General features: G+C 37.6%; 2 protein-coding genes and 1 long non-coding RNA gene across 9 annotated transcripts in view; all 3 read left to right on the top strand.

The window, feature by feature from the left end:
* The first annotated feature begins 155 nt into the window (after positions 1–155).
* LOC130105402 (uncharacterized) lies at positions 156–10,055 on the top strand. Its single transcript, XR_008809594.1, has 3 exons — positions 156–345; positions 7,735–7,979; positions 9,313–10,055. It is a non-coding gene; the product is annotated as an uncharacterized LOC130105402 (long non-coding RNA).
* A 37,599-nt stretch (positions 10,056–47,654) lies between these two features.
* On the top strand, positions 47,655–113,441 carry LOC130105400 (R3H domain-containing protein 1-like). Of its 7 annotated transcripts, none has more exons than XM_056271390.1 (27): positions 47,655–47,808; positions 67,554–67,731; positions 69,558–69,729; positions 74,804–74,839; positions 76,029–76,121; positions 77,445–77,574; positions 77,651–77,729; positions 79,558–79,617; positions 79,941–80,081; positions 80,266–80,374; positions 80,490–80,582; positions 80,665–80,693; positions 81,469–81,522; positions 82,602–82,819; positions 88,775–88,999; positions 90,974–91,116; positions 91,496–91,573; positions 92,927–93,151; positions 93,881–94,004; positions 100,335–100,486; positions 101,616–101,737; positions 103,677–103,780; positions 108,003–108,151; positions 110,885–111,029; positions 111,111–111,205; positions 111,968–112,039; positions 113,140–113,441. In XM_056271390.1, exons 3-27 carry the CDS (start codon positions 69,598–69,600, stop codon positions 113,140–113,142), a joined length of 2,811 nt encoding a protein of 936 aa, XP_056127365.1. In that variant the 5' UTR covers positions 47,655–47,808; positions 67,554–67,731; positions 69,558–69,597; the 3' UTR covers positions 113,143–113,441. The 7 variants fall into 7 exon arrangements, with proteins under 7 accessions (XP_056127365.1, XP_056127366.1, XP_056127364.1 ...); XM_056271391.1 differs by lacking the exon at positions 47,655–47,808 and adding an exon at positions 64,656–64,777 and having other exon boundaries at positions 92,930–93,151; XM_056271389.1 differs by lacking the exon at positions 47,655–47,808 and adding an exon at positions 64,656–64,777.
* A 4,457-nt stretch (positions 113,442–117,898) lies between these two features.
* LOC130105383 (serine/threonine-protein kinase Nek5) overlaps positions 117,899–130,000 on the top strand; it is a 31,753-nt gene continuing 19,651 nt past the window's right edge. The window contains exons 1-7 of the mRNA XM_056271369.1: positions 117,899–118,131; positions 120,496–120,592; positions 123,024–123,121; positions 125,421–125,504; positions 125,577–125,647; positions 126,941–127,027; positions 127,112–127,166. Coding sequence (XP_056127344.1) covers positions 118,009–118,131; positions 120,496–120,592; positions 123,024–123,121; positions 125,421–125,504; positions 125,577–125,647; positions 126,941–127,027; positions 127,112–127,166 — 615 coding nt within the window. The 5' untranslated portion in view covers positions 117,899–118,008. The remainder of the gene's footprint in view (positions 118,132–120,495; positions 120,593–123,023; positions 123,122–125,420; positions 125,505–125,576; positions 125,648–126,940; positions 127,028–127,111; positions 127,167–130,000) is intronic.

Genomic DNA, 130,000 nt, shown 5'->3' with positions numbered 1-130,000 from the left:
CATAATATAACCTGTGACACTGTATGAACTGCAGTGTGAATGAGACTGATGATATTGAATAACACATTAAAGGCAGTAAGTGTACTCTATCCTCACAGTACCTGTGGATGTCTAGCAAAGCCTGTAGCTGTAATCATATTTGATTTCCTTGTTTATTTGAGTAATATTTCAATATTCACCCACATGATGACATTTCTGATCGTGCATCACTGTTTACAAGCACGAACTTGCGTTCTTTATGTGTGTTCGCAGAACCTTTTGAGCGCCGAATCGCTTCAACCAAAAAATCAAGCTGTTTTCAAGAGTGGTGCATGCGGGGAGTAATTACAGGCAGCTGTTGCTGAGGTGAAATTACATGTGTCTTCTTGACACGATCACTCGCGCTGACAGCCGACGAGGGAGACAATTTGACGCCGTGTGTGTGTGTGTGTGTGTGTGTGTGTGTGCATCTACTTGAGCTTGAGATTAAGAAAGACTAACTTAAACCAGACTTAGGTTTTCAGGTTTCTCCTGCATTGCACGTCATCCCGGGATTCAATTCAGTTATTTGTATAGCGCTTTTCACAATACACATCATTTCAAGTTATATTACAGTTTAGAGTGATTTGTTATCAGAGGAAACTGCATTTCACAAATGTACATATACAAATCACAGTTAGCAAAAAATGTGTTCATTTATACACTGTACTAATTTAATGCAGAAACAATGAGCTCACTGAAGTAATGAATACTTGTTTGTTAAAGGTGCTATATGTATTTTTTAGCGGCCTCTATCGGTGATGTTTCAGATTGCAACCAATTTTTTCAAGAGCGCTCGTGCTGGAACACAAGAGCGAGCACTCATGGTACCGGCCACACTGAGACTTTCAACACACCGGAGAAAGCATCACACAACATGCTGGAAACTCATGTAAACTCCCACTGCAACGTTACAATAATAGGCTACTTTTATCAGCTTGACGTTAAACTAATGCTCCATGCTCGTACCATGATAACGTTACATTGACTGCATTTAGCCGACATGTGGTGTCATAGCATAAGGCATTTCACTAACTATTCGTGTATCTTTCACAATCAGCAATGTCAACATAGGTGAATGTATAATATGATAACGAAAACGGTTAGTGAACTAGACTGAACAATTTCAGTGTAACAGTAAGATCGTAGGAAGTAACATTACTGAACGTGTTTGGAAATGTGTATTATAAACAATATGATAGTAGTGGGATGAGTGACGTTCAGAGCCGGCTCTCCCTATAAGCGAACTAAGCGGCTGCTTAGGGCCCCGCCACCACTAGGGGGCCCCCTAACTACAGATGGTAGTCGCCGGCGTCGCCGCTCAAAGTGTGGGGCGCGCCCCACTGGTGGGGAATAGAGAGGTGACAGGTGGGGCGCGCCAACGGGAGGAAATTTTCCTTTTTATGCCTTAATATCTTTATTCGTTCATGGCGAGTCCGCATCGCCAACTTCATATTTGCAGCGACGCAGAAAACACCAGTTTATTAATAAACAATTAAATGTCTCCTTGCTATTTTTTACACATTCATAATAATCATTAGCCTATTTTTGCCGGTTCGTGCGCTTGAGTGCGGCTTTATAACACTCGTTATCCTGTATAGCCTATTTAAGTTATTAAAGGAGAACTCCGGCGCAAAATGAACCTTTGGTCTAATTACACATTGTTACTTAGTCAACCGTTCTCTGAGATTTGTTTTCATGATTATCGAATGTAAATAGTTTTATCTCTAAAAACAGTTTAGCCTATAAAGCTAGTATAACGCTAGTATATTGGGCATAGATCAATGACAAATAAAAATCGCTTGTTAATACCACTAACAAGGCTGAAAATAGACCCACACTACCACGGTAGCATAATGAGGGTCCCTACCTTCAAACCGAAGCATTGAGAACTTTGTCAGTGTCCAGACAGTTTAATAAGAAGATATTTTAAACATACAGTCAACTTCGCGTATACAGGCAGAAGCCATCTTTGAAAAACAGTCTCTACCAGTCGATCTACGAACGCCGATCCAAGCCTGCTGTTCGCGCTCACCTTATCACGACTTATAGCTCGTTCACATCTCACCAGCGCACTTGGATCGGCGTTCGTAGATCGACTGGTAGAGACTGTATTTCAAAGATGGCTTCTGCCTGTATACGCGAAGTTGACTATGTTTAAAATATCTTCTTATTAAACTGTCTGGACACTGACAAAGTTCTCAATGCTTCGGTTTGAAGGTAGGGACCCTCATTATGCTACCGTGCTAGTGTGGGTCTATTTTCAGCCTTGTTAGTGGTATTAACAAGCGATTTTTATTTGTCATTACACTATGCCCAATATACTAGCGTTATACTAGCTTTATAGGCTAAACTGTTTTTAGAGATAAAACTATTTACATTCGATAATCATGAAAACAAATCTCAGATAACGGTTGACTAGGTAACAATGTGTAATTAGACCAAAGGTTCATTTTGCGCCGGAGTTCTCCTTTAAATCAAAATAAAGGGGCGATTTGTCCACTAATGGCTTAAATAAACAACTACTAGTCGACTAGAAGAAAAAACTTTAGTCGGAGTTCGAACCAGAGCGCGCGACCCTGAGCGCCGGAATGAGCGAGCCGAGGAATATTCAGAAATGCGCTCTCCGCTCACAAGCTCTGAACGGAACAAAGGAATATTAAAGTAATTAATCATTAGTTTATATCTCATACACTGCCCATCATTTTAATCCAATATCAAACACAGTAGCCTATGTTACGTCTATTTTTTTTTTAAATAGACCTGTCTTGCCAAATGTATTTCTCTTCTTTTCTTTTTTTAACAGATTGCAAAGTGGCACTTTTATTTCTTTTCTATTTTTGAACTTGATGCACATTTTGACACAGCTGCACTTTTATTTTCTCTATTTTTGAATTCCATGCAAGTTATGACACAGCTGCACTTTTATTTTCTTTATTTTTTAACTTGCTGTTATGTTATTTGATGTAGATAGTTTGTATTTAGATAGTAGCCTATACTTGTTACCAGGGTACCCGCGGGTCTTAAAAGCCTTGAAAAAGTCTTGAATTTGATCATCTCAAATTAAGGCCTTAAAAGCCTTGAATTTTGTATACCAAGTCTTGGATTTCGTTACAAAGGTCTTATTTATGTTTTTGCCTTTGCTAGGATTAAGTTCATACCGTAACTAAATTAACTGTTACTAATGTAGGCTAATTCAAAATGTATGCAACGTTGAGTCAGAGACAATTTTGGTTGAGCGCGAGCTCCACGTCATAGCAGAAAAAGCGATCGCGTGCGCACCCGTTACTAGGCAAGTGAGGTACAGAACAAGATAGTACCTAGCCTAGTTTAATCCGCTGTGGCCACAAATGACAGAATTTAAACCCCAAATACGAGCTTTTCTGTTAAAAGAACATATTTTCTACCCAGTCTTTTCAATAGTATCTGGCAACCATGCGCACGCTCTCTCTCTACACTGCTGAAGCGCGGATTATCTGAAAACACAGACAAGCTGGCCTGGTTGGCAACAGTTGGCATTCAGCGATCATTATTTAAAATGTTGTACTTGAATTAAAGTGTCATCCAGTCGGTCTGTGTTCTGTCACCGCTTGCGCTGTTTGTGCGACTAAATCTGCGATCAAAATGCAGGCTGATATATCCACCAGTGTTCATACGAGCAAGAATGCAATGTTTACCGAATATCCACACGATTTCAAATGTGACCTTGATTTTATACAACAGTAAAAAAAAAAAAAAAGGGTAACATTAAGTGATGTACTACATTTAAAACAGCATTGTCAGGCTTATGGGCTCTGCACGGCGGTATTTCCGGTGAAGGTCTAAGGATGCTGGATTACTTCCGCCGATCGTAGAGTAATGCTATACCGAGAATTTATATTGGTTTTTATACTCTATTGCTATATTAAAGAAACGTTAGTCACAAAAACAGACAAAACAGACACTCCTCGTTTTGTTTATGCTTCTGTGTTTATTATATTAAATAAACATAACTATATATAAAATTACATCTAAACGTATTAAAGTTTCGTTTCAAAGACGAGAGGACAGTATTTTGAAGACTCTGCCATAATCCCGTTTTCCTCCGCTTTAAATCTCCCCAACCGGAAACGCACGAGCATCCTTGCGTCAAACGCGGAAGTTATGTGTGCATATAGCCCATTGCTCTGTTTTGCAACGAAATATGTGGCTTTGAACGAATCGTGAGATCCAATGAATGAATGACTCAAAGACTCACTCATAAAGATAGGGAGTTACCGCCACCTACTGGCGATTTTAATGTTTTTTAACATTGCAAATTTAATGAACATTGTTTTATTTAAAGCATTATTTCTGTCTTTTTTTAAGGTATTACAAAGGTAAAAAAGGGATAATTATGTAGAACTGCACAAGTGCTACTGCTAAAGTCGTGCAATGTCAATAATTTCTCATAAGCCTAATTGAGTTGGCCTAGAGAGAATAATTATTATGACATTTTCTGTCTAAAGACTACATATAAAATAACTACCAAAAGTAAAGTAACTGCAGTTTGACTAAAAGTGGACAAAAAATGCAAAGACTTTTCGTCAACTACAACTATAAAAAACTGGATGACTCAAATGTGATTAAGACCAATAAACATTTTCATCTTAAGACTAAATAAAAAATGGCTGCCAAAATTACACTGGCCTACATACACGTGCGCTACAATGCTGTTGCGTATGTATTAAATGAATTAAATAAAACATTTTACTTAAATTATCAGTCAAGTAGCCTCCTTGTACATTATTATTTTCTAGGGTTTAAAATGTATACAGATTTGACATTTTCCCCTCATACTTCTGTCGGAATGGGTACGAAGTTGGCATTGAATTTCATTTAAAATGGTATTAAAAAGGTCTTAAAAAGCCTTGAATTTAAGTTGGAGGATCCTGGGGGTACCCTGGTTACTTCAATAAATTGGAACATTTTAAGCTTGTTGCGTATTTCATTAGCATTTAGTGTTTGGGCGATGGGGGCAGTGGGGCTTGAAAATTCCCCCTTGTCCAAAATGGGGAATGACCGAAAAAGTTTGAGAACCACTGCGTTAAGTCAACCAACCGTGTCAGATCGTTGTCTTCCCTGGACTTGGAAATTTGACCGCAAAAATGAAACGAGTCTATCCATCGGGTGCAGAAAAAAAAAGAATATGTTTAAATCACTTTAGAAGGAAGCAAAGAAATTACAGGTCCAACTTCTCCCTCTTTTTAAAGTGTGGAAAAGGAAAAAGAAGTTCAAAGATCGAGACTCCAGCAACACCTGTAGTATATGCAACAACTTTATTGAAGATTTGTTAGATTGGGGTTCGATTGTATACAGTTGCCGGTTTGCGGTGGCAATACTCCATTATTTACTGCAAGGCAGGGCCCCCAATTTTTCTGCTTAGGGCCCCCAGATTTACAGAGCCGGCCCTGGTGACGTTAGACAGTAGATCTAGTACATAAAATAAAAGTTACATCCTAAAGCACCTACTTTTTCTTATCCTGGAACAGTCTTTTGTATTCATTTCATATGTTGTAGTTTACCTTGCTATTTCATTACAGTTTACCATTATTTCAGCATATCTGAAAACTTGTAATTTATCACAATAAGAATAGTGGAGGTCTCTCCATAATTCAAACGCTTTGCCGATGTTGATCCGTGTTTTCGTCCTGAGTCGATCCGATTCATGTTTGGCCTGACAAGCTTCAGCAGATAAACTCTCGAGTTACCTCAGGATGGGCATATCATAACATTAAGCAAGAATAATCATGTCCATTTGATCTCATATAACTGTATAAGGTTAGGAGATGCATTATATGAATGCTAGGCTAAAGAGATGTGTCTTTAATTTAAACTGGGAGAGAGAGTCTGAGCCCCGAACATTATCAGGAAGGCTATTCCAGAGTTTAGGAGCCAAATGTGAAAACGCTCAGGTAAAACATGGCCTAAGACACGAAACGAGCGGTTTGTGTGAGAAAACGAACAGTATTTATATCGTTTTTACCTCTTGTAAACACAGCCACGTCCAAGTGATCTGAGGGCGCCGGCGCTTCGGTCTGCGCAAGCGCCGGAAGTGATCTCTATATGATCTAAATAAGGTTGTGAAAAAAATTCAACGTTGTCTGTTGATATATCGAAATCATACCTGTCAACACTCCCGTTTTTCCCGGGTTTCTCCCGTTTTTTAGCCCTATCTCCCGGAACCCTCCCGGTTTGTTATTTCTCCCGGGAAACTCCCGTAATTTGCATGGCCCAAACTCCTTTTTGAATAATCGGACCAATATGTTGCCAGATCTTGTATTAAATGCATTATATTCACACAATTAGGGGTGTAACGGAACATGTAATCGTATTGAACCGTTTCGGTACGAGGCTTCCGGTTCGGTGCGCATACAAACCGAACGATTCCTTGGACCATTTTTCCTGCCGACAAAATCCACGCTGGCGCGATCACCACAACGTTGCGCAACATCAAATGGCAAACATAATGAAACCGGAACGAAACTGCGCTACTCATTATATTGTGCTTAACGGGCCATTTATCAGTTCGGACCAGCAGCATCTGTGCAGCGCGAGATCAAGCGACACTGTGCTGAGAGATCCAGTGAAGAAAACATTTGAATTCGCCACTGGAGTAATAACATCGCTGCGAGATCTAGTGAGAAGCATTCACATTTCTCCATTATTAACCGCAGATCTCTATTAGATCAAACAGCGCTGACGTGGACACCAGGAGAAACATTGGACCGTGAATGATCTAGTTATAGGCTTTAAGTCCACAGATCAGCAACATTCACCATGGATTTAATATAGTAACACTAACTGTAACCTTGGAAGTTTGGCTGGAATAGTGAAATGCTTTCAAGTACTTCACACATCTTTTTCCAGCTCTTCCAAACTCAAATATTATCTTTTCCAGCACTTCAAAACTCAAATATTATCTAAATATTATAAATATAGGCCTATATTTAAATGTTATTTTTAATGTGATGACCAAAACATTATTTGTTCATCCTTCAAAGATTACCCCCATTTATAAACCTGAACGTTTCAAGATGTAGGAAAACTTTTTTTCCACACACATCATATACAATTTCAACCTGTTTGTCATCTCAACACCCCCCCCCCCCCCCCCCCCCCGTTGCGCCGAACTGTCCCCGCACAAATCTCCCGGATTTTGAAAACCAAATGTTGACAGCTATGATCGAAATCGTCTTCCATTGCGATTTCCTGTATATCTAAATATGTTTAGATCTTCACAGTGAAAGGTAACACTTCCGAAATCTCTGTGTAAACAATGAGTGACGTACACGCGCGAGAGATCACTTCCGGCGCTGGCGCAGACCGACGCGCCCGCGCCCTCAGATCACTTGGACGTGGCTGTGGTTACAAGAGGTAAAAACGATATAAATACTGTTCGTTTTCTCACACAAACCGCTCGTTTCGTGTCTTAGGCCATCAATGTGTACTTACATTTACGAGTCATTAAATCATGTTTAATTTGGACTTCTCTGTGCATGCTCTTTGAGGTGGTGACCATAGACCTGCATTATATGACTGACAGACAAGAACGGTTTGACCTAAAAATATCAAAATTGAAACTACTGCGGAAACGAAGACACCTACATCTTGGATGGCCTTGAGGTAAGCTAAAACATACCAAAAATTAATTTCAAAGTGAACTATCCCTTTAATTCACAGCGTTTTCTCCATTAGGGCCTCGTTTGAGGACGTTGAGAGGGATTTTTGCATTACCTGTAGCTTCATCTTCTCTCCTCTTCTTCTGAACCCTGGAGGAATTCTGCTAACTTTGTTTCTAAAAGTGGCATTGCGAAGAAAGTTCTGTGGGTTGCCATGACAACTGTTTCCGACAGAGAGAGAGAGAGAGATGCAGAGGCTCAGTGAGATGCTGAAGAAAAGGTTGAACAAGAAGCGTTTTGAATGAAGTGTTCAGAGGCCAGGTGAGCAGATTCACACATCAGCTGTAGGATGCATGAAACATAATGACTAGGCCTGTCAGCCAATGGGAAACTGTGTCTTTTAAAAAAAAACTGAATTATTGATGAAGCTGCTGTCTTGTGTTACTCTGGTTTTACCACGGTGAACGAGGGTTTTAGGCACTCCATGACATGTTGAAGATCGTCAGTGAATAAAATCACTGTAAAGTGACTCAAACCGTTTTGACGTTTATTCACTCTTAGGATATGAATTCTTGATATCAACACTTACATTTTCACTGGTTAAAATGCTAATTCTTGATATCAGAAATTGGATTTTTACTAGTAAAAATTATAATTCTTGATATCAATAATTAAAAGTGTTGATAATTGTATTGTTAACTTACTATAGTTAAATGTCACCATAGGCTGCCATTCAAATTCAATTGTTGATATCCTATGGTGACATTTAACTACACTTAAAAAAAAAAAAGTTTTTAACTACAATCAACTTGGATGTTTAAGTCATTTCAAAATTTAACTGACTTGTATGACAAAAAAGTTGAAAATTGCTTAACTTTTTTTGATGAGTTAAAGCAATGTAAAAACATGTTGTCATAACTTATTGATCATATCATTTTTTTTTCAGTGTAGTAAAAATACAATTACAGATATTAAGAATTATAGTTTTTGCTATAGTTGAAATTTTGATATCAAGAATTCATATTTGTTCAAGTGATGATGTCATTGTTGATATAAAAAATTAACATTTTTACTAGTAGAAATCGAATTCCTGATGTTACGGAAGCGTATTGCATTCACTTGAGGAAAAAAAATCTACTCTGTTTTTCTGAATTAACGAGTTAATTATCTCAAAATTATGAGTAACTCGTCATTAATTCATAAAAACAGAGTGAAAAAATGTTTTTCAAGAAAAAATTATCTCTGTTTTTCTGAATTAACGAGTTAATATCTCAGAATTATGAGCAAAAACTTTTTTTCCATAAAAAAATATCTCGTAATTCTGAGATAATTAACTTGTTAATTCAGAAAAACAGAGTAGATTTTTTTTTCCTCAAGTGAATGCAATACGCTTCCGTACTGATGTCAAGAATGAGCATTTTTAACAAGTGAAAATTGTTTGTTGATATCAAGCATTCATATCCTGGGAATGAATAGAAGTCAAAAGGGCTTGCCATAACTCTAGTGGTTCTCATGCAGTGAACATGAAACGGTCCTAAAAACACAAATACGCTTCTGTGAAGAAGTCTCAGAAATAGAGTATCACACACAGCAAGAGTAATTAGTGTGAAACACATGATGTTTTTTCAGCAGCTAATTGGATTTCTGTCCTCAGGAGAGCCGGTCCGCGGTGACCCGAGGCAGATTGAACACACTGACACACCGTCTGTACGCGTGTAGCGTCGATGCGCTCATGACTTCGGGAGCACCTTTAGATCCACGGAAGAGTTAGAGAAGGTCACCAGTCGTCCATCGGCTCAGTTCTTGACTGGATCCTGCTGTCCTGAGGTCGATTATACGCTGGATGGGAGGACGGTTTCTGGAACATAATATAGCGATGACACAATGAGGATAAAACGAGTCATGTGGTCAGGTGACACTTTGAGGTCAGTGACTGAAGATCCTCCCTCTTCGCTTTTACTCTTGGAGGACAATGAACTGGTTTTTTTTTTTCTTCAGTGCAATTAATGACAACATGAACAACGTCCTAGTTTTCGCCAGTGCAAAACGAGGGAAAATTCCCAAAGATGGCCGCCTGAAAAGCTCCGGCTAGGTCGGTCACGCGGCTCATCCAATTATAGAATAGCTGTGACAACTCGGGGGGTGAAGATGGAAACTCTTCCCTCCGACGCTATAAATCAAAGTGGTTCATTTTCAAGGTGAGATGTTGGGGAAGTTGAAGAGTCAGGAATTTGTGGGAACTGGAGCACAGTGGGAATCATAGGGAACTTACTGGAAACATAAATGCAGCAAATCTTTCAATAATCAAAGCACACCTGCACATGGTTTCAGAAGTGTACATGCAAACTTGAGTTAAACAGCTTTAAAAATGAGGATGCATGATGTTGGACACGCTGCTCAAGAAACATGTCTTATTATTATAAATATGGAAAACCAATTCAAATGTTGGTTTAATAATTTAAATTAATACTTTTATTCAGCAAGGATGCATTAAATTGATTAAAAGTGACGTAAAGACATTTATAATGTTATGAAAAATAAAAATTTATTTTAAATAAATGAACTTTTTATTAACAAAAGAATCTTTAAAAAAAAAGCATTATTAAAAATTGAGAGGCAATAATAATTGAGTGATTTCTGAAGGATCATGTGACACTGAAGACTGGAGTAATGACGCTGAAAATTCAGCTTTGATCACAGGAATACATTACAGTTTAACATATATTTACATCTTAACCTACACACACACACTCACACACATGTTGTGTTTTATGGGGACTCTCAATAATGATTTTTATACTGTAGAAACTGTATATTCTCTCCCCTTACACTAACCCGGCCCCTAAACTTGCCTATCACACAAAACTTTCTGCATTTTTAAATTTTCAAAAAACATTCCTTAGTATTATTTAGCTGTCCCCATAATGTCGAGTTTACCAGGCAACACACACACACACACACACACACACAAATGTACTGTGTATATGTATATATATATATGCAGGTGAAACTCGACAAATTAGAATATGGTGCAAAAGTTCATTTATTTCAGTAATTCAACTTAAAAGGTGAAACTAATATATTATATAGACTCATTACATGCAAAGTGAGATATTTCAAGCCTTTACTTGTTATAATTTTGATGATTATGGCTTACAGCTTATGAAAACCCCAAATTCAAAATTAGAATATTGTGAAAAGGTTTTCATATCTGTAATCCATAATCATCAAAATTATAACAAATAAAGGCTTGAAATATCTCACTTTGCATGTAATGAGTCTATATAATATATATTAGTTTCATCTTTTCAGTTGAATTACTGAAATAAATGAACTTTTGCACCATATTCTATATATATATATATAGAAATTCAACCAAGCAGCTCTACAGAAGTGTCATTATTCAGTTCTGGTTTTGTTCTCACTGAGTGTCAGTCAAATCAATAATACTTCTAATATTAAGTGTCTTTTAAACCCCAAATGAGCAAGCCAAAGATGTCTGTGCCAACATATTCTGAAAACTATGAAAGATGTAACAATGTTTTGCAGTGAGAAACATATATCACAGGTTAAACCGGTTTAATGTTCAGACAGTAGTATGAATAATTTACTCTGACTAATAGAGGATGTGTATTAAAGCAACACAGGGTCAGTACCTCTAATTAACCAGACATATATCCCCTCATTTATAGATGTGTGTGTGTGTGTGTGTGTGTGTGTGTGTGTGTGTGTGTGTGTGTGTGTGTGTGTGCATTCTTCACTCTGACAGCAGCGCAGCGCTCGGCTCCTCCACGGTCCCTCATTACTGGCCCTGAGCTCAGAAACAATGGGCAGGTTTGGAACAATGCGCTCGTGCCCTCGAGCTTCGGCCTACACGCGCGCCAGAGATCCACAGGAATAAATCACTGCAGAAACCGAGACGAAGGTGTTTTCAGACGCCGTCACCGGCTCAATGTAGGGCGCTTCCTAAACACCACCTCATACGTGTCTGTTAATTAGCAGCGAAATCTGTTCTCAAAGAACAAAACGGCTTTCGCTGTACTTTTGCCAAGAGACGACGAAAGTGAATGTCAGTCATGCGAACGAGTCTGATTAAAAAGAGCTGGAAGTCTTCATATGTGCGTACAGGATTGTTGGATTTGGCTGTGGTTTTATATCTTTCCTTTTCCAGATGGTGCGTTTCCATCGACGTTCCAAGAGCGAGAACATAGAGGTGCGTTCGGCTTTTGCCAGTCCCAGCTAACAATAATATCATCGAAGATCATTTTGATAACATTCTCATTAAGTTATGGACACGTTATTAGGGGTCAAAAGGTGTGTATTGGGCGCCTATTGTATCCGTTGGCATTCCTATTATTATTATTTTCCCGTTTTCCATAGACCATAGAACCGCTTGCGGGAAAGTTATGAAATTTGGCACAAATAGAGGACAGTCTGAGCAATTTTGGAGTCTCTATCTCAATCCCTCTAGCGCCACCAACTGTCCAAAATTGCACTCAAGTTTGTTAATAATTTTTTAAGGGATAGAAACAAAATATTTTCCCCCTGATTCCTTGGATCATGATGATTCAATTCCATTTCAAATTTTCCGAAAAACCAACATTTCCGATTTTCACGAAAATTTAATCGGAAAGTTATGGAATTCAAGTTGATTCGTCAAACCATTCTCGAATAACAGATATTTCTGCAATGCTTTCGCGTATTCTGACCAAACTTGGTGTGTGTTATGACAGCCATGACCTGAGGCTACTTGCCAAGTGTCGACACAGTGCCACCTAGTGGTCAGGAGGACATATGAAAAATGGCTATTTTTGCTTATAACTTCTGAACGGTTTGGCCAAAAATCACAAAACTGGTCTCTTTAGATTTGGTGCAGCATGCAGAGTCAAACGATACCCAATTTTCCCGTCTCGGCCATTTTAAATTTTTTTCGTAAAATGCTATATTTTAAGAACACATTTGCGTATATTTAAGAAACTCGCTCGGCACCGTACTCAAAGTTTTGGGGCAGCGCCACCTTGTGGTCAACAATTATAAAGAAATGCCCAAAAAATGCTAATAACTAATAACAAAAATTTGATTAAATTAGCCTATTGTAAATGTCTTAATAGATTCCTTGGGTCATGCCGCGAACATATGCTGATTTTACCATAGTCGCCCAAACTTCCTGTCCGCCATTTAGATTTTCTTTAAAAACCTACTTTTTCGAACTCCTCCTAGAGCGTTTGTCTGATTTTCACCACAATCGAATCGTTTCATCTTCAGACCATGCCAGCAAAAAGTAATGGATTTTGTGTTTATAGACCAAACTGTTTTCGTTTACCGCATAACACATTTGATAGCATGATGTTAAAATGACTGGGACTGTATCTCTGCAATGCTTTTTAGCATATTGACTCCAAACTTTGCATATGTCAGTCAGTCATCTTACTCTGACCACACCACATCAATTTGGTCACAGCGCCACCTATTGGTCAAAAGTGATAAACCATTAAATCAAATTACTAGTGACTGTATTTTTCATCCATTTCGCCTAAAATCAAAAAATATGTCTTTAATTGCTCATTGTTAGTTGGTCTAATGCTTCCAGCCATGTTGGCATGACTTATATTGCCTTCTTTGTGCTTGGCCCCTTAATGTTTAAAAAAAGATATATATTGTTGAAGAGAATGTTAGCAAAAACATTAAAAGAATGTTCCATTTTATCATTTTACAAACATTATTGGGACCTTAACTTTGAATGTTGAATGTTTTGAAACAAGTAAGTTGTAACGTTTACAAAATGTTAGATGACTGATGCATAAGTAACATTTTTGTGCTGACGTTTTTAGAACGTTATTAAAGACTTTGAACGAACATTCTATTAACGTTAGAGCGTTTGTTGATAACTTTGAGAGAACCTTGCCAGAACGTTCTGAGAATGTTAGCTGGATTTTGGCTTCTCCAATATTCATTAAGTCTCATGTAATAACGGCAGCGAATGAAAAGCCTCGGAACCGAGATATGTTGATTAATGGATTCAGAGGCTTCCGACAGCACTTCGATGCATAGGATCCTATTTGCGATTCCGGCTCTGCTGAGGAATGAAGGAGAGAGCCAAGGAAAGAGCGAACGTCGAAGAGAAGAAAGTGTGATAAAATGATAATTAGTGTTAATCTGATACCATTGCCTAGCAACAGACGATAGGCTGTAATAATGGAGTAATGGCTTCTATTTTTGGCGCCTCTGTCTTTCCAACCCCTGCCGCCTATTTTTCTTCCACAAAGAAAGAGAGAGAGAGCTTGAGCGCAGGAACCTAATGGTCAAAACACTCCTAATGGATCTGAGTTGAACAAACCGACCACTAAAATACAAGGCACTGTCTCACGTCGCTTGTAAAGCTAAACGCGCCTCAAGCTCGTGCAAATTGCCTGTCAATGAATACAGGTTGTATCGCTTTTCAAACGCTCCCCATTGACGACATTCAGCGATCCGTTCGGGGGGAAAAAAGCTTCCTTGTTCAATACAAAACGTGTATCATTTCCATTCTGTTCCAGTCCGCATTATCATTTCAAAAGCGCTTTTTGTGCAGCTCCTCTGATTATACTATTCCAATAAGATAAACTCATTCGGTGTTTGAACGCTTTTGGTTTCAGTCTTCAAAATCACACTGATGAAGAAGAGTGGGAGAAAACACCCCCCTTCAGGACGGTGTCATTTTTTCTGTGAAACAAAAGTTAAATGTGTCTAGAATAGTTAGTTTCAGTGACTATGACATACTGTAAGTTATAAACCATGCAAGTGTGAAAAATGTCCAGAGTTATTCGATTGTTTGCAAACATTAAATTCGTAGCCTACCAAGGAGGCGTTTCCCCCACTTTTCCCTATTTAGGCTACTTAAAAAAGACATCTTTTGTTTTTGTACTAGTGTGTTTTAGGTTCACTTTGAACTGAACTGAAGCGATCTGAGTAAATACACATATTGTCTTTTTAGAATTTGAATTTCTCTCATATTTGTGAAGGTTGCATCATTGTTATTTTCCTATTGTGAATCTGCTTTGAAACAATCTTGTTGGACGCTATAGAAATAAATAAATGTGACTTGACTTGACTAGTGTGTTTTTATCTCATTCTAAATGACTTTGATTAAAAAAAATCCATGAATTTGCATAACCATAGTGAGAACAGCTAGCATGCACACACTAGAACAAAATAGGAACATATTAAATATATACTAATATTGAGGGGGGGAAAAGTGGTGTCATCAGCTTTTTTTAATCATCAATACATAGAAATAGGGTAAAGTGCTGATGCATGTATGAAATATTGGCTGCGTTTCCCCCGCGCCGCATGGTTTCGTGTTGTGTTGCCAGCTCACTCGCAATTAAAACGACTCAATCCCTCTCGAGCCCTCTAATACTCCAGCAGAAATTTGCTGATGAATAAAGATGGTCCCAATTAAATCATAAATGACGAATCACGTTCATTAATAGTGCGAGCAGAGGCGCGTGAGCACCTTTTGATTATTGACCTTTGCCCCCTCGATGATCTATGAAGCTCGTTTCTGCCACAAAATAAAAAACTCTATCAGCGTCCACAACAATGCATGATATCGTTCTGTTTATTATAAGCGCACTGCAGTTTTGTCTCTGCCGCTTTAAATGCTCGAGCTCTTTACAGCAGGATGGATTCTGATTGGCTGTCAGTGTTTTTATCGATCATCAGCTGAAAAAAAATTATGTGCTGTTGTCATTATGGTTGTGTATGCTATTCTTTTATATTTTAAATGATTTTTAGAACTAGCCTATATCTTTATCGTTAAGGTTATCATCCTTGGTGTGAGCAGGCCTTAATTGAGACTTTTTATCTCACAATTTCTTTTCAGAATTGTGAGATTATATCTCGCAATTGCTAGTTATTAAATAGTTAACATCTGCCAAATCTTCTTGTAGAGTTGCAGTCTTGCAAAATTTTTTAATAAAATAAAATAATTCTCCACTATGGATAAAAAAAAAAATGCTAATTGTGACTTTTTTCACAAGATTCTGAGAAAAAAAGTAAAATTTGCAAGATGTTAACTAGTTTATTACTAGAAATTGCGAGCAGTGCCGGTGTTCTGACGATTCATGCTACCCATCGAGATTTGCTACTTAATGGTTATGCGCATGTGCAGACGCACAGTTTTTTTTAACAAAAGGTACATTTTCATGTGTTATATTGTAATTTCCCTTTAAAAATGCTAACTAGCATATGAATATGTGTACGGTCAGCCAGATGAACAATAATAACTGAAATTTTCAGTTACTAAGGAAAAGTGTGCTTTGACAAGTCAAAGATGAATATTTGATGATAGTTTTTAATTTTCACACCGTTTTAAAAATAAAAACAGTAGTCTACAGTATACAGTAGCTACTCATAACTTAGAATTGTATTATAATTGTATTTCATACAATATTAATCGACATTCTGTGATCGATTCGCGTTACGGTAGCATTTTTCGACAAGGCAGCACAAATCGTCAGAACACCGGTCCTCCCTATACGCAAAGTATGATTTAGGGCTGTGTTTTAGTTTTGTTTTTGATTTTGGCTTCCAACAATTATAAAAACATGATACCATACGTAACATCCAAATCAGATGACTCATGTGACGTCGCGTGTAAAAGCGTATTTCGCTGTGAAAGAGAGGCTTCTGTCCGCGCGATCTGAGGTGGAGAGAAACATGGACGAGGACAGGCTACTTTTGGGCTTCAGGTATGCGCTTAAACGGAGAAATACACACAAAGATGTCAAAATGTCCATTTTAGGGGCTTTTTAGTCATTCAGTAAACATAAACAGCTAGGAAAGAAATTGAATGCTTGAGTGTATCAGGTCTGTGCATTCGGTCTTAAAGTGACAGCAGCCTAATAAACTCTCTCTGTCTTTAATGTTAATCTAGAGAATCATTCACTGTTTACATTAGTAACTTTGAATCAGTGTAGCCTATATTTAATTCATAAAGTTGTTTTATTATTATTATACATTTGATTACTTTATTCAATTTCTGTATTGTAGAATATTAATATTAGTAGGCTAAATTGTTAATTTCATATTTTTTTCTGTCGTATTTGTCCTATTGTGTTGTATTACTGAACGTTTCTACTCACTGTTGTTGGTTGACAGTGAAGCTGCTCTGAAAGAACAGATTAAGGGGTTTGGGGGTCATTTGGGGTTTTTATGAACACACTCACAGGGCCCCCCGGAACAAAGTTTTGCTGAGGGCCTCTAGAAGTCCAGGACCGGCACTGATTGCGAGCTATAATCGGAAATAAGCTTCTATATAGTGACGATGACCCGCTGTTTTTCCGCTTGAGCACTTCAGCTCAGTCCCTGCGCGCTCCACTGCTGGAAGCAGTGCATTGTGGGGTTTGAGAGGCGTCGTGGGTGGACGCGCGTGGGCGCGCGCGGGTGGGCGGCAGCACATGAGCTTTTCAACTCAATGCTGTTTTGATTCCCTTTGAGTGCCGATCGGGGAAAACGCACTTCTGGGGTTACAGCTGATGACTGTCTCTCACACACACGAGCCGTATCAGTTTCTGCTTCTGATCCGGACGATGTTCCAGCAGTGAAGTTCATTACACCTCATTGCGCTCGGGGGGTGATTACCCGTTTTAATAACTCACAATTACTGTAAAGCTTCTTTTGTGCTGCCCACGTGCATTACGGAAAGGCCCGATTGCTCTCATCAAATCTCCCGGCGACGCGCAGCGAACTGACAGCGCGTCTCGTTCTCGCGCGCGCGTGATAGGCTATTTACGCTCGCGCGGGGACTCTCTGGAAATCTCTGCGCTATCGATCTAATGGACTGTTGGTCTTTGAGGCTGAGAAAATAAGGCATGGATTGCTTTGGCCCCAAATGTCACGGCAAACAATGTAGAGGGACGCATCTGAGCGTTTGCATGACGTCCTGCTCCATTGAGATCCACTGTAACACCGAGGCATCAGGAAAGATCAAGCGCATTAATGCATCTGATCCTGATCATGTGTAGATTATATTTCAGGAGGCTTTAACCTCGGCATTATCATTTGATTCATGAAATCTTTTGTTCGTCACGTGATCATTTAAGTGTTTTTATAGTGTGTGCATGTGCTCTTAAAGAGTTTCAGTGTAATTACTGGAGCTGCACAATCACTGTTAATGAGCAAATGTGTTTGTTAATGAGGGAAAAAGGCAATTTATAATGAAAGAGAAAAACTGGAAGAAATCAAGTCGTGACTTTAATTAAAGTATACCTTACTATCATACTCTTAATATAGAGACAGATATTAAGGCCGTTTTTATTTTAATTGAACTGCTAAATGAGGACATCACAGCATTTGAGACATTATTACTGTGATTGTTCGCAGTGCGGCTGCTTTAAACAATAGCTTGTTTCGCCATGGCATAAAAAAAGGTAATTGTGACTTTCCATCTCACACTTCTGACTTTTTCAAAGCAATTGCAAGTTCACATCTTGCAATTCTGACTTAATTTTTCAGATTTGCGAAATATAAATGCACGGGTCTGAGATATAAACAAGAAAAAATGTCAGAATTGTGAGATAAAAAGTCAAAATCACCTTTTTTATATTTTTATATTCCATTGTGAAAGTGCCAACATGTTCAACACTTCGCCTGAAATAAGAAATAACTTCATGTTGTCTATGAAAACCTGTAGACTGATTTTTTTTTATGATTTTTTTTTTTTTCATGGAAAATCATAATGCTCACTCCCGAGAGCCTCTCTTCCGTTCAATGACACATGAAATAATGCTTATACAATGTTCAGGATAATGCAGAAAGAGTTATTCTGTACTGGAATGTCAATGTGTCATGCAAAGAAAAGGTTTTTTTTCAAACTATAGTCTCGCATAAGCAAATATATATATAGTCTAATCTGAAATATACTTTATACTCAAACTATAATAACAGTGTAATTGTAATGAGCTCATCTGGTGAATCTCAGTTCTGCTGCACACATCCACATCTCTTGATCAGATCTTTCTGAACTGCTGTTTCTCACCGCTGTAGTTTTCGTAGTGTTTATTTTGTTATTGAGAGGAAAGCACATATTTACATATTCATCTAAACGTCACTCTCAGCCGTGTGCACGGTGTCAGGATGTTCATTTACAGTAAAGGAATTCACACTTCTTTTTACTTCTACAAAGAACAAAAAAGCCGTGAGTATATCGGTAGTATGTTACATGAGTATAATAATAATCTGCTGCTGCTGCAGTTCACCTAACGGCCACCGGTGTCGCTAATAACAAGGGTTTATTAATTCTACATACAGCCCCTTTAAGTTCTGAATTTTCAAAATATTTTTTAAAAGTTAAATGTTAGGGGACGTTAACGTAAACATTTTATTTAATCATTTTGCAAACATTATGGGAATTTTGAATGAACATTCTAAAACAAGCAGTAACTTAAAAATAGAATAGAATTCAGAATCCAAATAGAACTTTTCAGAGAAAACGTTCCATGAATGATAATGACATTTTAAGAACGTTATTAAATACTAGATAACTTGGAACGAACATTCTATTAATGTTACTGGATGAACATTACTTGCCAGAACGTTCCCTGTTTGCATGTTTCACGTTGTGTTTTTCGGTATACGCTATTCTTCACTACAGTGAGACTGAGCTGCTTTTAAAGTTCCAGTTATGATGCTCTTGATTATTAATTTGCTAAAGTCGGTGCAATCTTATTAGGTAGAAAAATCGACCTGGATGCCTGTGCTAAAATAGAACATAACTGTGAGAAACTAAAGTTCCTCATAAACTTGCCTGATAAACGCGAGTTAGTTTAATCAGATTGTAGATGTTTTTAATCAAACTGGAATCATCTGGAAGAGCTTCTGTCGTGCTGTCAGCTGTCATGTTGTCATGAAGCAGCGAGTGCGTATGAACACACGTCACATACCGGCTTTGACATGAACAATCTGATGTCTAGGTGTGTGTGTGTGTGATGGGTAGGTTTAGGGGTCGGGTTAGTGGGTGTGTGTGTGTGTGTGTGATGGGTAGGTTTAGGGGTCGGGTTAGTGTGTGTGTGTGATGGGTAGGTTTAGGGGTCGGGTTAGTGTGTGTGTGTGATGGGTAGGTTTAGGGGTCGGGTTAGTGTGTGTGTGTGTGATGGGTAGATTTAGGGGTTGGGTTAGTGTGTGTGTGTGTGATGGATAGGTTTAGGGGTTGGGTTAGTGTGTGTGTGTGTGTGTGATGGGTAGGTTTAGGGGTCGGGTTAGTGTGTGTGTGTGTGATGGGTAGGTTTAGGGGTCGGGTTAGTCTGTGTGTGTGATGGGTAGGTTTAGGGGTCGGGTTAGTGTGTGTGTGTGATGGGTAGGTTTAGGGGTCGGGTTAGTGTGTGTGTGTGTGTGTGTGTGTGTGATGGGTAGATTTAACCCTAACCCTAACCCTAACCCCATCACACACACACACTAACCCGACCCCTAAACCTACCCATCACACACACACTAACCCGACCCCTAAACCTACCCATCACACACACACACACACACACAGGTTTAGGGGTCGGTATAGGTTTAGGGGTCGGGTTAGTGTGAGTTGGTTTATGTGATTTATGAGGACACAAATTTGTATAATGACATGTGTATTACACTGGTATTACAACTTATGGGTGGTTTATGAGGACATTTCAAAAGTCCTCATAAATCAAATGGCTTAAAAAACATAAAAAACAATGTTTTATTAAAAAATTAAAAATGCTGCATGTCTCCTGTGATGGGTAGGTTTAGGGATAGGGGCAGTGTAGGGGGATAGAATATATAGTTTTTACGGTATAAAAACCATTACGCCTATGGAGAGTCCTCATAATGCTGTTGCACCAACGTGTGTGTGTGTGTGTGTGTGTGTGTGTGTGTGTGTGTGTGTGAACAGATTTACCATTGAATAAACGTCCATAACTGTGCTCGGAAATTAGAGGCTCTGGATTTTTACATGATTTTAATAACATCCTGTTGTGGTGAGAGGTTAACAATCTAACATGAAGCTCAGGGTGGTTATAAATATCAGTGCTTGGCGAGCAACATGCAGGATTTATTCTGACGTTACCATGGCAGCGACAGACGGGTCATCTCTGCCTCGCTCAACACGGGAGGAACTCATCAACAATAACAAGGAGGACTAGTTCGCTGGTTTGATTCCTTCTTTAGACGTGCATATCAAAAAGTTCAGTGTGATTCATTAACGAACTTTCTCTGTTTAAGTTGGACTCGTTTAGCATCTGTGTATAATGGCTTTCATTGAACAACACTGAGGCACATTTCCCCGGATCCAGCAGAGAACATATAGAAAAGAACAGCTGGACAATATATATATTAATATTAATATTTCTTGACAACTGAGTTTGATTCGCAGGGAATGCATAAACCCATAACAGAACTTGAATGCAATGTCAATGCACTATATTTCTATAGTGCTTTTATACAGTATAAATAGTTTCAAAGCAGCTTCACAATAACAAACAGAAAATGAACAGATTCAATTCAAACACATTTCAGCTGTAAAGTTGAATTATTCAGTATAGCCTACAATTCAATGTTGATTCAGTTCAGTTCAATAATTGTGTAAAGTGCATCGTTTATGAAGCGAGTTCAATAGGAACCAAGCAGAATGCCGTTCCTAGACACACACACACACACACACACACACACGCACACACACAAAACAACAGAGATATAACAAAACACAAACCATACACTGTAAAAAAATCTGTAGAAATTACAGTATTTCTGGCAGCTGTTTGCCAGTAACTTACTGTAGTTTTAAATTGATGTTATTTACTGGCAACAGTTTGTTCAAAGTTAAATGAACATTAAACATTAACAAGTCTTTATCTTTACAGAATAAAACTAAAATAACAGCCTCATGCAAAGCATTCTGGGAACCAAAATCTGAAGGAAAAAAACAGAAAAAGGTTGATGAAGATTTCTGGTTCCCAGAATGCTTTGCATTAGATTGTTATTTTATCATTTTATTCTGTAAAAACAAAGACTTGTTAATGTTTAATGTTCATTTAACTTTGAACAAACTGTTGCCAGTAAATATACATCAATTTAAATCTACAGTAAGTTACTGGCAAACAGCTGCATAACTACAGCAATTTTTTTACAGTGTAGGGACGTAATAATGTGATTTTAATTTTATCTGTATATCGTTGAACCCCAAAAGTGACCCTTCTCTTGCTTTTTGTTTAAATAAAATATACTTTGTCAAATGATTAAGTAATCTGTTACGCCGTCCTCTTGCTTAGAGATTTTTTGAGATCTTTGGCTACAACAGTTTACGGTTTAGTTCGTTCTGGTCGCTGTTGCTTAAAGCAACACTAAGTAAGTTTTTTTTACCTTAAAATAATGTTTCCAAAATGGTTTCAGTGGTTCATTAAGTCGTAACAGGGTGAAAGGCACTTCTGGATTGGCTTTGCGGTCCTATATCTGCTATAGCCACGCTGTGTGAGATTGCCAGATCGGGTCGCGTTTCTGTAGTTCTAATGAGACATAAGAAAACTACAAATTTGACTTGCTTTACGTCAAGCGTTACAATGGTCATTATTTTGTTTTTCTTCGTTTCTGATGTCGCAATACATCATACTTTCATGAAATCATGCAACATACTCTACCTTATCTGTGGACATCGTTCATTCCAAAGCCGGCGCTGGATAAACAGCGAGTGTGTGTGCGACAGTAGCTGCGCTAGGCTAAAGTATTTACCACAGCGGTAATGGACAATTCCGCTTCCAACCTGTAGGGCGACCGCAGAGGAAAAGTCACTTAGTGTTGCTTTAAAGTCCATAATAACTAACATCTCTGCAACCGCCCAGAATGCCTTAGCAATATATTAAACAGCATTAATTTATGTATTAACTCGTTTAATTTACACATTGTTCACTGGAATCCATGGTGTTATTTTGTATGTAATACATACAGTCAAACCTAAATGTATTCAGACACCTTCAACATTTCTCACATTATCACAGTTTATTCGCTAAAGTTTAGAAAGTGGTAATGAAATATGAGCAGAACTCAGAGTTATTAAATCAGTGGATATTTCACTGGTTTTGTCCGTCCTTCTGTTAGACTCTCACACATGAATTATGTTGAATATCTGTCAGCTGTTAAATGTAACTCCACAATTAGATAATACCAGTTTAGCTCAACCAGTGACCAAGCAATGCTTCATGTTGTTCAGTGTGTGTGTAAAAAGAGCATTAGCAATTACAGAAAACACACTTCAGCAAAACATAATCAGCTCAAAGTGTCAAATAATATTTGCTCCCAAATTTTTATAAATGTTACTGGTGGTCACTGTATGAAGAATTTTTGGGTATAATATATCACAGTTTACTTTATTTTGCTCTCCTCGCTTACATAAATTAACTAGTGTCCTGCACACACTAGTAAAAAGATATAAAAAAGTATATCTGGTGTCTGAATAATGTTTAGTATGACTGTATGTTATTGTTTCACATGTTTTCCAGTCCTCTCTCTTGTTTTCTCCTGATGAGAGACCAAACTCAGTTTTCTGAGTCGCGCTGCTCTTATATTGAGCTGGTCATCAGCCGCACACACACACACACACACACACACACACACACACACAGCGAGACGTCGGTCTGTCCATCACATGTGTCCTGTCAGCAGTTTCACACACTGGTCTAGTAGCAGATCTGTGTGTGTGGAGGAGGAACTACTTTTAGCACTACTTTTATATTTTCTGTTAAAGTCACCATTAAATAAAAAATGGCCAATTCTTGTTTTTTTAATGTAATATTAAATTGATGTTCCTGGTAATCTTGAATCAGAATAACTTCCTCTTGCAGCATCTCCTCTCTGATGATGTGGGCGGGGCAACCTGTCACTCACATGAGATCCACCAATAGCAAACCACAACCATCCAATCAATTCCCACAGACAAAATCATTGTGTTTACATGTTCTCTCGATTGGATTAAAAAAGGAATAAACCCGATCGACAACCCAAATTCGGATTTAATTCGGATCGAGCTCAATCGGATCGATTAAGGTGTTTACATGAAGGCTTTTCAGTCCGATTGAGCCGTCAGTGCGGTTACTAATGAAGTATTTGGTTACATGTAAACGTAGCCATTCTAAGACAGCTCCATTTGTTTGTCCGAGATAGCAACAGTAACAAAGGGGGGCGGGGCTTACGGATAGGTCAATTCCTGAACTCGACTGTCGCAGTGTTAATCACGTAGCGGATGGGGAGGAGCTGTAGCAGAGGGGGAGGGGCTAAAGTAGAGGGAAGAGGAGCTGTAGCAGAGGGGGAGGAGCTAAAGTAGAGGGAGGAGGAGCTAAAGTAGAGGAAAGAGGAGCTGTAGCAGAGGGGGAGGAGCTAAAGTAGAGGGAGGAGGAGCTGTAGCAGAGGAGGAGGAGCTAAAGTAGAGGGAGGAGGAGCTGTAGCAGAGGGGGAAGAGCTAAAGTAGAGGGAGGAGGGGCTGTAGCAGAGGGGGAGGGGCTAAAGTAGAGGGAGGAGGAGCTGTAGCAGAGGGGGAAGAGCTAAAGTAGAGGGAGGAGGAGCTGTAGCAGAGGAGGAGGAGCTAAAGTAGAGGGAGGAGGAGCTGTAGCAGAGGAGGAGGAGCTAAAGTAGAGGGAAGAGGAGCTGTAGCAGAGGAGGAGGAGCTAAAGTAGAGGGAGGAGGAGCTGTAGCAGAGGGGGAGGGGTTAAAGTAGAGGGAGGAGGAGCTGTAACAGAGGAGGAGGAGCTAAAGTAGAGGGAGGAGGGGCTGTAGCAGAGGGTGAGGAGCTAAAGGAGAGGGAGGAGGAGCTGTAGCAGAGGGGGAAGAGCTAAAGTAGAGGGAGGAGGGGCTGTAGCAGAGGGGGAGGGGCTAAAGTAGAGGGAGGAGGAGCTGTAGCAGAGGGGGAAGAGCTAAAGTAGAGGGAGGAGGAGCTGTAGCAGAGGAGGAGGAGCTAAAGTAGAGGGAGGAGGAGCTGTAGCAGAGGAGGAGGAGCTAAAGTAGAGGGAGGAGGAGCTGTAGCAGAGGGGGAAGAGCTAAAGTAGAGGGAGGAGGAGCTGTAGCAGAGGAGGAGGAGCTAAAGTAGAGGGAGGAGGAGCTGTAGCAGAGGGTGAGGAGCTAGAGGGAGGAGGAGCTGTAGCAGAGGGGGAGGGGTTAAAGTAGAGGGAGGAGGAGCTGTAGCAGAGGAGGAGGAGCTATCAGACTCCGACAGTGAATGACAAAATTACACACTGAGTACATAGTGCATAAGTACCTAGTGTACACTATAAGTGCATACAATTGTATAGCGTGTCATTTGGGGTTCTTGGGACCAGAAGTGACATCATCTTGCTCACTATAGGTGTGTGTGACCGGTGTCAGTCAGTCTGCTGTGCTCTGCCACTCATGATAGATGTCTCGTTCTCGCTTACACAGCATCTGGAGTGTGTATGCGTTTCCTCCAGCTGAGCACATCCACCCTGAGACCGTGGTCAGCAGATGCTGCTAAAGACAATTCACACAAGACTTCTGCTTAATAATAGAGAATGTTGGGCATAAGCAAAAAAAAAAAAAAAAAGCAAAGGAAAGAAATAACCACCTGAGAAATAACTAAAGTTGTGCGATGAGCTTATGAAGTTGCCGTAAGAATGTATTCAGCATTATTCTGTGTGGCTGTTACATAATCATAAGTTACTGTGACTATAGACGTCGTTAAAAATGATGTTCTTCCTCAGTGTTTCTGTCTCGTTTTCCATCAGAAATGTCTAAATATTCTTAAAACAAGATACATTTACTGGAGAAGCAAAATGACTGATGATATTAAGGCTTGTATGCTGAAAGATTTATCAAAATTAATGTTTAGACTGCCAAAAAATTATTTTCTTTCTCAGTATTTTTGTCTTGTTTCTAGTCCAAATATCTATTTACACATTTAATATTTTTAAATAATTCTCAATTATGATTTAGTGTGTCATAATTTCAACTTGTCTCATAATTATGACTTAGTGTGTCATAATTACTTTTTATCTCAAAATTATTGACTTTTTTTAAGTCATCATTTAATATTTTTTTTCTCATAATTATGATTTAGTAGGCTGTCATAATTTCAACTTTTATTTTATAATTATAACTTTTTAAATCATAATTTTGTCTCGTCATAATTTCAAATTAATACGTCAGTTTTTATGTCATAATTATAACTTTTTAAGTCAAAATTTCAACTTTTTATGGTCTAGTATGTCATCATTTACATTTTTTCTCAATTATGACTTAGTATGTCATAATTTCAACTTTTATCTCAATTATACGGAAGCGTATTGCATTCACTTGAGGAAAAAAAATCGACTGTTTTCCTGAATTAACGAGTTAATTATCTCAGAATTACGAGATAATTTTTCATGGAAAAATGTTTTTGCTCTGTTTTTCTGAATTAATGACTTAATTATCTCAAAATTATGAGTAACTCAGAGTGAAAAAAATGTTTTTCAAGAAAAATGTATCTCATAATTCTGAGATAATTAACTCGTTAATTCAGAAAAACAGAGCAAAAACTTTTTTTCATGAAAAAATATCTTGTAATTCTGAGATAATTAACCATTTTTTTTCCTTCAAGTGAATGCAATACGCTTCCGTACAATTATGACTTGTATGTCTTTTTAAATCATAATTTTGACTTTCTATGTCATCATTTCGACTTACCTAGTTTTGAATTATCTCATAATTATAACTTTTTAAGTCAGAAAAAATTCTTAAATCAAGATGCATTTACTAAAGTAGTAAAATACCAATGGGGCAAGAAAATAATCTTAATTCGAATGGAAACAAGATTGTGTTTCTCACTCCATTGGCAGATCATTTTGCTTGTTTTAAGAAAAAATTCATTTCATTTTGACATATTATTTTATCGCATTTACTCATCTAGTAAATGCATTTGTTGTGTGTGCATGAGAATATTTTTATAATTCAGCCTTTTTTTGAGAACATAAAAGAAGATATTTTGAGAAATCTTTCCCTCCCCCATGTAATGAAAGTCAATGGGGTCCAATGTTGTTTGGTTTTTCAATGTTCTTCACAATATCTTCATTCACAGAAGAAAGTCAGTCACACTGGTTTGGAGCGACTCCTCCAAATATCATATTGCATTGTCTTAACATGATGGGCAAACGCTAAGTTTACATCCATATATATCAACAATCAAAAAGCCCATTTGAGATAAAAGCAGGTAACATTTTAATCTGCGGCGAGGTTAATTAAATGACAGCGAGAGAAAGTGTGTGTCAAGAACGACCGCATGTGTCTGCGCTCCAAACCACAGTCACAGAATAAATGTCACTGCAATCACACACTCATTAATGAAAAGCCCTCCTTCCTCAGTCTCTGCTTAAAGCAAACACACATTGAGGCGGATCTGTGTGAAAGTGTGTTTAATCACAGCAGCCACGGAATATGATGTGTGTGTGTGTGTGTGTGATTTCAGGGCAAATATGGCAGCTATAGAGGATATGAGCTGTGTTTAGCAATCTCTGAGGCCTGACGCTCTTCTTTACGAAGGGTCAAACACACTTTAACACTACATTACATAAAGCTTTGCTATAGAAGCATTTTCTGCCACATAAGAAAAGAAAAGAAAGAAAAAAGTCATATTTTCAACTTTTTATGTCATAGTTATAACTTTTTATATCACAATTTCGACTTTTTATGTCAGAATTTTGACTTAGTATGTCAGAATTTTCACCTTTTAAGTCATAATTTCATATTTTTTCTCATAATTATGATTTAGTATGTTATTTCAACTTTAATCTCATGTTTATGGCTTAGTATGTCATAGTTTTGACTTTTTATGTCATATTTTTTGTCTTAAGTCATGATTTCAACTTGTCTAAATTATGATGGTCAATTTCGATTTTTTTAATCTCATAATTATGACTTGTCATAATTTCAACTTTTATCTCCATTATGACTCAGTTTGTCATAAGTATAACTTAGTATGTCATCATTTTTACTTTTTATCTCATTTTTGTCAGAATTTTAAAAAATCCTCAAAATTATGATTTAGTAGGTCACAATTTTGCTTTTTTAAATCTCATAATTTTGACAATTTTATTATTTCAGTTTTTTTCATAATTATCAGTGTCATAATTTATAGATTTTTTAAAAATATCATAATTATGACTTGGTATGTCATCATTTTTGACTTATCTCATAATTATGTTTTAGTATGTCATAATTATTACTTTTTATCTCATAATGTTTTTACATTTTAAGTCATAATTTAAAAAAAATTCTCAATTATGATTTAGTATGTCATAATTTCAACTTGTATCTCATAATTATGACTTAGTCTGTCATAATGACTTTTTATCTCATAATTGTTGACTTTTTAAGTCATCATTAAAAAAATCTTTAGTAGGCTGTCATAATTTCAACTTTTATCGCATAATTATGAGTTTTTAAATCATAATTTTGGCTTGTCATAATTTCAACTTAATATGTCAGTTTTGATTTTTATGTCATAATTTCAACTTTTTATGATCTGGTATGTCATAATCTCAACTTTTAATCTCATATTTATGACTTGGTATGTCTTTTTAAATCATAATTTTGACTTTCTATGTCATCATTTCGACTTCGTTTGTCAGTTTTGAATTATCTCATAATTATAAACTTTTTAAGTCAGAATTTCAACTTTCTATGCTACTTAGTGTGTCAACTTTTCTCAATTATGATTTAGTGTGTGAATTTCAACTTTTTATGATCTAGTATGTCATAATCTCAATTTTTAATCTCATAATTATGACTTAGTATGTCTTTTTAAATCATGATTTTGACTTTCTATGCCATCATTTCGACTTCGTTTGTCAGTTTTGAATTATCTCATAATTATAACTTTTTAAGTCAGAATTTCAACTTTCTATGCTACATAGTGTGTCATCTTTTCTCAATTATGATTTAGTGTGTGAATTTAGTGAATTTCAACTTTTTATGATCTAGTATGTCATAATCTCAACTTTTAATCTCATAATTATGACTTAGTATGTCTTTTTAAATCATGATTTTGACTTTCTATGTCATCATTTCGACTTCGTTTGTCAGTTTTGAATTATCTCATAATTATAACTTTTTAAGTCAGAATTTCAACTTTCTATGCTACATAGTGTGTCATAATTTCTCAATTATGATTTAGTGTGTGAATTTAGTGTGTGAATTTCAACTTTTTATGATCTAGTATGTCATAATCTCAATTTTTAATCTCATAATTATGATTTAGTATGTCTTTTTAAATCATAATTTTGACTTTCTATGTCATCATTTCGACTTCGTTTGTCAGTTTTGAATTATCTCATAATTATAACTTTTTAAGTCAGAATTTCAACTTTCTATGCCTTAATATGCCTTTCTCAATTATGATTTAGTGTGTGAATTTAGTGTGTGAATTTCAACTTTTTATGATCTAGTATGTCATAATCTCAACTTGTATCTCATAATTATGACTTAGTGTGTCATAATTACTTTTTATCTCATAATTGTTGACTTTATAAGTCATAATTAAAAAAATCTTTAGTAGGCTGTCATAATTTCAAATTTTATCTCATAATTATGAGTTTTTAAATCATAATTTTGGTTTGTCATAATTTCAACTTAATACGTCAGTTTTGATTTTTATGTCATAATTTCAATTTTTTATGATCTAGTATGTCATAATCTCAACTTTTAATCTCATAATTATGACTTAGTATGTCTTTTTAAATCATAATTTTGACTTTCTATGTCATCATTTCGACTTTGTTTGTCAGTTTTGAATTATCTCATAATTATAACTTTTTAAGTCAGAATTTCAACTTTCTATGCTACTTAGTGTGTCATAATGTCTCAATTATGATTTAGTGTGTGAATTTAGTGTGTGAATTTCAACTTTTTATGATCTAGTATGTCATAATCTCAATTTTTAATCTCATAATTATGACTTAGTATGTCTTTTTAAATCATAATTTTGACTTTCTATGTCATCATTTTGACTTTGTATGTCAGTTTTGACTCATCTCATAATTACAACTTTTTAAGTCAGAATTTCAACTTTCTATGCCTTAATATGCCTTTCTCAATTATGATTTAGTGTGTGAATTTAGATCTTATAATCATGACTTAAGTATGTCATAATTTAAAAGTGAAATGAAAGTCATACTCTTGTATGTGTTTGCTCATTAATGTCTGTGTTATTGTTGGTGAACGTTGTTGTTGGTGTTATTAAACCGCATTGGCCGAGATCATGTACACTAATCAAAGTAGAAGGTTCTGAACGCCAGATGAATTATGAGTGTTATGAATGATTTAGCATCATCATGGCTGGAGGGAAGAGACGCACACATCTAGTGCTCTGCCATTAATGGGTTTGGACGGCGAACACATTTCACAAGTCTGCGTTTCACAGACACAAGACCTTCTCCAAACACTAATGCCATAAACAACAGCAGGACGGCACACTGACAGATGATTGACAGGCCACACTGGCTTTCTCACAAACAATCACATCAATGCAGTTTGTTGTGTGTGCATGAGAATATTTTCATGATTCAGACTTTTTTTTGACAGCAAGAAACCAGCAACACTGAAGTCATTGTGTGTGTCATGAAAGTCTCATGTGTGTTTGTGCTCAGTGAAATACTGTCCTGTCCTAGTGAAATATTACTGATAATCATTTCCCCTGATCATATTTCAGCAGTTTATCAGCTGATTAGACGTTGTGATTTTCGAACGAATCACTATTGATCTAATCGGGTTTGCAAAAAGGTCTGAAATAGATTTAGTTTGATTCATTTGGACAGTTCACAGTATAGGATAATAATAGTGTTGCAAAATTCGTCAATTATGATACAAATTTGATTCTGCTGTAAAGCAGCTCTACAGAAACAATATAGTCTCGTGGCTCAGATCAAGTCAGTTCATGTTTTCTTCTCATCTGAAAGTGTCAAATCAGTAATAGGCTACTGAATATTAAGATTTTTTTTATCTTGTCATAATTTCAACTAAGCTCATATTGTAATATCTCATAATTTTAAATCAGAATTTTTTTAAAATGCTCATAATTATGATTTTATGTGTCAATATTTCTTTTTTAATCTCATAATTATGACTTAAAAAAAATGTTCTCATAATTATCATTGTCATCATTTAAGATTTTTAATGTCATCATTTTAACTTTAATAATTTCAACTTTTATCTCATAAATATGACTTAGTATGTCAGAATTTGTATTTTTTCTCATAGTTTTCAACTTTTTAAGTCATAATTTAAACATTTTTTCTCATAATGATGTAGTATGTAGAATGTAGTAGGTCTTTTTAAATCATAATTTCCACTAAGTATGTTAGTTTTGACTTTTTTGTCGTAATTATAAATTTCTAAGCAAGAATTTCAACTTAGTATGTCATAATTTCAACTTTTATCTCATACTGTAATTATGATTTAGTATGTCATAATTTAAACTATCTCATACTGTAATTATGATTTGTCATAATTTAAACTTTTAACTCATAATTATGACTTAGTATGTCCACATTTTTACTTTATAACTCATAATTTTCAGCTTTTTAAGTCATAATTTAAACATTTTTCTCATAATTATGATTTATTGTGTCATAATTTCTACTTATGTCATAATGATGACTTTTTATCTCATAATTTTCAACTTTTGTAATAATTCATTTTGTAAGAACATTTTGTCATAATTTAAACATTTGTTCTCATAATTATGATGTAGTATGTCTTTTTAAATCATAATTTCCACTAAGTATGTTAGTTTTTTGTCATAATTATAAATTTCTAAGCAGGAATTTCAACTTTTTATGACTTAGTATGTCATAATTTCAACTTATCTCATATTGTAATTATGATTTAGTATGTCATAATTTAAACTTTTAACTCATAATTATGACTTAGTATGTCCACATTTTTACTTTATAACTTATAATTATGACTTAGTATGTCCACATTTTTACTTTATAACTCTCATAAAAAATTCTCATAATTATGATATGTCATAATTTCAACTTGTCATATTATGATGACTTTTAAATCATAATTTCCACTTAGTATGTAAGTTTTTACTTTTTTGTCATAATTTTAATTGTTTTAGATATAATTTCAACTTTTATCTCATACTGTAATTATGATTTAGTATGTCATAATTTCAACTTTTAACTCATACTGTAATTATGATTTAGTATGTCATAATTTAAACTATCTCATACTGTAATTATGATTTGTCATAATTTAAACTTTTAACTCATAATTATGACTTAGTATGTCCACATTTTTACTTTATAACTCATAATTTTCATCTTTTTAAGTCATAATTTAATTTCTTTGTCATAATTATGATTTATTGTGTCATAATGTCAACTTATGTCATAATGATGACTTTTTAAATCATAATTTCCACTTAGTATGTAAGTTTTTACTTTTTTGTCATAATTATAATTGTTTTTAGATATAATTTCAACTTTTATCTCATACTGTATATGATTTAGTATGTCATAATTTCAACTTTTAACTCATAATTATGACTTAGTATGTCCTTGTCCACATTTTTATTTTATAACTCATAATTTTCATCTTTTTAAGTCATAATTTAATTTTTTTTTCTCATAATTATGATTTATTATGTCATAATGTCAACTTATGTCATAATGATGACTTTTTAAATCATAATTTCCACTTAGTATGTAAGTTTTGACTTTTTTGTCATAATTATAATTGTTTTAGATATAATATAACTTTTATCTCATACTGCATATGATTTAGTATGTCATAATTTCAACTTTTAACTCATAATTATGACTTAGTATGTCCGAATTTATCTCTATATCTCATAATTTTCAGCTTTTTAAGTAATAATTTTTAGATTTTTAATCTCTTTGTCTTAATTTCAAATTTGATCTCATAACTATATCTCTACAGAAACAACGTGTCCTTATTCAGCTCAACTCCAATAGTGTCAGTGCAGTCAAACCAATAATATCCTGAATATTAAGAATATTAAGTGAATATTAAGTGTCTTTTAAACCCTGAAAGGTTTTTAAAAAGGCTAGAAACCCTCCTGTGGTCCACATGACAGAATAGCCGCACTCGCTCTGATCTAACCCTCCTCCAGATGTGTGTTTTCCACAGTCAGCTGATGGTGTTTTTGACAGCAGTGTTTGTTATCGTCCGTCATCCCGACTGGAGGCTGCAAATCACAGCTGAAGGTTTTATTGGCTTGTAATCTTGGCGGTTTTGATTCTAACGCTTGAGCCTGGCCGTGTGTGTGCCTTTACGACACCAGGATCAGTGTGATATAAACAGCCCTCTCCGACTCGCCCTGAAGGCCTTTGAGTAATGCGATGCTCGCCAGTGGTGTTCCCGTTTTAATTGCTCCGGTTCCCTCTCCCCGCCGCACACAATAGAGTCTGAGAGCGATGTCTCCGTGCATTAATCATGTCTGTCTGCGGGAGGCTTGCAGACGGCAGATCTGGGGTCAGTTTCTTGACAACACTAATGTTATCTCTCCTCCAACACACCGGCCACCTGACAGAGGAGAATCCCTTTATTCCCTCCTGCTGACACCAAGCTCTCCGACTCGACCCATAATCTCGCTCACACCTGAAGCGAATTTTAACTCACTTGTAATTTGCCTATTGATTATTTCAGCGAACGCCTTTCATACGGTATGTTTGCAGGGTTTCACAAGGGCTGATGATCGAAATACTGATAATAATAAAGGTTACAGCGATGCTCCAAAACACCTTTTAGTGAACATCTCTTGCATATTTCTTAGTGCGAAAAACATTTTAATCATCTAAAGATACTTTTACCATCACAATAAAGAATTTTGTGCAATGGAAATATTACATTTTTCAGCTCTCAAAGTTATTTTGCATATTTCTTATAGTGCTGGGCAACGATTAATCGCGATTAAACACAAGTTTGTGTTTACATAATATATGTGTGTGTACTGTGTATAACTATTTTGTGTATATAAATACACACACATGCATGTATATATTTAAGAAATATTTGCATGCATATTCATACATAATTTCTATGATGCACTTGGATGCGATTAATTGTTGCCCAGCACTATTTATTAGTCTGTTTATTAGTATTTGTTTATTCACTATTTAAGTAAATTCACAAGTCGACAGCATTGCTGAGTATTTTCTCCTTAAAACTGCAATGAACCAAAGACAGTCTCAAAAACACTTTGGTTTGAAATTGCTGGTGTTTCTGACGTCACAAACCATAGATATTCATAATAAAGGCTAGATGTCTTACGGCGGAGTCTCTATCGCCATCACCGGCGGCCATCTTGTCACAGGCAAGCGTTCTGGCGGGCTCTGTGGTGCCTGATGTAAGATGAGTGATCCGCACGAACACAAATACTCTCATCTCATTGAAATCTTGACGGATTTACAAACGGTTTGGTTTCTTACAAACGTTATTAATGTGGCTATAATTCTGGATGATTATTTATTGGTACACTTATTATTCATATGTGCACAGTGTCATAACTACATCTCTGACGTTTATAACAAACCAAACCGTTTGAAAATCGGTAGAAAATTGAGCAAGTTATGGTTATTTAAAAAGTACATGCACCATTAAAAACACAATGTTACGAGTGAGCGAGCTGCCTGTGACAAGATGGCCGCCAGTGCGGACGTCGACCTCCATTGGCCAGCAGCGCGGACGGGACATCTAGCCTTTATTATGGATATCTACGTCACAAACTACCTTGTAACCAATCAGATCAACGTGTGATCGTCAACCAGTGGATCTCTGAGCTGAGTGAGTGAGTGGAGGCGGGGCTCATTTGCATATTCATAGAACCGCCGTGTAAACTAAATGAGGCAAGGGTGTCGAGTTACATTCAAGATATTTTAAGACATGAAGAAGAAAAAAACACATAAATATGTCTTTTGGTGATCAAAGATGAGGTTTAGGGGGCTTTAACGTTCATATAATCAAGGCAAAACATGCATTTAAAAACTGGATGTTTTATACGTTCTGAGAACATTCAGAAATAACATTTTCATAACTTAATAGCAAAACATTCTTAGAACATATTTTAAAGGTTCTTCATGGAAATATAGATGCCAATAAAAACCGTGTATGGCCATAACAAATGCTTTTCTAAAGAATTTACCATTCTTAGTGCATGCAGTGTATATTAATGGAGAACTCTGGATGTGTGAGTTAGATCTTTTCTCTGGATGTGTGCACTGTGCACATTTATTATTGGTGAATTAATTAAGAGAAGGATAATAGCTGGCCAACCACCAACTGTTATTTATCCTTGAAAGTTGGCAAAAATCCATAATGAAGGTGTATTCAGAAGTACAATGTGAGCTTTAGTTACATTCAATGAATCTCAGAATAAATGAGGAGAAATGGGAATATTCACAATCATAGGCATTCCTGTCCGGACGGGATTTGATTTCTCAGAGGTCACTTCATTTGCAGCGTCTTTTTTAATGGGGTTGTGTGTGGAAAAACATAAATATTCAGTTGAAATCACGAAGTATGTCTGAAAATGTCAAATAAGTCGTCTTTCAGGTCAAGTCAGCTTTATAGGATTGTTTCAAAGCAGCTTCACAGAAATAAACAGGAAAATAACAGAATCAACGATGCAAACTTATTAAAACAAATTAAAATTCAGCTGTAAAGCAGCTCTAAAAGCACAATAGTGTCATTATTCAGCGCAATTCAGTTCGAGTTGTGTTCTAGTCCGGTCCCATAGGGTGATATCAGCTAAATTGGGCCACTTTTTGGTAAATCGTTTGGGACAATAATACAATATATATGTCTTTCCCATGTGTTTTTATGATTAATAATGACTGTTTTTGATAATTTTGTGTTGAAATTATGTAATAAAATATAATTATTTATGCCCTACAGTTCTTGAAACATCAGCCGTGCCAACTTGTTTTTGCATGAGTTTCAGGTAAAATGGGCCAGTCAAACTGCAAAGGGAAATAGAAATGTATCACCAATTTTAATTTTAAAACACAATTGCTTATACAGCCACATAACATTTAAACAAACATATTCATATGTGCCATTAAACAAAAACATTTTGGGTGCAAACCCACATATTCAAAGCCCATTTTGGAACAGCATAGATCAGTGAACTGATGTCAGTTGTGTGTGTGTGTGTGTGTGTGTGTGTGTGTGTGTGTGTGTGTGTGTGTGTGTGTGTGTGTGTGTGTGTGTGTGTGTGTGTGTGTGTGTGTGTGTGTGTGTGTGTGTGTGTGTGTGTGTGTGTGTGTGTGTGTGTGTGTGTGTGTGTGTGTGTGTGTGTGTGTGTGTGTGTGTGTGTGTGTGTGTGTGTGTGTGTGTGTGAACAACACATTTAGAACGAAATGTGCAAATTACAAAAATTCACATTCAAAATTGATAACTGATGTGTGTGTGTGTGTGTGTGTGTGAACAACACATTTAGAACGAAATGTGCAAATTACAAAAATTCACATTCAAAATTGATAACTGATGTGTGTGTGTGTGTGTGTGTGTGTGTGTGTGTGTGTGTGTGTGTGTGTGTGTGTGTGTGTGTGTGTGTGTGTGTGTGTGTGTGTGTGTGTGTGTGTGTGTGTGTGTGTGTGTGTGAACAACACATTTAGAACGAAATGTGCAAATTACAAAAATTCACATTCAAAATTGATAACTGATATATGTGTGTGTGTGTGTGTGTGTGTGTGTGTGTGTGTGTGTGTGTGTGTGTGTGTGTGTGTGTGTGTGTGTGTGTGTGTGTGTGATGAAAACGAGCTTGTAAAGAGCTTGCATCAGGTGAGAAATCTCTCGCACACGCAGACCAGATAAACAAACAATTTGACACAGGATGATTTCTGTCTGATAGCATTATGAACTCATTCTGACATCTTACCGTGAGCTGTGACGGTTCATTAGCCCGTAACGAAGATGGCCAGCGCGGGATAATGATCGCTCTTAATTGTCTGTGACCCTGTGGATTCGTGCTTTGGACGCAGACCCGCAGGATCGTGTCGGTATACTGTATACTTCCACCCGCTGATGCATTCAGCGTTTGTGCTTGTGCTTGAGCTTGATTCATAATTATTGCTCTGTGGGTCTTTCTGGCCTTCACATGCGCGCTCTCTTTCTCATTATTGCACTTCATCGTCAGTGCTGATCCTGTGGAGAGGCTGAACCGCGTGGCCGTGTTTGCTATTCAATCGTTTCTGAATATTAGTCATTTATTTTTTCCCTCAGTGGAGCATTTTAATCTGTCTTCATCTAATCCATTCCAGAGCATTTCTTTAAATATCATATATGGCTACTGTATCAACAGACACTGGAGTTTCACTTAAGGGATCCTAGGCTGTTATTAATTTTCAGATATCTTTAGTGTGTAATGTTGCTGTTTGAGCATTAAAAGGGGAGTTCTTCTCTATATCAGTGTTTCTGAACTCCCTGAAACGCCTCCATCTTGAGTTTCTTCCGGGAACGAACACTCACAAAATTCCTCATTATAATAATTCATACGTAGAATAAAGGGGCGGGGCCTGGTTGAGTTAGTCAGTAGTGTGTTAAACTGGCGGTTATGGTAAGAGGCACACTCGAAGCGCTCGACCAATCACAACACACTGATCCAGCCGACCAATCAGAGCACAGTGTGTTGGATCTAGTGTTGGTTCGTTCATGAACGATTACTTCATTTTGAACAAATCTTGAATATGATTAGGGAACAACGAGCTGTCTTAGTGAGTAATTCGTTCAATTCTAATGAATTTTTTCTACGCGCACACACACACAATATGATGTCACACTCTGCTCATATGTTTTAAACAGCATAATTTAACATATAAATATTCCTAACACTTTTTTTAATAGCCCACTTAAAGTGTTTACAATTACTAAATGCTGGGGTTGCTGCAGGTCCCGTGTCCCTGGTTGAAACTGGTGGTTATGGTAAGGGGCGGGACATTTCCCAAACACACTCGAAGCGCTCGACCAATCACAACACACTGATCCAGCTGACCAATCAGAGCACAGTGTGCTTTACAGAAGGAGGGGCTTCATAGAGACAGGAACTAAACAGAGCGTTACTGACAGACTGGGAAGAGAGGAGCCGCAACAATGGAGAATACGAGGAAAATAATCAACATTCAAACATGAAAACCTGTTAGAGCTCAAAAACAAAATCAAGACTTGAAAAAGGCCATCTTAGGTTCCCGTTAAAGATTGTTTAATGAGGCTGTTGTGAGAGTTCTTTGGGTTGACATTTACTCCGTAAAAAAATATTGTAAATTTAACTATAAAATGCTGTCAAAATGCTATAAGACCTGTTCATTGGTTGACAGTAGGTTCCTTATAAATCTGTATAGGACATTTTATGTCATTTTACAATAAAATGCTGCATTTTTGGAAATAAAAAATACAAATCATCTTATAATTTACAGTGAAAATCCATTCCCAGAATTCCCTGTATAACAGTTCACATTTCATGTTTTCAATTGTAATAATTTATTATGTTTCTTCATCTTTATTGGATTATAGTGTCATGTGTGTTACCATGATAGTGTTTTGTATTTGACACTGTGGATCTTATATATTAACTTATGATTCATCATGTTTCTCTTTTCATTTGGATGTCAGTGTATTTCGAAGGATCAAAACTGCTTTTAATAGCAACGTCGCCTTGGACTCTTGGATTTACCAGTCTGAAATGTAGTTTAATTTTTGTAAATTCGTTTTAAATGGTAAAATTGACAGAATGTTCTGTATAAATATGTTTACATTTTTATTATATTTTTACAGAATTATTCTGGCAACCACAGATAATTCCTTGAGAGAAATAAAAATAGACCCGAATGAGTCGATAGTTGTTGAACAGAGAGGATCATGGGTGGATCCGGGTCGTGTGAGTCTCTCTCTCTCTCTCTCTCTCTCTCTCTCTCTCTCTCTCTCTCTCTCTCTCTCTCTCTCTCTCTCTCTCTCTCTCTCGCCCTCTCTCGCCCGCAGCACTCTCACATACTGTATAAAGAAGCCTAAAGGCAGAAGGCCATTCAGTCCATTAATGACAGTAACGCCTTCGTTCTGCTAGTGTTAGAGAGTAACTCACTTAAAGTAGAAATGCTGCTAATTTAACTCTTTTCCACTAGCGTGTCAGTAATAGTGTTGTTTCTCTAGTATTGAGCGTTACAAAGATTGCATGGCTGGTTTTATATGTCATCATATTTCTCGCAGTAAAGAGCTGAAGCACAAATCAAACAGTCCACGAGGAATTCTCTCTGAAATGCCATAATTCATTTTAGTAAGGCGCTTGGTTTGTACAGTGAACTGGTTTAAAGAAAAAAAAATTCTCATTAAAAAATAAATGAAAAGAAACATTAAATGATCATGACTTATGTTTGCGTGACATTAGTGCAGAGCCTCTAAAGGGACATCGTGATGGTAAACAGAAATGGGAGCAAAAATTTGCTTATATGTCAATGTTTTTGCGTTTCTGGGGAAACTTTGATGGAAATAATACACTCTTAAAAAATAAAAGTTCCAAAAGGGTGTTTTCATTTACATTTAATCATTTAGCAGACGCTTTTATCCTAAGAGACTTACAAATGAGGAGAGAGCAATAGAAGCAATAACAATAGGAAAAGAATAAGTGCTGTGACCCTTCCCAGTTTGGTTTAACACAGTATACATTTATTTTTTAAATAGATATAAAATAGAATAGAATAGAATAGAATAGAATAGAAGCGAATAGAAGAGAACAGAATAGAAGAGAACAGAATAGAACAGAAGAGAAGAGAACAGAATAGAAGAGAACAGAATAGAACAGAAGAGAAGAGAACAGAATAGAATAGAATAGAAGAGAATAGAACAGAACAGAATAGAACAGAATAGAAGAGAACAGAATAGAAGAGAACAGAATAGAAGAGAAGAGAATAGAACAGAATAGAATAGAATAGAAGAGAATAGAACAGAACAGAATAGAACAGAATAGAAGAGAAGAGAACAGAATAGAATAGAACAGAATAGAAGAGAACAGAATAAAATAGAAGAGAAGAGAATAGAAGAGAATAGAAGAGAACAGAAGAGAACAGAATAGAAGAGAATAGAACAGAATAGAAGAGAACAGAATAGAAGAGAACAGAATAGAAGAGAACAGAATAGAATAGAATAGAAGAGAACAGAATAGAAGAGAACAGAATAGAATGGAAGAGAATAGAACAGAACAGAATAGAACAGAATATAAGAGAATAGAATAGAACAGAACAGAATAGAACAGAATAGAATAGAAGAGAAGAGAATAGAAGAGAACAGAATAGAAGAGAATAGAATAGAACAGAATAGAAGAGAATAGAACAGAATAGAAGAGAACAGAATAGAATAGAATAGAAGAGAATAGAATAGAATGGAAGAGAACAGAATAGAAGAGAAAAGAATAGAACAGAATAGAAGAGAATAGAATAGAACAGAAGAGAAGAGAAGAGAAGAGAATAGAATAGAAGAGAAGAGAAGAGAAGAGAAGAGAAGAGAATAGAATAGAATGGAAGAGAACAGAATAGAATAGAAGAGAATAGAATAGAATGGAAGAGAACAGAATAGAATAGAAGAGAATAGAACAGAATAGAAGAGAAGAGAATAGAATCGAAGAGAATAGAATAGAACAGAACAGAATAGAATAGAAGAGAATAGAATAGAATAGAACAGAATAGAAGAGAACAGAATAGAAGAGAATAGAATAGAATAGAACAGAATAGAACAGAATAGAAGAGAACAGAATAGAATAGAATAGAATAGAAGAGAATAGAAGATAAGAGAATAGAATAGAATAGAATAGAAGAGAATAGAATAGAAGAGAACAGAACAGAATAGAAGAGAATAGAATAGAATAGAACAGAATAGAACAGAAGAGAACAGAATAGAATAGAAGAGAATAGAATAGAACAGAATAGAATAGAATAGAATAGAATAGAACAGAATAGAAGAGAACAGAATAGAAGAGAATAGAATAGAATAGAACAGAATAGAACAGAACAGAATAGAAGAGAACAGAATAGAATAGAATAGAAGAGAATAGAATAGAAGAGAATAGAAGATAAGAGAATAGAATAGAAGAGAATAGAAGATAAGAGAATAGAATAGAAGAGAACAGAATAGAAGAGAACAGAATAGAAGAGAACAGAATAGAAGAGAACAGAATAGAACAGAATAGAATGGAAGAGAATAGAACAGAACAGAATAGAACAGAATATAAGAGAATAGAATAGAACAGAACAGAATAGAACAGAATAGAATAGAAGAGAAGAGAATAGAAGAGAACAGAACAGAATAGAAGAGAATAGAATAGAACAGAATAGAAGAGAATAGAACAGAATAGAAGAGAACAGAATAGAATAGAACAGAATAGAAGAGAATAGAACAGAATAGAAGAGAACAGAATAGAAAAGAATAGAAGAGAATAGAATGGAAGAGAACAGAATAGAACAGAATAGAATAGAATAGAACAGAAGAGAAGAGAAGAGAATAGAATAGAATAGAAGAGAAGAGAAGAGAATAGAATAGAATGGAAGAGAACAGAATAGAATAGAAGAGAATAGAATAGAATGGAAGAGAACAGAATAGAATAGAAGAGAATAGAACAGAATAGAATAGAACAGAATAGAAGAGAAGAGAATAGAATCGAAGAGAATAGAACAGAACAGAACAGAACAGAATAGAATAGAAGAGAATAGAATAGAATAGAACAGAATAGAAGAGAACAGAATAGAAGAGAATAGAATAGAATAGAACAGAATAGAACAGAACAGAATAGAAGAGAACAGAATAGAATAGAATAGAAGAGAATAGAATAGAAGAGAATAGAAGATAAGAGAATAGAATAGAAGAGAATAGAAGATAAGAGAATAGAATAGAAGAGAATAGAAGAGAATAGAAGAGAAGAGAAAACATAAACAATGCAATAGAAGCATCATTTTTGGCTCCCCAAAGAACCTTTCGGTGAACAGAAGAACCATTTTCCGTAGTTCGAAGAGCATTTTAAAAATCTATGGAACCGTTTACCATCAAAAGAATCATGGAATCATCAATAACAATAAAGAACCTTTATTTTTAAGAGTGAATGAGGTGGGAAACTGTTTTAGTGCTTTTGTGAGCAAACATGACGTTTCTTGAGGGAATGCAATAGTTTTGCAGGCAAACACAAAATCATTTAAATAATCTTCCTCTTATATCTTTTTTTTTCAATCACCATGTCCCTTTATAGGGGCTCTGTATTTTGCATCTTTTTTTTTTTTTTGGTTGCAGAAAAATAAATAATTGGTGCTAAACAGCAGTTTTAAATTAATTTCTGTGTCGTTACTTCTATTATTGTAATGCTAAAAATAGGAATGCACCGATATAAACATTTTGGCCGATACGATAACCGATAATTCCTTATATTTGAAATCCGACAACCGATATATTGGCCGATAAAGTTTTTTTTAATCATTTTTTAAACCCTGATTATAAAAACAAAAGTCTCACCATTAAAATCAATGTCCCAAACACACAATTATAATGATGTTCTCATTATAATTTTATGTAGCCTATATATGACAGGCTTGTCCTGCACTTTACAGTATTTTCCTTTTTTGAAGTGATTCCAATAAGCAATTCAAAACCATCATGTTGAACAGTGCGCATCTGAAGTGTCTCAGCTGAAGCAAATAATACATTATTTATCAGCTTTAATATCAACATATATCGGCTGATATATCATGCATAAAAATACGGCTCTTTTTATAGTCATAATTCGGTAACAGGTCCCATTAATGTTACATAAAAAAAATGTCAGTACTTATGAATCTTTACTGTTTGTTAATAAAAATACAATGCTCAGGTCCATTAACAAATACAGATTTTAATAGCTGAGATTAACTAAGATTAATTAATGCACCTTTATAAGCTTGCATGCATTTAGCTTTCTGCTTTTCTACAGGGCAGAGTGATAGTTTCATGCGTCCTGCATATTGACCGTGACGATTGCTTCTGTAAAGAGTGCCTAAAATCCTTCCTCTCGTTGTCAGTGCTAAATGAAACGGCTCGGAAATCCGACATAAGCGCTCGGGTCAGTGTGAAGACAAACCCTGAGGCGCCGAGATTCACCAAATGAATATGAATGACGCAGGTCAACTGCCCAGTAAAATATGGCTGCAGGGGACCAATAAACTTGGGAAAATTTTCGCAGGATGAATAATACCGTGGAAAAGCCATCTGGGGAATGCGAGGGGAGCTAGATTGCTCCATTATAAAGGGCTAAAGCTGTGCTGAATGTGCGAGCGCAAACTGCCCTCACAATTTCAACAGGGGACGAGTGGCGGCCTCCTCCCTTGGAGTCCTCCCGATCAATTTACAGATAAATAACCTGTCTGTCTTCAGCATCTTCACACACACACACACACAGTCCAGCCTCCAGAGCTGATCATATATCACAACACAAAGTCCTGGGATCACGATTTGCGCTGTCATTGGATGATCCGGTCGGTCCGTAAAGCCGGGTTGACCTGTGTGCTTCGGACAGATAAGCCCAGCGCTGTCACGTCGTGCTGATGCCTGTATTGTTCTGCTTTCTTGAATGGGTTCAGTTCAAGCGGCTGAATGCAAGAGAATACCTGATTATAATTCTGAAGCTGACGCTCCCTGTGTAGAGGATCAAGCCACGTTACACATGGTATTTACTGACAGTGAATCATTTTTGTCTGAGAGCACAGCTTTTTAAATGTAGCCTACAAAAAGAAATTTCATTTCGTCACCTCACCTTGCATTTTCTTGCCTTTATCAAAAAAATTGTAACATGAGAGGTTAAAATGTTACTGTAAAACAAATGAGTTTTTACTTATTTCACTCAAATATGACTGAAAGTTCATTGTACTTTATTGAAAAGGCTGAACTTAAAGTGAATGAGTGCAGCAGTGGTCTAGTTTCCAGCATGCTTTGCGTCAGATGTTAAAATTAAGTTGTTGTTTTTTCTTCACAAGATTACTATAGGCCTACTTCATTTAAATAATTCATTTTGATTTAACATCGTTGAATTAGGTTAAACTGACTTGAAACGGTTACTCTTTGGCTTAAAGGGATAGTTCACTTTGAAATTAATTTTTGGTGTGTTTTAGCTTACCTCAAGGGCATCCAAGATGTAGGTGTCTTTGTTTCCACAGTAGTTTCAATTTTGATATTTTTAGGTCAAACCGTTCTTGTCTGTCAGTCATATAATGCAGGTCTATGGTCACCACCTCAAAGAGCATGCACAGAGAAGTCCAGATTAAACATGATTTAATGACTCGTAAATGTAAGTACACATTGATGGCCTAAGACACCAAACGAGCGGTTTGTGTGAGAAAACGAACAGTATTTATATCGTTTTTACCTCTTGTAAACACAGCCACGTCCAAGTGATCTGAGGGCGCCGGCACTTCGTTCTGTGCGTTACAAGAGGTAAAAACGATATAAATACTGTTCGTTTTCTCACACAAACCGCTCGTTCGTGTCTTAGGCCATCAATGTGTACTTACATTTACGAGTCATTAAATCATGTTTAATTTGGACTTCTCTGTGCATGCTCTTTGAGGTGGTGACCATAGACCTGCATTATATCACTGACAGACAAGAACGGTTTGACCTAAAAATATCAAAATTGAAACTACTGCGGAAACAAAGACACCTACATCTTGGATGCCCTTGAGGTAAGCTAAAACATAGCAAAAATTAATTTCAAAGTGAACTATCCCTTTAACTTAATGTTTTCATGTTGGGAGAATGTTTCAGTATCTCGATTAAATATAGAAAACAGGATTTCCATTTCCCATGGAGCTTAATTGGGAGAGTAAATGTTGGTAGAAAGGAATATTTTATGTATTTTAAGCAAAAATGGAGAGACTTGTTATTGTTCTATTATGTTGATATTTAAAAAAGTTACCATTTAATAGCCTAAAAAAACCAAAACACCTATAGGAAATGTCATGGATGTAACCAGCACTATCTTTTGGTTGCCAAAACCAAAGTTCAGCGAAAGAGTTTTTTGTGTAAAGCTAAATTTAATTGAAGTTAACAAATTCGATTTCAGATATAAAGCAGCTGCTCAGCAAAAGACAACATTATTCATCTTAATTTAGTTCAATGATTCGGTTCAGTAAATGTCGATGTTGCAAAAACTCATCGACTATGAAACACGTTTGATGCAGCTCTACAGAAGACAATATTATTCAGATGAAGTTTTGTTCTCGTCTCATAGTGTCAGAGCAGTCAAATCAATACAGCTGGCACATCGAGTGCCAATGGATAGAAACAAAACACGGAAACAACAGTGACACAACAGTAAATATAGGCGATCAATAAAGATAAAAACAGAACTGTGTGATTGATTAGATCAGATTTATAGGCGATAAACCTCAGCAGAGATAGTATATCATATCTGTGTGATCAGCTATTGTGTTTAATGGGAAGTACTTGTGTCTTTAGTAGCCAATGCTCGAATACAATAAAGTGCTGCAGTCTGAACTAAATATTCAAGTGGAAGCGACACTCTCATTTGATCTCGAGTTTAAATTCAGCTTCATTTTCTGGATTTGCCATTCCAAATTAAGAGCAGACCCACACACACACACACACACACACAATATTCAGCACAGATCAATAGATATTTCAAGCTCTGTTTGAGCGCGCGTGTGTGTGTGTGTGTGTCACTACTTTGGAGGGTATTTACATAATTTTATTCCTGTACTCCCCCATAACCTGAGTGTGAGCCAGTATCCATTTGTTAAAAGCGGCTGCCCACACACACACTGCACTGGATGGGCTGCGATCGTCACCGGCCTCCCACACAGCGTTATATAAAACTAACAGCGTCTCTTCGCAGGAGAATGAACGTCAGCAAGTGACTTCTCAAAGGTATCAACCAATTTAGAGAGAAGGCCGGGAAGCAGAGGCTGCCCTCGCCCAGCTTTCTTCTACCGTTCTTCTCGGGATCGTTTGGAAGTGCTCTGTGCCGGGTTGGTGGTCGGCTTCGGACCATGTTAAACTGTCAAAAGCAAATGGATTTGGTGCAACTCGACAGGGGAAAAGGCTCGGAAAGCGTTTCCACAGATCAAGGCTATCTGGTGCAGTTAGGGTTAGAGCGGCGGATCTGAAGATACACCTGTAAAAATAAACTGATTTAGTGCTCAAACAGACACTCTTAAAGGGATAGTTCACCCCAAAAATGAAAATTATCCCATAATTTACTCCTTCAAGCCATCATAGGTTTATATGACTTTCTTCTTTCAGCCAAACACAATCAGAGTTATATTAAAAATAGTGCGTTACGATACCCTCACGATTCGATACATATCACGATACTGAGCTCACGATACCATATTATTGCGATACTCCAATGTTGATTAAAATGCTAATTTTGGTTTTACAATATGGGCATAAATGAATAGGCTTGGACTTGGTGCTGGAAACCCAAAGCACAGAGACACCAGAATAAAAATACTCATGATTCTGAAGCTGAAAATACTGAATTATTTTAGACGAATTTGATTTCACTCTGACTAGATGTATTTAAAATTATGTAAGCCACTTTTTACAGGTAACATCAGACATTTGGTATTATCTGGACACACAAATATTCCCCCATTGCATTATTATACATTATATTCAACATTATATATAGAAGTTTAATGTAGTACTGACACGCTTTATAACGGGAGTGAATAGAGCCTGAGTTTCTCCATACGGTAACCCTGGAGTAATCCATATGGCTCCAGGGGGTTAATAAAGACCGCTTTTTAAAAAGAAAAATATCCATATGTATAACTATAATCACTGGCTTCCAGTAACGGACGCTCTTCCGCCTGAACTAGACTTGTATACGACCGTTACTGGAAGCCAGTGATTATAGTTATAAATATGGATATTTTTAATAATAAAGGTTCCAAAAGTGGGTTTTCACAGCGATGCATTAAAAAAAAACATATTTGGTTCCACAAAGAACCTTTCGGTGTTTTCTTAGTGTGAAGAACAAGTAAAAATCTGAAGAACTTTTTTTTTTTACTCTAAAAAATGTAAAAGGTTCTTCATGGAACCACTGATGCCAGTAGTTAGCATATATGTGACGTATTAGGTAAGTTAACAAATAAATGCTGAAATATTTTCCCAGTTTGAATGCAGAATACTTTAATTTTCCTGTAGCTCAAACAGTAGATCATGGCACTAGCAACACCAGGCTCATGGGTTTGATTTCCAGGGAAAGCAAGAACTGTAAATGTAAATACATACGTTGAATGCAATGCACTTTGAACAAAGCGTCAGCCAAATGCATAAATGTAAATGTAACATTTTATAACATAATAAAAAAGGTGAGTTTAGAGTTTTAGCATTTGAGTTTATTGTTACAAGCAAAAGTAGCACTCAAACTACATTAATATTCATTTGGGGGGAGGGGGTTAAAAAGACACTTAATGTTATTGATCTAACTGCATTAACACTGTCAGATGAGAACTTGAACTAAATTGAGCTGAATAATGACACTATTGTCTTCCGTGGAGCTGTTTATAACGTTTAATAACTGATTAACTTTACACAATTATTGAACTGAACTGAACTGAATCAACACTGAACTGAATGAGCTGTATAATGACACTATTGCTTTTAGAGCTGCTTTACAGCATAATTTACAGCTCATATTTAACTACATATAGGCCTATGCATTATTGATTCTGTTATTTTCCTGAAGCTGGTTTTAAACAATCTGTATCATATAAAGAGGTAGCTATAGAAATAACTGTGACTTGACAAATGAGGAACACAACAAGCATGGTGTGGTTATCTACCTCCAATTACCCACATACATCACGGGAAAAAATCACAAAAATTAGCATAAACATGCCAACACCCACTCATTCTCCACTCATGTGCGTCCTTTCTACAGCTCCTGCTGATATTTATAGAGCCCTTGCGTTTACGCCCGCCTCTCATGTCAACACTGTGAAGTGATTGGCTCTCGATCGGAAATAGACTGCTCTGATTGGACCAAACGAGGTGTCCGTCAACGTGTTCCACGCCGATCTCCTCAGCGGTCGCTCCTTTATTTTCCACAATAAATGACAACAAACACTTCCAACATATTAGCATTACCGTCCACAAACGACACGCTTTAACGGAACCGGTAAGAATATGTTTAGACTTGTTTTTGGTGTAAGTTTATAATATGGACAACGACTGTATGAGCGGCTGATTATTAGCAAGTCTGCTAACGTTGTATCGGCATTAGCTGGTTAGTTAAGACAGCTCGTTTTAACAAATAATCTGACTGTACTAATCCTTTATATCGTGCGAATAGCTCGGGTTAGTTCATGTTGTGATTTTACTGCTACTGTAAATAAGTGCGCCATGTGTTTCATTGAAACCGGTGTCTGACTGAACTCAACAGGCCTGTGATTTTAAGTGATTGACATGTCACACGAATACGTTCACTTTTCATATTTACTGATCTGGATTAATAGATTTTGTTTTGAAATTACATTTTGGCTTCTTAAATGTCAAAGTGCTGTCAAATACACATCTTATTATTGACTGTCTATTAGCAGCACAGCTAACATGCTAACTGTTGTCAATGAGAGATTCAGTCAGAGTGAATGACAGATATTATTATTAGCAATGCAGTATTTGACTAGATAAGGTTAAATATGGTTTCTGTTTAGTCACAGTTGTTTATTTTGCATCTGATTAGCCTTGTAATATGGAAGCCCATTTCCTCCACATAAGAAAAATAGCTTTGGTTTAAAATAATTAGGCTACATATGAAGTCATATTTTTTATGAGATGATTGAGAAGAGATTTATCAAACAGCTAATAAGTGACACGAATTGTTGATAGTGACTGTCTTGTGGTCAACGTCCCTCAAAAGCCTGATGGATCATAATTCATACTCCCATTTAATTTTTTTGAAACAATTATGTATAGATCATCAAGTATACCGAAGTTGCTTCAATCAGTGTGTGTTTAACTTTAAATATTACTAACAATACAAAAGTTATTCTTCTGGTAACTTTATAAAATCAGTACATATTTTTTTGTGAACCATGGCCTGAAGGTGATTTTTTTCTTTTTCTTTTTTTCTTTCTTTTTTTTCAATGATACTAAAAGGCCTTTTACTTGGAAATAAGACTTACTTGGAATCAGAATACAAAAGGCATTTAGTAGATTGTGTCCAACAGGTTTTTCAGCAGTTGATCATGTTGATATAGAAGCCTTAGAAATGAATGGATCCAATATAATACAGTATATATTGCATTAAGACTTTTATATCCAATTTCTTCTGAATTTTTTTATTGGTTATGTCACAGTTTGTACCATTTTCCAGTGTTTGGCAACTGTTCAACATAAGATTTTGTAATGAGTGGATGAGTTGAAACTAGGTGTGTTAAAGGGTTAGTTCACCCAAAAATGAAAACTCTGTCAGTAATTACTCGCCCTCATGTTGTTCCCCGTAAGACTTTCGTTCATCTTCGGAACACAAATTAAGATATCTTTTATGAAATCTGAGAGCTGTCTCACTCCTCCATACACTGTAAAAAATATTTTAGCAATTTAGTTATTTCAACTTATTTTTTTGTGTAGAGATAACTAGATTGTCCAGACAACAAGACATTTTAAGTTTTCTTGTCCTCAACTTATCGAAATAAGTTAGCTAAACTAAAAAAAAACCATGCAAAAAGATAACACAAAATAATGAGTTAAGTTTTTTTACAGTGTAGGCTTCTAAGGGAGCGAAACTTGCCAGCCCATAAGTTATGAAAGACATCGTTAAAATAGTCCGAGTGACTACAGTGGCTCAACCTTAAGTTTATCAAGCGACGAGAATACTTTCTGTGCGCAAAAAAACAAACAAAAAATAACGACTTTATTCAATTATTCATTTCCTTCTCTGTTTGCCTCGAGATTTCACGTAGTGTAACAGCGCAAAGCTTCTAGGTTGTACGTAACGTCACAGCATCACACACATGACCAGCGTCGGCCAATCGTGAGCCTATGTGTGAGGAACAACCCAGAAGCGCTGCGCTGTTACACTACGTGAAATCTCACGGCCCACAGAGAAGGAAATGAATAGTTGAATTAAGTCGCACAAAAAGTATTCTCGTCGCTTGATAAACTTAAGATAGATAACCTTACTATTTTAACGATGTCTTTAATAACTTTTCTGGGCCGGCAAGTTTCAATCCCTTAAGAAGCCTATGGAGGAGTGATCCAGCTCTCAGATTTAATACAAAATATCTTAATTTGTGTTTCGAAGATGAACGAAATTCTTACGGGGAACAACATGAAGGTGAGTAATTACTGACAGAATTATCATTTTTAGGTGAACTAACCCTTTAAATAAGGGATCCATCATAAGGCTGTAGCTGTCAAGTGCACTTAGTAGTGACGTAATGGACACAGGACACACATCGACTTAAAGCCGATTTGCAAATCTGCCTTTAAACACAGGGTGATGTTTAAAACAAGTGAGGGTGGCATATGTGGCGTTTTAGTTGGAAATATAATTACCATTTGGCAAAGAGAGGAGAAAAACGAGTTTTCAGTCTAGAGCCATGTGCATGATATTGCTGCAGTCTTATCACATTATAAGTGCTCTTATCAGCAGTATTGTTCTGCGGTGTTCCTCCATGGCCTGTATCTGTCAGCGGCTGATATTAATAGTGTGCTGGTGATATATGAGCTCTGCTGAAGAGAACTGAACAACACATGTACTGTAGGTGCACATCACCCCACGGGACCAACTCACCCGAGAGCCGTCGGCCCCGTGAGCCGCCTTCATGAACCGTTCAGAAACATCCAGAGCCAGAACTGTTTTAATCAGTAGGTTAGGATCGTCACATACAGAAAACCTCACTGGGATTTGAGGATACGTCCACACTAGCGTTTTTTCCAAAGTTTCTCATCCAAACCTAAACACGCTGAGGCTGTGTCTGATATCGCCATTCACTATTCCCTACATTAGTCCACTAATATAGTTCACTTGAAGGAGTGAATGTAAACAAGTGAGTGCATTCGGACACTAAGTCCACCGGAAGGGCTGCCGATATAATATAAGGGTGGGCGATCTATCATCTTATAACAAACAATCACGAGCCGAATCACGATCTTTTGAGATACTATTGAGAATATCCAGACTGGAACAAGCCTATGGACTTAATCTATTTGCACATTTTAAAACACAGCAGTATTAAATTGTAAAAAATATTCAGTTGTCACAATAGTCATTAAACCTTGAGTTAAACTTTCAATCATTTTATCCCTTAAAACTCACCTTTGATCACCAAAATGACATATTTAAAAGTTTTTTCCTTGGAAAAAACATTCGTCGACGATCACACGTTGATCTGATTGGTTACAAGGTCGTTTGTGACGTCAGAAACACCAGCGATTTCAAACCGTGTTTTTGAGACTGTCTTTGGTTCACTGCAGTTTTAAGCAGAAAATACTCAGCAATGCTGTCGACTTATGAATTTACACATGGTTTGTCTTAAAAGCATATTAAAAACACCACATACACACATAAACAGCTGGATTTTCACCACAGGAGGACTTTAAAACACTGCATAGTCTTCACTGTATGAATTAAATAATAATATACATTGATCCTTCTTATTAAAACTACTAAAGTTATTCAGTCAAGAGCAGTGAGTGGAAGCCAAAATCAAAACCGAAAACTAAAACTTGATTAATCGCAGAGCCTTACTACTATTAAATTGTTTTTCAAATGCATCACCACGCATAAAAGAAACATGATAGAGACACAAGATATAATTTGGCCAGTCATACTAGTTGAATCTATTTATACAGTCAATCTCCAAGCTCTTCCCCGTTTTAGATGTGTTTTGTCAGTCCTCTCTCTCATTTGTAGCTTTGGAAAGTCTGATTTATTCTATTGAATCTCTTTGTTCGGAAGGTTCTTAATTAACAGATTCACCTATTCCCAAATATTCTAGCAGTATTCTATAGTTTAATTTTATTTAAAAGCTAGCATATAGTTCAAGTAGATACTAGGGATGTCATCAGTGATCCGTACATAGTTGGAAAGTTTATCCATTCGTAGAGTGATAGTTTATCAATCGCACGTGTTTCTAACTCTTTCCAAACGAAACATTCAAGCAATTTTAATCCATTCAAGCGCAAGAAGAGGCAAAAAATAACTCGGTTTGGAAATCACATGCTGTTTTTTTGTGCGCACACACTCAAAGCAAGTCCTCTTTCACGCCACCTCGCGCTTGAATGGACACATACACACACAATTATTTAAAAATACCCATCTCGACAATTATTCTCATAAACCCAGACGGTTGTGTCTCAAGTAAACGTAAACAGCTGAGAAAGAATATGTCGATATATATTGGATCCTATAAATACCTGCTGCCATTATAATGTTCATCAAACAGCAAAACACACTTTAACAAAGTTTTCATTTATACAGTGAACACTATGCAGTGTTATTTTATACCTAATTATTACATTTCTGTACCTGAAAGCTATTGTCAGTTAGACCTTACTTTATTTATAACTTTTGTTGTATTTATCTATTCTTGTATTTTGTGTATTGTTATTTAATTACTGACTGTTCACTTCAATAATGTAATTGCTTAAAGGATTAGTTCACTTTAAAAAAAACTTTTGCTGATAATTTACTCCCCCCCATGTCATCCAAGTTGTCCATGTCTTTCTTTCTTCAGTCGAAAAGAAATTAAGGTTTTTGATGAAAACATTCCAGGATTTTTCTCCATATAATGCACTTTGCTGGGCACCAAACGGTTCAAGGTCCAAAAGACAGTTTCAGTGCAAACTGCAAACTGTTCAAAGGGCTTTAAACGATTCCAGACGATGAATAAGGGTCTTATCAAGCGAAACGATCGCTCATTTAAAAAAGAAATAACAAAGTTTAAGTTTTATAAGCTCAAATGCTCGCCTTGCTTTGTTCTGTGTGACTCTCCTGTTCGAACTCGTTCATCAAAATGAACGAATCTTTTTCCGAGTCAATTCGTTCATTTCGTTCGTTAAATGCATAGACAGTATAAGAAGTGGACAGAGCCATCTCATTGGAACATTTTTAGCGATTTTTGAGCACTTCCGTTCCTGACGCGCAGACTCAAACCGACTCAAACTAAGCTTGATGACGTGAGCAACCTGTCTGACAGACGTTAATCTTCTAGTAGCTGTGCGTGAAAATTGCCAACGTTAATCTTGCAGAGACGGGGAACTTGAGCAAAGAGTTCTTTGGCGTGAGTGAGCAGGAGGAAGTATTCCGTTGCTTTTATGGACTCATTATCTATGGGCTTCTCCCTTGACGGGACGTCCCCCCGATTGCCTGCGAGCTTCTCCTCCTGTCTGTACGGTCATTTCTGTACAGCGCGACAGAGAGTCGAGTGGTTATGACGCAATCGTTAGCCTATTTTTACTAAATCTGTTTCTACGGGGCCATAATGTAACATAGAAGGTAATGGAGCCCTTTATACATTGTCGTGTTTCTTTAGAAATAAATAATGGACAAATGGAGTCTTTAAACGCCTCAGATGTAAAGTTATTCGCTGTCAAAGTGACGCCAAAATGAATGGGAGTCAATGGAAATGCTAACGCAAGTGAAGTTCTGCTACAACATGGCGGCACCCGGCCGGCTTCAACTTCCGGTCGATGGATTACCCCCTTGGTTAAATGAACCAAATGACTCGAAAAAAGATTTGTTCATTTTGATGAACGAGTTCGAACAGGAGAGTCACGAACGTGCATCACAGAACAGAGCAAGGCGAGCATTTGACATTATTAAACTTAAACTTTGTTATTTATTTTTGAAATGACCGATCGTTTCGCTTGATAAGACCCTTATTCATCGTCTGGAATCGTTTAAAGCCATTTGAACAGTTTGCACTGAAACTGTCTTTTGGACCTTGAACCGTTTGGTGCCCAGCAAAGTGCATTATATGGAGAAAAATCCTGGAATGTTTTCATCAAAAACCTTAATTTCTTTTCGACTGAAGAAAGAAAGACATGGACATCTTGGATGACATGGGGGTGAGTAAATTATCAGCAAAAGTTTTTTTAAAAGTGAACTAATCCTTTAATCTAAGACAATCATCAGATTACTCGATTATTGATAGTTTTAGCCTTAGTTTAAACCTTAAAGGGATACTCCACTGGTCATTTTTTTTGGAGAAATGCTAATGGTCTTGTCCACTTCAATGATGTATGCTAAGCTATGCTAAAAGTGTTACCGCCAGAACCGGAGATCGGCTGAACGGATTCAAAAACGGTAAAACTCAACAGTTTAACTCTGGGGGAGTTGTAAAATGAGCCTATTTCCAAAAAAAGTGGAGTATCCCTTTAACTGAGCAGTTTAATTTGTGAAGATCCTGTTGTAACGTCTTTAAGACACACAAGTTGCACTAAATCGTAAACGGTTGCTAATGTACTGTAATGTCTATCCCTCCCCCAGTGTGACACTACATTGGTTTTAACTTCATCCATGATATATCAGACAAGCTCTGCAGTTTTGTGTAGAATCGGTTGAACGTTTAGCATGTTATTCAGTTGATTTCAGACCGTATACAGCGGCTTTGAACCCGTCCGCCCCTGATTTACAGTGTGGTGTTGCGTTAAGAGCAGTTGTGCAGTTGGAGACATTAAGCCGCGCTCTTGAGTAATGGCCTGACCCGAATCGAGCGCAGGTTCGTGAATGGCAACTCGCAGCTTTCTTACAAAGCGCAATAGACGCAGTCTCCATTAGAGCGTTGATGTGCCTGTCGCTGCATCTCTCTTGACTGTATCATCATGTGTCGCGTCCCGCCAGTGTTGCGCGTAAAAGCTCTCAACGCTCGCTCTTTCAACCTTTTAGCATTTTACTCTCACTTTTTGTGCCCCTCTCTTCTGGCCTTTCGCTATGGAAATGTCCCTGACAGATTTCTCGTGTTAAAGGAACTGGATCCTTGCTTTTTCTGCATCTTTTCCTCCATCACCCATTAGAGACATTCATTTCCCGTCTCTATATATGAAGCGTCTGACACTAGGCATTTGTTGAGCTCTTCCTTTGACGCAGCGGGTGGCCGTTTCCATCCACCTCTGTGCAGGTTTAACACCATTACCGGCTCAGCCATCAGTCTTTCTTGTCTTTTGAATGCTCGGGGTATCTAGAGCCATCCATCAATGCAGCGGGTCATCGAGTCAATTAAGTTTCCACAACATTACAGTTTTGCCTGTGCACTTTGCAGAGAAAAGTGTCTTGTGCGGTTCACCGGCTCAGTTCTCCAACAAAGTTGGAGGTCTGTAATATTCAGATGCTCATAAACGAAAAACCTTCTGTTTTGAGATTTGTGAAATTGGCACGGCTCTGAGCGACGGCACGCTCTAACGGAGTAACCGCAGTTCGGATGTGCTTGGCGTTCCCACGAGCGGGAAGCGAATCCCGTGTAATTGTCCAGGTTCCCTCAGATCCAGGTAGAGGTCGACATGTAGCGCACGGTTGACCTAATTAGAGTGTGTGCTGGCAGAACGCTGGATCCCGTCCCATGGTGCAACGGTGCCCTTCATCGTCATGTGTTGGTGTGGATTGTGATTTTTGAGTTGATTTTCTTTCTTTTAATTGCTGCAGGCATCTCTCAAGTAATTGAAGTGACATTTCTTTCTCTCTTAGGGTCTCTTTCTGCAGCTATTTGCATTTCAAGTCATGATGTACGTCCTGTAAGATTTTCCTGCTTTATTTTGTGTTGAGTTTTTCTTGTAAAGGTCAATCATGTTGGGAATATTGAATATTGAGAATTGTATGGTCAACCATTTTAAGATGGAATGAATGACCCATGTGCTTTTGTCTATTTCTATATATTATTTTTACCCCCTTTAGATCATGATGGGACACTTTCAAGAGGAGCTGCACAATTAATCATTAAAAGATCGCAATCTTGATTTAAAAACACGCATGTGATCTTATTTCTAAATGACAATGATTCGTCTCTGTCTATTAAACCTTTGACAAGTACGATCACAGCGAACATTCAGTATGCGTTCTGAGCCAGAGAGAACATTGTCATGTATAGATATGAAACAGCTTCACAAAGTCTTTTCAAACACACACACAGTATCATCATTTCTGTTACAATAATTAAAATGATCTCAGAAGTACTGGATAAAAGTTTATAGTAGTTCAGATATAAACACAAATGTCTACAGTATTGATCAAAATGGAGTAAATCACCATTTGAAAGTAACTTGGATGCTTCAAAAAAAGATTATTTCAATTGCATAGGTGATGATAAAAATGTATTTGAGATTGAATCCTTCATTCAAGAGATTCATGCAAAAATGCTGATTCATACTGTAATGAAGCCTTTATTAGGGATGCACGATATATCGGCCACCATATTGATATCGGCCGATATATGTTCATATTTAATGTTATCATTATTGACTGATATATTAAAGCTGATAAATTATGGATTATTTCCTTCAGCTGAAACACTTCTGATGCACACTGTTCGAAGTGCTTGAAATATGATTGGAATCACTTTAAAAAAAAAAGTGCAACATGCGCATATGGCTACAATAAAATATAATGAACATTATAATTGTGTGCTTGGGAAGTGGCTTTTAATAATAGGACTTGTTTTTGTAATCATGCTCTCAAAAAATTATATAAAAATTCGGATTTAGATTTATCGGCCAACATATCGGTTATCGGCTTTCAAATATAAAGAATTATCGGTTATCGGTATCGGCCAAAATTTTCATATCGGTGCATGCCTAGTCTTTATGAATCATTTATTCAAATCAAATTTTTAAAAATAAATAAATAATTTAATATTTAAAAATAGACTGCAGCAGTGAACATTTTGTCTAAACTTCTAGTAAATTGCATGTTTTTATTTTTTTATTTGTCTATTTAGAATTGTGATCTTTTATAGGGGTCATGAACTGGCTTTTTAAATTGTTTTATATTGTTGTCTGAGGTCAACTTTTGACGTTCGCTTGGTTTTTACATTCAAAAACATCAAAATGATTAAGTAATAGGCTATTTTCTACCCTAGTTTTGAGCCTAGCTCAAAAACGCTCGGTTTTTATGGGCGTCTCGCATTGAAGACTTGGAAGTAAACGCCCACTGCTGTGAGTGGATAACAGTTTTGCATATTATAATGAGTTTCGTGTAATGCGCGAATCGGTGGGCGGGGCTTAACCGTCCGTGTTGAAGTAGGCGTTGATCTTCTTCTGCGGGGGTGGTGTTTTATCCTCTTTGTCGTCATAGTTCCCCACTTTGAAAAACGAGTCGTTTGCGGAGCCTGGTGTCAATAAAAGCTTTTATTGGACTAACAAGGACGTTTTCAGTTCTGAAACTTACAGGATATTCTTATAATTTGATGACCTCTTAGATGTCAAAAGCTCAAGGAAAATTTGATTTCTCAGTTCATCACCCCTTTAAACAACAACAAAAAGTGATTTTCAATTTATACAGATTGAATCGTGCCGCTCTACTAGGAAGTGTATTATAAAAACAGCTGAGAGTGTGAGAGACGAGCGTCCATGGAGCAAGAGTCGAACTTCATGAATGATTCTGTTGAGTTTCTCCAGGCGTAACGTTAGATTGACACATTGCAGGTGTGACAGCAGAGGTGGGTCTGTTGTGTTAGACTAGCAGGAGAGTTTCCATTCCTGGCCTTCTCACTTTCACTTTCTTTCTTTTGAGTTTTGTCAGCAATTTTTGGACTGCTGTAGTTTTACTCGATAAGAAAAGTGTCATTGTTCCCCAACAGCCAAAAGTTCATTTCAACCGTTACTAGTCTAGATGCTAATGCGTCCCGCCATCATCACCGCAGGGTAACGGCTTCTCATCACTGGTGTTCTGCATTTTCACAAGACTAAACTGAGCTTGTGTTACTGTAAAGTGTCTACGTGTATTTGTGTGCACTCACAAGAACATATCATTTGGGTTTCATTACTATTTATCTATGTCAGTAAATATTCATCTATGACATTTAATATTTTGGCTTTTGTAAAAAATAAAACGAACAGAAACCGGGTGTGCGCTTTCTGCCATCTTGCTCTCCATGTACCGCATCGTCTCACAGAAATTAACTAAAATCACTGTATTCTTGCCTAGACACACATACAATATGGAACGGAAGCTCACACGTGCATTCGTCACACGCTAGAACAAACCTCAAGACGACTGAAAGAACAAAATGAGGGGCACTAAATGACAGAATTATCAATTTTGGGTGAACTACCCCTTTAAATGGAGCTAAAAGGACTTATGAATTATTAGTACCTGCAAGCATAATGAAATTAGCCAAATTATTTAATAAACAGAGTAGAATTTTGTGAACGAAGGTTGTTCCAGTTCTGCAGGTTATACAGCGTTCTGGAAATTTGTTTCGCGTACCAACCCCGAAGTGATGAAATAAAATTTTGTATCGATTTATAGGCAAGACAAGTAGTTTGTTTAGGCATGGTTTGTAGGGAATTACAAACCTGCGCACATATATTCAAATGCACATAACTATAGAATAAATCCTTAATGCGCATGTGAACGCCGTCAGCGTTTATCACAGGTTCAGTTTAAAGTCTGTTTAGAGAGAACGGCGTCGCCTTAGCGGCCGCTAATTTATTAACAAATTATCATTTCGACAGAAGTGAATCAATCAAAACTAACTCTAGCTGGAAAATATCATTATTCAAGAACCGCTATAAAACCGAACCAATCTCTGTTACCTTAAGGTAACAGAGATCTAGGCAAGAATACAGTGTCTAGGCAAGAATACAGTGATTTTAGTTCATTTCTGTGACACGATGCGGTACATTGAGAGCAAGATGGCAGAAAGCGCACACCCTGATCATTTCCTTTTTTACAAAAGCCAAAATATTAAATGTCACCGACGAAATGTCACTGACAGATAGCCTAAATAGTTAGTTAGAAAGCCAAATGATATGTTCTTGTGAGTGTACACAAATAAAAGTAGACCCTTTACAGTTTTGAATGTTATCTGTGTGACAGAAAATGTCTTTTTTGCTGTTATCAGGAAAAAAATGATGACGCCGGTGCCTCCGGGAACACTTGGGTATGCGCTAATAATAGCGCACATTTATCCAGGTTAACATTAGAGCGAGTGGCCATGTAAAGTGGCAAATGTTAGGCTACTACTTGCATGGTTTAAATGAGAAGCCATAGTTAAGTAGATGAATGATAGGAAAACGTTTGGATTAAATTTGGTCGACTTGCACACTGAGTCCGAAATTCTTGGTTGAAATGTCAAAACCTCACGTTTTGCCAATCACGAAACAAACATGAAGCCTCCAAAACTTTCGCCTGTCATCATAAAATTCGTATCGGTTCGATTTTCTGCAATTTCGCATCCGTAGCAAGCGTTTTGAGAGGTGTTTAGACTGACAATTCAGAGCCACCGAACGAATTCAAGCGAACGCCAAAGACCAGAACTGTTCAGGATCCATTGGTTCACGGACATTGGTGGTCTTGTTTTTAATATGTGGCTCCAGTATCGCTAGCAAAGCATCAAACTGAGATCCTGAAGTTAACTTTGAATCGCTCGGGATAATCCCGCAGCTCCTCGTCCTTGATTCCTCTTTCTTTGTCTCTTTTTAAGAAGAGAGAGGACCACAAAATCATCCTCACTGCTTAAAGACTCCATTTTGTATTGTTTTGTGGAATTTCGTCAATTTTTTTTTCAAAAAAACAAATTTCGGACTCAGACTAGAAGAGGATTAAGATCCTCACACATTATTAACGTTTGGTCAACTATTAGAGGGCAGGCCTTGTTTCAAAGATGAATGGAAGTGTTTTGAATGGGTTTTAATTTTTTGAGTGAACAAACCCTTTAAAGCCCTTCCACACACACAAAAAAAAGTCCAAAGTTTGTGTCTGGACCTTTTCATGAGACCGCAGTACGTCCAACAAGTCCGATACACACATTCGCTCGCATACATGCTGTTGAGATACTGAAGAATAATGTGGTGAGAGAGTCAATCACATCAAATGAAGCAGAATTAGCCCGGATGGAGTAAGTGCCGATGGCCGCCCTCGGCTTCATGCGATCGAACGTTTCTCAGGCTGTAATTGTCGTGTGACCCGAGGACAGATGCGGGAAGGAGTAGCGATGGCAGTAAATGTGCATTAAGCCTCACATCGCCTGCCGTTTTCTGTCCCCCACCTGTCCTGCGCTACAGAAGCAGCATGTCACGGTGAAGAGGAACACTGTCGCTGCTCGCTGACACATCCTAAACCAGATCGGCATCTTTCCCCTGCTCTAATGAGGATGGAGAACAGTGTCCGCCGAGCGCTGTCACGTCCCGATGAAGGCTCTTCTCCTGCTCGGCCTCCGGGGACCTCATTAGGCTTTTCTTTTTTTTTTTTTTTTGTCTCCATGCAGGAATCACATCGTTCCTTAGGGAAAAATGTAAATAAACGCGTTTGTCACTTAGCTCCCTCCCTGTTTTGCTTTTTCCAGGAAGAGAAATTGCATTGTGAGGCTTAATTAGTAAGCACTGCCATTATGCGCTCTTTATAATGTAAATGAAGCGGCCGAGCGCTTGGAAACTGTTGTCTCGCAAGCTTTGTGCCAGGTGTTTTCTGGCTGAATGCTGGCGGTGCTTTTTTCATCCTCGCGCTAAAGAAAAAGACAACTGTACTGTGAAATCGTAGGACGAGCTATAATTATTTGACAGATGATTTTTTTCCTCCCCTCCTCTCCGATCCACAGCTTTAGCGCTGTGAGTGACGACGCTACTTTGATTTCCTTTGTTGCGGTCGAGCTCAGAAAAAAGGGATGATGATTTTCCCAATGCTGTGGCTGTCAAGCGTTTGGGATTCTCTTATTCTCTCATCTCTCCTCTTTTTTCCCGAAAACTTGAATCCCGGAAATGTAGGAGTTGGAACGGTCATGCCTGTAACGGGGCGGGCGCTTCTCCCGAGGGGTTAGCGCTTGATTAATATTGAAAATCTATAAGTCTTCCCCCCTTAGCGGCAGGTTTTATGAGAGGAAATGTGGAATGATAATCTTGCCCACCTGCTCCCGCCATCCACACCGGCAGCACGAGCGAGGGATGATGATGAGGGAGATCTGGGAAGGATTATGACTTGGAAATTGACAGTGACTGAGGACGAGGCCGCAGTCCATCCTGGGCTTGAGTTGATTTATTCTGGAGGAACTTTTGCTGTCTCTCTTTGTCCTGCAAATCTGGCCTGAATCTTGAGTTGTGTCAGCCAATCAGATTTAGCATCACCTGTCTGTCATGTTTGCAGGATTAAAATGCTGATGAGATTAAAGTTAAGATATGAACCCTTCAGTTTTTCCCATGATTCATAGGTCCACGTTTCAGCTGATATTTGGCCATTATATGAACAACAGAAGTTCCTCCTCCAGTCACTTCCAAAATCTATTGAAATCTATTTTCAAGCGATGCTTTGGTGGGAGGGAATTACATAATTATTATTTGAGTGGCTGGAATTAATTATAGTATTATAGTGTTTGTAAATTAAGTTTGTGGTGTCTTGTAATCCCATGTGGGATGGGCCAAATGTTTGGCATGACTGTTTAAACGTATTATATACAGTGATTATGTGTTGTATTTTTTTTTAATTCAAAATGTAAATGACACAAAGTTCTTGAACATGGAAAACAATAGAAGTTACACAAATTTTGGAACTAAGCCAAGTTTGATTTATTTTCCACAAAGATAAGTGTCGCCATATATATATATATATATATGAGGGCTGGGATTATACACCTAGCCTATCTCCTGATTTGAGACTATCACAATACTTGGGTGCCGATACGATATGTATCTAGATTTAAGAATTGTAATTCTACAAGTATTGCGATTCAATATTACGATGTTTTGAGATTTTGATATATCTGTTCAAGCACAAGAAGACTGGATTGAGCATTCACAAGCTGTCTGAGAAGCGGCTTTCTAGGCGCGTGCTTCACACAAAACTTCTCACAATATTGTATCGAGTTCTCACAATAGTTAGGGGAATTGATTTATTTTTCCAGCCCTAATACAACTCTGTGCTTTGAGAGGGATGTAGGACACGAGAGGATGACAGACACCGTCTCTTTGTCTAATATCTTCATGTTTCTCCCGATGTTGCAAAGCAATTGTGAAAGGTCTGAAGAGCACATTTTATCTTCCGGAGGTGCAAGATTTTTAGGTTATGTTCATTGTTGCACTGCAAAGCAAAACTAAATTAACAGCGTGTGTGAAATCTCCTGAATCGATACTATCACAATACTTGGGTGCATTTAAAAAAAAAAAAAAAAGTATTGCGATTCAATATTACTACGTGCTTTACAAATAAACTCGACGTTCCTTACCAAGTCTATCAAACACAAACTGTGTTAATTTGACGTGCAAGTATAGGAATCTGTCCTACAGCGTTTCTTTTTCGACTTTACCACAGTAAAGGAAACATATTTTATTGTATTGTCCTGGACTTAATACAAGCAGAATGCTCTTTTATGAAGTTACTTCACTTAAGGACATATTTAATAAGATTATGCCTGAAACCTGGTTTGGGATTTTTTTTTTTTATCAATCTTTTATAATATGACTTGCTGTTTTTATTGTATTTATATAATATTTGTATTTTTGCCATGAAAATAGCTTTGAATGCTGACATGGCATTAAATGAAAGAGTGTGAATCTGAACCACAGTAAAGGACAGAAAGAAACGTTTATAAATAGGTGAAGATTTGTGAAAAGAAACGAGAGATGGCATGTGAATAACTCTGGATGCTCTCTGACTGTGTGCAGGTGTTGCGGCGGTGAAGCGGTTGCAGGTGCGTTGAGTGTGTGTTTCCCATTATCCTCTCTGTTGCTGTGAATCGCACCAGCACATGGTGACGTTCCTCCTCTCTAACTGCCCGATCTCGTTGGCTAATGTGTTGAGAAACGTCCCGTTTAGTGACACGAGCCCTCGTCAGTCTTCAAGTCACCGGCGCTCACGTGTTAAAGCGAAGATGGAGCGACCAACTCGCCATGCTGTGATGTTGGCTCAGGGTTTTTCTGGAAGGTCACGCCACAGTTGTTGGCAGTTTCTCCACCCGTGTGCCCTGATGTGTTGACGCTTCTCGCCCACACACACACACATCCCTCGCACCTCCGCCTGTCAATCTGACTTCACCACCTGAACACGGGTAATAAACTTGCGCGGCAGCTCAATGACACGCGTGTCAATTTGGGTCGTGTTTTCAGCACCTCATTGTTCCTTTGAGCAATTACAGATACACACCTCAGAACCAAAGATGGAGCGTGTGTGTGTGTGTGTGTGCGCTTTCAGGAGAAATCATCAAATATTAACATGTCTCAGACGATTTTAAATGCGAGACTCACGGCTATTTGCTCACGTTTGTCAATAAAACAGTGCACAAATACAGCTTGCGTAATGTTTCTCATCATCTTCTCATTATTAGGATATTATGTGCTGCCGCGTTATTACTTGTCGCATTGTTTTTTCTGAGGTCTAATGTAACAGCATTCAGTGAACGCACGCTTTTCCAGCTCTGTGGCGCTTCATTGAAAACAGATATTAGTGCGTCCATGTTACGCTGCAGCTGCTGTAATTGTCTGAGAGACACGAGGTGTCCGTTCCTCTGTCTCCGTGCGGGAGCAAATCTTCATCTCCTCTCGTTGAGTAATAGTTCACACACACACAATTGAAATAAATTGATTATGGGGTGAAGATTCCTGCGTGCAGTTTATCAACGGTGCAATTATTTCAGTGCAGTGGAAGTGTAAAGATGTGAGCCCATCTAAATGACAATTTTGGTTTAATTATATGTAAATTACAGTGAGCTTTCTTCAGATGGTGTTGTTGGACCATTTTTTTTTAGTGGCGTACTGGCGTTATTACCTTTTTTTTTTGTTGTCATGTGCATTAGTTATTTATAAGTCTAAAATCAAATTAACACCAAACGCTCTGTTAGAAATAACGTTAAAATCTGTTAAAATAACGCTCTGCTATTTTAACAGCTGTCTGCTGCCACTGTTTTGTTGTTTGTGGATTTTTAAAAATCAATTAATATTCATTGATCAATATTTTTTTGACTGCACTGACACTATCAGATGAGAACTGAATTGAGTTGAATAATGAATGGCACTTGTCTTAATCCGATTGGTTTCATAATTGACGAATTTGCAACATTGAACTGAATTGAATCAACATCGACCTGAATTCATCCGAATAATGACACTATTGTCCGTTTAGAGCCGCAGAATTTGAATAAGTCTCATATTTGATGAAGTTTGCATCATCGATTCTGTTATTTTTCTGTTTATCACAGTGAAGCTGCTTTGAAACAATCTGTATTGTGTAAAGCGCTGTAGAATTAAAGCAGACTTGACTTGTTTTGGGCTTGTTGGGAGTGTTTTAGAGCATTTTATCTAAAAACGGCATATGAAATATTTGCTGGCTTTGAAAGGATCTGTATTGTATAAAGCGCTACGGAAATAAAGGCGACTTGGGTTGTTGGGAGTGTTTTAGAGCGTTTAATCTAAAACCGGCTCACACTCATTTGTGCATTTGAAATATTTGCTGGCGTTTGTGGGCCATTTGATTGAATAGTGCTAATCTTAATGACTGTCCGTATGCAAACGGCAATTGAAAAGCACCCTATAATTATTGATTTAACCCTCTTGAAATAGATCTGGCGTGTGACCCGGCCTCTGTAGACCACCAGCCCTCCCAACAACGCGCACGGGGGGTATTTCTGGGGTTGGGGGTGAAGGTAAACCACCCACGTCTCCCCCCTGACACCTCGGGCTCGGCTGTTTGGCTAATGAAGAGCTCAATTTAGCCAGTGACGTGCCGCGAGCGCAGTCGCGCGCTCTGACTGGCTGAGCGCTAATGACATCACGTTGGCCAGCCGTTGATTTGCCGCTGTCTCTGAGGCTTCGGGCGAGAGTCTCAGCCATGGGCTTCGAGATTTAGACGCATGCAGAGAAGCTCTCGCTGAAGACTGAGACACAGAGAGGAGGAGGAAGAGGAGGAGGCGCTGCTTTAGGGAGCGCAGAAGCACATGCAGTCTCTGGTAATATGGAAACTAACCCTCTGATCGATGGAAATAATGACAGCGAACATGTGTCAGGTGAGTGTTCGATGCGGACGCACAGGTAATCCGTGAAGATTTAGTTGTTAGAAACTTCGCTCAAGGCAGGAAAACAATGCAAACTGTTTGTTTCAGGGTGAATTTCAGGTTTGCTTTGGATAAAAAGCGTGTGCTAAATGCATAAATGTGACTGTAAATGAATATGGTGCTGCTTTATTTGTCGTTCATGCCGTACCGAGGTGAATGTGCTGCTGGGATCTCGACATCTGTGAAACGTCTCTTCCGATCTCAGTTCATTGTGATGGAGACGTTCTCCAGTTTTCCAGTGTTATAAAAGCGTGTGCTAAATGCATAAATGTGACTGTAAATGAATGTGTTGCTGCTCTAGTTGTTGCTCGAGGTGAATGTGATGCTGGGATCTTCCGATCTCAGTTCATTGTGATGGAGATGTTCTCCAGTCCGGTGTTGTAGTGGATAAAAGCGTGTGCTAAATGCATAAATGCATATGCTCTAGTCGTGGGGCTCATGCCGTTTCCCTTCATTCAGGAGGTGAATGTGCTTTTGTGAAACGTCTCGTCCAAACTCCTTCATTGCGATGGAGACGTTCTCCGGTCCGGTGTTGTATTGCTGAGCTGGTGAGGACATTCATGTGCTGGGACGGGTTATTAATGTATGAGCGCTAACGGTTGCTGTGAAGTGCACTTGATCAGTGTGTGATGACTGGTTGTATTTCAGTATGAAGTTTGGCGTTTGTGTGTGTTTTACCTGTACTGTCCTCTCTGTGTGTGTGTGTGTGTGGAGATGGGCTTTGTTCAGTGTGTTTCATGTGGTCGTGTAATCGAGCAGGATGAGGCGTTTGATCACACAAGCGTCTTATGAACGGCATCCGAGTGTCAGATTTATAAATGCATTTAATTTAATTCTGTTAAATCTAAACTTGACTTGAAAATTCAGTTTTTCTCAATCAACATAGTGACGCTATTGTCTTTTCAGAGCTGCTTTAAAGCTGAATTTGTCTCATATTTGATGAAGTTTGCATCATTGATTCTGTTATTATCCCTGTACTGTATAAAGCGCTGTAGAAATGAAGCATTTTTTATTTATTCAAATTAGAATTCGAAACTTGCTGTCTCGGTTAATATCACCAGACTCGCTCTTCTTAATTTTGTCCCAATTTATTTAATAATAAACTGTTTTGTACTGTATTTTTAGGCAGCTGTCAATCATCTGAGGATAATTGACTGAAAACAACGACTTGCGGAGCAGATGGGGCTCGTATTAATAAGTACGCCGTGGTTATGAATGTATGAAGGAAAAGCTCTATAACAAAAAGCTATATTTTATTATATGCAATCGTTAATTAACCTGATGATGCGTCTGCGAAATGCATAAATGTATATGAATGATTACAATGCTGGGTTTAAATAGTGAATTTACTGTTCGTTTTTACGACAGCCTTTTATATTTTTAGAATAGATTTTTATTTTTTTACACACAGTCCTCAGTTTTTCAGTTTCTGAGACGTGGCTTATATTGGCAGGCGTCTGTGTTGAACAAACTGGCGATCCCAACAGCGGCGCTCGTCTCATTCCACAAACGGCACGCAGAACAAACAGCTTATTTGTCTAAGCTGACAAAATCAATACATGTGCAGCGCTCGTCTGACAGCAACACCTATGTCTCATTTGGATGTGATGTTTCAGGAGTTCAGATTGATAGTGCCATCGAACTGTGTATTTCTCTTTTTCCCAATCCTCCTGTCAGCAGTTCCCGGCGCGCTCGACCGTGAGACGTCTCATTCAAACATCGTTTCTGTCTGCTACACACGGGCCTATTAGCGGCGAATGTGGACTCCATCCTCAGACGCTCGGCAAAACACTGATTTATGGAAATCCAGTCATGTTTTCAAGCCTCCATCAGAGTTTGTAAACTGTTGTGTATTTTACATTCAGTGTGACCAATTCTGTGTCCTTGTTTTAAAGGTGTGTGTCCGTGCAAACGTATGGTGTCGCCAGATCCTGGCACGCGTGCGTCCCTTTCCTCCTCTTTGTCCCCTGCCGAGTCTCCATCTTTGCTGGCGTCCGGTTCGGATAAGAGAACAAGCTGTTTCTCTCTGCATTACGGCCCAAATGCTGTTCGAGTGCTGCGTTTAGAAGGGAATATGAGAGGTTGCAGAATTCATTTTGAAGGATGTTTGCGAGTGTAGCGCGCCGTCACTCCCACATGCGGCGAACAGACGCAGTGATTTGACAGCTACCTGTGTGTGTGGGTGTGTGTGCGCAATGACAACACACACACCCTGAGGCTTCAGATCTCATGAATATCAATCAGCCGCGGCCATCAGCCTCTTAAATAATGCAGAAGCGGCGCCTCGCTCGCATTTGGCTGATAAATGCGTTGCGTTGTCAGCGCTCTGCCCCGGCGAGTGTTTGTTTCCTGCACCCTCTTTCATCCCTGGCCTTGTTTTCATGTCGTTTTACTAAAGGTCAAAGTGCATCGCAGGGAAATATTCAATAATGCTCTGCATTAGAACTCATTCAAAAACCACAAAACAGGGTAACTGGCTGCTTCGGCTCAAGTTTGCAAGCGATTAAAGCGTTTTTAATTCTTGCATTCATGTTCTGACCCGTCATTTGCAGGCTTATTTAGTAAGATTATGCCTAAAAAGTTAGTCATGTTAATAAAAAAAATGAAAAGTATAATGTTTTATTGTATTTATATGATATTTGTATTTTTGTAATTGAATTTTTGCCATGAAAATAGCCTTAGATGCTGACATGGCATTAAATAAAACTCTATCTCTCTGTGTTTGCAGGTTCTTGAAGGACATGAGAGGCTTGTTGGCGGCCGGCGCTGTTGTGATCTGGCTGTGGTGCTGGTGAAGAGGACATGGGCCGCCGCTTCAACTCATGCCACAACACGCTCAACAGCGCCACTGAAACGGACCAGGGTTCGGTCTTCACGCCAGGGCGACGTCAACAGGCCGCCATCGGGTAACGGCGCCGCTCGCGACGCTGAAAAACTCTCGTTTAGTCAAGTTTTTAGTATAAGGAGAAGATCCACCAACATGTTCTTTATCCCTGAAGGATGTTTTATTATGTTGCGCTGGGTGTAACCCAGTGAGAAACCTTTTTATATTGAGGTAACTCTTCAAAACTTCAGCAAAAATGTATTTTAAAAACATGATATTTTTTTACTATAAATAAGAGACGGGTGTTTTTTGTTGTTTTTTAACGCCCAAGCAATGCTAACAAAATGTAATTCAGTTTTTTTTTCTGCATAAGATCAGTTTCATAACTTCAATCAAACACTAATATTTTTGAGCTGGTCCTTGTGCGTCAATGGACAGAAAATAATACTGAAAACTAACAGCATGACAGATGTGAAAAATGAATCCTTAATGCACCTTTGAATTTTGCATATGTATGATACTAAAAATTCATTAGTAAGTACTAAAAATACTATAGTAATGGATTATAGAAAATTTCACTGGAGCACAGTGTTGCTTTTAGGCAACACACTTAAGCAATTCCTCAAAATCATACAAATAATTCATACTTAATGAAATTTTAAATCTAATGATGTTTTCTTACCCGATTCTTTTTTTTTCTTTCAATGGGTAAAAAAAAGAAAAGAAGCTTTTCCGTGGGCAAAAATGTGTGTTTTAAAACACCAGGATATAGTGTGACGAAGAGAGAGAGCTTTCTGCTAGTCTATAAAAAGTTTTTTTTATTTATTTAATAGGCATTTTATTAGTCATTTTGATTCAGACGCCATCCCCGTCGCTCTTTAGGTAGATGTTTTTGCGTGCAGTTCGATGCTAACGCCGGCTGCATTCACAGGGTTCGCCACCATCTGGATGAGGTGTCGTCTCGGTGGGGATTTGGACCGCCGCGCGTGTTAGAAATCTCACTCTGTGCTAACGTGTTAATGAAAGTCTGAGACTGGTGTAATTCTCATTAACTCGTTTTGCCCTTCAGATTCTTGTGCAAGACATTCGGCTCATAATTGCTAGAGGTTAATTGGTTTGGGTAACAGCACTCACGCACACCGTCTCCCTAGAGAACTCAACTACGTCATTGAAGACGTCATGCATTCAAAAAAATATAAATTCATGCTTTTTATGCTCATATTGACTGATTTGCAGCAAATACCTGCGGTTTGTAGTTAAATCATGAAAAGCACAAACGCTTGAGATTTATATGTGCTTAATATGGGTGTAATAATATATCGTGACACAATATATCGCAATACAAAAATGCAGCAATATGTATTGTGTATAGTTCACCCAAAATTAAAATGTCAGTGCATGAAAAAATTCAAGATTACAGAGTTTTAGTGTCAGTACTACATTAAACTACTATATATAATGTTGAATATGATGTATAATAATGCAATGGGGAATATCTGTGGGTCCTGATAATGCCAAATGTCTGATGTTACCAGTAAAATTGGCCTTCATTATTTAAAATATATCTATTCGTGAAACAATGCAAGCATATTCGTCTAAAATAATTCTGTTTTCAGCGTCAGAATCATGAATATTGTTATTCTGGTGTCTCTATTGTCCTGTGCTTTGGGTTTCCAACACCAAGCCTATTCATTTACACCCCTAATGTAAAACCATATTTAGCATTTTAATCAAACCTTTTATCATATGTCGTGGAGTATCTCAATAATATCGTATCGTGAGTTCAATATGAGGGTATCGTAATGATAAAGCAACCGAATCAGCCACTGATGATATTAGAGGTAGTTTCTTTTATTATTATTTATTTTTTGTAGAAATGCATTAAAATAATTCAAGCGTGTGTTTTAGGTTCCAGGCTCTTGGTAGACGCTCCAAGTAGCCGTGTCTGATGAGGATGTCTGATACTGTCAGTGAGACTATGAGAGCTCTGGACGAAAACACCTCGACCGCAGCCGACGCCGACACGTCACAGAACCAACGCCGCCATGAAGACTGCAGCGACGACAGGACCGAGACGCAGGTAATGTGTGGCAGGACAAAAGCGGCTCGCTTTCCTTCAGAGCCGCTCATTTCAGTTGAAGTTCCCAGCGTAAAGAACAAAAATGTAATTGGAGAGAAACGGATGAATTTTGGTAACACTTTACAATAAGGTTCATTAGTACACATTAGTTAACATGAACTAATAATGAACTGCACGTATACAGCATTTATTAATTTCAACTAGGGCTGTCAGTTAAACGCGTTATTAACGGCGTTAACGCAAACCCATTTTAACTGCGTTAATTTTTTTACCGCGCGATTAACAGTCTTTTTGGCCTAGCAAACTTTGTAGTTTTTTTCACATGCTTTTGCAACAGGACGCGGCGATGCGCTATGAAACCTATTCATGTCAATGGCTTGCGCCGCGCGAGGACGTTTTGTTGCTTCGTCGACCAAAGCGCAAGCGGATCTAACGTTAGCTAGACCGGAAACAAAACAACAGGCACGCCACACACACTCGTTTGGGCTTGCGAGCCGGCCAAATAGTAGGTTAACGTTACGTTTTGAGTGGGTGACGAGCGCGAGACGCCGAAATGGAGGCCAATAAGATTCTGAATGGAAAGTTTACTTTTAAAAAGTTGCCAAATGGGTCCATTGACGACACCAAAGTGATCTGTGTGTTTTGTCGTTGTGAACTGAGCTATCATCATCATCGCAGCACGTCCAGTCTGAAACACCACTTGATGATGGCCAAGCACACACACACACACACACACAGCTGATGCGAATCGTCAGTCGTCAGTATTTCTTTCACCCTTTTATAGATGGACAGTGTTACATTGTGTGAGAGATTATTTGCTCCAAGTGAGAATGCTAGTGTGAAATTGAACACAGTATATGCTAATGTTGTTTTCAATAAAAAACATTTGCACAAAGCAAGCCGATCCACTTTTCCATGTTGATAAGAGCATTAAAATGAGAAAAAAGAATGGGACAAAAAGAAATCAAGAGACATTTAGAATAGATAAAAATGTGCGATTAATTGCGATTAAATATTTTCATCGTTTGACAGCACTAATACGCATCGGACTCAGTGTGCAAGGTCTCTATGCATGACGAATTTTTGTGTGACGAATACGAAAAAACGCACATGAAAAATTCTGAATGTGCGATTAATCGCGAGTTAACTATGACATTAATGCGATTAATCGCGATTAAATATTTTAATCGTTTGACAGCACTAATTTCAACATTTACTAAAATCTTGTTAACATTAGTTAATGCACTGTGAACTAACAATGAACGGCTGTATTTTTATAACTAACGTTAACAAAGATTAACAAATACAGTTACAAATGTATTGCTCATGGTTAGTTAACACATTAACTAATGAACCTTATTGCAAAGTGTTACCGAACACTCAAATGAGATGAAGACTAATAATAGTACAATAATATTATTATTATTTTGCACGCAGCTGGTTATGTAATGCTCTGCAGTGATTGGATTTAAATAAACGTAAATATTTATGGAAAAATAGCACATTCATATGTGGTTTTGAATCGATGGTTAGCCCCCTACAGGCCGTTTGCTGTAATGACCGGCACACCGTACATTGTTCTTCGCACATATTGATCATTATAGTTAGTTCTGTGCTGCAGAACCGGATTGTCCCTTTGTTTGTACGGAGAGCAAGGGTCAGCAAAACAAACGACCGACGCGATTGTTCTGTTTAGCCACAGAAGCCCTCAGGAGTCGAGCGATCAATCGCCGGGTAATTGTGTTATGAGAAGCGGCAGACATGGACAGACTCTCAGCCGTCTTCAGATGGTGAAGGTTACAGCACTGCCGACACTTTCCTTTTTCTTTTCGTTTAATTCCCTTTGTCATCTTTGAAAAGCGCTAGTGAAAGGAAAGCGGATGACCGAGTCAACAGCCGTGAACGTGCCGCATGTTGCCCGAAGGGACTCAGCGAGGGTCTTTATGGCCATCTGGCTCTTCTCTTGCAGATCTTGGCAGCTCCGGCACACAATGCAGCTCTACCTGTGTGTTTTACCGAGAGCGCAGACGGCCACGTTACACAGATTCTTCCAGCATCAGTTGTCAGAGAGGCTCTGTGTGGCCTTATGCCAGATTCAGCCTCTCAGGGAATACATTATGTTCAATAGCCAATTAAAGCTGAATAACCATCCGTCATTATTCAGTAAAGACACCCTGTGCTTATTAACTATCGGCCACTTCTCTCCGTCGAGGCGGAGAGAACAACCGAGACAAAAGACATGTGAACAAATTATGTACTCACTGTGTGTGTGTGTGTGTGTAATATATATATATATATATATATATATATATATATATTACACACACACACACACACACATATATATGTATGTAAATGTATATATATATATGTACACTCACCGGCCACTTTATTAGGTACCCCATGCTAGTAACGGGTTGGACCCCCTTTTGCCTTCAGAACTGCCTCAATTCTTCGTGGCATAGATTCAACAAGGTGCTGGAAGCATTCCTCAGGGAGTTTGGTCCATATTGACATGATGGCATCACACAGTTGCCGCAGATTTGTCGGCTGCACATCCATGATGCGAAGCTCCCGTTCCACCACATCCCAAAGATGCTCTATTGGGTTGAGATCTGGTGACTGTGGAGGCCATTTTAGTACAGTGGACTCATTGTCATGTTCAAGAAACCAATTTGAAATGATTAGAGCTTTGTGACATGGTGGAAGTAGCCATCAGAGGATGGGTACATGGTGGCCATAAAGGGATGGACATGGTCAGAAACAATGCTCAGGTAGGCCGTGGCATTTAAACGATGCCCAATTGGCACTAAGGGGCCTAAAGTGTGCCAGGAAAACATCCCCCACACCATTACACCACCACCACCAGCCTGCACAGTGGTAACAAGGCATGATGGTTCCATGTTCTCATTCTGTTTACGCCAAATTCTGACTCTAACATCTGAATGTCTCAACAGAAATCGAGACTCATCAGACCAGGCAACATTTTTCCAGTCTTCAACTGTTCAATTTTGGTGAGCTCTTGCAAATTGTAGCCTCTTTTTCCTATTTGTAGTGGAGATGAGTGGTACCCGGTGGAGTCTTCTGCTGTTGTAGCCCATCCGCCTCAAGGTTGTGCGTGTTGTGGCTTCACAAATGCTTTGCTGCATACCTCGGTTGTAACGAGTGGTTATTTCAGTCACTGTTGCCCTTCTATCAGCTCGAACCAGTCTGGCCATTCTCCTCTGACCTCTGGCATCAACAAGGCATTTCCGCCCACAGAACTGCCGCTCACTGGATGTTTTTTCTTTTTCGGACCATTCTCTGTAAACCCTAGAGATGGTTGTGCGTGAAAATCCCAGTAGATTAGCAGTTTCTGAAATACTCAGACCAGCCCTTCTGGCACCAACAATCATGCCACGTTCAAAGTCACTCAAATCAACTTTCTTCCCCATACTGATGCTCGGTTTGAACTGCAGGAGATTGTCTTGACCATGTCTACATGCCTAAATGCACTGAGTTGCCGCCATGTGATTGGCTGCTTAGAAATTAAGTGTTAACGAGCAGTTGGACAGGTGTACCTTATAAAGTGGCCGGTGAGTGTATATATATATTACACACACACACAGTGTATTTATTTCATATATATATATATATATATATATATATATTAAATAAATATATAATATTTAAATGTAAATTATATACACTTAATATTAAATGTGTATATATAATTTAAATGTTTTGAATGGTTGTTTTATATATACTGTATATACAGGGTATATATATACAGCATATATATATATATATATATATAAATGTAATATATGGCATTTTTTATATAATATAAACATTATATATTTATTGAATAGGTTTTTAAATTATAGATAGTTTTAATATAATCATTTTATATATTTAATTGGTAACACTTTAAATTAAGGAACACAATCACTTTTAATTATATTAAATATATAATATTTACATTTAAATTATTGTTTTTTTGTAATATAATTTTTATAAATTTCCCTCAATAAACTCCTAATTACTGCTTATTGATAGTAAGGTCGTTGTTGTAGTGGTTATGTGAATATGGTCATGCAGAATAAGGCATTAATATGTGCTTTATAAGTACTAATGAACAGCCAATATCCTAGTAATATGCATGCTAATAAGCAACAACTTAATACTCAATGTGTGTTCCCTAATCTAAGTGTTACCATATAACTTTATATATTTATTTTATTATATATAATTTTTTAATATAATTTTTTTTTTCTCCAGTGTGTCCAGAGTGATTCTGTAATGGGTTTTTATCCCGAGGGATCATATTTCCATTATATTATATTAGCAGAAACCTCAAAGGTATCCTAAAAAGGACATTTCAAGAGCGTGACACTCTTTTTTTCTTCTTTTTTTTTCTCGTGTCCAATGAGGAATGAGGGAAGATGGCAGCTGTAAATCTAATGATGGCTTTTGATTGACACTCCTGCCTTTTATTAATCTAATCGTGTCCAATATATTTGAATGGAACGTTTTCATAAATCCCAGGACTGGTTTAGTGTTGAATATATATTTATTTCTACGCCAGTGTTCCGGAGAAATAATATTCCTGTGGTCGATCTCAGAAACAAACTATATTTTTCCCTAAATGAAACACAATCCATGAAGAAAGAAGAAGCAGTTGCTGGTTCACTCATGTGATGTTTAATCGCTAGGAAATGATGCATCTTTTCACATGATACAACTGAACAACTCATTCATTTAACCTCATAAAAACAAAAAAAACTCTTTCCTTTTCCCTTAATCCTCCCTTGTCTGGCTTCTGCTACTCTGAGAAACGCCTGCACTTTGAATTTTGAGTACTTCTTGCATCGTTTTTGCCTCTTCACGATGACTCGCTTTAATTTAGTCTTTAACCTTGGATAAAAGCGTCATACAGGAAAAGTAGTTTTTCTTATAAGTGGTTCAGATGAATGTGTCCTTATGTCGGTTTCTCAGTAGCATCTCATGCAGAGCTGAGCTTAGTTTGTGATTTCGAAACATTAATCTCGGTGGGATTCACATGCTTCATTTTGTCTCATTGCCCACCATACAGCGGCAAATACCCGGACAAGGCACTAAAAGACCCAAGGTACCGCGTCCTGAGGCATGAGCACGTGTGTTTGCTGCTTCCATCCGCCGGACGGTTCAGTGTTTGCTGTCGGTCACTGTGTGTTTGTTCATTGTAACGGGCGGCTTGTGTGTTTTGAGTAGTTCGGAGACGTCGCCATGTACCGCCGTCATGATTTGGTTCAGTTCTCTGCATGATTCTCATCAGTTCTTCCTGAGGATCACACGTTTGCATTCAGTTTGATGAGGCCGTTTCATAATCAGTGACCCATGTTTGTTATGTTTGCATGGGATTTTTAAAATAAACACTGCCGTTCAAAAGTTTTTGATCAGTACGTTTTTTAAAATGTTTTAAAAAGAGTCTCTTCTGCTCACCAAGGCTGCATTTATTTGATTAAAAATACAAAAAAAAAACAGTAATATTGTGAAGTATTATTACAATTTAAAACCGCTGTTTTCTGTGTGAATATATAGTAAAGTGTAATTTATTCCTGTGATTCAAAGCTGAATTTTCAGCATTATTACTCCAGTCTTCAGTGTCACATGATCCTTCAGAAATCACTCTAATATGAAGATTTGTTGCTCAAGAAACATTTCTGATTATTATTAATGTTGAAAACAGTTATTTATATTTTTATTTCAGGATTTTTGATGAATAGAAAGTTCAAAAGAACCGCATTTATATGAAATAGAAAGCTTTTGTAACATTAAACACTACCGTTCAAAAGTTTGGGGTCAGTAATAATTTTATTCCTCAACTTTCTTTTCATCAAAGAATCCTGAAAAAAAAATTGTACACAACTGTTTACACCTGATAATAACGAATGTTTTTTCAGCATCAGATCCTCATATTAGAGTGATTTCTGAAGGATCATGTGACACTGAAGACTGGAGTAATGATGCTGAAAATTCAGCTTCGATCACAGGAATAAATGATATTTTACTATATATTGAAATAGAAACCATTATTTTAAATTGTCATAATATTTAACAATATTACTGTTCTTTTTGTATGTTTAATCAAATAAATGCAGCCTTGGTGAGCAGAAGAGACTTTTAAAAAAGCTTTAAAAGCATTAAAAATCCTAAACCTTTGACTGGTAGTGTATTTGCTCCCTGTTTTCAGGGGTTGGTTTTGCCGTACGTTCATGCACTTCTGCTTGTGAAAGTCAATGACTCTCTGTGTAACCTTCACCCGTACTCTTCTCCAGTCTAATGCAAAGTTAAAGTTAGTTCGGAGCCTGGCCATTTGTGAAGAACCCTCTCCTTCCACAATTACCACACAACTGCCTCAAGACCACCAGGTAAACATCATCAACGGTCAATGCAATCCAGCTCATGACGTGCTGCTCGACACACATGCATCATGTTTTAATGAGTTCAGATGCATATTACAGGAAATCATTTCAGATTTTTTCACGTTGTTTACCATGTTTCAATCATACTGTACATTTCGCCCTGCTGTGACTAGTAATAATTCTGCTACATGATACTAATATCTTATATACAGGTGAAACTGGAAAAATTAGAATATGGTGCAAAAGTTCATTTATTTCAGTAATTCAACTTAAAATGTGAAACTAATATATTATATAGACTCATCACATGCAAAGTGAGATATTTCAAGCCTTTATTTGTTATAATTGTGATGATTATGGCTTACAGCTTATGAAAACCCCAAATTCAAAATTAGAATATTGTGAAAAGGTTTTCATATCTGTAAGCCATAATCAAAATTATAACAAATAAAGGCTTGGAATATCTCATTTTGCATGTAATGAGTCTATATAATATATTAGTTTCACATTTTAAGTTGAATTACTGAAATAAATGAACTTTTGCACCATATTCTAATTGTTTTTTCACTGTTATATGGTAGGGGGCGCTATTACGCAACTTCTGAACGAGTACCGAATCTCCTGATCAAAGCACATGCGAAGAAGCACCAGAAACAAGCGATATCATATGTTAGCATATGCATATGTATAATAACGCGATCATCAACATTAAACAGCATGTGAATCAAAACTGCCAAATGTTACTGAATGAAATGTGGAACCATGACGAGCTCTAGGGGTGTGAAGCTTTAGGGGTGTTGATGGACTCGATCTACTCCATCTGTGTTTTGATAATCATTCTGAATCACACCCGGACGTAGTTTTTAACAAAACACAGATTTTTCTCAGCTTTTTGCTCAAAATGTTGCTTTTTTATTAAACTTACCCACATTTAAGTGTTGATAAAAAAGGAATGCATGAAGCTAGAATAAACCTGTTTTATTTTAATATTTTGATTATTCTTTCTTTTGTTATATTGCATATTCAGATACATTCATACAATACTAATTAAAATAATTACATTTTCTCTTTTTCTTGTCAGTATTGCTGTTTGATTGTCATTAACGGCAATATTATTAATAACAGACCACTTAATTAATGCTATTCATCTATTCCTTTTATCACAGTTCCATTATGAGTGGCTTTATTAAAAATATGATTGAGGTAGTTAGCAAGAACTGTGATGACATAAACACAAGTCTATATTTTCATTGAGAAATTGGTGTAGTGTTGTGGAAAATTAGCTTATTGTTCTGCTCCATTAGCGTTGTGTTTATCTTCGCCCCGCAGGATAGAGATCATATTCAATTCTCCCAGACGTTTGACAAAGAAGATGCGCCTCTTACGGCAAACGACGATGATGATAAAGACAAAAGTGCCAACAAGCTTGAGAAAATGCCACGCAAGATGCTGTCCAGAGGTGCGTTGTGTTGTGGGATTTAGATTTTAAAGACAAAGAACATGTTAAAGGTTAACTTGTTCTCGTCTCTTTGAAGATTCCAGCCAGGATTACACGGACTCCACCGGCATCGACCTGCACGAGTTCTTGGCGAACACACTGAAGAACAACCCCAGGTTAGACACCTTTGACCTTTATGAGCACACTGTCCACAACCAGTGCCTCTCTTAATCTCAGGCCTTGTCCACACGGATTTTTATAACCGGAGATTTTCCTCCTGCGTTTAAAAAATAAATCCCGTCCACACATGCTCGGTTTAAAAAAAAATCTCTGTCTACATGAAAACGCAAAAACACGCTATCAAGCGCTGTCAAGAGCATGCCACACCAGCAGGCGGCGATATAACCCTAACCGTAAAGCCACGTTGGCCAATCAGAAGCCTAACAAAAAGGTAATACCGTTTCCGGTAGGCGGATAACGGCGCACAATCTGACGTCGCAAGGCAAAAACCCTGGTTTTACTGTCTACACGACAACACTGTAACCAGCGTTTCTGAAAATCCTCACCCTGGCAGTGATATTTTTTTCCCAGGATGGTAGGGGAAGGTACCGCCTTTTTCGCCTCTGATTGGCTAGAAGGGCTCTCCTCCGATTGGTTATTTGATTTGGCCGTTAAACGTCATCTCTTCAGATGAGAAGTTACGCATATACACAACCTCTAAACCTACCCATCACACACACACTAACCCGACCCCTAAACCTACCCATCTCACACACACACACACTAACCCGACCCCTAAACCTACTCATCACACACACACACACACTAACCCGACCCCTAAACCTACCCATCACACACACACACACACACTAACCCAACCCCTAAACCTACCCATCACACACACACACACTAACCCGACCCCTAAACCTACTCATCACACACACACACACACACACTAACCCAACCCCTAAACCTACCCATCACACACACACACACTAACCCGACCCCTAAACCTACCCATCACACACACACACACACACTAACCCAACCCCTAAACCTACCCATCACACACACACACACTAACCCGACCCCTAAACCTACCCATCACACACACACACACACTAACCCGACCCCTAAACCTACCCATCACACACACACACACTAACCCAACCCCTAAACCTACCCATCACACACACACACACACACACACACACTAACCCAACCCCTAAACCTACTCATCACACACAAAAACACTAACCCGACCCCTAAACCTACCCATCACACACACACACACACACTAACCCAACCCCTAAACCTACCCATCACACACACACACACACACACACTAACCCAAATCAAATAACCAATCGGAGGAGAGCCCTTCTAGCCAATCAGAGGCGAAAAAGGCGGTACCTTCCCCTACCATCCTGGGAAAAAAATATCGCACCCTGGCAGGGTTTTTTTAAAAATGTTCGGTTTCAGTGTCCTGATACTGCGTTTTCGTGTGGACGAACGGCCGAACCGCGTTAAAAAGTCACGGTTATAAAAATACCCGTGTCCGTGTGGACAAGGCTTCAATTTTAATTTATTTACAAAGCACAATTAAAAACAACCACATGTTCTAAAACCAAAAAACGATGAATAAAAATAAAACAAAACAAAACAGAACAACTACAGACAACAAGGGACATCACAAGTGATGAGATGTTTTTAATTTAAAAATATATAATGTTGGTGCAGTTCTAATATGAATCGGTAAACCGTTCCTAAGTTTAGGTGCGGCTATGGAAAATGCTCGGTCACCCCTAGAGTTTATCTTTGACTTTGGAACAGTTATTACGGATTAATTGTTAAACTTGATGCGTAATACTTCATTTGACCTCCAGGGGTGGTCATTCGACATTTCCTGAAGGATGATATTCGTTTTAGTTATTTTTTACCCTGTTGTGGTTATATTTATACCCGTTTTGAATCAAATGGCTAAATGTCGACGTTTATCGACAGGGACCGGATGATGTTGCTGAAGCTGGAACAGGACATCCTTGACTTCATCAGTAATAATGAGTAAGTCCTGTTTAATTTTTTTCCAAAATGCATTTTTTTTCTGTTTGAATTTTTCTGGATTCCATTTTAATTGTTACATTTAATGCAAGTAATCAAAAAGCATGTGGAATAAATTTAAATAATGAAATGTATACAATATAGCAACAGTTTAACAAAGGTTAAATTTTAGGGCCCTGTGAAATCCATTTAAAGAAAAATCACAAACTCTTTTCCATTTTAATATATTTGGATGCTTTTTTAATTGTTTAACTCAATTTTAATAATCAAAAGTCTAATCAATTGAATGCATGTTGAGTTATTGATGTGGTTTCTGTATGTTCCAGGTGTCAGAGGAGAAAGTTTCCGCCCATGACCTCCTATCACCGAATGCTCCTGCACCGAGTCTCCGCTTACTTCGGCTTAGACCACAACGTCGACCAAACCGGGAAATGTGTCATCATCAACAAAACCAGCAATACACGAATGTGAGAGACTGTGGCGTCTTTTGCATTCGATCCTTTTGAAATGAGTTTTAGAGCAGAAACGTAATTACGAGGGATTTGAGATAGGATTGTCAATGTGACGGAATAAAGCGGCCGTAAACACAGCGCTTCTCCTGGAAAGTGTCTCATTTGTATTTCTCTCTCTCTGTTCCCCCGACGTGTGCAGACCAGATCAAAAGTTTTCCGAACACATCAAAGACGACAAGACGGATGATTTCCAGAAGCGCTACATCTTAAAACGGGACAACTCCAGCGTAGACAAAGACGACAACATGGTAGGCTGCTAATAAAGCCAACATCAAACAGGCTATTAGTTCGCATATTAATGCACAACGTAATGTAATTCTTCATATACTGCAGGGAGAGTTCAAAGAGCGTTTTGTGTTTCAGATGCGTATGAAACTAAAAGAGGACAGGAGAAGCAAGTCAATCGAGGAGCGTGAGGAGGAATATCAGAAAGCGCGAGAAAGGATCTTCGCTGATGTAAGATGCATTAACAACTACATGATCGTGTGCTTATGGGTCTTTGAAATGCAATTTTAACAGCCTTGAATCTCTTTTGCAGGGTTTAGACACCTTCACTCTGGATCAAAGGTGAGTGTAAGACGAAAGACACAGAATTTAAGGGAAACACATGTAGAGCAACGCCACGATCATGGGTTTGATTCCCAGGAAATGCTTGAACTGATATATAATATAGTCACTTTTTGGATTTGGATTAAAGCTTCTGCCTAATGCATACATGTCAAATGATGGGTGTTTCATGCTCTGAGCTGAATATTTACATTTATGCATTTAGTTTCGCTTTTATTCAAAACGACTTACAAAAAAGGAACAAAAGCAGTTCGTACAACATTTGTAATATACAATGTCATATTATAGGAATAGAGAAAATCAAGTCCCGCCCTATAGTTTTTGTTCTATTTATTAAATATCATGCATCACTCAGAAATATTATGCTTACATTATGGGAGTAAATGGGTGCCAGACAGTATTTGATTTGACTATAAACTTAATATTCAGTATTATTACCAAATTAACCACTCAACCAGATGAGAACAAAAACTTGAACTGAATTGACTGTTATCTGTAGAGCTGCTTTACAGCTCAATTGAATTCACTTCGTAACTGTTGAACTTTGCAACACTGACATTATTGAATTAAATCAACATTGAACTAAATTTAACTGAATAACGACATATTTCTCATATTTGATGACGTTTGCATCATTGATTTAGCAGTTTATAACTATAAAGCTGCTTTAAAACAATCTGTGTTGTATAAAGCGCTATGGAAATTAAGCTTAAGTTGCCCGTACTGCCATAATAAATCATGTTCAGCGTCAAGTAATAAGCGACGTGTTTTCCAGGATTCAGGAGGACGAGATGTGCAACAACATACAGCAGAGACGGCAGATCTTCAGGTAATCGCTGCCGTTCATCATATTCTTATGACACTAGGGCTGTTGGAACGAATTCCGAAATTCGAATATAATTCGAATATTAAAAAAATCAATACTATTCGAATGCTGAAGTTACTATTCGAATATTGTTTTTTTTATGTATATTTAATTTTTTTATATATATATAAACAGGAAAGAGGCCGCACTATGCAGAAATTGTTTTATTTGCACAAACGCGTTTCAAGAAGGCACGCGCCGAAACGCGTTTGTGCAAATAAAACAATTTATGCATAGTGCGGCCTCTTTCCTGTTTAACGTTATATATTCTAATCATCAGGCCAGCATTCTTAAAGTTTAAAAATAATATTAATTAAAAATAAAATAATATTCTTAAAGTTTAAAAAAAATATTAATCTTGCCTTTCTCGTTTCTTGCCTTTAATCATTGAGTGAAGCCTGCTCCTATTCCCATTCATTAATTTTTTTTATATGGAATCTTGCCTTTCTCGCCACCTTGAAATGCTTTTGTTTCGTCTGATGAACAATAACGTTTTTGAATCGTAACACAATTGTGCACGTTATCTACGCTGTATCATCATAACAATACTGTCAAAAATGGTACATGTTTAACAACGTAAAAAAGCGCCCGTGAAGCGCAAATATCTTGGTGAAAACTCAACGGATTCGGCGAGCACCAAACTCGTTGGAACCGTCTAGTCGAACTGAAAAGAACGATATAAGTTTCAGAATTTTTGGTGGTGTTTTAGCGGAGATATTAGCCGAAAACCATCGGTAGCGCTTCAACCATATTCAGCACGAATAAAATGTTTATTGTAATGTTAGATGTCCCTCTAGTGGACAGAACGTGTAACAACAACCACATGCTATAGTGGCATTGGCGATCCATAAGCCTGAGTAATGTCGTAAATATTAATAATAGGATGAATTTGAGCATTTAATATTCTAATATTATTCGAATATTAAATAAAATAAGGAATGGAATTCGAATAGTATTATAGAGGAAGATTGACAGCCCTATATGACATGCAAGTGAATTGAAGCTGTTGGTTTTCTGTAAAGCTGTCTGATGTTCTCACGCAGGCTGAAAGACGATCGGTCGGCAAACAGCCGCCAAAGCAGCTCCGAGAACGAGGCCAGGTTTTCAGAGCCGCGTCCATGGAGCAGCACGGACTCGGACAGCTCGAACCGCAACCTGAAGCCTGCCATGACCAAAGCCAGCAGCTTCAATGGCATCCCGGTTCTGACCCGCGGCGACAGCTCCAGCAGCAGCAAGAGCGTGGGCCGGCTCTCAAAGACAGGTGAGTGACACCACAAGACAATTCACATGTATTTGTATCGCGCTTTTCACAATACACATCATTTCAAAGCAGCTTTACAGAAAATGCATGAGTCCATGTTACAATTTATCAGAGGAAACTGTCTAAGTTATGCGGGTAACACTTTACAATAAGCTTTTAAATCTTAGTAAATATGAACTAATAATTAACAATACTTCTACAGCATTCATTAATCTTAGTTAATATTAATTTCAACATTTACTAAAACATGATTAAAATCAGAGGTTGTATTTGTTAACATTAGTTAAAGGACTAAAATGAACAAACAACGAACAGCTGGATTTTTATTAACAAAGATTAATAAATACTGTTACAAATGTATTGCTCATTGTTAGTTTATACATTAATGTTAACGAATGAACCTTATTGTAAAGTGTTACCGTTATGCATTTCAGAAATGTACATATGCAAATCAAAGTTAGCTAAAAATGTATTAATTTAAACAAGGTAATTTAAGGCAGAAACAACAGAAGATTATTAGTTTTATTTGTTGATTCAGGCCTCGATAATAAGGACGGCCAGCGTGAAAGACGTTTTTTAATTCTTCCTAATTTAAAGGGTTAGTTCACCTAAAAATGAAAATTCGGTCATTAATTACTCGCCCTCATGTTGTTCCGAACCTGTAAGACTTTTGTTCATCTTCAGAACACAAATTAAGATATTTTCGATGAAATCTGAGAGATTTCTGACCCTCCATAGACAGCAACATCATTGCAACTTTCAAGGCCCAGAAAGGTAGTAAAGACATCGTTAAAATAGTCCATGTGACTACAGTGGTTCAAATGTTATGAAGCAACGAGAATACTGTTTTAATGCGCAAAAACAACGACTTTATTCAACAATTTCTTCTCTTCTGTGTCAGATCTCAGTAAACACACTGCAGCTTCTGCATCAGCATCACACGCATGTGTCGAGGTGCTCACATGACCAGCGTCGGCCAATAATGAGCCGGCATTCTGGCGTAGAACCCGGAAGCGCTGCAGTGTGTTTACTGAGATCTGACACAGAAGAGAAGAAATCGTTGAATAAAGTAATTATTTTAGGGTTTTTTTGCGCACAAAAAGTATTCTTGTCGCTTAATAACATTACATTTGAACCACATGGACTATTTTAACGATGTCTTTACCACCTTTCTGGGCCTTGAAAGTTGCAATGATGTTGCTGTCTATGGAGGGGTCAGAAAGCTCTCAGATTTCATCAAAAATATCTTAATTTGTGTTACCAAGATGAACAAAAGTCTTACAGGTTTGGAACAACATGAGGGCGAGTAATTAATGACAGAACTTATATTTTTGGTTGAACTTACCCTTTAAACATTTAAGCAGAAGAGGACGCTAAAGAGAACTCAATAAGCTTTATGCCGAGCGTCACGTGACCAAACCGGAAAACGGGTCTCATTGCATCCGCTTGTCAGAGAAAGTGTTAACGCCCGTAAGAACTAACTACGATATCTATGGATTTTAAGGTAATCAGCTAACCTACTAAGTTCACTTTGTTATTGGTGTTTTATGCTATTTAAATATCTAAACGTTAGTGTGAAGAAGAAAAATTAAAAAACTTATAAATATCAATCTGCACATGCGAGGGACATTGGTTATGCTCATTTTTGCTTGCTCCTTTTAAGTTATCTTGAGTAAAACCGCAAAAAAATCATGAAGCACATACAAAAGACCTGAATCTGATCTGTTTTCCGGCTTGGTCACGTGACGCTCGGCATAAAGCCTATTGGGTTGTGAAAGCACATTTGAAAGCTGTGTCTCAAACAGTGTGTGAATACTGGATTGAGTTCTCTCACGTCTCTCTGCACTTAAACTGACACTCGCCAAGATAGACATTTTGACAATTTTATGTGGATTTGTCGTTTATATCTTAAGTGAACATTAACAGTTGAGAAAGAAAACCCCTGTGTATCAGTATATTTGATCCATGCATTATGTCTTAAAGTGACAACAGCCTAATATTCCTGATACTTTCTCTGTCATTAATGTTAAACAACAGAAGACAACTCACTGCTCTTGACTGAATAATTTTCTTAGCTTTAATAAGGATTCATCTGTATTTAATTTATACTATGCAGTGTAATTTTGCATTTGATTGCTTTTATTGAAACTATACCTGAAAACTACGCTTAGACCTACCTGAAAAGTACTATTTATTTAATTTGTATTATTGTTCTATTTTATTTATTCGTGCCATTGCTTGTAATTTGGTTATTTGTTCTTATTTTATTACGGACTGTTTACTTGTCTTTAACGAGATTTGAGATTTATTTTAGCTAGAATAGTAGTTTTTGCTGTGGTATCGAAATGCGAAACTTATTTTATTTTATTAATAATTTTTTTTGTGGTGGTGCCAGTAAATATTTTAGCAGGGCAAGTAAAAATCTGAACCACTGGCCCGACCTTACAACAACAACAACAACAACAACAACAACAACAACAACAACCACCTTTATTTATAAAGCACATTTAACACAATACAAATTGATCCAAAGTGCTGTAGTGCATAGCAGGACTACACTATAAAAAACAACAATTACAAGTTTCCAGAAGCTAAAGATTGTGTTTTAAGAGTAGATTTGAAGGAGCAGACGTCACATGATAAGGAAGACCATTCCCAAGACCTTAGCATTGAGCCCTGAGACTGTTGACTCGCTCTTCCTCTGATGACTTCATGCTCTTTTCTTCTCAGTCTTTATTCCTGCTTTTAACAGCATGCTTTATTAACTCATCTGTATCTCACTGCATGCTTTGAAATTCACTTTTATTAACAATCCTCTGAATTCATTGGTGATCGTTAATACTTTCCCCCTTAAAGTTCGGGATCAGGTCGTTTAAAAAAAAAAAAAAAAATTTATTGACACTTAAGACCTTAGTTATTAGACCATTATAGCAATACCTTTGTTACAGTATTTATTCATCTTTGTTAATGTCAGCTAATTGTTAGTTCATGTCAGCTCAGGTCCATGAAATAATATGAACTAATAATGTATTAGTAAATGTTGATATTAAATAAGATTCACAATTATTTTGCACTCTTAGGTCATTTTAACTAATGATAACACTTTTTTTATTTTTATTAAATTGACCAAAAGTGTCAGTAAAGACAGTTATGATGTTACAAAAGATTCTATTTCACATAAATGCTGTTCTTTCTTTCTATTCATGAAAGAATCCTGAAAAAAGAATCATGATTTCCACAAAAATCTGAACTGTTTTCAACATTGATAATAATCATAAATGTTTCTTGAGCAGAAAATCCTCATATTAGAGTGATTTCTGAAGGATCATGTGACACTGAAGACTGGAGTAATGATGCTGAAAATTCAGCTTTGATCACTGGAATAAATTACACTTTACTAGATATTCACATAGAAAACAGTTATTTTAAATTATAAAAATATTTTAAAAATTGTATTGCATTTTTGATCGCATAAATTCAGCCTTGATGAGCAGAAAAGACTTCTCCCAGATACGTAACCAAACTGTTGAACGGTAGCTCTCGAGTAAATTACCGTCCTCCGCCTGTACGACATTTGAGACATGAACACGTTTAGTGCTTTTCATTTCAAATAGGAAAAAAAAACATCCCATATTTGAGAGAAGAGACAAGAAACAAGTAAATTGCTAAATGAGCCGAGACATTAATCAGAAATTAATTAATATGTCATTCTCAGGCTAATACAATTATTCTCTTCTTCCATTGCTTCGGTCCCTGAGGTAATTAGAAATGAAATTGAATTGAGCATCTTGTTGAAATTCGTCTGACCTTGCTTTCTATACTTCCATATTCTGCAGTGTTTTAATAGCTACAGCGCTTCCTTTGCCAATATGTTCCACGATCCCCAGTGAATTCACGAGCGATCGCTCTCACCGCTGCTGTGTTAAAGGGATAGTTCACTCAAAAATGAAAATTAGCCCATGATTTACTCACCCTCAAGCCATCCTAGGTGTATATGACATTGTTCTTTCAGACAAATACAATCAGTTATATTAAAAAAAAATTGAAATTTAGATAAATGCACTTCTATGATGGATAGATGCACTTCTCTGATGGATAGATGCACTTTTATGATGGATAGATGCACTTTTATCATGGATATGCACTTTTATGATGGATAGATGCACTTTTATGATGGATAGATGCACTTTTATGATGGATAGATGCACTTTTATCATGGATATGCACTTTTATGATGGATAGATGCGCTTTTATCATGGATATGCACTTTTATGATGGATAGATGCACTTTTATGATGATAGATGTACTTTTATGATGGATAGATGGTCTTTTATTATGGATAGATGCACTTTTATGATGGATAGATGCACTTTTATGATGGATAGATGCACTTTTATGAAGATAGATGTACTTTTATGATGGATAAATGCTCTTTTATTATGGATAGATGCACTTTTATCATGGATAGATGCACTTTTATGATTATAGATGTACTTTTATGATGGATAGATGCACTTTTATCATGGATATGCACTTTTATGATGGATAGATGCACTTTTATGATGGATAGATGCACTTTTATCATGGATATGCACTTTTATGATGGATAGATGCGCTTTTATCATGGATATGCACTTTTATGATGGATAGATGCACTTTTATGATGATAGATGTACTTTTATTATGGATAGATGCACTTTTATGATGGATAGATGCACTTTTATGATGGATAGATGCACTTTTATCATGGATAGATGCACTTCTATGATGGATAGATGCACTTGTATGATGGATAGATGCACTTGTATGATGGATAGATGCACTTGTATGATGGATAGATGCACTTGTATGATGGATAGATGCACTTGTATGATGGATAGATGCACTTTTATGATGATAGATGTACTTTTATGATGGATAGATGGTCTTTTATTATGGATAGATGCACTTTTATGATGGATAGATGCACTTTTATGATGGATAGATGCACTTGTATGATGGATAGATGCACTTGTATGATGGATAGATGCACTTGAATGATGGATAGATGCACTTGTATGATGGATAGATGCACTTGTATGATGGATAGATGCACTTGTATGATGGATAGATGCACTTGTATGATGGATAGATGCACTTGTATGATGGATAGATGCACTTTTATAATGGATAGATGCACTTTTATGATGGATGGATGCACTTTTATGATGGATAGATGCACTTTTATGATGGATAGATGCACTTTTATGAAGATAGATGTACTTTTATGATGGATAAATGCTCTTTTATTATGGATAGATGCACTTTTATCATGGATAGATGCACTTTTATGATTATAGATGTACTTTTATGATTATAGATGCACTTTTATGATGGATAGATGCACTTTTATCATGGATAGATGCACTTTTATGATGGATAGATACACTGGTATGATGGATAGATGCACTTGTATGATGGATAGATGCACTTTTATCATGGATAGATGCACTTTTATCATGGATAGATGCACTTTTATGATGGATAGATGCACTTTTATCATGGATAGATGCACTTTTATGATGGATAGATGCACTTTTATCATGGATAGATGCACTTTTATGATGGATAGATGCACTTTTATGATGGATAGATGCACTTTTATGATGGATAGATGCACTTCTATGATGGATAGATGCACTTTTATGAGGGATAGATGCACTTTTATGATGGATAGATGCACTTCTATGATGGATAGATGCACTTTTATGGACTTAAAAACAGAAACGGCCATTCACTGCCATTTATAAAGCTTGGAAGAGCCAGGACATTTTTTAATATAACTCCGATTGTATTCGTCAGAATGAAGAATGTCATATACACCTAGGATGACTTGAGGGCGAGTAAATCATTGGCTAATTTTCATTTTTGAGTGAACTATCCCTTTAAGGCTCCTGTCGTTGCTCCCTCTCTAGGTTCTGACTCTTGTAGTAGCGTAGGTTCGTCCACGGGTTCGCTCTCTCGATCCCAGCCTCCCTCTGCCGTGGCTTTAACGCAGGCGATGGGCTATCCTCCTGTCAGCGCTAGTAGCGCCGTTTGCTATGAGCCGCCAGCGTCTACGGCTAATGCTAGCTACTATTTGCTTCCCCTGGAAGCCGCAGGGATACCGGCCGGAAGTATCTTGGTCAACCCACATACAGGTTGGTAAACGCTGTGCGACTGATTTCTCTCCATATGCATGTCTGTATATCCTCCACTAACCCTGATCGTAACTGTGTGTCTCAGTCGCTTCATAAACATTTATGCTGAATTGATGATGGGATTTTACGGTTCATTACTGTTTGGGCTCGTAATGAGGATTTTATTTTCTTCTGAAAGGTCAAAGTTATTAATAGATGCTCTGTAAATCGTACAACCCTCTGAAATCTTCTGGAAATTCAGATTTTCTGGACTCTTGTTTTAATGGTTAAAGTACATTTTAGTAATCAAAAACCACGTCTAATTAATTTAAATCATGGAACTTATGAAATTTAATAATAAAATTTAGGGCCCTAAAAAATATCTTTGATTTAGTCTCAAAATCCTATTTGTCCTTCCCAAATTCCATGCTTTCCTTTTGTAATTTTTCTGGATTTCATTTTAATGGTTTAATTGAAATTTTAATAATCAAAAATAATGTCTAATCAATTTAATTCATTTTTTTTAATACAATTAGTTTTTCTTTTGTTTTAAAAAAATCAGAAATTGTGTGATTGGATCTTTTCTGGATGTATTATTTTATACAACATTATTAGTTTTATTTTTATTTTATGGATTTATTTTAATTGTTTTATTAAAATTGAATAATCATTTCTAGTCAATTTAATTTAATTCATAATTTAATTATAACTTTAACAACCCAATTCATAGATTATTATTATTATTTTTCTGGATTTCCTTTTAATGGTTTAATTAAAATAATCAATTTAATTAATTTTTTTTATACAATAGTTGGGCTGATTTTTTTCTTTTGTTTTCAAAAATTCAGAAATTGTGTGATTGGATTTTTTTCTGGACTTTTAATTTATACAAAAATTATTAAATCATAAAACCATAAATTTTTTTTAAAAGTTACATTAAGGCCCTATGAAATATGTTATTTTTTTATATTTTAAAAATTTCTGGATTTTTTATTTTAATTGTTTAATTAAAATTGAATAATCAAAAAAGCATTTCTAGTCAATTTCATTTCATTCATAATTTAATTAATACAACTTTAACAACCTAATTCATAGATTATTATTATTATTATTTTTTTACAATAATAGGAATCTATGATTTGTATTTATTTGTTTTCACAATTTATTCTCTGGGTTTATGATTTAAAACAAAATGATTAAATCATAAAACATGATAATAATAGGGCCCTAAAATCTCCTCTTCATAGTGATCATAAATGAAACGTGTTATAAAGGTCACTTTCAAACCTCAGACTTCAGTCAGCCAAGACATCCACAGTGTCCTGCTGGGAAACTCCTAATGAAGCCGTTTGTGATGTGTCCGGGGCCAGACGGACGTGTAAAATATTGTTTCATTAGAGACCTTAAAATATGCATGCGGGCGCTAGGTCACGTTATATGGCCAGCGCTAATGCGTTTACACCAGGCTGCACCGGTGTGTAATTGCTTATTGACCTCTTTCCGGAGTTTGCAAATGTGAAATTCGAGGCCTCTGGGATGTGGGATCGTGTTGTGGGGCTCGATGCCTCCGTATGTGCTGCATTTGTCATCATTTACAGGTTTATATTCAGAATTTAGCTCATTTGCACTGTTATTATGTAATCTAGTGCGGTTCATCTTTCTCAGTGTGAACAAATGAGCCAATTCTGGACATTAGCATTAAGTCAAGTCAATTTATTTCTAAAAGTTTCAAAGCAACTTCACTGAAAATCAATGTTTATTAATATCTTCATGCTTATAGTTGCATTCTGCAGATTAGAGCTGGGCGATAATATACTTACATTTTACTACAATATTGCTATATAGTATTAGGGCTGGTTATATTGACACATTTTGTCCGCTCTGTCCACTTTTCTGTCCATTTATGTTCTGATGAATCCTGTTAAACTGGAAATGTTACCGAAATGCTGCTGATGTTCAGTGCTGTAAATCTACAATCCTCTTGACTGATCGCAGGTCAGCCTTTCCTGAACCCTGAAAGCAGTGCTGTAGTCTACAACCCCAGTATGACCTCACAGGCCTCCAGGTGTCAATCATCTGTAGCTCCGCCTCCAGCCGCTCACCAGCAGCACCAGCCCACCAATCATGTCATGTCACAGGTGAGTTTAGTAGTGTTTATTAGTGTTTTGATTGGTGTTCAGAGGCAGTCTTTAGGTTAGATGTGCTGGATTATGGGACGTATTTGCTCTGATGAATCAATAATTTTATGGATTTTTTTAAGGGCATATACATTTTCTAGGAGCCACATTAATGTTCTTAGGTTTGGGAAATGAATCTATGTTTATCAGTGTCATTGATTGACTTTATAAACCATCTGCACTCGAGGAGTTTATCCAAACTAACACTGAATGAGCGAGTTCTCTCTTTATTCCGTGACTTTTTTCATCCTGTACATCTGGGACTAAATCCATTTTCTTCCTGTGTGTGTGTGTGTGTGTGTGTGTGTGTGTGTTTCCTCTTCCTGTTCTGTGTCTTCAGCCTCTCTGGTCTGTCCAGCCGTCCACGGTGTCTTACCCACCGATCCTTACAGTGTCTCCTAACCAGCAGTTCACTGTGGTACATATACTCTCTCTCTCTCTCTCTCTCTCTCTCTCTCTCTCTCTCTCTCTCTCTCTCTCTCTCTCTCTCTCTCTCTCTCTCTCTCTCTCTCTCTCTCTCTCTCTCTCTCTCTCTCTCTCTCTCTCTCTCTCTCTCTTCCTCTCGCTCTCCTCTTCTCTTTCTCTCTCTCCCTCCCTCCCTCTCTTCTCTTCCCTCTCTTCTCTTCCTCTCGCTCTCCTCTTCTCTTGCTCTCTCTCTCTTTCTCTCTCTCCGCTTTCTCTCTCTCTCTCCCTCCCTCCCTCTCTTCTCTTCCCTCTCTTCTCTTCCTCTCTCTCTTCTCTTCCTTCTCTTCTCTCTCTCTCCTCTTTTCTTCTCTCTCTCTCTCTCTGTCTCTCTCTCTCCCTCCCTCCCTCCCTTCCTCCCTCTCTTCCTCTCTCTTCTCTTCTCCTCTCTCTCCTCTTCTCTTCTCCTCTCTCTCCTCTTCTCTTCCTCTCGCTCTCCTCTTCCTCTCTCTCCTCTTCTTTTCCTCTCTCTCTCTTTCTCTCTCTCTCTTTCTCTCTCTCCTCTTTCCCTCTCTCCCTCCCTCCTCTTCCTTCTCTTCTCTTCCCTCTCTCCCCTTCTCTTCCCTCTCTCTCTCTCTCTTCTCTCTCTCTCTCTTCTCTTCCCTCTCTCCTCTTCTCTTCTCTTCCCTCTCTCTCTCTCTCTCTCTCTCTCTCTCTCTCTCTCTCTCTCTCTCTCTCTCTCTCTCTCTCTCTCTGCATTTCTCAACTCCATCATCATACGCTTTTCACATCAATAGCACATAACAAAGCTGCAGGGTTCAGTATTTTAAGAAACGTTTTCAAACCCATCATGGCTCCCTCGGACACGCATCATGACCTCTTTTTCTTGACCTCCCTCAGCCAGTAAACATCCCTTAATGACCAATTAAAAGAGTGATAGATGCTTTGAATAATTAACGGAGGAGCAGATGCTGGAATTAATATTCTATGAATAGAAAAGCGTCTAGTCTCTTACCATTTCTAATGGGGCACAAAAAGCAAATTCATAAAGCCTAATAGTTACAGTAAGAGCAGGAACATTGGCCATCTAGCTAGCAACAGTTGAACTAACTAGCATACTTGTTTCAAGCGGCTTCACAGTAATAAACAGGAAAATAGCAACAAATGACAATGTTTACATGCAGCCTCATAATGCGATTATAAAGAGATTTAGACAATATCGCAATTCATGTTAACACAATACTTTGATCAAATTGATGCAATTAAGCTCATAATCATAGTGAAATGATTTTAATCGGGCATGTAAAGTGTCATGATTCAGTTCTAAAAACAAACAGCAAATACTTTATGAAGCAAAATCTTCTGTCAGCAGGATAATCTGAGCGCCCAGTTCAGTCACATGATGATGGTCCGGCAGGCCTCGGGAGACACCCGTGACGCTCACGCAGTGGTTTACCCGTCGCCCGTGTCTCTCCAGACGCCTGCGCATCATCAGGCCGGATACATGATGCCCTCGCCAGGACAGAACGTGCCCTCGTTCCCTTCATCGCACGCGACCACCGTCAACCAGCAGCAGAGCTTCATCCAGCAGCAGGTGCGGACACACTCAGAGCTGAACGCTGCGTCAACACGTGTGTTCTGTCCCTATACAAACACTTGCGCTGTTTGCATTTGACCTCTAGTCTTACATGGCATATTTGCCACAAAAATGCAAGTTTGTACAGAGCTCTTTCGTCATGTTTAGAGTTTTTTGCATTGCACTTTAAAATAAACGCCTAAATGTCTGTTCAGTAGTTCCTATGTAATTGTGATGCTTCTAATTAAGTGAAAAAAAGCATTTGCAAATGCTCACCTCTGCACCAATACAATGTGCAACACTTTTTGTTTGACTTCCCAGTTTATATGTTGTAATTTCAAATGATACATTTTTTAATTGCGAGTTTAGGCAGACTTTTTTTCTTCCAATTGATAGTTCAAATCTCATAATTGCAAATTATAAACATTTTTACATCTCACAATTCAGATTTATTTCCTCGGAATTGTGAGTTATAAACTCAACGTCTCACAATTTGAGTTTATACCTCGCAATTCTGACTTTTTGTCTCAGAATTGTGTGATTTATAAACTCAAGGAAAAACTTGAGATAAAAAGTCACAATTAGCTTTTTGTTTTTATTCCATGGTGGAGACAAACTTCTATAAATATCTAATTAATTTAACTTACTTACTTTTCCTCTCCATTGCACATTTTTTTTGTTCTTGACCATGATTCCAGCATGTACAGGTATGTCACTGAAGTTCACGTCATGTCATTCTTGTCACAGATGGCACCGTGTTACTGTTCACCCAGTCAGTACACAGTGTCTGGACAGCCATACCGACCTGTGGGCTCGATGCCATACAGCAGCCCTCAGAGTCAGATGCCCACAGCACCCATGCAGCCGGCAGGTAACTACACGCATACACACACATGCACTCGTATACACACACATGCACTCCCATACACACACATGCACTCGTATACACACACATGCACACGCATAAACACACATGCACTCATATACACACATACACACACATGCACTCACATGCACACGCATAAACACACACGCACTCATATACACTCATACACACGCATACACACACATGCACTTGCATGCAAACGCATACACTTACATGTACACGCATACACATGCATGCACTCACATTCACACGCATGTACACGCATACACTCACATGCACACTCACGCAGACACATGCACACTCATGCAGACACATGCACACTCATGCACACACATGCACACTCATGCACACGCATACACTCACATGCACACTCATCCACACACATGCACACGCATAAACACACATGCACTCATATACACACATACACACACATGCACTCACATGCACACGCATAAACACACACGCACTCATATACACTCATACACACGCATACACACACATGCACTCGTATACACACACATGCACTCGCATACACACACATGCACTCGTATACACACACATGCACACGCATAAACACACATGCACTCATATACACACATACACACACATGCACTCACATGCACACGCATAAACACACACGCACTCATATACACTCATACACACGCATACACACACATGCACTTGCATGCACACACATGCACTCGCATGCAAACGCATACACTTACATGTACACGCATACACATGCATGCACTCACATTCACACGCATGTACACGCATACACTCACATGCACACTCATGCAGACACATGCACACTCATGCAGACACATGCACACTCATGCACACACATGCACACTCATGCACACGCATACACTCACATGCACACTCATCCACACACATGCACACGCATAAACACACATGCACTCATATACACATGCAGACTCATGCACACACATGCACACGCATACACTCACATGCACACTCATCCACACTCATGCAGACGCATAAACTCACATGCACACTCATGCACACGCATAAACTCACAAGCACACTCATGCACACGCATAAACTCACAAGCACACTCATGCACACACATAAACTCACAAGCACACTCATGCACACGCATAAACTCACAAGCACACTCATGCACACACATAAACTCACAAGCACACTCATGCACACGCATAAACTCACAAGCACACTCATGCACACGCATAAACTCACAAGCACACTCATGCACACGCATAAACTCACATGCACACTCATGCACACGCATAAACTCTCATGCACACGCATAAACTCACATGCACACGCATAAACTCACATGCACACGCATAAACTCACATGCACGCGCATAAACTCACATGCACGCGCATAAACTCACATGCACACGTATACACACACATACACGCACGCAGACACATGCACTCACATGCACACACACGTGTACAAGAGCTTTAGCAGCCAACACACTATATTTTACAGTCCTATTATTAAATAAAGTATTTCCTCCAGCAAAACTCTACCTGCAAAACTGCAAGGGCTGTCCTTCAGGTGTTCACTACTCGATTAAAAAATAAATAAAAGGATCACACTAAGCATTCCAACTAGCATTAAGGTGCAATATCGTCACCTTCTATTATTTTGGAGTGTTAACCATTATTTGCAAAGTTATCATATGTAGTATTTCATGGTTGTTGTCAATGCTGGTACAATACGATACTCCTAAAAGCAACTTAAATACCGTGTGCAAGAATACCTGGTACAAAAGCTGTTTAAATGCAAAGAGTAATCAAACCAGATATTGATTTGACTTGGTTAAAAGAAGTTTATTGATAAACTCTATTCATTATAAGTGCCAGTGGTGTAGATGCATGAAGCACAGCTCACACAGAAGTCACTTTCAAACCAAGAAGATTTTCGTTGGAGAACTCACGTGACGAACTTGAACATGAGCGAAATCATGTGAAACTCCTGATCCATGTATACTGGATCGCAGATTAACTCAATGGTGGTGAAATTTTATCTCTTTGTGGATCTCAGTCCTTTTTCTGGTTCATTCAAAAATCTCACTGGATTATAACAAGATTTGCAAAAGGAATATTTGGAAATCTAGAAACGATATCTCCTACTGGCTCACGAAAGGCTCTGATATACTCCGGGCAAAATCGAAAAACAAACTGGTGTTATGTCAATAAAAAAACCCAGCAAAACGACATTCGTTTTCAGGAGTCCGAAACAGCTTTTCCAGAGAAGTTGCTGTCATTTTTGTTGTTTATTTTGTTATTGAGAGGAAAGCACATATTCATGTAAACGTCGCTCTCATCAGCGTGGACGGCGTCAGGATGTTCGTTAACAGTATATCGTTGAAAAGGTATTTTACGTGTATTCTACGTGAAGAACAGAAAAAGAACTTATGTTGGGCCTTAAAGCAAAAGTCAGACAAGCATCTTAAAACAATTGTTTCCGTCAAGCATATAATCTGGCTTTAGCTTTAGTTTACAGTTATCAGCACAATAACACTCGCTCTCATCTGCCACTGCATCAGTTCACAGGAGTGTTTACCTCATGTTGATTTTAGTTTGTGTTAATTACTGGGCATCTCGATGCGCTCGTTCTTTATACACACTCTCTGTGTACATTGGTGTTTGTGTGTTGCACACACAACGATTGTCGCAGGGCGCTCGTGGCATTTGGCCCTTTGTACAGTTTGATTTTGCTGTATTGTTCAGCGTGCGGGTGACAAATGTTTTACTGGATTGAATTGGAGAGCTGAAACAAAACATCCCTCGTGCTTTGAATATCTGAAACCGGATCCGGTGAGGACCGTGAGAGGGCCGTCGGAGCTGTTGTGGCGGTGCGTTCTGGAGGTTTGCTGTGTTTGGGTCATCGGCGAGCTCTGTCGGAGCGGCTGAATGCGGGGCCGAGGCACTGTCTGAGACGCCCTACGATTCTCACAGTGAACCGGTCTCTTTTCCAGCCCCTCACTCCTCCTCGAACATCGGATCAAGCTGCGTTTGAGTCGTCTTTAATCTTCCATCTGCGAGGTCACGTGATCCGTTTGACTGTCACAGCATTAGTCTGTGTTGTTTGCATTAAATGTTGAACATGTTTCACTTTTTTGGGTCAGTTGCTAGCAGTTTGCGGTCATTTATTGTAAGTTAATGGTCTACACTACCAGTCAAAGATTTTAACAAGTAATTTTTTTTAAGAAGAAGTCTCTTCTGCTCATCAAGTCTGCATTTATTTGATCAGAAATACTGTAAAAATTGTGAAATATTTCAATTAACTGTTGTGTATGTGAATATACAGTAAAGTGTAATTTATTCCTGTGATCAAAGCTGAGTTTTCAGCATCATTACTCCAGTCTTCAGTGTCACATGATCCTTCAGAAATCACTCTAATGTGAGGATTATTATCATCAATGTTGAAAACAGTTGATTCTGAAAGTTCAAAAGAACAGCGTTTATTGTGAAATAAACATTTTAAATGTCTTAACTGTCACTTTTGATCAATTTAATCCATCGTTGCTGAATAAAAGTATTAATTCTCTTTTTTTTTTTTTACTTTTGAATGGTCGCGTATCACGGTTTCCACAAAAATATGAAGCAGCATAAGTGTTTCTTAAGCAGCGAATCAGCATATTAGAATGATTTCTTAAGGATCATGCGGCACACTTATAGTTGTTGTTTTTCTTTTCTTCAGGAAATTCAATGATAAACTGTTTTAGTGGTCATATCGTAATGTCTGTGTTTGTATAATATGGCTGCTTCATCTTGATTTTTCTGCATGTGTTTCTGCAAATTAATGAATCAGTGTAAAAACAGCTTCATGAAACCAAAGTCTCAAAACAGATTTTTCTGATTCTGATTGGATGAGACGCACATCTGATGAATCCTGAATCCTGTCGGGTTTAAAGCTCATCTCTAATGAAAACACAGATCTGTGAATAATGTGTAATTTCTAATTGAATGTTTCATTTGCATCAGAAAGAAAAGTGAGAAATATGGTCTGAATCCTGTGTGATGTAAATGATAATCAAACCCTTCAGATGTTCTGCCGCGTGAAGCACATTTGCTCCTCTTCTGTACCTGCTTGCTCAGCCAGAACCCAGTGTTTAATATTATATTCCCATCATGCTCTGCTTCTAAGTGGAGGTGAGAGAATAGAGCTAAAAATAGCGCACGTTCACCACCTCCTCGCCGCGGGCCGTCCGTTTCTTTTGTCCCACTTCTGGGCTAAATTGATTGCCGTCCCTTTGGCCAAAAGCCAGGAGAAATTGAAAACGCCCTCCTTCCGCAGGGAGAGTGTGTTTGATAGTGTCACGGAGTTACACGCTACCCCCAATAACCTTGACACCAATGCAAATTATCCTGCCTCGTAATGGGCCGTTTCTGCTCGCCGTACGCCGCCGCTCGTGTAAATTACCGTCTTACATGTAGAAGCTTTTAAAGGCGTGACATTGGCATCCATTATGTAAGCTATTGTCTTTTGGGGGAGCGTGTGCGCTTCGATAATGAGAGGCAATTTAATGCTGCTGGTTTGTGAGATCATTAGTGATTTAAAGCGTTTAGATAGTAAGCTAGCTCTGCTCTAATTGGCAAGCTTTATGACGACTTGAATCGACCAGCTTTGATGATCCTCAATATTTAAGAACAAAGTAAAGAAACCTGGGTGTCGTTTTACATTGTGATCTGAGTTTTAAATCTCATATAAATTAAGTGAAGTATTGCCAGGATTTGTCCTTTTAGCTTTGGATGATGCTAAGAAATTAATGCATTTATCTTTTCTCGTCTCATCTAAACCGCAATGATACAAAATGCAGAAGCCAGAGTGCTAATTAAAAAAGAAGTTATAGAGACCATTTGGGAAGCAGAAGTCGCACGTTCATTTGGTGACAGAAATAAATAAAGTGGAGGAAAGCGGGCGAGATCCACAAAATAAGAGGAATATTTTAATTTTTTCTTGTACCTTTATATGTCAGAATCAGAATGCAAACAATAGATGCCCTTCGTTTTTACAGAATACCGTCATCAAAGATGTCCTTTAAAGTGAAACACAGGCATTAAACTGACAGACTGCGACGTTTACCCTCGTTTTAAAGTATGAATTTGATGTAAACAATAAATAGATCCACATATAATATTCACATATGCAGTTCATAGGGAGCATAATATATAAACCCTATAGTTACAGAATAAAATAGCATTTAAGCCTAGAACATTTTTATCTCACAATAGTGACTTTTTTTCTCTTAATAGCAAATTTATATCTCTCAATTTGGACTATTAATGTTGGAATTACGAGTTTATATCACAATTCTGAGAAAAAAGTGGGATATAGACTCGCAATTCTGAGAAAAAAAGTGGGATATAGACTCGCAATTCTGAGGAAAAAAGGCCGAATATCGAGTTTAAAAATCTCGCAATTGTGATTTTACTTTCCTAGATTTGTGAGATATGAACTTTAAAATGACCTTTATTCTTTTATTCTGTGGCTTCCATTGATGGTCTAAGACCCAAATGGTCTATTACAGCGATTTTAATGGATCTACACCGACTGCCAGTTCAACAAAGGACTGATCTTAGTTTATAAAGTACTTGGCGCCTTCATTTTTTCCTGGTTGTTGGTTAAAATTTGACACACTATACAGTCAATGCAGTGGTGATGCTTTTAGTCACTATGCCTCAAAAAGCTTTTGAATATATTCATATCAACATTATAGACATTGTGTGAAATCTATAGAAGCTTGTTTCTGCCACAGAATGAAAAAAAAAGACTTTTTATCTCACAATTTAGACTTAATCTCAGAATTGCGTGATATAAAGTCAGAATTCTGTGAGATATAAACTCACAATTACAAGAAATAAACTCGAAATTCAGACTTTTTTTACTGAATTGCATGTTTATATCTCACAATTCTGACTTAATAACATGCAGTTGGGAGATATAAAGTCAGAATTGCGAGTTTTTCACTCAATTCTGACTTTTTCTCTCATAATTGCGATATATAAAGTCAGAATTGTGCAATTCTGACTTTATATCTAGCAATTACAAGCTTCCAATGAAATCGCATTGTTTTACGTTTTTATTTTGTGGTTGTGTTTTACCTTGCGAAGAACATCGAGATGCATTTTATGTATGAAAAGTGCTATACACATAAATAAATCATTTGAAAAAACAGATTGTTTATTGTTCATTTGAAGGGATGATTTAGTTTTGTAAGTGGACAGTAAATGGTTAATTCTGCCGCTTTCACTACACGTATCTGCTATTGAAGCGCTTGCATTGTCCTGTCGTTTCTGTACGTTCCTTCAGGTTACCAAACTGTGATGCCAAATCAGCAGCAGAACTATCAGAACGCCATCCAGCCGCTGCAGAATCAGACGCTGGTCAGCAGCCAACACAGCAATATGGGAAGTCAGATGCCAGGCATGATGGTCCAGTATATGTCAGTGCCATCTTATCAGGTGAGGAACATGTAATGGGCTCTCTCAGTCTTTACAGATGCCTGACATCTTTCCTCATTATCATTGTTGGGGAAAGTAATGCATTGTAATATTGCGTTTCTCCCAAAAAGAGTAACTGCTTTTTATTAAAAGTAATGCGTTACATTTCATTTGCGGTACTTTTTCTCGCCTGGACTTGTTTATTTTTTAATAACATCCAAAAAAATTATATTTTTGGCAAATGTTAAGGCCCTTTCACACCAAAAGTGAAACGAATAAGCCTCGGACTGAAGGAAATGCACATTTACGGCTGTACAGTAGAGAAGCAGATCATACAAACCTTTCAGCTGTGCTTTTTTAAATTGCATTTTGCTGTTTTTATTAATTTTGAGGAATGCTGTTGTCAGTGAGATGAGTAAATGCATGTTCACATTTAGTCTAGAACTGAGATAACCAAAGCTGCACCTGTCTGATATAGATATAAAGGCATTTCGCTTGACTATGAGCGTGATATTGCTCATATAAATATCCAAATATAAGCTTTAGCCAGATACAGCTTTCATTCTTCCGGTCCATCATATATTCATGAAGAAAAAAAAATCAGTTTGAATAAGGAAAGCGATAACTTTGCCATAGTATCCTTTCAATGGTTAAAGTTGTCACACACACACACACACAACACCTTCTCACTTTATTCCTCTCAACATGGGGACAGGAGAGCTGTCAGTCAATAAATGTGTAAAAGTAACTAGCGTTACTTATTTGAAAAAGTAACTTCGATATTTAGTTGTAAATTTAAAAAGTGATGTTACTTTACTAGTTACTGGAAAAAGTAATCTGATTACGTAACTCGAGTTACTTGTAATGAGTTCCCCCAACACTCATTATAACACATTAGTGATTATAGATGCGTCTCAGTTTAATTTCTGTTGATGAGAACGTACAGACGTCTTTTTTTTTCATTCTTCATTTTGCAATTCACAGTTTTAGTGCAATATTTAAAACAGATTTTTTGTATTACATGTTTAATATTTGTGTTGTATGTAACATGGTTTGTGTTGTTGTATAATCCGGCGCTAAGGGAAGCACTTCCTAATTTCGTTATACATGTTTATAATGGCAATAAAGGTGATCTAATCTTGTGTGGCAGGTGTCCTCGGCTGTGCCCCAGCAGGCGTATCATCAGCCCGTCGTCAGTCATGCACCCGCACCGCCGTCCAGCTTTCAGGTCTACTACAGCATCGGACCTCATAACCAACAGAACGCCGTCAGGTACGGACGTCTTATGCCAGATCAGTTACACCAAAAATGAACACAGATTTGCAAATGAACACAGCAGTTTATTTGTTTTGCAGAAGCATTATGATTCATTCAGATCTTCTAGTAAATGCATATTTCAGGGTTCGTACAAGGTGCTTGAATTTGACATTTTGAGTATTTAAGTCCTGGAAAACTTGTGAAAATGGATTTATTGTACCTGAAAAGTGTTTGAATTATTGAAAGACTATATATTTTTTTTTGATTAAACAATATTTTCATGCAAAATTAAAGCTGCAGCCTGTCTAATATAGATATAAAGACATTTTGCTTGGCTATGAGCGTGATATTGCTCATATAAACATACAAATATAAGATACTTTTCATTCTTCCGGTCCATCATATATATTAATGAAGAAAAAAATCAGTTTGAATAAGGACAGCGATAACTTTGCCATAGTATCCTTTCAATGGTTACCACAGTCCTTTGTATATTTTCATATTTATTAATTACAATATAAGCACATGGTACTATGATGATCCGCCTGTGTAAAACAGAAAACAGACAAAATAATAGTCAAGTCACCTTTATTTATATAGCGCTTTTTACAATACAGATTGTTTCAAAGCAGCTTTACAGACATAACCTAAAAATAATGCAACACAGTTTGTTTTTAGAAGAAAATAGCGTAATAGTCCAGCTTAAGTTAGTTCAGTATAATTATTAATGAACAGAGATGAAACCAGCCATGAAAAGGCGTTCAGTGTGGTGTAAAATGGCTGTAGCTGTATGGGTTTTGTGCAGAGCTGTGAGGAAGAGGTCGCTCGCTCGCTTCGGTCGTCTCCTGGGACCTTGACTTTAGTAGGCCACGTTCAAGATGATTTATAAGTCCAGATATGCAGCTGGTCTTAATATAACGCTGGGTCCCATGAGGAGAGCGATCTCGCGCTGCACATCCTTCATATGAAGCGGTTCACAGATGGTGAACGACGACTCACAGCTGCGTCACACGCCTCATGTCCTTATTAAACCGCCAGAGACGACCCAGCTCTGTGAATACTGATGATCTGCTCATTGAGCGCTGTTGATCTGGCACTCGTCACGTTTACCAGGTGTCGTACTGATCAGAGCTGAATACACACTACCAGCCAAAAGTTGGGGATCGGTAAGATTTTTAATGTTTTAAAAGAAGTCTCTACTACTCACCAAGGCTGCATTTATTTGATTAAATATACACACCAAAAAACGGTATTGTGAAATATTATTACAATTTAAAATAACTGTTTTCTATGTGAATATATATATATATATATAACATCATAATTTATCATATTCACAATATATATGAATCTTTTGTAACATTATGAATGTCTTTACTGTAACTTTTGAACAATTTAATGCATCCTTGATGAATAAAAGTATTGATTTATTTTATTTCTTTCCCCCCCAAAAATTATAAAAATTCTTACTGACCCCAAACTTTTGAACGGTAGTGTTTAATGTTACAAAAGCTTTCTATTTCATATAAATGCTGTTCTTTTGAACTCTCTATTCATCAAAGAATCCTGAAATATAAATATAAATAACTGTTTTCAACATTGATAATAATCATAAATGTTTCTTGAGCATCAGATCCTCATATTAGAGTGATTTCTGAAGGATCATGTGACACTGAAGACTGGAGTAATGATGCTGAAAATACAGCTTTGATCACTGGAATAAATTACACTTTAAAATATATTAAAATAGAAAACAGTTATTTTAAATTATCATATTTAACAATATTACTGTTTTTTGTTTTGTTTTGTTTTTATCAAATAAATGCAGCCTTGGTGAACAAAGAGACTTCTTTTAAAAACATAAAATCCTACCGATCCCAAACTTTTGACTGGGAGTGTATGTGATGTGGTTTTGGCATCGTAAGCGAATGTTGGCATGTGTGTGTCTCCGCAGCTCCTCCATGGGGTTCTTGCCTCCTCCAGGATCAGAACAGATGCCGTACCACCGCACCTCGCCTCCCTGCGGCTCGCAACAGATTCCCACCCAGCAGTGCTCAGGTACGAACCCGCAGTGACCCAGAAGGCCGTTCGTCCTCGTCCTCTTTGCACTAGAATCAGACTAATGTTTTCTCCTCAGATTTCTGAAGGGAAATATTGCAATAGTTACTCCTTACACTCACCACAAGAGGTTAAATCGGTAACACTTTATACATAATAAAATTATTTTTAATGCATTGATTTTGCCTTGCAATACACCTTATAATGCAATGTATGATCTCATGAATAATTGTAACTATTGTCTATTCATTGTTACACCTTTAGAAAGTATAATGCATTAAAACACGTGACAAACAACCAATTTCAGATGTAACAAGGAATCTGCGAAAATTATACTGCATTTTAACTTTGCTTACAATTATTTATGAAAATATATAAAGCATTTCAAATAATGTATCGGCTGTTTTACTACCAAGTACACTTTCTGCTATCATACTAAGTCAATTATTTATTGGTTAACTTGCTCATTTGTTCATTAATTTTCACTAAAGATTATCAGTCATCAAAGTTCAGAAAACACTGCAGGTGTCGTGATGACCGTTTGTTTGATGTGTGACGTTACTTGAGCTTACCGTTCACATCATTCATACGTTTTATGCTTTATTCTGCTATTTTTAAATAGTGCTAGTTAGGGCTGTCACTTTTATGAAAAAATCCTGTTCGATTTTTGAATCGTTGAAGTGTTCATTGAATCGATTGTAAAATCGATTTTCCATGTCTAAAGACATTTCCATTTTCAACACCAAATACAGGCAAATCCACGGACACCTAACAGGCATTAGGACGAGCGTATAGAGGGCGCTTGAGACGCACAAGTCAGCAATATTCCTGATGATTTATTGGCGTGAAGTTTCAGCACAATGACAAACAGAAGCGCAACATTCAGGGATTGAGATTAACACCCTCAACCCGCCAAATGCGGTAAAAAATGAACTTTGGCGGGAAACGCTGCCAAATCACGAGCCAATCTGGCGTGTTTCTGTGTTTACTCACTTTGCTGGGGAAGTTCGTGTAAGACAAATCTGCGTGGATTTAGCGCAAATCCTCAACTCGTGATCCTCATGATATATTAAATACAGCGTATTGTAGAATCTGCTAATTTCTGGCTTACTTGAACACACACGTCACTACGCAACACATAGCGAATATTAACCCTCGGGTCAGCTATTGCGCCGGCGCGACAAGCTCACTTTTTTCCTTATCAGTGCAAAAGAGACTCAAATTACTCTGTTGATTTTGATCTTACATATAAGTGTTGGACATCATTAGATCCTGTTAAGTGTCTATTTTTTTTGTGGATACTCACAATAAAAACAAAGTGTTCTGCTTTTTGTCAAATAAAGAAAAATAAACATGATGCGAATTTTGCCTTCTTTCTGTCAGTGAAGTTCATTCTTAAACGCATCCGAAAATGAACTAACTCAGTCAATACTTGTCACACAGGCACGAAAGATTTTTCGTTATGAAGCTGAAATTCTCTTCTTTTAAATTAAGTAATTTATACATATTCTCAGTTTATGTAATCTGTATGAAAAGAGAGAGATGTCAGTCTTTTTCCTTTCAGCTAATTATAGCTTACTTGTGAGTCCTCATGATATATTAAAGGGATACTCCACTTTTTTTGGAAATAGGCTCATTTTACAACTCCCCCAGAGTTAAACTGTTGAGTTTTACCGTTTTTGAACCCATTCAGCCGATCTCCGGTTCTGGCGGTACCACTTTTAGCATAGCTTAGCATACATCATTGAAGTGGACAAGACCATTAGCATTTCTCAAAAATAAATGACCAAAGAGTTTCGATATTTTTCCTATTTAAAACTTGACTCTTCTGTAGTTACATCGTGCACTAAGACCGACGGAAAATGTAAAGTTGCGATTTTCTAGGCTGATATGGCTAGGAACTATACTCTCATTCCTGCGTAATAATCAAGAAACTTCACTGCCGTACCATGAGTGCAGCAGGCGTAATGATATGACGCAGCGCCTGAAAATAGTTCCGTTGTGTTGACGGAAGGTGGCCTATTTTCAGGCGCTGCGTCATATCATTACGCCTAATGCTAATGGTCGTGTCCACTTCAATGATGTATGCTAAGCTATGCTAAAAGTGGTACCGCCAGAACCGGAGATCGGCTGAATGGGTTCAAAAACGGTAAAACTCAACAGCTTAACTATGGGGGAGTTGTAAAATTAGCCTATTTCCAAAAAAAGTGGAGTATCCCTTTAAATACAGCGTATTGCGCAGAATCTGCTCATATCTGGCTTACTTGAACACACACGTCACTACGCAACAAATACCGGCGCGCTTGTTCACTTGCATTGAAGTTATAGCGAATATTAAAAAGCATTTGGTGAACAGAAAAGACATTTTCCAAATCCTACATGTTCTGTGTCCTGTATTGATCTGTCCACCTAAAACACATTTTTTTTAATTTTTAAAAAGGCAGTTAAAATCGATTCCCTATTTTCGTTTTCGAAACTTGTGTTGGTCGGTCCGATCGATTGTGCAGTCGATTTTCGACCGTAAAGTGACAGCCGTAGTGCTAGTTGTGACATTAGTGATCAGATCCACATTATACAGTCGTTTAGCCTCCTTCATTCTCAGCACAATACAGTCTTTTCTTCAAACCCTGGAGTTAGATTGTGTTTCTCAAACAAAGGACGTCTGAGGAACACGTTCTCCGGCCGGCTTATAATTCAGCGGCTCGTTGTCGTGACCTTCAGCCTCGTGTCATTTCCTTCGAGGCATAAAGGTGCTAATTGAAATGACACTCTCTGCTCCCAACAATCCCATTATTGAACAGATACGAGCTGGTAATTAAAAAGTAATTCCTGTGCTGCTTTGTTCTGGGTTATGGCTATCTTAAAGAAGGCCTTCACGGCTCCTCTGATTCTCATTTCCAGTTGATGTGTCCTCCATTAATGTGAATGGCTTCTCTGCTCTGATCGCTCTGTGGCGTCTCTCCATCGCTCGTCTTTAATAACTAATTAAAAGAGGAGGCTAGAAGGGCTCCTCAAATGCTCAAATTAGATTTTCTTCTCCTTCATAAGCGTCTTGTGGTTTAATTTGATTGGAGGATTAAGCAGTAAGAGAAAGAACGTCCTTTTAAACCTGTCTTGCTCTTCTGTGTTGAACGGCTCAGTTTCGACACAATGAGACGTCTGGATATTCATTTATTTTCCCATGCAGTATTTTGACGACTCGTGTCACTGTTGGAACCACTTAATCAGAAGTTTCTTTGTGAAATTACATCTGCATATATAATATATCACCTGAGACGTTACATCGGGCGTCCAATGTCCTGTTGTGAATGAGCTTGCTTGTTAAAAGTATAATCGAACGTTATATTTACACTTCAGGCTTGATTTTGTCTGTGGGGATTTTGATTGGATGGTTGTGGTTTGCTATTGGCTGATCTCATGTGATTGACAGGTTGTTGCCCCGCCCTCGTTATCAGAGAAGAGATGCTGCTAGAGGAAGTTATTCTGATTAAAGATTATGAGGCACATGAATTAAAAAACAAATTATGTGCATGAATGATCATTTGTAATAAATACTGCAATATTCTATTAAAAATAAGAATTGCCGATTTTGATTTCATGGTGACTTTATATGTTGATGGAGACAATCTGTAATTGAGTGAGAGTGAGTGAGAGTGAGTGAGAGTGAGTGAGAGTGAGTGAGAGTGAGTGAGAGTGAGTGAGAGTGAGTGAGAGTGAGTGAGAGTGAGTGAGAGTGAGTGAGAGTGAGTGAATTTGTGTGTGTGAGAGAGAGAGTGTGTGTGTGTGTGTGTGTGTGTGTGTGTGTGTGTGTGTGTGTGTGTGTGTGTGTGTGTGTGTGAGAGAGTGTGCGTGTGTGAGAGAGTGTGCGTGTGTGTGAGAGTGTGTGTGTGTGAGAGTGTGTGTGTGAGAGAGCGTGTGTGTGTGTGTGAGAGCGTGTGTGTGTGTGAGAGCGTGTGTGTGAGAGCGTGTGAGAGAGGGTGTGTGTGTGAGGCCTGGTAAATAGACACCAATATCAAAAATCAAATTTTTTGCTCCTCATGAGGAAAACAGCTTATAAAGCAGACTAAGTGATGTTTTTTCAAAATGTTAAAACGCAGAATGTTTTGTGTCGGGTTAGTGTAACCGGAGAGAATATACAGTTTGAACAGTATAAAAACCATTATGTCTATGGAGAGTCCCCATAAAACATGAAAACCCAACGTGTGTGTGTGTGTGTGTGCAGGTGCTCCGCCCCCATCAGGTGGTATGGTGATGATGCACCTGGCGTTACCGGCGTCTCAGCAGCTTCAGTCTCATTCCCCCCCGCAGTGGAAACACAACAAATACTACGAGCACAAGCCCAGCGAGATCTGCTGTCTGGACACGTCACGAGTAAGAACACACTCCAACGCCAGAAATACACTCATGACATTTACAATTTAAAACTTTTCAACAGCCGTAAATCTGTTTATTTATTGCTTTATTTCACGTACATAATGGTGCGTTCACATCATGATGAAGTTCCTGTAATCACCGGTGCCTTCAAGTCCTTCTGGGAAGTTTGCACTAGTTGGAATAAAGTCGTAATTACGATGTCGGGTGCGTTCAAATCGCGAAAAAATAAAAATCAAGATTATTTAGCTGTACTTAAAATGATAAATCTTTCTTTTTTTTATGTAGGTGCTGTAAATTCAATCTCATCTCTATATTCTTTCGTCATTGTACAACACTCATATTTTGTGCATGTTTATTGTAAATTTGAAAAAAATTATGTAATTAATTTCAACAAATTTGTCATCAATACAGGAGACGCATCTGTTGCATTAACAGACTCAGAATCTCTTATGAATTTGTGCTTGTGTTCATGTGCATTCAACCTGTAAATATGAACTTTCCGACATGATTTGAACTCGTATACGAGTGTTTTGCATCCTTAAGGTCTTTGCACACTGAGTCTGAATTTTTCATATGCGTTTTTTCGTATTCGTCACACAAAAATTCGTCATGCATAGACCTTGCACACTGAGTCCGATGCGTATTAATTAGTGCTGTCAAACGATTCAAATATTTAATCGCGATTAATCGCATTAATGTCATAGTTAACTCACAATTAATCGCATTAATGTCATAGTTAACTCACAATTAATCGCATTAATGTCATAGTTAACTCACAATTAATCGCATTAATGTCATAGTTAACTCACAATTAATCGCATTAATGTCATAGTTAACTCGCGATTAATCGCATTGTCATAGTTAACTCGCGATTAATCGCACATTTTTATCTATTCTAAATGTCTCTTGATTACTTTTTGTCCCATTCTTTTTTTCTCATTTTAATGCTCTTATCAACATGGAAAAGTGGATCGGCTTGCTTTGTGCAAATGTTTTTTATTGAAAACAACACTGGCATATACTGTGTTCAATTTCACACTAACATTCTCACTTGGAGCAAATAATCTCTCACACAATGTAACACTGTCCATCTATAAAAGGGTGAAAGAAATACTGACGACTGACGATTCGCATCAGCTGTGTGTGTGTGTGTGTGTGTGTGCTTGGCCATCATCAAGTGGTGTTTCAGACTGGACGTGCTGCGATGATGATGATAGCTCAGTTCACAACGACAAAACACACAGATCACTTTGGTCTCGTCAATGGACCCATTTGGCAACTTTTTAAAAGTAAACTTTCCATTCAGAATCTTATTGGCCTCCATTTCGGCGTCTCGCGCTCGTCATCCACTCAAAACGTAACGTTAACCTACTATTTGGCCGGCTCGCAAGCCCAAACGAGTGTGTGCGGTGCCTGTTGTTTTGTTTCCGGTCTAGCTAACGTTAGATCCGCTTGCGCTTTGGTGGACGAAGCAACAAAACGTCCTCGCGCGGCGCAAAACATTGAAACTAATGTGTTTCATAGCGCAGCGCCGCGTCCTGTTGCAAAAGCATGTGAAAAAAACGACAAAAAGACCGTTAATCGCGCGATAAAAAAATTGACGCCGTTAAAATGGTTTTGCGTTAACGCCGTTAAAGTCCCCGTGAACCGGAAGTTGCAAACGAATTTTCTCCAGTGTTGTGACGTATTTCCGAAAGAAACGGAATACTAAATGAGGCAAAATAGTGGGCGTGGCTTTTTTTCAACTAGCACCTGATTGGATCTAGAAAAGTAGGTGTTTTCATTCAGCCTGTCTACTGTCAGTTGGAGGGGCGTGGTTACAGATGTTAAGCAGACGCCCAAACCGTCAAACCTATGTCATCAGGGAAGGTCCTCCAATGCAGAGGGGAGGGGAAATTTCAGATTTTGATTCAGATTTTTTAATTTTTTTGTGTGGATTGACTTGCATGGATGAATTGTTCACCACAAAACGATCAATTTAGGCAAACAAAGTAAGTATGGTCAATTTTGAATTCATGGGGACTTAATAACGCGTTTAACTGACAGCCCTAGTATTAATTAATCCGTTGCGAATGAAAGAAAAAAATTAAAATTCGCAAAACAATACAAAATGGAGTCTTTATGCAGTGAGGATGATTTTGTTGTCCTCTCTCTTCTTAAAAAGAGAAAAAGAAAGAGGAATCAAGGACGAGGAGCTGCGGGATTATCCCGAGCGATTCAAGGTTTACTTCAGGATCTCAGTGTGATGCTTTGCTAGCGATACTGGAGCCACATATTAAAAACAAGACCACCAATGTCCGTGAACCAATCGATCCTGAACAGTTCATTTTGGCGTACGCTTGTACGGTGGCTCTGAATGGTCAAAACATCTCTATAAATGCTTGCTATGGATGTGAAAAACCCACAAAATTGTAGCCGATCCATTTTTTTATGACGAACGAAATTCTCGGAGGCGGTGTGTAAACATGATTGGTCGTATACATTTTTTAACGTGCGAAAATTTCGGACAGGCTCGATGTGCTAGGACCTTTAGTCCACCTTTAGGGATCCATGTGCAGATTTGACAACAACAAAATCACTTTAATGCACCTTTCTGAGAAATAAAATCGGGCAGCAGTGTGTACTTTTTTAGTGGGAGCTTGTAAAATTTGTTCACATCTTTGTCGATGTCACATGATTCCTCATATCGTGAATGCAACTTCATGTCGATGTTCAACCGTTTGTGTGCAGAACAGTCCTCAGATCTGCAGCCCGTCCACCTCGCCGGCCCAGTCGCCCACACCAACACACCTCACTAATGTAAAGAACATCCGTCCAGGCCTCAACACCCTTCCCATCATGCCTCACTTCTCCAGACCCTTTGTTTCAGGTCAAGGTGAGTCCTCTCGTCCTGTCTGGTGTTTATTAAAGCATTGAAGTCGTTGTGAGGCTCATCGGGTGTGTGTATTTGTGTCAGGTGACGTTCGCTATCCTCTTCTGGGACACGCGCTCCAGTACGGCCCTCAGATTCGCCCTCCGTTACTTCATGCCCCCCCCATGATGTCCAGTCAGGTCAGACCACCAATCACGTTTCAGATCACACACATATGACAAAACCAGTCACGAGTCGCACGGGTGTATCTGTGGCAATAGCCAACAATACATTGCATGGGTCAAAATTATATATATATATTTTATTTTTTATGCCAAAAATCATTGGGATATTAAGTAAAGATCATGTTCCATGAAGATATTTTGTAAATTTTCTACCATAAATATATATAAAAAAAATATTTTTGTGAGTGAATGCTGCACAATCGCGAACATAAATGCACAACTTTAAAGGAGATTTTCTCAATGTTTTGATTTTTTTTTTTTTTTTTGCACCCTCAGATTCCAGATTTAGTTGCATCTCGGCCATATATTGCCCTATCCTAACAAACATACATCAATGGAAAGCTTATTTATCCAGCTTTCATGTGATGTATCAATCTCAATTTCAAAAAAATTTACCCATGTGACTGTTTTTGTGGCCCAGGGTCACATATTTTACAGTGAAAACTGATTATCCACTTTAACCAGTCTCACTTCAGTTTCGATTATGGGAGATTTTTAAATATTAATGTGACTTTTTGTGCAATTCACAAAAAATTGGCACCTATGAATTTTTCCTGCAGAAAAAGAATCTTGACCGAAATCTCAACTCTCAACTCTAGTCATATTTGTGACCATAATACGTGCGAATGAAACGTCCAGCTGCTTTTGCCCCTCAGCACTGAGGTTGTGACAGAAAGTGTGTGTTTGTTAAATTAATTTTGTTCATCTTCTGTTTAGGCTCCTGTAGGGATTCGACACGCTGGGCGAGGCAGGAAGCCTCACAGGAAAGCGCTTTCTACAGATCTCAGTGTAGGTGGCCCTACAAGTGTGACTAAACCATATACATATGATAAATACATTTATATATATATATGATCTTTATTTATATATATATATTAGGGTTGAACGAGTCACTAAACCTGGTTAAGAGATTTATTTGACACAATTATTTGGCAAACTTATAGATAAAAGAAATTAATACTTTTATCCATCAAGGACGCATTAAATTGATCAAAAGTGACAGTAAAGACATTTATAATGTTAGAAAAAGATTCTATTTCAAATAAATGTAATAGAACTTTCTATTCATCCAAGAATCCTGAAAAAAATATAAAAAATAATAATAGATGTTTTTTGAGCATCAAATCCTCATATTAGAGTGATTTCTGAAGGATCATGTGACACTGAAGACTGGACTAATGATGCTGAAAATTCAGCTTTGATCACAGGAATAAATTACATTTTTAAATATATTAAAATAGAAAACAGTTATTTTAAATTGTAATAATATTTCACAATATTACGGTTTTGTTTTTTGTATTTTTGATCAAATAAATGCAGCCTTGGTGAGCAGAAGAGACTTCTTTTAAAAATATTAAAATCTTACCGATCCAAACTTTTGAACGGCAGAGTATATATATTGTCGTAAATATATATATATATTTTTACACATATGTCTCATATGTCATAGAAGTGTGATTAAACCATACAAATATGAGGAAAATATATATAATTTTTTTTTAATATGAGGGAAGAACAAGTCACTGTTACATTGTGGTCATATATATATATATATATATATATATATATATATATATATTTATATTTATATTATAGTCAACCCAGTGGCCATTACTTTTTTACCTTTAACATTTAGCTTGTGTTGCTCCATGTTGTTATTGTTGTACAATCTTCAGACTGATCAAATGAAGCATGTCTCCCACAGATGATGCAACACAAAGTAAAAATAGATGATTATGAATCTGTCTAACACTGTATTCTTCAGTCTGTGTATTGAGTTTGTTCTGATGATGCAAGAAAAACTAAAACACTGTAGCTAAAATAGATGATTATGAATCTGTCTTTGACACGGCTGATATTTGTTTTGTGACGGCCCGTGTCTCCTCCAGTGATCGCTGGTGTGCCGAGGAGCTTCAGTCGTGTGGATTTGACCCCGCCGTGACCTCCTACACCGCCCTGCTTCAGACTCGCCCAGCTAATAACACTGACACAGCCTGTGACGCCTTCACCCTTCCACACGAGGGCGCTCTGACTGACGGTGGGTGTCTCCGCTCCTGCCGTTTGAGAAAGGAAACGATCCGAACTGAAAGTGTTCTGCGATTGACTGGAACATATCAAAATGCAGCCGGAACTGTGTTGTTCTTTATTTTTTTATCTGCGTTTATTGGTTTGTTTTTGTTTTTTATTTGAATATTCTAGTATTAAAACACACCAGATTGGACTTTTTTGGGGTTGATTTTCAGTTGTTTGTATCACATTTGCATTAGTTCTCTCAGCGCGTGCCTTCAGACGACAGAGCGAACGAGCGAGTCTCGTGTCAGTCAGACACAACCTGCTTTTGTGTACATCATTTATGAAGAAGCGGTGTCGTTCAGTTTCCTCTGAATTCTGGGAATGGACGCCAGTACGAGCGACCGCATTGTTGTACATTTCCCTCGGGTTTTTTTTAATTTAAGACGTTCAAAAAAACGAATCACCAGCTGATCACATTTTTTAATAAGTTTGTGTTTCACAAACGGTCTTTTAATACATTCTTACTGGGGAAAATAAAAAAACGAGCTGGGGAAAACGACAAAGTGCACATTTATACAAACTCGATATATATACAGTAAAATCTATTTTTAGTCTGAAAGGCTGTTAAATTTTTACGATTTTTATTTTAGTTTGAGACCCAATAAATGTTTACACCAAATGATCTACTTTATCAAACACTGACGTCCTTTGCCATGAATCAGTTTGTCGTTTTTATACATGTAGAAATGCCTTGGCTCTCTGTCATTTATCCCGATTTATTGTTCAGGCTGGAGGCATGGGCGTTGTGAAGCGTCGTTCGGTTCGCTCCGGTCTCAGCCGATGGACGGTGTCGTTCATCTCAATTCTGCTTTTATTGGGTCATTTGTCTCCTACATTAACCTGCCGCTCACCTCATCTGTCCAAACGCCCCTCAGTTCATCTAGATCGTTCTCTGCGCTTTCCTCCTCCAATAACGTCAAAGTAATTTGCCGGAAGAAAAATCCCCACACCTGCCGGTGTCCTTATTGAGCCCGAGGGAACACAAGAAGTGCTGGAATCCATAATGCACGGCTTTATCCTCATATGAACAACGCTCTTTTCTGTCCGGTACGGGTGTGTGCCAAATGGCTCCGTGCCGGCGAGATTATTAACGTGTAATTAAATCAACATCTGGAGAGCTCAGCCGCGTGAGGATATAATCTCGCTCGGCTTTGAGCTTCTGTTTGTTCAGCAATAATTGATGTTTTTATCAGAAAGCCTCCAGTTTCATCATCCAGTGCTGGGAAAAGTGTGCTTCATAAAGACATGGCTAAAGGACACTTAAAACAACTGAGCAGAATCAGATAATTGACCTTTTCACACACACACTAATGACGTGTTTCTTTCCATAAAAGGTTTTTTTTTTTTGGCACATTTGTCTTATTTTCCTTTTTTGTCATTTTTTCTTCAGACCAACGAACATGATCAATCTCTTTTTTTTTTTCTTTTTTTTTTCGCTTTATGAAAGTTATAAACGCTTTTATACTTTGCTATTGAGCTAAAATAATGTTTGATGTCATCTCCCGTTCACCGAGTTTGCCCAAATATGACGACGACGACTTCTGCGAGTCAAGAGTTCATGATCAAGGGTTCAAAACTGGAATTACACCAAATCAAAGAACAACGAGTTTAAGGGTGAATTAGACATTTGTTTGGATCCAGTGCAAAAACTGCAGACTTGATGCATGTATTCTGAGTAAAAACAACATTTAAATCACTAATATTTCATAACAGTTATAGTAGTTTGTCCAGAAAGGCTCTAAACTTTGTGATATAAACATATTTTCCAGGGTTTCTGCGGGTCTGAAAAGTCTTGATTTGCCCTTACACAAATTAAAAAGGTCTTAAATCAGGGCTAAATCATACTTTTAAATGGAAAATAAAGTCTTGAAAGTTTTAATACAGTTATGTGAGTTTATGACTAAAACAAGAATGAATATCTGTGTCAATGTGTTGTGATGTGAAAACCTTTTGAATTACCACATATTTGTTCTGGTTTTAATCATAAACTCGGTTCTTTTTGATCAATTTCACAGAAAACAAGACATCCTATTTTATGTCAGATTGTATCTCCAGTAAATACATTTTGATTTAAGAATCTTTAGACATTTGCATTGGAAAACAAGACAAAACTACAGAGGAAGAACACAGGTAAAGTGATTTCTGTATTCGGGCGGATGGGGACAGAGCGATTAAAACGTTTGTTTTTGTTAAATAAATTATATATTTGTTTAGATATCTTTTGGAAGTGTTGCTACAACTCCTTAGTTTTTCTCCCTAGACTTTTACATTTAGAGAACACATTGACGTATTGATTTCCCTTCAATATATTTCTTTACTTGGTCTTAAAAAGTCCTTCTGTTGTGAAAATCCAGCTTTTAATGTTGTTTATGTGTGTATGTGGTGTTTTTAATATGCTTTTAAGACAAACCATGTATAAATTCATAAGTCGACAGCATTGCTGAGTATTTTCTGCTTAAAACTGCAGTGAACCAAAGACAGTCTCAAAAACACGGTTTGAAATCGCTGGTGTTTCTGACGTCACAAACGACCTTGTAACCAATCAGAGCAACGTGTGATCGTCAGCGAGTGGATCTCTGAGCTGAGTGAGTGAGTGGAGGCGGGGCTCATTTGCATATTCATAGAACCGCGAATACTAAATGAAGCAAGGGTGTCGAGTTACATTCAAGATATTTTAAGGCATGAATACTTTTTTTCAAGGAAAAAACATATAAATATGTAATTTTGGTGATCAAATATGAGTTTTAAGACATAAAATGATTGACTACGGGCGACTTTAAATTTACCGTCACACAACCCGCAGAAGCCCTGTGTTCATATGAGTGAACGGATGGAGAACTCCAGGTATTGTAGACCTCACTTCATGTTAAAACACACTTGAGTTTCGTGCTTTTCCATGTTTTAATCGGCTGATTACCGACTTGTGATCTGGGATCAGTGTAAACAGGCCGAATGCACATTCAAGACATGGGATTTGAAAACTTGCTTGAACAACAACAACCTCTGTCTTTTTATTTTGCTTAACTGGAGAATATAATTCACAGCCCAGCTGATAAACTTGTAAAAGCAACATAAAGCAGATTAAGGAGAGTTATGATCACCAGTTGGGAGATATATAATATACAGGTAAAGGTAAGAACATCTCAGACGGTCAGAAATTGACCAGATGTGATTAGAAACTTGGATTGTGTCCGAAATAAACTCCTATACCCTTATAGGGCGCTATTTGAGGACACAGCCGTTTGTAGTGGCGTCCAAAACCAAAGGGGACATAATCAAGTGCACATGATCAATCCCATAATGCACCTCAAAAACAATAAATGAGCGTTGTTAAATCGATTCTGTTTTTTATAGCGCTGTTAACATGTATTCAGTTAAGCATAGGCAGGGAACATGTTTAATCAGCATTTGAAACTTTTGCTCGTAATGATTACAATATGAGGATGATGATCGTTTTGAATGGCGACCCAAGTTGACGTCATCTGAATTCTTCGGGCTGAAAACATCGCAAAGGCTGGATCTTCCTTGCACTGAATGAAGTAGGTGGTGCTCATTGTCCTCATTTTCATCCAACCATTCATCTAGTATTAGTGGAGTAATGTAGGGAATGGTGAACGAGGGGTGATGATGATTTGGATACAGTCCATGGTCTCATCAGGACACTAATGTTAGTGTGCAGCGCCATCTTGTGTGACCGTGATTGAACTCCTTCACACATAAAATAAAGTCACCATAAAATATTTTTTTTATGAACGATTTCCATTTATATAAAAAACTGCAATGTTCCAAAATAAATAAAATTGGTCAGTTTTAATTTCATGGTGACTTCGAGTACAACAGACAAACAGTAGATCGATAAAGAAAAGTTTCAAATATGAGGCTCGGGTTTTGTCTTTTTTTATTTTTTTCATAACATTTCACCGTTCTACATTCTATAACGCTTTAAATAGCCTGGTTTCAAAGCAGCTTCAAGATTATTGCTTTATTTTGTGTATTTCACTTACATTATGCGTTCTGAGGATGTTATCTTTAGGTTATAAAATAAAACCTAAAAATAACCTGTAAGAAAAGTTCTGGGAAGGTTCTCTTTCGGTTATAAAATAAAATAATAATAAAAAACAGCAGGGAAAGTTCTGGGCAGGTTCACTTTAAAAAGAAAAGCTACAGAGGTTCCCCAAAAACCATAAGAGAACGTTAGGGGAATGTTCTGTGTTTGCTGGGAAACTACTTTTTTCTCACAATTCTGACTCTTTTATATCCACTGATCTATATAAATGATTTATATCGATAAATATATAGATCTATTCATTTAAATAGACCAGTCAGTGTTTATACTTCACAAGTCAGTGAGAAAATGTGAATGAATCGATGGCGCTAGAAATCCCAGAATGCTTCACTCTCTGCCCTGTCGGGCGCGATCAAGCCTGTCCTTACAAATTGTTTTATTTTCACGAAATCCATTTGTAGGAACTGTTCCTGTTCACACAAGAGCCGGGCACACTTTTGATGCTCTTCGTTTGTGTTTTGGTGAGAATATTTCCACACGGATTCCTGTCAGTAACTCTGTGGAGTGACGCTGTTGTGGACGCGTTGCTATGGTGACGCGGCGCTCATATTCACCACGCGGTTGCTGCTGAACCGGCTGAAGATCATCATCATCATCATCATCATAATCCTCGGGGTTTATGGATCATTATGAGGTTATTCGACAGGTCGGTCAAGGCGCGTTCGGGAGCGCGCTTCTGGTCAAACACCGACACGGAGGCGATGAGCTGCTATACGTCATCAAAGAGATTCACCTGAGACAGGTAAAGTTAGATCCGAGCCACTTCTGACTGCTTGACATTAAAAATAAAATGTCATTTCAGAATTTGTGACTGTGTGCTGGAGATTTTCTGTAAAGCTGCTTTGAAACTAGGCTATATTTATACAAATAAACTTGGATTGAATCCGATCATGACCAATTCTTCAACATTCATATGGAATTTTTTTCAGATTTTGGAGAAAAAGTTTGACGTTTGTCTTTGTAAGTTGGGAACAATGGGAAACAGTCTGGATTTACTTTTATACAGCAACATATTTAGATATAAGTTTAGCATACGTGCAGGATGATGATGCATCAGACAAAATGAGTTATTAAAGGAAATAAATAGAAACATTTGCTAATTTAGTTGTTATAGAGAAATATGTCAAATATTAAAGGGGGGGGGGGGGGGGTTACACATGTACACTTCAGACGTCTTCGCTTTCTTCAAAATTTAATCTAATTCGAAATGCTGAATAATAATAAGCCAATTAATTACAGTAATTATCACAATTAAAAATAATAACACTAGTAGTAACAATTCTGGATGGCTCATCTTACCCCAAAGGGTTTCATTTGAGCTTTTTACCTCAAATTAAATTTTTTTACTTTTACTCCACAAAACTATAAACATTAATATGTTCTCAAATCCCTCATTAACAAATAGACACACAAAAAAACTTTGACATTTAACTTAATACAATGTCATAAAACTATTTTCCAGAGACACAAAATTAGATCAATTAGCCTACCCTCAAAACTGTTTCAGCTGACTGAATGTTGATATTCAGATGAACTTACAAAATTAAAAATAGCGTAGACATTCATCAAAAGTGCTGAGATGAGATTAAGGAGAAAAAATAAAGGTGGGTTGGTTGGGTGGTTGGGTGGCTGTTGACAGTTAACAGGCTATACAATTAAAACATCAATTCTGAATTAAATTATTCAAATACTCACCAGTTTGGCAATGACAGCAGAAACAAACAGAACTCTTAAAGGGCATATTGTAGGTTAGAGTCACTGATCTATATAGAATGATATATAATCATTATATAGATCAGTGGTTAGAGTACCCAGTGAGCCAATGTATAGAAAAATACTGTAGGAACTAGATTTAAATATAAACATATACTTAAAAAATGCTTTTTAGGCTTCTGGAGTAGTTTTTGTGAGACAATTTTAGCTGTTATAATGTATCTTTTAATACTAGAATGACTGTTTTAAAATCATGATGTGCGGGTGCAGTCTCTGATCCGTTCATGTGGGATGAGCGCTGGATTTATGGGATCTGGGAATAGAGAACAGGAGAAACTCAGTTGTCTGTGTGTGTGTGTCTCTGTCTCAGTTGTCTGTGTGTGTCTCTGTCTCAGTTGTCTGTGTGTGTGTGTGTGTGTGTGTGTGTGTGTGTGTGTGTGTCTGTCTCAGTTGTCTGTGTGTGTCTCTGTCTCAGTTGTCTGTGTGTGTGTGTGTCTGTCTCAGTTGTCTGTGTGTGTGTCTCTGTCTCAGTTGTCTGTGTGTGTGTGTCTCTGTCTCAGTTGTCTGTGTGTGTGTGTCTCTGTCTCAGTTGTCTGTGTGTGTGTCTCTGTCTCAGTTGTCTGTGTGTGTGTGTCTCTGTCTCAGTTGTCTGTGTGTGTGTGTCTCTGTCTCAGTTGTCTGTGTGTGTGTCTCTGTCTCAGTTGTCTGTGTGTGTGTGTCTCTGTCTCAGTTGTCTGTGTGTGTGTGTCTCTGTCTCAGTTGTCTGTGTGTGTGTCTCTGTCTCAGTTGTCTGTGTGTGTGTGTCTGTCTCAGTTGTCTGTGTGTGTGTGTCTGTCTCAGTTGTCTGTGTGTGTGTCTCTGTCTTAGTTGTCTGTGTGTGTGTGTCTGTCTCAGTTGTCTGTGTGTGTGTGTCTGTCTCAGTTGTCTGTGTGTGTGTCTCTGTCTCAGTTGTCTGTGTGTGTGTGTCTCTGTCTCAGTTGTCTGTGTGTGTGTGTCTGTCTCAGTTGTCTGTGTGTGTGTCTCTGTCTCAGTTGTCTGTGTGTGTGTGTCTCTGTCTCAGTTGTCTGTGTGTGTGTGTCTCTGTCTCAGTTGTCTGTGTGTGTGTGTCTCTGTCTCAGTTGTCTGTGTGTGTGTCTCTGTCTCAGTTGTCTGTGTGTGTGTGTCTGTCTCAGTTGTCTGTGTGTGTGTCTGTCTCAGTTGTCTGTGTGTGTGTCTCTGTCTCAGTTGTCTGTGTGTGTGTCTCTGTCTCAGTTGTGTGTGTGTGTGTGTGTGTGTGTGCGTGTGTGTGCGTCTGTCTCAGTTGTCTATGTGTGTGTCTCTGTCTCTGTCTCAGTTGTGTGTGTGTGTGTGTGTCTCTGTCTCAGTTCTCAGTGTGTGTGTGTCTCTGTCTCAGTTGTCTGCTCGGGATAAGGACGCCTCCAGAAAGGAAGTGACCCTGCTGTCCAAAATGAGACATCCAAACATTGTGGCGTTTTATAAATCATTTTACGGTCAGTGTGCTGCTTTATTCTTTATATTGTGTGTGATATAGATTAGTTTTAATATAGTAGCCTTAATTAAACCAGGAACATTCTGCCAATGTTCTGAACAAACGTTCTTCCAGTAACATTAAAAGAATGTTTGTTCAAAGTTATCTGAAAATTGTCAAAAACATAATTAATTCATAATTCATAAAGTTTTTTTCTGTAAAACGTTTGAATGTTTCTAACATTTTTTTAAATGTAACTAGGCCTACTTGTTTCGGAATGTTCAGAGAACATTCAAAAGTAACATTTCCACAATGTTTGCAAAGTTCTAAAAATGGAATGTTCCCTTAAAGGGATAGTTCACCCAAAAATGCCCATGATTTACTCACTCTCAAGTCATCCTAGGTGTATATGACTTTCTTCTTTCTGACCAATACAATCGGAGTTATATTAAAAATATCCTGGCTCTTCCAAGCTTTATAATGGCAGTGAATGCCTGTTTCTGTTTTGAAGTCCATTAAAGTGCATCTATCCATGATAAAGGTGCATCTATCCATCATAAAAGTGCATCTATCCATCATAAAAGTGCATCTATCCATGATAAAAGTGCATCTATCCATCATAAAAGTGCATCTATCTATCATAAAAGTGCATCTATCCATCATAAAAGTGCATCTATCCATTATAAAAGTCCATCTATCCATTATAAAAGTGCATCTATCCATCATAAAAGTGCATCTATCTATCATAAAAGTGCATCTATCCATTATAAAATTGCATCTATCTATCATAAAAGTGCATCTATCCATCATAAAAGTGCATCTATCCATTATAAAAGTCCATCTATCCATTATAAAAGTGCATCTACCCATTATAAAAGTGCATCTATCCATCATAAAAGTGCATCTATCCATCATAAAAGTGCATCTATCCATTATAAAAGTGCATCTGTCCATCATAAAAGTGCATCTGTCCATCATAAAAGTGCATCTATCCTTCATAAAAGTGCATCTATCCATTATAAAAGTCCATCTATCCATTATAAAAGTGCATCTATCCATCATAAAATTGCATCTATCCATCATAAAAGTGCATCTATCCATCATAAAAGTGCATCTATCCATCATAAAAGTGCATCTATCCATCATAAAAGTGCATCTATCCATCATAGAAGTGCATCTATCCATCATAAAAGTGCATCTATCCATCATAAAAGTGCATCTATCCATTATAAAAGTGCATCTATCCATCATAAAAGTGCATCTATCTATCATAAAAGTCCATCTATCCATTATAAAAGTGCATCTATCCATCATAAAATTGCATCTATCTATCATAAAAGTGCATCTATCCATTATAAAATTGCATCTATCCATCATAAAAGTGCATCTATCCATCATAAAAGTGCATCTATCCACCATAAAAGTGCATCTATACATCATAAAAGTGCATCTATCATTATAAAATTGCATCTATCTATCATAAAAGTGCATCTATCCATCATAAAAGTGCATCTATCCATCATAAAAGTGCATCTATCCATCATAAAAGTGCATCTATCCATCATAAAAGTGCATCTATCCATTATAAAAGTGCATCTATCCATCATAAAAGTGCATCTATCCATCATAAAAGTGCATCTATCCATTATAAAAGTGCATCTATCCATTATAAAAGTGCATCTATCCATCATAAAAGTGCATCTATCCATTATAAAAGTGCATCTATCCATTATAAAAGTGCATCTATCCATCATAAAATGCATCTATCCATCATAAAAGTGCATCTATCCATTATAAAAGTGCATCTATCCATTATAAAAGTGCATCTATCCATTATAAAAGTGCATCTATCCATCATAAAATGCATCTATCCATCATAAAAGTGCATCTATCCATTATAAAAGTGCATCTATCCATTATAAAAGTGCATCTATCCATTATAAAAGTGCATCTATCCATCATAAAAGTGCATCTATCCATCATAAAAGTGCATCTATCCATGATAAAAGTGCATCTATCCATCATAAAAGTGCATCTATCCATTATAAAAGTGCATCTATCCATCATAAAAGTGCATCTATCCATCATAAAAGTGCATCTATCCATTATAAAATTGCATCTATCTATCATAAAAGTGCATCTATCATCATAAAAGAGCATCTATCCATTATAAAAGTGCATCTGTCCATCATAAAAGTTGACATTGAAGGATACAAACGTCATACGCTGGAACGCCAGTCTCTCGTGAACGTGTGTACGACATGGGCTACGATCATGAGCTAATTTTCATTTTTGTGTGAACTATCCCTTTAACGTTTATATAACCAAGAAAAAACATATGTTAGGAAAACATTCAGAAAAAATGTTTTTAGAACTTAAATTGAGTGTCAGCAAACCATCCTGCTGGATTTGAACACACACTAATGTGTTGTGTGTTTGTGTGCGCTCTCCAGACAGAGATAACCTCTACATCCTGATGGAATACTGTGACGCCGGTGATCTGATGAACAGAATCAAGATGCAAAGAGGAAAACCCTTCACCGAGCAGCAGGTCAGGCCTTCACATTTACACTTGCTCACCAGATACTGTGGCTAGTGGCTTTACAACGTTACGAGTCACTCAGCATTTTCCCTGGCCACAATTTTGACATCGATACCATGAGGAAAAACTTCCATATAGATATTTTTAGTATTATCTCATAATTTGGCAGCAGGTTTATTAGGCTCCTGTCACTTTAAGACCTGACGCGCGGATCCATTATACTGTTACACATGCGTTTTCTTTCTCAGCTGTTTACTTAAAACATAACTGACTGTGTTTACTCACCAAGAATACTCACCGGCATTTTGACATTATTTAGTGTGTTTTTGACTGTTTAAGCAGCGAAAAAGAACTCAGTTTGAAAAATTCGTTCTCGTCTCGTGTCATGTGACCATGAGAGAGTTCAGACAAAGATAATTTAAAGTGGAACTTGAGCTCATCTTTTCTTCCCTGTTGTGTCGTATATCAGAGTGAAACAGCTTCTGGAACAAGAACAAATGTGGGCGGGGCTTGATTGTGTCTGTGGGGAATTGATTGGATGGTTGTGGTTTGCTATTGACTGGTCTCATGTGAGTGACAGGTTGCCCCGCCCACATCATCAGAGAAGAGAAGCTGCAAGAGGAAGTTATTCTGATTCAAGATTATGAGGCACATGAATTTAAAGGTACAATATGTAAGAATTTTGTAATAAAATATCCAAAAATCACTTGCACAGTGTGATATATTTCCTGCAGTTGTGTACTCACAATATCCCAGAAGTCTCCAAAGATTTTTTATTTCAGAGAAATTCCAATTTTAAATACGTGGCCGTCCCGGAAAAAAATGTCGCCTGTCAATGACGCAATATCCGCGCTTTCCTGGGTTTCCGTTCATACTGCCGTAGCCATGACGTAACCATGGCGACAGACGTGGACAACTGCGTATGCGTAACGTTTAGCGGCACGCAGTTCTTGTTTCTTTCACACATAGACCACGGCAAGCAGACTTTGGGACAAACAAGGAGAACTAAAATGAGGATCAACATCAGCGTGGCGTTTGTGAGATGCCGAGAGCTAGCGTCCGTGGCTAACTTGGACTCGACAGAGCTTCACGAGTCACGACTTGACAGCTTTATTAGACAGGAGAGCAAATGTACATAAAACAAATCAATGTTATATAACAGCTAAACATGATGAATATGGTCAGTATATTATTCTAATGTTGATCTAGCTTACTGCTAGTTTCGTATAGCAAACGAACTAACACGTAGTTTAACATTATAACTTTCAACACACATTTAAATGCCGTTTAGTGTGATAGTGTAACGTTAGACCGAGTGAAGCAGCGCTGCGTTACCTCACTAGTTTAATTCGTCTAATAAACTGACCTGTGTGAGCAATCCAGCACTCGCGGGTAGTTCGGTAGAATTAAATGCCCTTATTCCTTTATATCCGCGGGACTCGCGTGTGATATCTGTCTCTTTAGCAATCGCGACCTGCTTCATACCACTGTAATGTTAAAAAACATGAATGTTTGCACTCATCCATAAACATTATTAGATCCATCAGCTTGACAGCAAGTCCCATCATTCAGCTCATCCCTGCGTCATCAACCTACGCCTGTGTTATTGTTGGAAACTGCGCCCTCTTGTGGTGAAAAAATCCTACATATTGTGCCTTTAAATAGATAAATCATTTATAATAAATACTGCAATATTCCATAAAATCATTTCACTCGAATATACAGTACGTCACAATAGGGAAGACTAGACTAAAGACAACATTTCATGCTGACTTTAAATAAACGCAGAGTTTGAAGAACAGCCTTAATTTGAAATAATAATAGTAATTATATACATGAAATAGCCTACATGTGCTGTGACTTTATCACATTCTTAAGACTTTCATTCATTTTCATTTGAGCATTAGGGCCAGATTGAGCCTACTAACAGCTTGCTCCAGCACTAACCCTCTTCTGGGGTTAAAACTGCTGTCAGGATCTGCTAAAGACACACAGGGAAGAGTTCGCGCTGTAGCGGTTATTACTGCGGCTGGTATCATTGCAGGAGTTTGTCTTTCAGACGCAGTGTTGATGTGAGGAGAGGATGGAGTGAATCATGCTGGTGATTTACTAGGTTTTAAAGCCCGTCTTAACCCAGACGCTGATGCGCTGCTCTTGTGGATTGTGTTGGTCATTATGGAAATGATCCGGCTGCGTCTGATCTTTACTTTGAGCAGAACTTTTCACTCCCATCGGAGCTTTTATGGGATTTCGCTCAATTTGTCCTGTTCTGTAAATCTGGCTCTGAGTGTGTTGGTGTGTGTTTCAGATTGTGGACTGGTTTGTTCAGATCTGTCTGGGACTGAAGCACGTTCACGACAGGAAGGTTCTGCACAGAGACATTAAAGCTCAGGTACTGTCAGACACACGTGACCTTCTGATGTCGTCAGTGAATCCGGTGTCTCATGTGTCTGTGCTCCTCTAGAACATCTTCCTCACTCAAGGAGGACAGAAAGTCAAACTGGGAGATTTTGGCATCGCAAAAAGTTTGAACAAGTGAGTCTGTGTTTATTCCTTTGATGGTGTGTGTGTATTTTCCTCCGGCGCTGATGTTCATCACGATATGATATGATATTGATTCTGTCGGCCTGCGATACAATATTTGCAGATACCTCAAAAAATTATTTTTCTAAAATGAAAAAATAAATACTTGTATTTTATGCCCATGACCTGCATTATATGACTGACAGACAAGAACGGTTTGACCTAAAAATATCAAAATTGAAACTACTGCGGAAACAAAGACACCTACATCTTGGATGGCCTTGAGGTAAGCTAAAACATAGCAAAAATTAATTTCAAAGTGTACTATCCCTTTAAGGATGTACATATATTTCAGGATGTGGTGCATCCCTGAGAACAATAACTTTGAATCTGAAATAAGTTGTTTCCGAAATATAGCTGTGGTGAGCAGGACGGCCGAGGGACGTGAGAGAACGTCGCGAGGCCGGTGGTGCTCACCACAATAGCTTTTCAGGAAAAAAAAGTAGTCTCGTGGCACAACTTACCCCTGGTGCGGGGTAAGTTGTGCCTTTGGGGGAATACGTTGGGGTAAATTGGGCCAGTGACTTCTGAAGTAAAACTGAACATTTTAATGTTATGACCTGTAATGCTATATGAGAGCAAGACAGATTCAATAATTCAAGGTTTATTTAAATATTGTCTCCCGAACTGTTGGAATAAGTCGTATTTTGTAGTTTTTGGGAAAACACAAAAAACTTAAATACACAATATATGATATTTGTGAATCATTTCAGGCAAAAAAGCTTTGGCAATAGATGCCTGTTGACATACACACACTCTAAAAAATGCTGGGTTGTTTCAAGCTGGGTAAAATATGGACAAACCCAAATGTTGGGTTAAAAATGCAATTAAAAAATTTACAGTTGAAAGTGAAAGTTGAAGTTGGGTTAAAATTTGAAATTACATTTGGGTTTGTCCATATTTTACCCAAATTTGGGTTAAAACAACCCAGCATTGTTTAGAGTGTAGAGCACTGTCTGTCAATTATGTAACATATAATAATAAAGTGACTAGGCTAATTTTTAAACATCTTATTGTGACTTAAAGGGATACTCCACCCAAAAATGAAAATTCTGTCATCATTTACTCACCCTCAAGTTGTTGCAAACCTGTATGAGTTTTCTTCTTCTGCTGAACACAAAAGAAGATATTTTGAAGAGCGATAAGCGTTACCCAGCCGCCACAGTTGATTTTTACCCGCGTTTGGCGAGTTTTCGGGTGTTGATTTCTAACCCTGGTTACACCCCTGATGTGTGTGTTGGGCAGCACCATGGATCTCGCCAGAACCTGCGTCGGGACGCCGTACTATCTGTCTCCAGAGATCTGCGAGAACAGACCGTACAACAACAAGACGTGGGTACAGCATCTGTGTGTTCAGCTCTTCATCTGCTGTTCTGTGTGTGATTGGTCAGTCTGAAGTTCTCGTGTGTCCTGCAGGGACATCTGGTCTCTGGGCTGTGTCCTCTACGAGCTCTGCACACTGAAACACCCTGTGAGTACATCGGCGGAGATGTAGATATTATGCCTTCCCCCTGCTGTTGTTTAATTCACAGGACCAGACGCCAGGTATTTTACCAAGAGATCTCTTAATTATTTTATCATAACATGAAGACTTAGGAGAGAGTGACAATGGACCAAACAAAGGTCTTCATTCCAGCTTCTCTGTTCTTCTGGACAAAGAGGTTCGGTTTTATGTGTTACTAACCAAAAAACTGCATTACGAGGAACATTTAACATGGAATGAATCCCATCACTATGTCCCAATGTGTCTCTCACACACATATATTCAAGAACACTATGATTCATTAAATACAATGATTACAAATAAACAATAATACAGATACTTAATACAACTGATTATGAATATATATATATATATATATATATATATATATATATATATATATATAAATGTATAATAATACTTAAAATAATATGAAATTTTCTGCTGATCTGTTATGGCCTTTAAACTCTCACACGTACATTTTCATTATGCTTCTTCAAAACATTCATCATATAAACTAAGTGATCGTGTCTCGTCAGAAGGTTTGGATTCTGGTGCTCTTCGGTCATTTTCGCCGAAAAATGTAACTTTTTTTTATTTATTTTTTATCGGAATGGTACGAAACGTGGTAAAGATTTTGGCTCTTGCTGTGTGAACCAAAAAAAAAAAAAAAATATGGACATGATTTGAACAGGTTAAACGGTCCTGAAAAAATGTCTACACTTCGAATTTTATCTAGTGGAAGCGTTTGGTACTGCGGCCAAACAAAATCTTAATGAAAGCTCATTTTTTGAGATATCAACCTCAAATTTTGAACACAACTTGTTTAGATTTACAGTTTTAGAGTACTTGTTTTTGTTGAAAATATACATTTCATATAAAAATTGAAAATAGTATTTTTGTACATTTTTCATAACAATAAACGTAAAATTCGGCAATTTTTTTAAGTTCACTTTTTAAAACTTATTTCACTTTAGCAATAATCTGCCAAGTGTCGTCTTTGAAAAGAGACTGAACTTCAGTCTGTGCTCTAAAGCATCGGTTCCCAACAGGGCGGTCGCGGCCCACAAGGGGGCCTCGGCGAGCTCTGTGGGGGGTCGTGTCATATTTTGAAAAGTTTTGAGCAGTTTTGATTAAATAAAAGTCCTTAACTTTTTTCTGTTCAAAATTTACAAAATGTATATAATGAGCGAGTTCATCATGAATCCATTTTCCAATCCGTGCTTTTGTCTTATCCTGAAGCACTATGGCACACCTATAATAAGTGTTTACATTGGGACTATTTTACACTGGTTCGGATCGCTGCCGCCGCGGAGTAGCCCAGTGCCTGCGTGACTCGTCTTAGACGTACACAGAGAGAAGTAGTTCCGGCTACAATGTTCTTCCGAAAGACGCATTATTCTGTTAATAAATGCAAGGCTATTATCACTCGCTATAGCGCCAAAAGCGTAAAAAATAAAGCCTTCATTGATAAAGCCTCACAAATAACTTGCAAGTATTGAGGCCCCAGACAGCAGTCATTTAGTAATAGCCTATATTCTTTCTTTTTTTTACCAACACACCAGTGTGAATATTTTTGTTGTTTTTTTGCATTTCAAAAATAGGGCCGATATATAGGCTTTTCTTAGGCTTACGTTTTTAAATTACAAAGGGCCTGCTGATGTTTTTTTTTATTGTATTTTCAATATTATAGGCTATTATTTGTGCATAAACATATCTGGTTATAGTAAACATACCGTTTGTTTGAAAACGACATATTTTGTCATCCTTGCTGCAAGCTTACAAGAGCGATAATATCATTAAATGTGAAGGGGGGCCCTAAAATATTTTCTTGGGAAAAAGGGGGTCTCAGACAAAAAAAAGGTTGGGAACCACTGGTCTAAAGCATTCAAGATTTACCAGTTTAAGTCGGAAATAAAATTCAGGTCTACGCTCAAAAAGTGAATAAATGGATTATAAATACAGCGTAAATATAATTTAGTACCATACAATCCCCTAAAAATACAAAATATTAAATAAAAAAACATTATCAAACTAAAATATTGTAAATTAATTTCATTCAAATAAAAAAAAAAAAAGTCTTATGGGTTTATTACCACATATTTTCGAAATTACAGTGCAAAGTGTATGTCACGGTGTTGTGCGGGTTGAAGAAGGACTCAGAGTCAAAAGGCTCCAATACAAACAGTTTACTTATTGAACACTCACAGGTACGTGCAGGCAGGAACACTCACACAAAACACATCTAAATACGACTAACAACCGACAAAGACTGAATGAACTGAGGGAACTAAATACAAGCACAAATCAAACATAACAAGGTGAAGACAAGTGAAACGAATGATATCGATGAACAGGCTGATAAGTGAGGGAGTGAGTTCAGGTGTGGAAACAAGGAGGATTCTGGGGAGTGTAGTGCAGACGAAGACTGTGACAGTGTATTTATAGTCTAAAATAGTAAAATATTTTTTATATAATTTTCTTCTGATTTTTGGGGTGAAATATTATTATGAAATTGTTCTTGTACACATTACCTGCTGCTCACCAGGGTTATTATAGTTAACTAAAACCATTTTAAAAAAACACACATTTTTGTTACTTAAAATAAAATACGTTTTAATTGAAACAAAATAAAATATGAAAAAAATATTTTAGTTGTTTTCCAAGGAAAAATGTCTAATTTTAATTTAGTTTAGTTTGATGTACTTAAATAACAAAAAAATAACTAAATAGACATGTTTTTAACTACAAAAAAACTTAAACTTTAACTAAAAATATAAATAAAACTGCTTAAAAATAACAAAGTATATAAACTAGAATGG

This window comes from Rhinichthys klamathensis, unplaced genomic scaffold (assembly GCF_029890125.1).
Source record: "Rhinichthys klamathensis goyatoka isolate OS25496 unplaced genomic scaffold, OSU_Roscu_1.1 h1tg000318l_1, whole genome shotgun sequence".
Taxonomy (NCBI): domain Eukaryota; kingdom Metazoa; phylum Chordata; class Actinopteri; order Cypriniformes; family Leuciscidae; genus Rhinichthys; species Rhinichthys klamathensis.
Note: the sequence above shows the minus strand (reverse complement) of the source record. Positions and strands in the feature narration are given on the sequence as shown.

Coding starts and splice junctions, on each gene's coding strand:
- LOC130105400 (XM_056271390.1), top strand. CDS start 69,598: ATGAGGATGTCTGATACTGTCAGTGAGACTATGAGAGCTCTGGACGAA. Junction 69,730..74,803: donor ACGACAGGACCGAGACGCAG/GTAATGTGTGGC, acceptor CCCACCATACAG/CGGCAAATACCCGGACAAGG. Junction 103,781..108,002: donor TCCCACCCAGCAGTGCTCAG/GTACGAACCCGC, acceptor GTGTGTGTGCAG/GTGCTCCGCCCCCATCAGGT.